This window comes from Xiphias gladius, chromosome 18 (genome assembly GCF_016859285.1).
Source record: "Xiphias gladius isolate SHS-SW01 ecotype Sanya breed wild chromosome 18, ASM1685928v1, whole genome shotgun sequence".
Lineage (NCBI taxonomy): Eukaryota > Metazoa > Chordata > Actinopteri > Istiophoriformes > Xiphiidae > Xiphias > Xiphias gladius.
The window spans coordinates 19,754,022-19,898,200 of record NC_053417.1 but is presented as its reverse complement, the minus strand read 5'-3'; the positions used below and the strand labels follow the sequence as shown (position 1 = coordinate 19,898,200).

The window sequence follows — 144,179 nt, the reverse complement described above, 5'->3', positions numbered from 1 at the left end:
CAAGAACTTGGTTCCCACCCTTTCTGACTCGTGACGCCTAAATATGAAGTAATATCTTCTTGTGACATCTCATCATAAGTTAAGTGTGGACATGATTTATGAGTAGTTCAGCCAAAGACTGTTTTTTTTTTTTCTTCTCTGATGTTTCATTTGAAGGATTTTAGAGTCTGGATTAATCAAAAAAAGATGAATACAGTTTTCAGTGAGGTTTTTGTTATGTCTTATTATCTCTTTAATCATCTTATGGCCCCTTAGATTTATTTTGGGACCCCTTGAAGGGTCCTTACAACCAAGTTGGGAACCATATTAAGAAAATGTGACATTTGTTTTCCATCAAATTCCTAAGAATGAAAATAATTTGTGATTGATAGTCATGATCACAGTGTGTAGAAGAATATCCTGTATTACAATCTTGGCCATATTTGGACAGCTTTGCAACATTAGTGTTTGAATCCCTGTGATGCAACAAACAACTTGGTGTTTTAATTTTCCCGACTCATCTTTAAGATTAAAGTCTGGCGCCTGTCACAAAGCAAACAAGTTTTTAAAGCTTAGCTGAAGTATGCAATGGTATCAGATTGTATATTTCAAAATTCAAAAGAAAAATTAATCAAATAGGAATGACCTCCTGGCCACATCAGAAGATCACACTGACACATAAGAGCTTCAAAGTTTTCAACAGATTAGTAAGAGTGAGCTGGAACATGACAGCAAGGATAGCAGTCATGTTGTGTCAAATGCTGTTTGGTATTAGGATGTTTCTGTTCAGAGCAGCAGTCCTTCCTGCACAATATGTTTATACTGGAGGTCTCTTGGCTTATAGTAGGGTCTGGCTGACACACACACACACACACACACACACTTGCACATACACACACACAGAAGGCGGAAGTGACCTAGATTTCATAAATGGTACCAACTGTTGAGGCCTTCTAGAAATGGCCAGAATTACTTGGTGTCACCCAATAAAGGACAGAAATGTCAAATATTGAGCGTTACCCCAGAGACTAAATTAATCTCATCCTGGTCGTCTAGATAGATCAAGTTGTATGTACGCCAGATGCTAGACTGTGCTACTTTTAATAATCTGAGAGTGGGCATGCTCATTGAGGATCCTTGACTGACTCTCTGTGGCCGGCCTAAAAATGGAAAAATAATCTGAATTCAGCACTGAGATCTGATAAACAGAACAAGAAAAGGGGCCCCGTTCAGTAGGCTTTCACGCCCTAAAAGTCTTTGTTTGTGCCTCAGTCACAGGACGAGAAGGTCGGCTTCTCCACAGCCCTCCGTGTCTGTCTGTATCTGTGTCTCTTCTCCAGTCTACTGTCTGTCTGGATACGACCTACCCTGATGAGGGGGATTTTCCTGGGAAAGTCATATGGAAAGAAAAAAAACAGAGCCTTAATAGTAAAAGCATGTTCCATTCTATTTTTCTCCATTTGTGTGTGTGTGTGTGTGTGTGTCTGTGTGTGAGTGCATTTTATGAGTTGAGCTCCTCTCTAGCACACTGAAGGCATTGTGTTTTTCCTCTCTGATCATCAGAAGAGCAAGCTCTCTAGAAGCAGGGCTTCCTGTACACACTGGGGTGAGGCAGGGGGATCTGGAGAGAAGGAACGGCAGGGAGAAAGGGGACGAGGGGGAGAAAGAGGGAGATGTAGCCAGGTGGAGGTCGCCTCTAGGTTAGTTGGTGAGCATCTGCATTCTGGTTCACAGCGTTAGCGGCATCACAGAATCCTGAATGTGGAGCTTGAGCCTTGAAAAAACTTTTACATTTGTGTCAAGGCCCCAATTGGTACAGCTGCATGGTCAATAGGTAACAAGAAATAAGGGTATGCGATCATTTACAAACAGTCTTACCAATTTGTCTGTAAATTGTCTAAAACATCAATGAGCCACACAGTTGTACTGGGGGACATGTTCCTTTATTATGATTAACATGGGCACTGTAGTCTGTTGTGAGTCAGTTCCACGTTCACTGTCCTGCCGCTGTAAAGTCTCCCCCAAATCTGTACCTGAAAATAGTCCCCAAAAAATACACTATTTTCTCTTGCTCGAGTAACGTTTGCAAAGATCTACAGTGCGCTGCTGAAAGTATATATTCATGACGTATTTTTAAGGATTTACATCTTCATCAGGAACGAATTGGCTTAGGCTGAGTGTCACAAACAGACAGGGAAAGTCAGAAAGCACTGAAAGATGGAATAAAGCACTGGTGCTTTGGGTCTTTTCATGGGATTTGTTGACAGTGTCACTAGCCTTCCTTTAAGGTATCCACATCAAGTTTATTGATCTTTTGCATTTGTCAAAATAGTGATTATTTGATTCTTAAAAATGGTAAAATATTGATATAAGCCTCCAAAATCCATATATATAGTATACAGTGTATGTACATATACAGTTTTTAGATTTTGTTTTTAGGGCAGAAATTGGTCTCTATAGATTTCTCTGTTGTATGAAAATTTAGTTTATTATTTTTTTGTCATGGTTGCATTATTTCATGGGGGATTCTGATTATGTTCAGGAATGGCTGTGCAAAAAAACTCTATGGTTCTGCTTTCAAGGACACTCATTTGAGATTTCAGAGTCTGCCGCTGAGAAGCGCGGCATTAAAAAGCCAGCTGGTGGCCAAACGTGGACATTGTTATAAGGACAGTGTGAGTTTGGTATTTTCTTGCATTACATGGATGCTGTTTGTTCAAGCAGTCCCTGCTTGCAGCCGCAGTTTCTCATGCTGAGGATGTAACTCTGATTTTTATACCCCGGTGAAATGAAACCACTAAAATCGAATCTAAAATCTGATATGCTCTAGAAAATGGTCATCAGTAACGTAAACTGTACATGAGTTGCAAGACCGTGATTGCTCCTCGAGGACTTTACGTCCTTGATCCTTCAGTTAAGTTTAGTCCGCCCCCCACCACCCTCTCCAAATCACCACACGCACTCCACCATTCACATTCACTCACCTGATATAGCCATAAACCATGTTGTAAATGTCTTCCTAGTCTGGCTGATTGCAGCCAACAAAGGCAGCTTGTGTTGAATTCTCCATGCTCGCTCCCCTGGGTGCCCTCCCACCCCCTTCTGCTCTGCCCTTCTGTTGTCATTAACCATTGTCTCTCTCCCTTTCCTCTTCCTTTCTTTAAGCCTGAATATTACGATTAGGGAATAAATCCGGCAGAGCACTACTAGAATCCAACACTTATATGACCTTCTTAACATTTTCACATTTTTCTTATTTAACACTCAACACACACAGCTACACACACAGCCTCGGGGCCTGTCAGTCAGCAGGAAACTCTAATCTTTTCCTTGCCCTACTCTCTTCCCCACTACCAGTCTTAGCCTGACACAGATTAGCTCCTTTTTATATGGCACAGCTGGTTGGACAGCGTTCTCTTTTAGTGCACTATAAGGCACTGCCAGATAGTGAAAGTTGTATTGTTTGTATGCTTTCTGTTTTGGATCCATGCATTTTATGGTCCCCATTTAACAGTCCCACCTGCCGGGAGTGTGTTTACTGCTTGAGTGTCTTGGTATCTTGGTATTACAACTATAACTTGACGAGAAAATATGCTGCTGTCAGTGGAAAAGCTTTGCGGTATGACTTATCATCACTGCAGATTCATCATCCCTTACTAGACTTGTGCGCTTTGAGAATCATCCTCGTACTCTAAATCTCAGCTCTTATCACTGTCATTCATCAAATGCTGACTCGGTAACATGAAATAGAGCAGAACAAGCAGCTCTTATAACCCTGTCTATGAACCTCTTTCTTCCATTTATTGAAATATGATTTATAATATCAGATGGTGATCTTATACCCACCAGTTTTCCAAATAAATCTCTCCACTGCTGCCATGCTGAGTGTACAGCAGTTATTTTACCACTAGATGGCACTGTTATGTCAACTCTGTAGTTCTTCATCCCACCCAGCAGTTGAAACAAGAGAGAGGAGACTATAGCCTTCTCTTTAGTATGGATTTTAACAAATAATCACTAAAGACTTCTTAAATTAGGAGGGTAGTTTGAAGCAGTGGATCCCAGTCTGGGGGTCGGGACTCCCACAAGGGGTTGCAAAATAAATCTGAGGCGTCCTGAGATGATTACAAGACAGCAAAGCAGAAAACCCTATTTCTGCAGAACAGAATTATGTTTATTTTTTAGACTTTACGCTTGTCTTTTGTGTTATTCTTGTGAGGTAATGTATGACTAAACGTCTTCGGGCGTTGAAGTGGTCAAAAATGGTAGAGATATGCAACCAGTGATGAGAAGTCGCAAGTAGACAGCTTTGTTTTAAGTGGTCACAAGCCAATAAGATTGGGGACCATTGGTTGTCTGTGAAGATTCTCAGTCATCCAGATCATGGTTATCCATAAAGAGTTGAATCGAGGGCAGCTGGCTTGGCAACTGGTCCAGTCCAGTTGCCCTTGATTCAGCTCTTCGCGGGGAACCATTGGTTCTTCTTTCACAACCATATTCTTAAAGGTCTTTGAAAACAGCTGCTGGAGAGTAATGTGTTTGTGAGGCTTTGCGGGCTCAGCCTATTATTGCTGCACTCTGTGTTGGCTTACTGGCTCTCTCGCTCTCTCTCTCTCTCTCTCTCTCTCTGGGCTCCAGACAGACCCGGAGCTCAGCAGCCAAGCTGCTCTCATTCTGGGTGACATCGATGTGCTTTGCACCGAAGGTCACCCTGGCAATACCAGGCTGACTCTCCACTGTCTCCTCTCCTTTTTCCTATTATAGTCTGCACTACCCGCCAGCCATTTATCATGCTATACTACTCTGACTCTGTGATGACTTTGTGAAACAAGATAGCGCCGTTTTATGGGAGCGGGATCTGGACTCTGACTTACCACTTTAATAGCTGCAGTTTGCAATGACTTGCATTTTCGAAAGTAGTCGAGAATTTCCCCCTCCTCATCTTAAGATGCGTCACTATGATCCTCCCTTTGTTTTAAACTGTCACCCAGAGATTTGAACCTGTGAGCTTCTATGGCCCCTGCACTGCACCGCCCTCTCCCAGCATGCCTTGCAACAGCTACAGCTCTCATCACGGGGCAGTAGTAACACCCTCTACCTAATGAGGAGATGAGAGCTACATCCATACAGATGGATCCTGTTCCTGTGGCCCATTGTGGAATATCTTCCTCAAACAGTTATTTCAGGCTTTCAGGATTTTTTTTTTTTTTTTTTTTTTTTTTTTTTTTTTTGAGGCCCTAATTCAGTAACAAGCCCTTCATTAGATTTATATTGATCCTGAAAGGTCATAATGTAATAAAACAACAAACTGTCTCAGGCTGCTTGGCATCTTTATTTTAGTCTGTGTGTGGGTGTGGGTGTCCGTGTGTGTGTGTGTGTGTGTGTGTGTGTGTGTGTGTGTGTGTGCATGCATATGTGCATGCATGCGTGTCAGCTTGCTCTCTGTCTGCTGGTTTACATGCCTGAAGCTAAATCGTTGTAATTAATTTCTTCCAAAAACATCCTTGAATGTGAAGTGCATGTACTGTAGGTTGTTAAACTGCCATCTATCATTGTGCTGCTCTCCGTAGCTGAATGATGACGCTCATTAAGCTAGGAAAAACACGCACACATACTATGCTGGCCTTCTGCAGCATGACTGTGCTGCTGTGGCTGCTCACAGTCAGTAACTGATAAACACAAACAAAACAGCTAGATGCGAGTCATCCTCCTCTAATCTATTTGACAGCTGGGAGAGTGTGCCAGCAATACACTTATAGGTAAAGCACTCGTAGCCACAACAAGATTCAACTCTATTACAGTAAGTAGCTTGTGGGCCTGCTTCTCTAATTGAAACTCAGTGACGGATTGCATCATTGTTGTATCTCATTCAGTGGGAGAAATATGACTGGAGTGCTGATCTCAGTTTCAGTGAGCTGAGTGAGGTATGAATGCGTTGATTCATTCACGAGTGGAGGCTTTGGATGTTTTGCATTCTGCCTTGCTCTCACTGTAGAGTACGTGCACTTAAAATGCTGCCACATGGAGGTTTGAAGAAATTGAATTCCTACCAGCTCTGTCAGGAGGCACGTGAACCATACCATTCAAACAGATATCATTGTTGAATAGATTCTATAGATTTCCCTCCAGAGGGAAGCTCTCCCGGTAAACACATGGAGAGTCAAATGGTGTTGGTTCAGTGAAGCGTTGGTCATTTTTCACAGTGCTCTTTTGGGTGTGCTCTACTTACCAGTGTATGATCAATCATGTCAAATCGCAGCTGGTGACAAATACCCTCATGTGTATTCCTTGCTAGGTATATTCCCATCCCACACACACACACACACACACACACACACACACAGGCAGACCCTTGTCATCCATCACCTGCTACCCCCTTCACATCTCTTCCTCTCGAACGAGATGCAACCTGAGCTTAAAATTTGGGTTGCAGGTGTTCTGCAACAAAGCTAAAAACTAAACTGAACTGTGGAAATGGCCTGTAGTTATAAGGTTTTGTTTCTTTGAAATGGAGGTGTTTGTGGGCTCTCTTTGCGTGTTCGCGTTCTGTTGATGCTGAGCAGGGTTAAAAGCAGCCGCTCTACATCCTCAGCCTCACTCTGTTTCTTTGACCCCACATACCTCATGCCCCCATTTCATTTTGTGCCAACTTTTTTTTTTCCTCATTTGAACTATTTATTTTTACTCTCTGTTTCTCGCTCTACCTCCGCTGCACAGTAATCTCTCGTGAGCCGTGCATAATCATAGGCCATCTGGGCGCTGTAGGGAGAGATGAGCCCGCAGCTCATCAGATGACCAAATGCACTGTGGGCGGACACACACTCATGTGGACACACACACACACACACACACACACATATGCACACAGCCACACCTTTAATAGTTACAAACCATCGCAGGGATGTTCACTTCCACCTTCACACCTTTCAAGACCATACTCAAGGACATACACATCATCCAAACAAAACACTGCAGCGTAACACAGTGGAAATGAACAGCATAGGATTTGAAACCAAGTCACACTTCTTTCGGCACCACGTAATGATGAACCCACGAGCAGAATGTTGCGCTTCAAAGCTGGTCAAGCACAACTAAGTGTTGCAGGAAAAAAAAACTGGGCCTCTAAAACCATCAAATCAAAACATACTGGAGTGAATGTATTTAAAATAGAGTTTATTGTGGATATGTTTTAGATGTTTTTGTCTAATACAGTGACAAATCAATGTACTTCATCATATTGATGCAAATATCATGTAAATCTGATATTGAGCAGTTCTGCCCGTTGATTTGCATTGTCCTGATGCCCTACTCTCACTAGAGATATCAGTATAGGAACATATAGAAAACAGTATAACCAGTTTACAAATCTTTATCATCTCACAGAATAGTCTATATCATCATATTTCCCAACTATATCAAATGCAAGAATATTCTTTCATAAATCCTCATGGTGATGATATGTTGCTACAGTGGAACACTACAGGAGAGGGTTTTGCTGTAACTCATAGATTTAAGTCTTGACCTCCGAATTTGGACTTTGTGGGGAATTTTTATTTGTTTTATTTATTTTTGCAGCAATTTAATTTTTAGATTTTTTTTTTTCTTTGCTGTTATTCTTATTTCTTATATATTATCTAATTTTTTCAACAGTTTATTTTCTCTCTCCCTCTCTCTCTCTGTCTCCTTTTTTTTTTTTTTTTCGCTTTCCACTCTACACCCACCATCTCCACCATGCCCCAGGGGCAGGCACCCACAGTCAGCACGGGACCAGTGTAGAAATAAAATTTCCAGATCCACCACCAGTTAGCACTGCTCTAACAAAGTGGAACAGCAAGTCTAGTGCATTGTTCTTCTATCTGCGGTAACATAAATACTCGGATTATGCTAGGCTCCAGCCTCTTTGTAATTCAGATAAGACCTCTGTACTCCAGCAGATATGTTTAAATATTAATAATGAATTAAAAGATTCTCCTCTGGGTGAAATATTAATGAATTCTTCTTTAAAGAGAGGCTTTGACTCCTAAGAGAGAGAAGATGGCAAAGTGCTTGTTAGAGGAGTTTTAAACATCTCTTTGATATTTAGCTGCTGAATGTTTGAGGAGTTAAGTTAAAGGTGACTGTCAAGGGGTCAGTATTTGAGCAGGCCGATATCTTGGAATGACCTTTAAAGATAGTTTTATTCAAGGATGAAAGAAGCATACCAATTAAATTTGACACACAAGATCACCTGTCTTCATTCCTAACTATAAACAAACCTTATTTCCTTCTGAAAGCTCTAATTGATCCCTCTATTGAATCTTTGTGAGTGCAGTTCCCCTCAAAGAAAGCTGATCCGTGGGCTTAGTGAGTCAACATGAATGTGTGTCAGTGATAGTAGAAGACTCCAGCTGCGTTAACTGTGTCCTTCCACGACCTCTGTCCTCTGTTGAGGTTTGTCTGGAGGTTGTGTCTTGCTGGCAGTCCAGGACCTTCAGAGACGTGTGAACATTAAAGTTATTCATTTTCCCAGTTTAAGATTGTGTGTGTATGTGACGTGTGTGTGTGTGTGTGTGTGTGTGTGTGTGTGTGTGTGTGTGTGTGTGTGTGTGTGTGTGTGTGTGTGTGTGTGTGTGTGTGTGTGTGTGTGTGTGTGTGTGTGTGTGTGTGTGTTAGCCTGAGCGGCAGTGTGTAGATTTATTCATATGAATGCGTGCCTGTGTTGTCTCTCTGTGTGAGGGCTTTTTGGAAAAATCCTGGAGTCCAGTCAACGTGCTGTGGAATGTGAATTGTCTCCGTGACAACAGCCTAGTGTCCTCCTTCCGGCTTTCATCTGCAGGGTGCATGCCGGGGCAGCCAAACCAAGTGTGCCACGGCATCAACCGACTGATTGATCTGAGCTATTTAAAAAATAATTATTTATCTATGCAGATTTATGTACCAAGTCTCCTCTGACTCTAACTGGGCTAAGTCCTCAGTGTGCCTGCAGTAGGCCAGGACCAGATAGGGAGAAGGGAAATGTCTGTGTGTGTGCAGATCAAACTTAGCACAGTCCTTTGAAAGCCAGTTGACAGAACTTTGGCTGGCGTTCAAACAGTGTTGATGCAGTGTTTTGCATATTGTTGATGGCATTGTTGTGTATGTCTGTCTGTGTATTTGCTGCAAAGCGGCGGGGTCTTGGCAGGTGATGAACTGTGGGCATGCTTCAATTTCTGAAGTATAATCCACAGACAGAAGGGCAAACAGTGAAACAAAATTTTTTGGCCATGTCTCATTGACTGACCTTAATTTTTGAACTTAAGAAGGAAGGAAAATACATCTTTTCTCAGGTTAAAAAGAGGCAATGTCTGCCCTTAATTCTGGATGTTCTCCCTTCTGTCCGTGGATTATATTTTAGAAATTGAAGGGAAATGATACACATCCTCTTTTAATTTAGAAGCCAGGCGATGAGTAGTATTTTCCATCTCTGTGTAACTGTCTGAGTAACACAGGGATGGAAGGGAGTGTGTGTGGTTGGTGATCCCACTGAGCAGATGTGTGGCAGATGCCCTCCTTAGGTCAGTAGAGCAGAGAAGATTTAGACTGGTGTTAGTCGTCAATATTCCAGTGGGTTTGTGTGCGACAGAGACGGTGAATAATCACACAAAGTTTATTCTTGGGGGTCAGATGGGAAGAGATCCTTGTTGTAATTAGTGAAAGTGGTAACGGGTGACAGAAGGGCACACGAACTGTGCCAGCTTTGCTTCATTTCCTCTATCCTCTATTCTCCGTCAGTAAATCCAGCTCAATCAAATTCTTCCGTTTGGCCGTTTTTAAAGCCGAATTCTACTATGAGCAGCGATCTCTGTTGCACGTAAGCTAAAAAGAGGTAACAAGATGGCGAGAGGTTCGACATTCCTCCCTAAACCACAGCTCACATTCCGCTCTTTGGTGTAAAGAGCGGGCATGAGCACCATGCCTCATTAGATAACCCACAAAGGCGAGGCTCTATTCTTATTTGAAATGGGTTTTTCCCCTTATTTGGATTGCCCGTCAGGGAAGCCGCAGCACCGATTCTCTATCTCATCTTTCCCTGATGTGAGAATATTTCACCTCGGCAGGTCTGTTCGGTTGAGCAGCCAGCTTTTATAGTTGTGGAGAGCAGCACCTGTTCCCCCTGTCCGGTGTGATGCATAATTCACTGTGTTGAGAATTTCAATCAGTTCAGCAAGAGATGGCTTACAATAAACTGCTGGAGGTGAGGGGGTTTACACAGGAGCATGTAGTTATTGTCGTTGTTTCAACAGGAGGACAAGAGGATCAGTCGGGGCCCATTTTAACCCACTCTCAGCCACTCTCAACTCGCCTCCAACATTAAAGCCCCAGCGTTTCCTGAATCTAAATTGAACACAGCCACCCATCCCCCTCTTTACATTCTCCCTCTCTCCTGCTCTTCTCCTCACACCCAGCTTTAAAGCCCTGTTATCGTTTTGGAACTGGGGATATTCCAGCAGTGTTTCCATGGTTATCGTTGGCATTTGTCTGTGGGTTCAGAGCCGGTGTTGGGCAATGTCACCCGGTCTTTCAGGTTGATGTCACCCCCAACTATTGAGTAGTAAGAGGGGGAACACAGAGAGATATGGAGAGGGGGGTTGGTTGTAATTATATGTGCATATGAAGAGGGCTGGAGCAGCTTGGGTGCGTCACCCTGGCAGCTTTTGTGATCCCCATGTCCTCGCGGGGAAGCTGCACAGAGACACCCAGGGACCTAGGGTAAAGTGGCTCCCCAAAGGATACAGCTACATCCATTATTTACACATCAAAAATCTGATTGATTTTTAGGAGCTAAAAAGAACAGTTGGTTAGTCAAGTCACAAGTTGCAAAAATAACTCAGCAACAATTTTGATAGCGATTAATTAAAATAAAAGAGTCGTTTATCAAACGAAACATTCATTGGTTCCAGCTTCACAAATGTGAGGATTTAGTGCTTTTCTCTGTTTTATATCATTATTTACACATCAGATATAGAAATTATTTCTTGGAAAGAACTTGTGATGAAATGATCAGCCGGTTAGTCAGTCGACAGAAAAATAATTTGACAATCATTTTGATAATGGATTAATTGTTTTAGTTATTTTTTTGAGCTTCTCATATGCAAGGACTGTCTGCTTTTCTCCATTTTATATCATTATTTACAACAGAAATACAAACTACTTTCAGGAAAGTCAAAATGATTCAAAAAGAATTTTGAAAATCGATTGAGTCATTTAACAAGGAAAATTGCCAATCATTTGCAAGTTTCATGTTATTATATCAGATTATTTGCTTTATTAAATATTTAGTAAATTAAAAGCTTTGGGTTTTGGATTTTGTGGCATTCTATGGCGTAAATGATTATTTGATAATGAGAATAATTGGTTGCAGGTTTATATAGAACACTCCACCTATGTAGCGCAGCGTGTTACCAATGAATACCTGAAGGACTCCTCCAAAACATTCCCTCCTCTCCAGTTTACCCTATATCCTCACACACACACACTCATGCAACAACTGTGCAGGCACACCCACTGATACTTACACACACTTCCCCCATCTTTCATATAGCCACTTCTTTTCCTCTCTCCCTCCTCCATTCATCGCTCTCTCATTTAAATCTCCCCTCCCTCTCCATCTACCCCCCCCCCGTCTCCCTCCTCCTGCCGCCAGGCTGCGCCGTCATTAGTTTCCATGGTGACAGTTGGTAGGCATTATTGCCGGCTGAGAACTGCTCCTGGGTTCCTTTCAGAGCGGTGGCAGCAGAGGCATTGTTTAGTCCGCTGCTCTGAATGGTGTGGGGATCAGGACAGGGAGAGTGCAGAACAGGAGGAGCAAATTTTTTTTGGGGCAGGGACAGTGTAGAGGGTGAAGGGGAGGAGGAAGAGGAGGAGGAGGGGAGGAAAGACTAGGAGGAGAGAGGGAGGGAGTGAGAGAGACAGCGTGGTGGTGAGCGAGAGGGTCGATGAGGGAACAGGAGTAGTAACGGCAGTAGCAGACTCATGCTGTCTCCCTGAGAGCGCCAATAAAACATCCAGACTCCTCAGACAGCCTCCTTGTGGCTCGGTGCTGGACTAGATCGGACTCTGCTTTTTCTGTTAATGTTTGTTCCGCACGGCAAGAGACAAACGGATCTACAGAGATTTCAGACAGAGAGTGAAAACAGAGAAAACATCGAAGGCAGATGGCAAATTGAGTTTAGCTGGTGAGTAACTAATGGCGCTTCATCGACTCTGTAGCAGATTTATATGTATATTTATGTGGGGATGAACACGTGCACACTTGAGCTTTGCAAAAATATGTGTCCTGCTTTTGGTTTATATGTATTTTAGTGTGTTTGAGTCTATGTAGCAGGTGCTGCTGCTTCACAAAATATACATGTATTCCACTAAACCAAACCCGTCTGGGTTATGTTTGGGTGTGTGGGCTTGTAGCTGTCTGCTGGATGTGGGCTAATTCTCATTGCCCTCTGAAATATACATGCCAGTCATGCATGTTTTATTAAGAACGTACATTGGGGGCAATTTTCTGCCGGCTTGATTCTTAGATTCCCGGCAATGTTTTTTCAGGGAATTTCGGAGTGGGACAGCGTATGTTGTGTTATGGTTATAGTTTGTTTGGTTTTCTCTTTCATCTGTGCCACAGTGTGTAATTAGGAGTGAGCGCTCAGCCCACTGGCTACTTGAACAAGTGATGTGTGGTGAGTAATGTAGTGAGAAGCGAACGGTGCCGATGTTTTCTCGGTTCATTGCCCCTGTGATGTCTTTAAAGCGGCACTCAGAGTATTTTTACTCGGACAATCTTAGAACTTCCAGTCGATACACGCTCACCAACGATGCGGCTGAGGTTGGGTTGAATGAAAGGGACACGGTGATGACAACTACTAGCTCAATGATGTCATTACATGACGGCGTGACAGTGATTTCAAAGACAATTTAAAGCTTAACCGATTGCACAGTCAGTACCGGTGGATTTTGTCAGTTGTTCACCACTGGTATGGTAGTGTTTGTATTCAGTCTCTTAGGGGTTTTTTGGCAGACTATAATTTAGCTGACTAGGGAGTTGTCTTAAGGAGCGGAGAGTCTGAGTGTTTCCATGACGACCATCAGCAGCTGTGTGAGCCGAGCTGAGGCTGAGAGTGTGTGTCAGACACTGTGGCATTGCCTAGAGACCAGAAGGCTCAGTCTAATCAACGACCTTTTGACCCAGATCAATGAGGTGGTGCTGAGCCAAGCAGCTATGGGGTCTGGCTGACATATATACTGTAGCACAACGCCAGTGTTGTACAGCTGTACAGCTACTTACATCTCCTGGAACATCGCAGGCTCCTCCGGCGACAGAGGGCTCTGATCATCTCAGATTGGTGTAGTGTTTGTGTAGAAAGCAGGCTTCTCATGTGTCAACGTAATCGTGTCCATTAGATGGATTTATTTTAAGTGTAATTAAAGTATGACCTTTGACTATCCAAGTCTCTGATGGTACTGGATTTCCTAATCTCGCTCTCCTCGAAGTGGGGTAATTTTACATTTACAATGGATCGACAAAATCACGGAAACACCACATGAAAAAGGACTTTGACAGAACAAAACCACAGTGTAGAGGAAAAAAACCGCACAGCCAAATTATAGTAGGGTGGAGTTTTCAAAACACACCTAATTGTCAGTGCCCAAAATACTGATGCTTTCCTACAACAAGTGCAAAGTTCTTTAATTTGCTAATGGTGTCTTAAAACAGTCTTAAAACAGACAACTGCATCGGGGGGGAAAAAAAAAAAAATGGTGGTCCTTCGTCACAAGTGAAAAATGAAATGAAATGAATCAGCACCCATGTGGCACAGTCTCAACAAAAAAAAGGTTGTCATTCGCTGTCAATCAAGCTACGAACCCAATAAGCTGGTATTTATGGTAAGACCTCCATACAGAAACCGCCGGCACTCACAGAGTAATCCCATGTGAAAGGCAAAATCCTAGAACCCCTGGGCAGTGGAAAAAGTAGTGAGTCATGTTTCACCCTTTTTCCTACATCTGGACAGGTTTCCTTTTAGAGAAAGCCAAAGGAAAGGATGTCTTTAGCCCAGAGTGTCCACAACTATTTAATGCAGGGGTGGGTCTGTTATGTGAGGGCAGCCATGCTATGGGAGCCACTAGATTTGATCATTACATCTGTATTTCTGCGTCTTTACACTTCCTATAAATCTTCTTAAAATCTGTAGAAATCATATATACTCATTAAAGTCATGCTTGTGGTTTTGTCTTCATTGCCTGGTTGAATCAAGAGGAAGGAAGTGCTCCATATTGGTCAGATCAAGTCAGAGATTCTGGAGAACTCGTGGTGACACTGGCTAAGCTACACACAAACAGAAAACTACACCGTACGTGCACATACCATGTTTAACAGTCATCCTGATTAGTGTACTCCATCACCCTGGTAATTGTACCCACAACTTCCTCTTAACTTGGGGCACCTGGGGTCTCTCCACTTAGAGCTGGTGGAGTCATTTCATGTGGTGTTGGCACGACAATTATAGGAATCAGCAAACAAATAGAAATGTCCAGTGATTAGATGATACTGGATCAGCAGACACAGAGAATATTTTATGTGCTTATCTTGCAGCCACCTAAATAGAGCACACTTCCTGTCTGATGTTACACTCTCAGTTTGAACTTTCACTTACATTCTTCAGGTTGGACAGTAAGAAGACACGAGTGTTTTGTTTTCTAGTATCATGCGTGTCCTTGCGTCTTTGCATGCATATGCCTGCCTCTGTGCGTGTGTCCTTTACTTCTCCATTTGGTCTGGGCAGTCAGTCGGAAAGTGTTAGGAGCTCTCTTGTCTCCAGTGAAGCCCGTGTGTTGTCTTTGTACGAGACTTTAGCATCAGACAGGAGGAGAAATAGAGAAAAAAAAATCACACGCAAGCACACGTTCACAAACAACACTGCCCTCCTGCCAAACTCAATCAGAGTAATAATGAACATCTTTTAATCTGACCTCCATCAGGAGGAGAGCCTATTTGCATCTAATTGTTGTCTGCTGTTTTAAAACCACTGCTCACTTCAAAAGCTTACAAGGTTTCAGTGTTAGTGCTGAAACTGTCTTTGTAGTTGTGTCCCACTGCTTTGGAGAGGATGAGGGACGGCTTCCAGTGGCCAGTAACGAGATATTTAATGAATTTCTGCTGCGGGGCATAGTGTGAGTGCATGTACAGTACACGTGTGAATGTGTTTTTATGTCTTTGTGTGCTTGTTTGCATGCATTCGTGCACATGAGGTGCCATTTAGTTTGTTTTGTTGTTGTTTTTTTTAAATATACGTTCCTTTAGGGATGTTTGACTGGAAAATCCTTTCCTGCCATGGTCACATCAGGGGGGAACTTTAATGTCTCCTCGTAAAGTGGAAAGTCAGTACCTGTGTGCACATGGAGCTTCTTGCAGGAACTGGGGAACTACCATAAATGGTAAATTTCAAGACAGTAAGCTGTCCTTAGTGGGCTCCTTGTTCTGTAGCTCACAAAGCTTGACTTGGTGTTTTTTTTTTTTTTTGGCAGCAGAAATGTGGAAATGGGAAAGAAAGAAAGAAAGAATATGATTGTCTTGTTGCATGTATGTGTTACTTCTTGAAATATTAACGGATATCAAGCTAACTGGGACTCTCCAGACAATGTATAAAATATTGTGTCATATCACCTCCGGGATGTATAGAAACAGCTGTTGCCCAGGGCTGTTTCTATATCTCCCTCGTGGATCCCTGACGTTGACCAATAGACACCATGTAGCAGCAATAACTGCAGTCCTCTAATTGGGCGCTTTTTGATCAATCCTGGCCTCGTCCTCTAGACCCCCTTCGGAGAAAAGCTGTTGCAGGTAACCCAGGTGACAGATGACAGAGCTGATTGCTACGGGCAACTGCGGTTCCCTGCGGCTCATTCTATAGAAATTCAGCAAGGGATATGATTTAGGCAATTGTCATGTGAAAGACAATATAATAGCCAGTTATGAACGGAGTAGATGCTAGAACAAGTGTAAATGATCCCAATACAAGGTGTATTTCGTGACAAATATTTGTGTCGAGTTTGATTTCTCATGTGTATTTTGGCTTTTATTTTGACGTTTCCTTTTAACACGGAAGTACATGTTTTTGAAAGAACCATGTCAGATGTGACAAATGCAAATCGAGGATATAAAAAGATAAGAGCTAATGAAGTGCAAGGAAAAGAAATTATAACTGCCACATACTTTACCGTATACAGAGCCCCCTAGAGGTAATTTGGTAGAAAAAAGTGGTTGGGTGGAAATCCACGCGTGCGGATTAATACACCAAGGGTACGGATTGTTAAATTGTGCGCACAGATTGATAAACCTTGCTTGCATGGGACATGCAAAACTATCATAAAAACTTAATAAAATATTAAAATATAAATTATCAACATTTACAGTAAATTTTCTACTTAGTTTACAGGTGTTACTGCTTACAGATTACCCCTCCTTGTTTACATCTAAGGTCGGGAAACTAAATCCATACTCATGGTTTATAAATGTTCCCTCTGTTTATTTATTTACTAATCTGCGTGCAAAGATAATATATAACTATAAAATATAGCTATCTAATAGAATCACTACATTTACTTTGGTGTAATCCGCATGTTTGGCTCTAGAGCAAAAAGGTGTCAGCTGTCAGTCATCTGTAATCATTTGTGCATAAGTCCTGGAACTAGGTAATGAGGAACTACTTATGTGGTTCAGAGTTTATCAGGAATGAACAAAGTGCGCATTACTCATGTCCCAGATACTCATAAGATAATCATTACTACAGCATTTCCCAGTCTGTTTTACAGTAATTCATCATTATTTACTATCCGAAGATGTCTCCTTAGGCTTTTGGAAGCTGTAGTCCATATTTTTCACTTTGTTTTGACATTTTAATTCGACCAGCAAGCAGATTAATTGATAATGAAAATAATCTTTAATTGTAGCCCTACTTGGATCCCCTATTTTACATACATAAAGGTTACAAAATGATCTTAGTTGTCTTGTGTGCACGTGACTTACATATCAAGAAGTACATAATGGATTGTAATGATGGCAGATTTTATTCCAGAAGGAGAAAATCTTTTATCTGTAAATCGATTTAAAATGAGAGGGTCAACTGGATTATAGCACAATCATGATAAACTGTTAGATTTCATCTCTTTAGCACAGACTCTGTAGCTCTGAAATCTATTTGCATTCAGCAGTGGGTCAGTTCAGACAGTGAGACTAGCCTCCTATGTTCGACTAAGTGTATAAGAAGCCGACCCTGACAGTCATATTGTCTCCTGTGTGGGTGCACTAACGTGGCTGTGAGCACTGCAGTGCGGTGTTGTAAGCGGAAATACTGGAGCCATTAGAGAGGAAATAGGAGCCTTTATTAGTCTGTCTAGTGTACACCTGGCTTCTATAACAGGCCTCTCCTTGTACAGTGATTTCTGTGTGTGTGTGTGTGTGTGTGTGTGTGTGTGTGTGTGTGTGTGTGTTCATGGTTTTTGGTATGTCTTGGCTTCTTGCTCTCGTGTCTTAGCTAATTCTGCCCTCCACAAACCTCAGCTTGAAAAGGTTTCAGTGATTTAGGTTTCCATTCAAGACTCTTCCCCCCACAGAATGTTAATGTAGGCATCTCCTTCATTGGCATTTGAAAGTATTCTCAGTTTTCAAAGTTGAGTGACGCATCCAAGAAATTGCAGCCCAGTGAACTTGTGTCGGACCCTTTGTTCATAAGTTTAGACAGACTGACAGGAGCTGCTTGCCTCAGATGCTTCTTGCCGGAGAGATCCCATTGCTGACACTGCCATTCAAGAGCCAAGTGACATTTTGAAAGTGATTCTGACGTCAAAGAAGACGCGTCGGTGTTGAGTGCAAAGTGACCTTTTTGTCTCTGTGTCTAAGTTAGTGTGAGTCCAGTGTGTATCTGCATAGAGGAGCAGTGACAGGGGAGGAGACCGTGCATTACCCCCTGTTCTTCACCCTCAACCCTTCTTTTTCATCAACCCAGCCCTGTACATCTACACACCCTTTCTGGATTAGATCAGCCAGACTGGACTGAGCTGGACTGGAATGGGCAGCACGTTGACCTGTACTGGGCAGGGCTGTCCCGCTCTGGGACGCTTTGCCTGTCAGCAGCCTCATAGACACTCCCCTCCACATGCTGACATCCATCCTGCCTGGAACAGATGCAGGGTGGTGTGGTGGGCACCGTTCCACCTCACCTATTACTAACACACAGGTCACGGAGAATGGAGGCCAAGTCTTGGGACAAAACTTTGGATAAAGTTTGTCAAAAGTGAATGCATGTGGTAGGAAGTTGAGGAAGGAAGTAGTGCTCAAATACCCATGAAAAATTAATCATTTTTCTGGTGAATTGATCATCAGAAATACTGGTGTCAGTACAAATCCCAATATACAATCATTTATCTTTAAACTCAAGTGGCTTCTCAGCCACCACAAAACTGAAAACAACTTATTTCTCTTGCGGGTTTCCTCATTTTCAAACAGCAAAATAATATCATCAGAAGGATATTTACAAGTACATGTCCACATAATACCCCTTCCCCTGTGTGTATATTGGTAAGAGTCCATTCTGTATCACACAGAAAATAAATAGGGAACAACATTGACAGTGGATTAAGTTTTTGTCAGTTATCAAGCAAAAATGCAAAACAAATCCGAATGTTAACTGTTTTTCAAATTTTGTAAATTAAATACAGTACCTTCAGGTTGTGCACTGTTGGTCTGACAAAATATGTAGTTTTTCCACCAATTTGTGATTATGTATTTTTTATTATAATATGTAGATCAGGGCTGCGACTAAAATAAAATGTCAGAAAATAGTAATTTAATTCTTTAATAATTTCCCATAGGCCAAGGTGACTTCCTCGAATGTCTTTTATTGTCTGACCATCAGTCCAAAAGAGGAGATACTCAGTTTATTACAATGCTTGACAAAGTTCAGTATCAAATCCCAACATTTGAGAAGCTGAAACCAGCAAATGTTTGGCATATTTGCTTAAATGACTAAAACAATTATTTGACTATCTAAATAGTCGCTGTTTACCTTACTGTCAACTAACTTCTGTCGATTTTCAACTAATCAACTAATTGCTGATCTTCTGATTTAAATGGAACAATGAATTGTTCAACCAAAACAACTTTCCATAACATATTCAATAATTAAAAGAATCATTAGTTGTAGCCCTAGACACGTGCACCCACAGAGAAATATACACATTTCTACTGGAAAATTCCCCTCCTACTAATTGATAAATGCCCCTTTTCCAACAAACACGTCCATGCGTTCAATGGAAAAGCCGAATTCAGTGAACATGCTCTGCACACACCACTTCCTTCTGCAGATCTGCTGGGGGAGACTGGCTTTTCCAGAGGTGTAATTCTGTGGCTGTGAGAGGTGTGTTTTGGTTGCCTGTGAAATGTTCTCTCAGTGCGGGTTGTGTTTTATTTGGGAAAGGCAATGATTTGGTCGGCAGTGTTTTTGGTAGCTGCCGAATGTTTTTCTGCGGTTGCAGTGGCACACTTTGCAGCACGCTGTAAAGCATCAGCAGATCACAGTGTAATGGTAACAATGTTGACATGAGTTAAGTGTCAAAGTAATTTTGTGGTCTGTACTGCAGATGGGTTTCTATAAAGTTAAGCGACCACGCTTAGCGACAGAACACTGTATGCATGCGCATGTTTACACGTGTATGCATACACACGTGCTAGTGCGCTTGTGTGCAGGTGGCGCTGGTGTGTTGTTAGCTCCCAGAGACACTGTATTCAACATGCGTTGATGTCCAAGTCATCAATCAGTCAGAAAATAATCAATCATGCAGTCAACCACATGGCCAGGTTTTAACTGGTCTCGTCCACCAAAATGATTGGTTAATCCCACCAATCAATATATGGTAAAATAATCAATACATTCACACTTCAGAGACCCTTCGTCAGTACAAATAATGATCAAGCCTGGATCCGGAAGATTAAACTGCATAATCCTCATTACAATATGGCTGTCTTAGGTCGGGGAATGATTGAAATTTGTTTTGAAAATGCTATTTCAGGCTTTGGGTGCTGATGACTCATGAAGCAAACCTGTGTTTGTTAAGACCCCCCCCCCCCCCCCGTGGCAATGGAAAGATCTAGAGTATTTTTCCACCACCAGCTGTTAGAAATTCCCTTTGCTAGTGAAGGTGTGTGTTAGTGTTTAATAAAAATGGACTGAGAGGAAAAGATGGGCTCCTGCTCAGCTTTGCCCTGATTGTTGTGCAAAACTGCCGGTTGGGTTAGACAGTGAAAGCCCCCATTGACAGCGGCTACAGTAGGCTTCAGTCGTTTCTGGGACAGTCGGGCAGTCATCTCCACAGGCAGGTTTGTAAGCCCTCTTGTTCTCCTGTGTGTATGCTGCCCTAATTGCCAATCTGTGGCTGCTTCCTTTACAGTAATGCTCTGGGCTACTATACTGCCCTGCATCCAGACAAACAGAGGCTTACTTCTCTGCACTGTGCCTCTTAAAAATCCTGTTAGAGCTGTTGTGGTATTCGGGGGGAGGCGGTGAGTTGGAGAGGCCAAAGCTGGAGAGACCACTTGCTAGTGTGCAGTAAGTCACATATTTGATGATGAATCTGAAATTTTAATCATCCCCTTGCTATGTCCTCAAATCACTGTGCTACTTACTGTAAACCCTGAGTTTCCTCCGATGACTTATACTTTATCTGTGTAGATGGCAGGCACATTGTAAGGCTTTGAGTCACGCTGCAGGAAAAAGGTCAGTGATTGTGTCATCCCTCACCCACAGCTTTTCTTCTGTCCATCCGGCAAGGACACAGCAGTGTCTGGGGAATAAAGACTGCTGCTCAACCCATGTCTTGCACGTCTATATGCACATTCATGTGCGTTTTGTTAAAGTATTACTTTAGTGGCTATGACTGAGCCCTGGATGCTATGTCTTCTCTCTTCTGCTGTGTAGATGTAAAGGACAATGGCTAGGATGCTTTCTGATTTATTCATTTGTTAATTAATTTGACATTTAGAAGTCAACTTTTGTGTGAACTGTGTGCCTACTGAAAGAAAAAGTAGTTCTTTATGGTTCATCATGACCTACCTACTATATTAGCAGAATAGTTCAGCATTGTTGCCATGGCAATAGCTTCTCCTTTGGTTTCTCAGGGCACACTGAAGGACAAGTCTTCCTGGAGCTACTTGATTTATTTTTGGGCTCCACAAGGACTGTTCCACTCTGATATTAACTCATCAGTCTTTTTATGTTTGGCTTTCTCCAAAAGCAGATGGGCATATTTTTACATATATGTCCATATATTTTTACACATATTTACAGCTTTGACTACTGTATGTTTACTGAAGATTGCTAACACAACATGTTACTTTTATTACCCCTGTCATGCTTCCTACTCTATTAAACCCACTCAACTGTACTTTATCTTATTGCCCTATTTTTCTCAGTCATTGCAATCTCTATTAGCTTTGTGCTTCCTCAAGAGGGAGGCTATGACTTTCTTCAGCACTTTCCTTCCATCTGCTGCCTCTTCATCCTCTTTTCAACCTCCCATTCTCTGCCTGTCTCATCCCCCCAAAATCGCATAGTCCTAATCTGAGGGAGCTGGTGAAATCCTCCCACTTAGTATGGGAGACATGTCAGTGTTCCTGCTGTGCCCACTGGCCTGATTTAGGGGGAGAGGACAGGCCTAACAAGATGACTTACCCTGCCCTCCCTTCTTTCCCCTCAGCCCCAGGGAAGTCATGATACCAGTGAAACTTTAAGCGCCTGTAATTCTTAAACAACACAACACATACTTTCCACAAAGGCTCCACACTAATGGTGGTATTGACAGAGAGAACATGACTGGTTATGGTAACAGAGTATAAAGAGAAATAGATGAATTTAAATTTGTAATCTGGTGCCAGATGCTACTGTACATGATTGAATAGCTGTTGATCCTTCTGTATCTGTGATTTCGTGTGTGTGTGTGTGTGTGTGTGTGTGCGTGCGTGCGTGCGTGCGTGCGTGCGTGCGTGCGTGCGTGTGTGTGTGTGTGTGTGTATACTTGTACTTCTATCTTTTTGAGGACCGGTTTGAGTTTTAGACCTTGGGAGTGAGGTCATTTTGGCTGGTCCTCTCAACTTCAAAGGGCTATTTGAATGTTAAGACTTAGTTTTAAGGTTCAGGTTAGAATCGGGGTTAGGGTTGGGGTTACATATTGAGTCATAATGGTTAAGGTTAGGGTGAGGGTCTAGGGAATGCATAATGTCAATAAGTGTCCTCACAACTAATGTAAGACGTGTGTGTGTGTGTGTGTGTGTGTGTGTGTGTGTGTGTGTGTGTGTGTGTGTGTGTGTGTGTGTGTGTGTGTGTGTGTGTGTGAGAGAGAGTGAGTGCGTGTTAATAAACCCTGTGGTGAACTGGGAGTTGGAGCCTCATTACTCTATGCGGGAAATCTGCTGATTGTCAGAGAATGAGGATCTGTCCTACTGTAGATCCTGGAGCAGCTGTTGTTGTACTGACACCAGTATTTCCTCTCTCAGTTCTATTTCCTTTTTCAGTGTGTGAGCTAGATCCTTTTAAAGCAATTCACCACTGAATCTCCTTTGATAAGCAAATAATCATTTGAGATCTTTTTAAGCAAAAATGTCAAATATTTGCTGTTTCTACTTCTAATTCTGTGTCAATTCTTATGCCAACTCTGTCAGGTTTCAGTCACTTGCACATGTTAATTTGCACATATAATGCACATATAAAGTCTGAAACTTCAAAGTACTTACTTCAAAAGTTTCAGTGTTTCTCTGTGGATTTCTGTTTTTTTAACTGTTGGTGTGATCACTGAAAAGTAGATCAAGGTCAGAGGACTCATTACTGTCTCCTGCTGCACAGGGAGGGTAGAGATGGCGTGAGGCCAGAGGATAGGAGGAGTGGATATGGAGTGGTAGGTGACATTGTGCTAAGACTAATAGTGACAGTCGACCTCATTGTCATCTCCACTACCTTTGTGCTCTCTTAGGTGTTGTTTTATTTTTGCTTCCGCTACTTCTCACCCTGTTTTGCTATTTTGCCTTAATGCTTGTTTTCTACAAGCATTGTAGAAACTCCTCCTCCTATCCTCACCCCATGACCAAGATATGTGTGTGTGTGTCTGTGTCTGTGAGAGTTTAGAAGTTAAGTGGCTCGATGGCCATTATAAATATAAGAGCTGTTAGATGAGAGACTGCTCCTCTTTGACTCAGTCTTTCTGGGTAACAGACTGGAAAAACCAGATCAATATTGCTCTGGGCAGAGAGAGAGCAAAACAGACACATGGACAGAGGCAGAATGAGAGGAGCGGAGTAGGTCTAATTCAGGTAGAGGAACTGGGAAATTTGATGATTATATGGGAATAATGTGGTGCCATACTGAGGAAAAAGTGTCGTTGGGAATCAGCTACGTCTTGGTGGGGAGTTGGGAGGTTGTTTAAGTGATAGGAGTGAAGTTGTCAGCTCAGCCTCACCAGGGGTTGGTTTACAGGGAGGAGACCTGATTCACTGGCTGCCTGACTGGGGAAACTCTGCTGAATCTGAGTGATCTGTCTCCCAGACAGCACTGGGGTGAGAGGACCGTACTCAAGGGATGATGGGTAATAAATTACTCTGAGGGGGTTGCCTCAGGGCTGATGGTGGCTGACAGCCAGCTAGGTTTGTGCAATTTTTTTGTGTGTGTGTGTGTGTGTGTGTGTGTGTGTGTGTGTGTGTGTGTGTGTGTGTGTGTGTGTGTGTGTGTGTGTGTGTGTGTGTGTGTGTGTGTGTGTGTGTGTTTGTGTGTGTTTTGAGTCTCTGTGAATTGTGGCATTCAAAAGTTTTCAAAGAAATAACAGCTGCTGTCTCATATTAGCTACTTTCATGAAAGCTAATGAAATTATGATGCAGATTTTGGGGTTAGCACTGAAGACTGTTTGGTGATGAAATAGGTTATTTTTTATGATCATCTATTTTTCAGGCAAGGCAAGGTAATGCACTAAAACTGTGGACACAGTTGTGAGAGGTCATCAGGCAGAGAACAGGACCAAAGTATCTAAAAGCATCTTCAACAGATCTGGATCTTATTTTTGGTACAGTCAGAAAACCACCACCTGATGACCTGTGGGCTCTGACTGGACTGTAGTCAGTGAGTAGGTTAGAATATACAGGGGAGCTAAACCATTAATTGCTTTAAAGACTATAAGGAGAATTTTGAAGTTGATTCTGTATTATACTGGAATTAATTAATGAAAATTAATGAAGTGATTTTCAGATATTGCCCAATTGATTTCAGGTAGCAGTTTTCCCCAACATAATTCGAAAAGTGCTATATTTTTATTTTAAAAAGCTACGGATTAATCAAGAACTTACTTTAAGTATTTCTTGGTATTGAACATTAATATTATTTTGGTGCTTAGAGAAATGTAGCCTTAAAGCTAGCATTGGTGCTTGTTTACTAATTCTTAGATCAGATAGTTCCCAATTTCAATCAAAATGTCAATTTTAGATCATTTTATGTAGGCAAAGTTCTTGTACTGCTGGTTGTGTCAATTTAACATCTGAGTAGTTTGGTGTTTTTTGTTAAATGAACAAGAGTAAGAGTCTACAGCCATGCTAGCAGCTATGGGAGGCTTTACTTAGGCACAGTGGTCCTTTGCGCTAAATAGGAATGCCAGTATGCTAACATGCTCACAAAGACTATGCTAACATGCTGATGTGTAGCAGTAGTAATGTTTACCATGTCCACCATCATAGTTTAGCATGTTAGCATGTTAACACAAAACTAAAAGAACAGCTAAGGCTGATGAGAATGTTATTAGTTTTGCCTAAGCATTGGACAAGTTAAAATTTACCTATTAAGGTGCTAAATGGAAAGCTCACCAGAGTTATTACAGTTCATCCTGAATGCCTACCTGAACGTTTGTACCAAATTTCATGGCAGTCAATTCAATAGTTGATGAGACAATTCACTCAAAACCAGAAAAGTTGACCTCCCGGTGGCACTAAAGGAAAAGTCAGGGATCACCAAAACCATAGGACTCATCATCTGGCAACCATAAATGTTTGCACAAATTTTTTGCCAATCCATCCAGTAGATGTTAAGATATATCAGTCCAGACCAAAGTGACTGACATAGCCATCCCCTAGAGCACCGCCACTAGCGTGGCTGAAAACAGGGTTTTGAAGAAAAGATGTTTATATTCTGCAAAGTAAGGTGTGATTAAAAAAAATCTGTTTGTATGGGTACCAAGCTCTGTGCAGGTATCAGCACTAGTATCAAAAATTTTAAATGATACTCAGCCATTTTTAAGTAAATACACCTCAAGCCTTATAATGTGACTGATTAGTACTAAATACCAATGATTATCTAAAAATATTAAGAATTTTTTAAACAGAGTACAATTGTTTAAAGGTTCTAAATGTAAGTGTTCTCTGCTGCCGAGAGCGGGTGGTGGTGATGGTCATTTGACCTCAGCCATTGTTGCATTTACAATACAGGAGGCAGGAGGCAAAAATGAGGCTTGCAAACATCTCTCTCAACTCTAAAGAAAACAGAGGTGAAAAAATGTGAAAGAGGCTGCCCCTCTTGTTCTTCTGGGCAGCCTGGATGCTACATTGACTCGCTATAGGAAACTGACGAGACGGGCCGGCTGGGTCGGGGCTAGCTGGTTAGCATGCTAACTTCAGCAGAGGAAAATAAATAATAGAAATCGAGGCAAAAGAAGAGTTGACATTGCTTTCCACCACTAGAGACAACTCTTGGCGGGTAAAGCAATGAAGCTTGATGTTGAACTGACAACATTTCCTCTAGACTGGTAAGTAAACAGCTTTTAATGCTAACGTTGGCGATGTAGCAATAGCTAAGCTTACATATAGCTGCTTTAAAGGATTTACACCATGGCATGTCTTTCAAATGGGCGTTCAGAGAGAGGCTCTAAATTTAAAAAAGTTGAAAGCACTCAAACACAGACTCATATACATTGCTGTTAGAGACATTCCTTACGTTTTTCTCCTGTGACAGCATCACAGTGTCACCAGAGATATGGCGGGGGCCACCTGCTTTTCATTCAGACAGAAAGAGAGAGGGTGAGGGTATCTTTATGTGTCCAATATGTCCCTGTCACATACCTGAAGGTATCTGAATATTTCTGCGACATAGGTGCACAGCAGCCCTTCGCTATGTTTAGAAATACACTGTAATGCAGTCTTTCAGGTTCCAACCCAAAACATTCGCCGTGCTCCATGGGTGCCGTTTGTTCTCCTCACGTCTTAAGAGCGTGTTGCGTCACAGCCACAAATGAACAGGCAGGATGACACGTTATTTGTCACCTGTTTTGCCTAACTAAAGGGATCTACACTCTAGTGACTAATACTGGCTGAAATTGTTTCTGCAGGGAAAGGTTGTCACAGTAACATACAACCTAAGGGGTGTGGCAGTAATAATTTCCTTGGACGTGTAATTCGTGTCTAGTAGTCCCATTCATCCATCCCTGAGCAAAGGAAATTAATGAGCTCGGATAACTATTCTCCTGTGTGTTTTCACAAAACCCCTCTTAAAATTGCACAATTACAATATTAATCTAATTTCTTGGATCCTTCTGAGTCCATATCAATTAGGTGACGTCAGACCTTTGTTTTTGTTATTGTCAGTTAAGGAAGAATGACAGTGTCTTGAGTTCCCTGATATGGGCAAAGCTATTGTGTCTGCTGTGGGCCAGCTGTAAGAGTATGCTGGGATCGTTGGGCCTCCCCAGTGACACACAGTCACGTCACTTAGGTCCCAGGGAGGAGGTACTTGGATCAGGTTTGGCAGGTGAACAGACCGGTGCAGCTCCTCAAACACACCTGGGAAAGGATGGGTGAACGTGTGTGTGTGCGTGTGCGTGCGTGTGTGTGTGTGTGTGTGTTTGTTTTTGGGTGTGTGTTTGTGTTTGTGTTTGGGTGTAATACAGGACTGAGCTTTGACGGACTTTGTAGGGTGTGTGTGTGTGTGTGTTTGCCACAAAGACTAGTCTCAGTTGAACACACACACTTTGGCAGAAGGGGAGGGCAGAATATGTTTTTATATTTACTGGGTTGTGTGAGAGATTTTTCCCTTTACTTGATCTTTGGATTTTGGTTATGTGAAACTGAACAGTTGGAGGCAAGGTAATGTTTGTTAACCAGCTCCCTTCTCAGAATATACTCTAATACTGATTTTTTTTTTTTTTTAATACTCTCATTTAATACTCATTGTACGCTTTAGTAACAGCTTTTAGTGGTAGCTTGAGATCACTGTAATATGATATAATAAGTAATGTACTTATTCATGTATCCACTATGTATTCCTCTTGTACTGTTGAAGGATGTGTTGTGTCATTTTATCCTTGGTTTGTGGGATTTTAATTAAGAAAAACTGTGAGTGTCAGCTCTTCTCTCTGTCTCTCTGCTGTGTCGTCAAGTTCCTGTTTGGTGTTAGGCGGTTTGATATGAGGGCCAGGTTTTGCTCTCAGGTAACCATGGCTACACTGAGTCTCCAGAGGTACCATCCTCTATGTGTCTGTCTTCCACTGCTGTTTGTTTTTCCCAAGAGCGACCCCAGCCAGTCTTGGGTCAAAGAGTTCTTCACTAGGCAGCCATTTAGCCGAAGGACCTGCTGGTTCACTCGATCATAGGTCAAGGTTTTCCTCTGACTAAACCCACGATACATCTCTGATATAGAGATGGTATTAGCAGAAACCATGGCAAGTGGTTCACAATATTTCTGTTGCTAGGGACCAAATTCAAGGACGGCCAGAGTGAATATATATTTTTATAATTGTGATCTTCTGTTGAGAAAACACAATTTCACATTTTTTCATCTCTGTTTTCTTTAGAGTTGAGAGAGATGTTTGCAAGCCTCATCTTTTCCTCCTGCCTGCTCTTATTCCGTTGTGGTGTAGAGATGGTGGGAAAGCCTGCAGTGTGCCACATGGGGCAGACAGCCTAACAGGACTCATTACAGACTGAATTCTCTCCTTCCACTGCCTGGAGCACAGCTTAAAAAACACCAAATTAGATGTGCCAGGGCTCTTGTGGGGGCTCGGTGCAATTTCATGCTGTAATCCAGTTGAGAAGGAGTTGGGCTGACTAGATCAAATCCATGAGCCCGAAGGAACAGAGATGTGTGGCTATAGTTTGCATAGTTATTATCATAATCTACTGAGGGACATCACTCTATGTTAATGGACAGACACATCGGATAGAAAACAATGCCAAAAACACAGAAACTGGTTAGAGCGCATACAGTACACACAAATGGATACACAGAAAAAGTATTGTGATTGTTGCAAATGCCAGATTTCTTTGCTCTTAACTAAAATTCATGTACCCACAAATGACTGTTAAGGCCACTACCACATTTACATTGTAACTTATATTCTTTTTTTCTCATCTCGGAATTTATCATTGTTTATTTGGACTTTTTAGAAAAATGGTTGACAGTCACATAAAAATACAATAATCTGGGTGGAAATTTGATGAATTGTTGTGCACAATCAGCACCTCTTTTCTGTTTTCTCACCACTTTTTTTTCAAAATTTCCTATTACAGTAAAATATTCTGACATAGGACAACAACTTGAGGGTGCATGGCAACATAAAATTGTAGTGAATATCAGTGTAAGGAATAAGTCTGGTAATGTTCTTTATTTTTCTCATAGTCAGCAAATCCCAAGAAAAGACCAGAACCAACAATGAATTGATTATACTAACAAGAACTGCCTCTGTAGCTAAAGCCTGATATAACTTATTCTTCTGTTCAATAAAGTTCTTGTTTCTCAGAAACTGTCAAAACCACAAAAGTGAATCACACTGTTACACTGTGTTCCATCATTACCATAAACATGGGCGTTGTAGTTTATTTTGAGTTGATACCAAATACACCATACTGGTGGTGTAAACACTCACTAATGCACCACTCTGCAGCTGAAAATAGCCCCTAAGAAAAACAGGTTTTATCCCAGTTTGAGTAACCTTAATACTAGCCCTCTTTAATAAAGAAACTATATATTTGTAACTTGTTTTTTAAGATTTACATCTTTAGTAGGAAGAAATGAGCTTAACACTTACAGTTGGTTTTGGTCTTTTTGTGAAACTTGCTGTCAATAACAAAAACGCCAGCCTATTACTCCAAACCTCTCTGTCTCAATTTGTGTATATTTATGTGTAAATAAACATGAATGAAATGAAATTCAGTCCAGTGTCTTCCAAAGACTGGGCAGACAAATTTGGCCCATACACAATTCTATATTACAAAGCTAGTTTCTCTCTCTCACACACACACACACACACACACACACACACACACACACACACACACACACACACACACACACACACACACAAACAAAAAATTTATTTAGAGACAGTGTCCAGAGAATATTAGATTTCGTCAGTCAGATACAGGCCTATAAGAGAGTGTGAGACAATCTAATATGCAGCCTCTGCTGCCTCAGGCCTGGTGGATCGATGCTGCAGAGGTTCTCTTCTTCTCTCTGGTAACTGCTCTCTGTCCTAGGGCCACATCCTAATCTCAAGGTCATTCACCTACAGTGCTATAGCTGCACACCACTGCATCGCTGTAACACGATTACACTGAGTTGTGCATGTGTGTTTTGGATGAATCTCATTACAGTGATCAAAACCTGATATTGTCTTTTTTCTTGTCACTTCTCTGCAGACCTCCCTGCCTCCTCTCTGCCTCAGTACCAGTGTGGACCAGTGGACTACCTGTGTTCTCCACGGCTTGTAAAGAAAGGTCCGACCCCCAGACCATGTCACGACAGGCCTGCCATCAAACCCCGGCCCCAGCCCTCCACCTCACCCAGATCGCCAACCGCACAGAAACCTCAAGGTACTGCGACACAGCTTGGCTGCTTCAAGGCCAGTTTTGACATTGGCGCTGTCATTATAATTGAAAGGTGCAGCAAGATCAGACCTTTGCTATTGAGCTGTCATTTATTCTGCTCTGACAAACAGTCCTCTATAACACGGTACGTGTCAGCTGTCTGGCCTCACTCTGTCACTCACACAGCTCAGTAGGTCACCTCTGCAAGAGCTGCTGGTGTAAAGCAGGGCATTGGCTCCCATGTGCTTGTTTTTGGGCATCATTTCAAGAATGCTAAATATAATAAACGTGTTATGTTTAGGGAATTACTGAGAAACATACTCAAAGCAAATTACACCATAGACTTGGCTCCAGTATTTAAGAAGCTCACAAATATTCAAAATTTGCTGGAGGAATGTGGCAAGAATGATCCAAATCATTCTATTATTATAATTTTTTAAATATTATTTTACTATATATTGTTTGGGGTGTTAATGATGATCATCAGTAAGTATTTTAATATATACAGATGGTTCCAAAATTAAAGGGAAAATCAAGACAAGTGTTTTAGGAAAGTGCTGGGCCACTGTAAGCCCCCAGATTAGTTTCAGTGCACGTGTGAAAAGACTCTCACAAGATGTTCTCTCATTTCATGTTGTGATTGTGTTGTTAGAGAGCGCAGTCTGACACATTGGTCCAAAACCTCCCTTTGCTGGTTAACTGGGTTGAGATTTGTTGTAACTAGAACTGTCACTAACAAGTATTTTGATTGATTTATCTTCCGATTATTTTCTTGATTATTGTTTTGTCCGTGAAATGCCTGTGAAAATTCCCCAGATCCCAATGTGACATATTCAGGTTGCTGATTTTGTTTGACCAAAAGCCCAAAACCCAAAGATGTATAATGTACAATGATATAAAACAGAGAAAAGCAGCAACCCGTGGTATTTTTGTTTTAAAAAGTGACTACAACAAATAAGCGGTGACCCCTCGTGCTCTATATGGAAGCATCGGCATTCATAATGTTTCTCTACTCATTGATTCGGGTGCTGAATCAACAAAAAATGTTGTTTCTTACTTGTCCTCTTTCTGTACAGTATATCTCAGTGTACTCACAGGTAAAATGTCTTAAATATTAACCAAAAATAAATTTATTAATATGAATACAGTGGTATGCTGTATTTTCCCATTTGTTGTCATCCTTAAAAAAAAAAAAAAGGGGTCTCCAAATGACAAATGAAAATTTTGAAACTAAATTTTGGAAACAAAAATAAATTTAGATACTGAGCAAATGAAAATGTCCTGTCTTTTTCAACCTGGTTTATCACTACATTGTTGTAAAGAGAAGTTTATTCAACCTCATTTGTGTTATTTAGTGACGGTGACAGACACAGACAACGAGGAAGTGATCAAAGCACATCATAGCATTTCCTGGTTTCAGACATTAAGGTTTCCAAAAATGCAAATATATAGACTTGACAGTGAAATTCTCACATTGTACAGGAAAGCATGAGTGCACTGTGCATTTTAAAGACAGCTCTTTCCTTTCTCTGTCTGTGCTTTCTTTTTAATTTAACTAGAACCGCTGTGGCTTTACGCACAGATCTCAGCATCCTGTTCTGAAATAAGGAAGTTGGCAAATAGACCAGGCTCCGAGTTTTTCTCTCTCTCCACCACGACTATAACTTTCTTTCTCAGACTGTATTTTTTTCTATTTGGAGTTTTGTCTTGAGAATTTACAAGGGAACAAGCACGTTTCACACATGGACTCAACCATGGAGGTTTTCTCACTCGGATTTATACGTGTTACCTGATTTTTGTTAATGTCTGCAGCCTCATGCGTCTCTCTTGCTCTGCTCTTCTTGCCTTGTCTGGACGTCTGCATCTGTAGTGCCCCCTAAACCTGCGCACCTGCTCGCCCTTGGGCAAGACAAGAAACCTAAGAGGATCCCCCCAGCACCCTCCAGGCCTTTGCCAGCACCCCCTCCTCCACCTAAACCAAAGCCCAATCTAACCCCTCCTGGCCTGGGAGCAGAGCCACAGAGAGAGGCCCAGAAAGTGGGACTGCTTATCGAGAGGTTTGAGAATTCAAGGTAAGGCATCATCAGTAGAAAACTTTATGATTAATCTTGCTTGGCTGGTTTGTCAGATACACTGTTTGCTCTGTAATGAGTTGGGAGCGTGTGGATCTACAAACAGAAGTTTCATTATGTTAGCTTGTACTTGTTTCTCATCTGGTCTGCGTCAGTGTTCTTGCTTAAGGATAAAACCTAAGAAAACTTTTTGAAAAACTCTTATCTTCTCATTTTCCTCTCCCAGTGGAAAGTACAGTACAGTGTATTGATTCTTCATTTTGCTATGAGTGACTACACATTTTTCCTTAAAGCAGGTGTGACTGTATCTTTTATTTTCCTAGGGTCCCCATCCTGGGGGTGCTCCCACGGTCCCAGCTTCACCTGTGTCTGAGAATGGACGCTGCGTCTGACATCAGTTCCTCCTGCGGCCAGGACACCTCGGCGAAGGTTGCAGGAGACTCCTCCCCTGTGGACAAACTTGCACTCGGCTCCTCTGAACGAACTGACGAGATGTCTGAACTTTCCTGTCTGGCTTCCATGCACATCGATGGCTCAGATGATGCCGCGCTGGATGACTGTGCGGAGGACGACATCACACATGGCATTGGTTGCCTTGACGATGTGGAGCGGGACGAAGGCTCCTCCCACGAGCTCCTGGACAATCCAGACACCTTGGAGCAGAACGGGAAGATTCCCAACCGGGACAGTGGCATCGACAGCCCTTCATGCGCTGCAGAAGGGGAGGTGTTCCCCAACGAGGACGCAATTGACGAAGAAGATCATTACGACAGTGTCACTGAAACGGAGAGTGTGTCCTGCTGTGTTACCCTGGGCAACAAGCGAGACTCAACGCAGGATGAGGACAGTGACTTGGATGAGGGGAGCAGTGGGGAGATGCACTCTCTGACAGAAACACAGACTGGGTATCTGACAGATACATCCTCAGGGGTGCAGAAAGTGAGTACCTTGTATGCTTAAGCCTCATCAAGTCACAACCATAAACCTTAACCACCATAATTTAAAGCCTGAATAAACCCCCCCTTACCTCAAAGGTCGTCATTAGTGTCTCCTAGGTCCCCCCCCCCCCCCCCCCTTTCATTTCATCTTGAATCATAATTTTAAATTGAGCTCATCCTGCAGGTTTAAAAGCTTCATCACAGACAGTCAGACTGCCGTTCATATAGTGGAAAAAGCAGCTTGTATCTATTATTATCTCAGCCTGGGTGAGCAATATCGGAGAATACGTTTGCATGAAATGCTAGACACTGCTACAGCCTCAGTTTGCCGGTCACAAGTGACTGACTTGTATCTAAAAGCAGCTCTGCCGTTACATAAAAGGATGAATACCTGTCCAAAAGCTGTAACAGGAGCTTGTGATGGCTGCTAGATGAAAGAGTCCAGAGACAGAAATCTTCCCACAGATGATCTTAAGTTTCAGTTTTCTCTTGTCCTTCAGTTTGACTATTGATTGTAAACAACACTGATACCTCAGACAGCGCACATACTCTTTCCGGCGGTGGTCTAAATGCAGTATGCCATCGGTGCTTCCTTTATTGGTGACCAACAGTTTCTGATATAAAGTCATCAGGGTAAAGTCTTAAAATATGCTGGAGTACTAAAGAAAAAGAGGTTCTGGAAGTGATGACAGAAAGATGAAACATTGTCAAATGAGAAAAAGAAAAAAAGCTCAGACAAACAGAAAATGTTGGACGGTATAAACCCGGGGCAGAGTTTTAGCAAACCAGCAATGCTTTACACTTACATAGCACTGCTACTGTGGTTGTTAGCAACTTTCTCAGTCTGTTCTAATGCTGTACAACACACCCCATACTCACATGAATGTCACATGAACATATGACTGCGCCCACCCCCAGTATATTGGGGAAAGGTATCTCTGCCCTACAGTGCTTCCTGATCCCAACCCTGCTGCGCAGAGGAAGGGCGTGTTGTTATGTGTGTGTGCCTGTGCTTGTTAATCTTTCTGTGTATGTGGCTGCATGAATGTCTCTTGACACTACAGGCCGACACGTTGATGGCTGTATAATGACAGCCGTGTCACAGAGGATGTGGGTTTTCAGTGATGTGCATTGCAAGAGGATAAGAGTCTGAAAAAAACACTTCTGCTGACTTTGTGCACCATCCACTTTGCAAACGGTGAAAAATTTGAGTGTCACTTTTGTTAGCATAGTAATAGCTGGTAATGTCATATTTGGATACAGTGCACAATCTGTGGTGAAAATTTCACCCTCCCATCTCTGCTGTGTGTACAAGAATGCAAGTGTGAGTGTGCGTGTGTTTTTATTTGGGAGACAGCTGTTGCGAAACCAAAATTGTTGCAATAGGTTCAATTTTTCGTGACCCCGATGTGTGTTCTGTGTCACTGAGGTGAACTTAATAAGCAACATCATTTTTGTTATATCAGCTTCAACCTGTCGTAATGAGAAAAAGAGAAGCAGCTCTTCAGTTTCACCACATCAGCTAATACCATACATATGTCATATCAGTTTCATAGGTTGCACCTGCTGAACTAAACCAATGACTAAAATAGAGCTTTAGAGTGTCAGATCAGAGTAATCGGCTGCATATGTTGGTGACTGTTGCCACAACCATAAGCATTAAAGAATAAGACCGCAGATATTTTAGATTTTTCTTTATGGTCAACAAATCCCATGAAAAAAATACAATAACCAATAATGAGTTGATCTACCTAACAACTATTGACTGTGTAGACAAAGCTTGATACCGTTTATTTCTCTATACCAGTACCAATATATATTTGTGAGCCTTTTTTTAAGATTTACCTCTCAAGTAGGAATCAAAGGGATGAGGCCTGAAAGCCAAAGATGGGTTTAGGAAGTTGGAAAGTACAAGAGAAATGTTCTAACAATGACAATGAAGAAAATATAGAATACTGCCAGCCTTATTCTTATTCTTTAACATTTTGTAGGTTTAACCTTTTGGTTAATAAATAATCGGCATAGGCATGAAAAATGTGTTACATACCAATCTTCAAGAGCTCCCCTTTACTAGCATGACAAAAAAAGGTTTCAATAAGTAAACTCATGTTTGCTAATATTGATTCCATTATGCACCTTCCAATCATTGTGATTGACCGTATCGGTTTGGTAATAAATTACAACAGCTTTTTTTGTTTTTTGAACACTTAATTCATTTATCCCATTGAAAGTCTATTAACAGTAAAGAAAACGATGACGGAGAAAAAAAATGTAGAGCTGAAATGATAAGTTGATTAGTTGATCAACAAGAAAAGAATCTGCAACTATTTTTAACTACTTTTCAAGCAAAACTAGTGAAAAAAGGGTAATCACTCTCTGGTATAAGCTTTTCCAGTGTTAGGATTTGCTGTTTTTCTGTGTCATATATAATTGGAAACAGAATATTGTTGTTGCACCCCTATATAAATAGAGTTACACAATTGCAAATTCCTCATGTTAAGAGTATAGGTGTAACATAAACCCAAGGATCAAGGCAAAAAATAAATATAACTAAAAAATATCAACAGGCAAAAATACATATGTTACATGGAATAATGATAATACATTTTTAAAAACTGTAGAAGTTGTTGGTACCCAGAATAAAAGGAGGTTGAGATGACTGGTTATTAATAACATAGTGATCAATCTGCTGCAAAAGATAAGTTATCCAGATAATCCATGGAGGGAAACCAGATTGTATTGTACATTTCAGTGATTCATTCAAACTGGACCTCAGTTTCTCAGTTTGAAGGCACATTGTGACATCCATTGTATCAAAGCATTGAGCTAATAATGTGTTCAGCTGGTAAGAAGTGATGCTACGCTCTGTTGAAGGTACTCCGAATATTGCCATACATGGATTTGGGACAAAAGCTTTAAATGGAACACAACTTATAGGCATATATAGGCAACATATATAATTTTTTTCACTGACAAAAATGACCCCTGAACAAGCGATTAATTTTAAAGTAAAAATTTTATTTGCATAAACTAATGGCAAAACAAAAACCTATACAAATATATTTTGTCGATGTTATAACAGTTTTTAAATCTTGGGAATAACAACCTAAATAGTTCCATTTACAAAAAGATATTGCTACAAGTAGTACAAAGGTCAAGGAGGGAAGATAGTTTTCCAGTGTACTGCATGTTTTGGTTGACTGTGGTGAATATGTTGTTGAATTTGTTGATGCAGAGCTCATTTAAAATGACATGACAGTGGACCGTGCTTTAATTTTTAAATCCTAAAACTTGTCTCAAATACTGAAGAATTGGAAGGTTTCCTTAGCAATATGTTGGAGTGTCTGTTCAAATTTTTATCTTCTCTTTGTTTTCATGTCTCAGTCATAATCCTTGGTGTTTGTCTGTTTGCCTCAGTGCTCAGAGGCTCAGAAGCTCCTGAACATCGCCAAAGAGCTTCTCCACACTGAAGAGGCCTACGTCAAACGGCTCAACCTCCTCGACCAGGTAACGCTCATGTGTGTGTGTGTGTGTGTGTGTGTGTGTGTGTGTGTGTGTGTGTGTGTGTGTGTGTGTGTGTGTGTGTGTGTGTGTGTGTGTGTGTGTGTGTGTGTGTGTGTGTGTGAGTGAGTGCGTTTGGTTTGTGCAGCATGAACCTGAGCATCTGAACTAACTGTGTGTGTCTTTAAAGGGACATATAAATTACATGTATTGGTATGTGAGTGTGTTACAGTATCATGTCCTAACAGTGCTCTATAACTATTTGTGTGTAAATCCTGTGGATTAAAGATGTGTGTTTCCTGACTCTTAGCTGGGTTTATAATTAGAGAGCTTGTTGGGCTTGACGATGCTGCCCAGCTTGAGTCGTCTAGAGGATGTCAGCTTAAAACACTTAAAATTCACAAATATTATTAAAAATCTGCACCGTGCATTAAAAATAATACTTTTAACACTACATAAATATCACAGTAAAACCAAATCCTATGCGGTAAATTTTTAAGATACAGATAATGAGGTTATTTCATATTAATTTTTTTGTATTAATACCTGCTGACCACATCACATTATGGTGACAGCCATTCAAGACAATCTAGCTAATTGGTGTAGCCTCCAGTTTACGCAGAGTTGAGGTGTTCGGAGCAGATTAGCACTGAGCTAAACTTCTCACAAGGCTCTGATTCACAAGATTATTTTCTCAATTAATCCGTTAGCCCTTTGGTCCATAAAATGTTAGGAAATGGTCAATAATGCCCATTACAATTTACCGTAGTGCATGTTGGCATATTCAAATTCCTTGTTCGGTCTTATCCGTAGTCCAAAACCCAAGACATTCTGTTTACTGTCACTGAAAGCAAAGAAGAACAGTAAGTATTCACATTTAAGAAGGTGGAAGAAGTGAGCTTTTATCATTTTTATTGAAAAATGACTTCAACAACTACTCGATTATCAAAATTGATGATTATTTTCTGTCGATTGACTAATCGATTAATCAACTAATCAATCAACAGTTTTAGCTTTGAATCCAAGGCAAGATCATTTTCTTATCTCCTAAATGCCAACTCCTGTAAAACTCCCTTCACCGTGCATAAGACTCTAGTCTCCATCTCATTCACTATCACAAGTCACGACTTCCTCCTGTACACATGTACTCTGTTTTCTTAGAGCATTTCTCATTTTTGTAAGTGTTTACAGTATTGTGTTTAAGCCTATTTTTGTTGAGACTGTGTTGTGAGGAGACTTCACTCCTAGTGGTTGAGTCTTCTTCCCCTTTGTTCACTTCATGTGGTAGAGGAGATGCATGGCGGCCCTATCACAGAACAGCTATGGTTTATTTGCTACTGAGGGTAGAGAGCCCTCACCCATAACTTCCTGTTTTTGACACACCACTTTTACACAACACTTGTTCCCAAAGAAACAGTAGTTCCCATCCATTGTTGTGACTTGGAGGGAAGCATAAGGTGATGGGAGTGGTACATGAAGATATTCTGACTTTTAGTCCCTGGTATGGGTCAAGCTCCACAAACACTGGATCCTCCATTTCTTATGGTGCAGTTCACAGCAGCTTTCGTCAGACCCACCTTGCCTGTTAAACACAAACGTCTTTCGAGATCCACCACCAGAGTTTGAAACTTTTTGTTTTAAAAATATTTAGTCTCCAAGCTCAAACTGAGTCTACCCTGATAAATACAACATCGTCAGGGTTATTTTCTCAGACTTGACAAAAATCGTCCCGAGCCACAGAGGACATTATATAACTGTTTACCATGACTTCACCTGTTCACCAACCATGACTAAGAAACTGTTTTTGACGTATGAAATCAGAGGAGTGCTCCTTTAAGTCACTTATCAAGCAAAAAATGCCAAACATTTGCTGGTTTCAGCCTCTCAAATGTGACAATTTGCTGCTTTTCTGTGTTCTATATTATTGCTTGAAGTTGAAAATCTTTGGGTTTTCAACTGTTGGTCAGACAAAAAAAGCTATTTGAAGACGTCAAATTTGGCTCTGAGTAATTGTGATGGGCAATTTTTATAATTTCCTGATGTTTTATAAACTAAAAATCAAATAGAATAAATAATTGGCAGTGAAAATAATCATTATTATTAATGGTTTGCCTCAGGTCTTGAAATGATTTTTAACATATCAGTGACAATTGTCAACAGTTGCTTTACAATCCAAACTAAAGTCAAAGTAATATGTCCGTCACGTTTATATTTTATAGATTATCTAGTTTATAGGAGGAGGATCTAGTTGCTGGTCATACTTAAGAAGCCAAAGCTGGAGAGGATGAATGTTTGTGTAGATAAACAACAATATGGAAATGTCTCTGTATATGTTTACATGCCTACTCCATGAATTGGAGCCAGTTTCTGGGAGTTTGGAAATAGCTTCAGTAGTTTTTGTATACAAATATTACTTTTTTTTTTCTCTCTCTCTCTCTCTCTCTGCAGGTATTTTGCACTAAGCTCACAGAGGCTGGAATCCCTCAGGACGTCATTACAGGGATCTTCTCCAACATCTCCTCTATCTACTGCTTCCATGACAAGTTCCTGCTCCCTGAGCTCAAGACACGCATTACTGGAGAATGGTAAGGAAAAAAATACTCGGCAGTTCGACGGCTCGCCTGATGTATCAGTGTGATTATGTTCTAGAGATGGTTTGGCTGAGTGGTGGCCAGTTAGGCCGTTGGTGTTGGCTGAAACTCTAAGACAGCTGGGCGGCAGTGGGGGGCGTTATTGTCTGGTTTTCAGTGTTGTCAGGTTGCTTGGTTTTGGGTTTTTTATGTGTGTGAGGTGCAGATTGAGGTCCTTTTCTGTCTTTTTTTCACAGTAAGCAGGAAATTTACCTCCAGTGTTTGTGTGTGTGTGTGTGTTATAGTGCCAACATCAGCCACCCTTGGTAGATAATGACTCCTCTAGAGGGCTTTGTTTAGGGAACACATTATTTTCTGGAACTCATTCAGATTTACTGGCTCAAAAAAAAGAAGGACTTAAAAGTGTTACAAACAATGAAGAGAAGTCTACACAACGAGTCAGAAAAGTGCACCTAGGGAAGAAAGTTCATAAGAGGGATTAATTTCTGCAATCCCTCAACAATGTTCTTGGGATTAGTCTCCTCTTTTATGAGCCTGCATCTGTTTCTTACTTATAAAGAATGACACCAATGCTTCTTGTCTTATATCCATAGTAATATAACCTTTGTTTGATTGAAAATGTGAAAAGTCAGGAGAAAACATGTAATTCTATCCGACGAAGGAATCCTTTAATTGCCAACCTCGCCATTTTAAGTAAGAAACTTTAAGTAGATCTAATTTCCCAGCAGGCTTTGGGGATTTTCCTCTTGGTATTTGCATCTATAAAGCTGACTATAGATTTACATATATAAGTGATTTTATTTACAGGGAAAGGTTGATTTAGATACCAAGAAAGGCTTGTCACTGAATGTAATTGAAATTTTAAAAATGCTACTGCTCCATCGCATGACACACACACAAAAAAAAACAGTGACAAGCTTGTTGTTGTGTTTGTTTGTGTTCGCTGTAGGACTCCAACCCTCGTATTGGAGACATCCTGCAGAAACTGGCTCCTTTCATGAAGATGTATGGAGAATATGTGAAGAACTTTGACCGAGCCATGGACCTGGTCAACACCTGGACACAGCGGTCTTCACAGTTCAAGAGTGTCGTCCAGAATATACAGGTTGGCGCGTGTGTGTTGACTCCTACTTAATTGCCTTCTCCAAGGAGGTTATGTTTTCAGTCCAGTTTCAAAAATGACTTTACAAGGTTAACAAAAGAGCCTTTTTGACTGTTTTTGTATTTTTTCATGCTCATTTGCGTACACTGGGGAAAAAATCTGGTCACATGTATCTAATGAATGTGTGTTTTTTTTAAAATTCAGATCCTGTTTTAGATGCAGTTTGAACATTTCCCCTATAAAACAACTTTAATTTTGCAATTAATCAGTTCAGATCTTCTTTTTTTGTGTGTGTTTGAAACAACAGAAACAGGATGTGTGTGGGAACCTGACATTGCAGCACCACATGTTGGAGCCAGTCCAAAGGATTCCTCGCTACGAGCTGTTGCTCAAAGACTACCTGAAGAAACTGCCTGATGACGCTCTCGACCGAAAAGACACAGAGAGTGAGATGCTTTATCTTCTGTTTTTACTGTAACACACACACACTCTCAGCTCCGTCATGACTGATCAGATACAGGTTTCAGAGAAATCTTCCAGTTACTCTTCCTAGCCACTTGTTTTTATCTCTACTTCATCTTTTGCCAGAGGAATACTTCTTAAAATTTCACCTGTAATTTTTTTATTGTTATGTGGGCATGTATATAATGGTACACGGTGTGTGTCTGTCAGACACAATTAAGGGTATAAGAACACAGTCAGTCCATGGTTCAGTACACTGCTCAATACAGAGTGCATGGGTTATGCACTCTCAATAATTTTTTTTTTTTTTTTTTTTTACAAAGTTTGACAGAATACAAACTCTTAATTGGACAACAATTTTATAGCTAATGTAAGTGCTGCCATTCAGCTAAAAGTTATACAATACTTGGCTGTGGCATGAACACAAAAAGGTCAATAGAAAGACCTGAAAAGGAATCCCACCGATGCAGATCCACATTCCAAAAAGCAATGATGAAGCAAAGACACCTGCACTTGAATTGATAATGCCCAAATGAACATTTTAGATATATGACTGCATGACTGTACAATAGCAAGAGGAGAGGGAGTAGAAAGTGGAGGGTCTGGAGGTAACTGGTAAGCTTTTTAATCATGTCTGAGTTGTCATTCACAGAGTTGGTCTCTGTTGTCACTGCAAATGGCCACTTTTCCCCCAACTGTGTCTGTTTGTGTCCCGAGGACACAAACTGCAAAACCTCTCCAGCAGTCAGAAAGAGCCAAAAATTTACTACATTGTATGGGAACACAGTTTGTTTGAGAACATTAACCCTCTGACTCCTTGCTGCTCCACTTTTACTTTGCACAGTTTAAACTTTTTTTGGGAGCCAGTTTTTGAGATTTACCTTCATGATACTATGATATCATCACACTTCTTCTGGTTTTGTAAAGTATATTACTACATGATATCATAACACACCTAAAAACAATAGAGAGAAGTGTAATATGTCACGGGTTTTCAAATTAGATAGTGATTAGATTAGATTCCAGAAACTGACTCTCCTAAAAATGCTTTATGTTCTTAATGCTTTAAAGCGTTCATTCGATTTATGCCTGGCTTCTATCAGCCAGACTATTTAGAGAATGAAATGTGCAGAGTAGGGGCTAGGTGGAGGCAAACAGTTGTGCGGTCGTATGTAACAACACGGTGGGTTGGTGGGGGTCAACAGAGTTTTGGCGCTTCCATCACAGATGAGGATGGCCCACAGAATTCATCTCAACTGACCTTTCCAACCCAAGGACAATCAAAATATATATTATAACAATACACCAGCAAGAATGCATCACATTATGTGCACAGCACAAATTAATAAATAAAATTAGGAGTCCCTCTTTTAGATAAACAGCTCTTACATTATGTGGAGACCTCAGTACCTCAGTAATGCCTTCATTAGGATAACTGGTTAATGTAATCTATCATGGCGATGAAGGCAGGGCATTCAGCAGCTCCAGGTCCCTTTTTTTTGTTACACAGTTGTTTGTTTGACGCCTGTTGGACGAGTAAAGTTCCCCCTCGATGCTTCAAATAGGTCTTAGTGCCCCGTTGGTAGTTTCACCCACTGCCTGGTCCATTTACCTGAGCTTTAACTTCCCCCCTCTGAATTGTTTCTAGTCCAGGGAAAGGAATTTTTTCATTCACTCCTGTTGAAAACTAGTTTATCACAGTTGTTTTGGCCTCGTTTTCCCCAGGCTGCGTGTGTCTTCTGTTTATGTGGGCTATGATTAAGATTCAGGTGCTCTCTACTGGCTAAAAGCCAGCCTAATGCACACGGTGTGTTTACTCTTAAGAGTTTGATAGATTTGTTAGTGTTTGATCTTGTTAAATATGTGAAACCTAATTAGTGTGACAACCCAGCATTTATTATTTTCCAGCAAGCAACAAACATTAAGTACGTGTGTGTTTGTGGGGGTAAAAGACAGTGAGAGATTCATTTATAGTAGTCTGAAGTAGTTTGAGATTCTGATAATCTGAAGACCAGCTTTGCTCAAATGTGGTTTTATCTTTGTTCATTCTGTATTTTAGAGGCACTGGAGCTAATCTCTACTGCAGCTAACCACTCCAATGCAGCAATCAGGAAAATGGTAAGACCTTGCTAAAAAGCACACTTAACTGTTCTGTTTTTTCTTTTTGTTGTCATCTCTTTCTAAACTCATTTCAACACTGTTTCCCTGTCTCATTGAGCTTTTACGAAAACCAGCTACGTGTTACTCAATCAAAGAGCTGCTGATGCTGTATCGTCAGTCAGCAACATTGCAAGTGTTTGTCTGAGGGAGTGAACAGGTTGAATTAGTATAGAGAGGAAGTTGCTGTTTCCTGCCTCGAGTTTCACAGCTTGCGGAAGCCTGACTAACTTTTTTTTTGACACTCATACTCCTCATCACTTTCCTCTGTCTGGCCATGATATTATTTCTCACATCCCTTAACCATCTTGAGCAGACAAACGTGTTTATGAACCAGTAAAGAAACATGACACCTGCTTTCTGCCTACTGAAAAACCCATGAGTGAATGAAAGCCTTAGCTGATAGCAAAATAACTCCCGCTGGTGGCGTTTGGCTTATAGCTCCATCTGTCTTCTGACGCTAGTGTCGTCTTGTCTTTTCTGCTTTTGCCTTCCTCATCATCCTGTTGTTGAATGGTTTCAGGAGAAGATGAACAAGCTGCTGGAGGTTTATGAGCGGCTTGGGGGAGAAGAGGACATAGTTAACCCAGCCAACGAGCTCATCAAAGAAGGACATATCAAGAAGATGTCAGCCAAAAACGGAACAGCACAAGACCGATACCTCTACTTGGTGAGGGGACTGAAGTGTTTAATTAGAGAAATATCAGACTGCTGGAGGATGTCAGTATCTTACCACCTTATTATCTGCACTGGTCATCATCTGTAGTATTTCTGTCTCCGATGTAGTTCAACAATATGGTGCTATACTGCGTGCCTAAACTCAGACTGATGGGACAGAAGTTCAGCGTCAGAGAGAGGATTGACATTGCTGGCATGGAGGTGCAGTCCTGCTTCTCATCTTGTTCGATGTCCTTTTTCATTTATTCTGCTTGGGTGAAAATCAAATTTCCTCTGCTTCCTGGCCTCAGGTGCAGGAGAATGTGAAGCAAAACCTTCCTCACACGTTTGCCATCATCGGCAAGCAGCGTTCACTGGAGCTGCAAGCCAGGTACAGACATTTGAATCAACCGCCAGGAAAAAAAACTCCAGAGTCTGAACTGAGATTTGAAAATGGGCTGTTACTGTATAATATGTAGTTCATTCCTATGGAAATGATTATATGAATACAATTAATTATATAAATAAACCATTAAATATTGAAATAATTGGAGAAGCTATTGAAACTCAACTAATTATTATGACATGTTATTTTATTATTTTTATTTAAATATGGATGTCGCTTTGATATTTATTTCATTATGTAAATTTTATTTCAAAATGCCCTTTTCCAAAAGTCTGTTTTTAAAAAAACACAAGTAACTCTGAACTAACTTCTGTCATTAACACTGGCTCTTTACTTTAATGACAAGTAATAAACTGAGCTCACAAACCAGCTTAGCAAGTTAACTGGCTATTTGGTAGGTAGCATGTGCAGTAAACTAAACAACTGCTATGACATACAGCCAAATAACTCCTGTTAGCTGTTACCTATTACCTGCCGCTGTAAACAAACAATAGCACAGCCACAGTAACTAACCTCTCTTTTTACTTACTGCATCTGCTTACCTACCTTTCCATCCAGTGAACTAAAGTTGCTCGAGTTATGATTATTTGTTTCTTACTTACTTTTTTAATATCTAACATTTTGGGGTTCCATACATGCCATTTCCAATGTGGGTTTATTGTCTTAATAGCAGTATTTCGGGTGAATATCTGAACAGTCCAAGCCATTTCATTGTGATGGTACTTTTTATCAAGACAAAATAATCTAATGATTTTTATATTTGCTTCACAGGACAGCCGAGGAGAAGGAAGATTGGATTCAGGTATGGATCGCACACATGCTCTCATACATATAATGTACAGACACGCAGTGTGTGTCTCGTGCGCACATGCAGCATTTTGGGCCTATGCCTTGGGTAGTTCCACTTTATTAGAGAATGGAATTAGCAAAGATTTCCTCTCCACGCTCATTCGGTGTGTTTGGGAATTATGTTCTCTAATAAAGCCCCTCATTATTGCTCGTTTAGCCCATTTCATCAGAGTAAAGCTGATTAAAACATTTTTGCAAGCTGGAAAAGTGGGTGGGCGTACTGCTGAGGGGGCTTGGGAGCTTTTCTGTGTGTCTTGAATCTGTATGTCAGCATAAGAGAGGGGCTGGAATGAATAGAGGGAGCATTCAGAAAAGCTGATGGACAGTGAAACATAAACTCAAAAGATTTTTTTAAAAGAGAGAAGAGGTTTTTACACACTACTAGTTGGGCAGGTCTCTGGACTTTGACACTGGCATTGAGGTTGTAGCAGTAGGACCATGACGCTTTAGGAGCTCTGATGTCATTGTTGTTGTCATTTGTTTGGTGCATGTCCAGGCCAGACAGCACGCCACAGACCCCTCGCTATGTTTCCCACTCAGGCAGTGAAAGGAAAGGCAGCTTTCCTCCTCCTTTTATCTTTTCTTTTTCACTTCGGTCACCTGATTCCTTTTAAACTGAGAAACAGATTCTAAAGGACACATAACATAAGATCAGACGATTGTACATCATGCTGTAATTCTGCAATTTTGGATGTTTACTCTTGTCTTTGGTCTCATGACAAGCACGGAAAGAATAAATGCATTCAAATGCAGACTCGTCCAATCAATAATCCATTTATTTTCTTTGTTTTCCCTCTGTGATCTCCCCTTCCCTCCTCCTTTCTCCTCTAAATCTCTTCCGACTCTTAGGTGATCCTGGCCACTATCGAAAAGCACAAACAAAACAGCGAAACGTTCAATAAAGCTTTCAACAGCTCCTTCTCTCGAGAAGATGATCATCTCCCCGAGTCACCGGTCAGTCACCCACTCCTTCAACCAGTCGGTTCAATTATCATTCAGTTAGTCAGTCGTCCTATGTAATGAATCATGGGGGCCTAGTGTTACACAAAACGAGTTCATCATAGTCTGGCCTTTGTCTGCTTGAACAGCTCTCCATCTATGGATGTGGTGGTATCATACACACAAAGTACACACATAAAGAAGCCCTTTCTTTTCATCCTGACAGTCGCGCACGTAGCGTCTGCAAGTCTCTTCTCCCAGAACTCTCTCATGACCTAATAGGGAAAGCCCAAGTCAAAGTGTATACAAAACTCTTATGGATCCGCTTTGACCCACTTTGGGCTGGCTAGAGCTGGACCCTGGCCAAACGTAACTTGACACAAGCCAGGGGACGAGATTCAGCAGGTCCAGACTGACACCTAGTGGTAGAGATATCTGACTGCAGGAGGAAGCTGCCATTGCTCGACACAATGTACAGTAGCAAGTAAATATGATCTGTGTTGGTTCTGCTCCCCAGGGTCCCTGGTGCAGCACGTCCATGGACTCAGATAGTGAAAGACTGCATGAAAGGGTAAGATACTATTACATATAAATAACACTTATTGTCACCTCGCATGCTGATGGTACTTTAAGGGTTTAGAGAGTCTGAGCACTGTCTTAGTATCTCATATCAGAGGTTGATTGGCCCTACAGCTGGCCCCAGGGCAAAATGAGGTGTGGGCCCTTATTGATTTCCCCATTTCTCCCACTGTCTGCATTGTGTATGTATTAGTTATTATTAAACAGCTTGTAACATGACAAAGTACAAATTAATTTAGGAACAGCACCAAAAAAAAACCATATAAATAACAAACTTCTCAAAACTAAATTTTAACCCTATAAGAAGGGGCTTATAGTGTCCACACAGTATTACCAAACTAATTGGCAAATTAATCAAATTACCTAAATTACCTAATTACCTAAAGCCTTTAGGCCCCCTGAGGGTCTGTGGCCCTTGGGCAGTTGCCTGCTTTGTCTGGTTGGCAATCCAGTTTTTCTCAAAGGTTCATTATTTTATGATTTATTTAGTGAAGGGATAATCTGGGATTTTATATTTTTATTTGAAATGTTATTTAATTAGATAATTAGACTTATTTAGAGGGACTCTAGGGCATAATCAACAGCTCATTTGCATTATTTCTTCATTTTCTGCTTAACTTTTGATAACCAAAGGATTTTCTGAGCTAACCTCATTGCCAGGAGACTGAATTTAACGTAAATTAAAGTTAAGTTAGTGTCGTAGGGGGAAAACAGCATCTTTTTGGTGTTTATAAGAGTAGAGTTACTCCAAGAAAAAAGGACAGAGGCATCAGCGCAGCTTCAAAACCATCATCGCTAGCAGGTAAAGGTGTCAGGAAAGACGGCTAATATTACCAGGTGGGCCAGTTGACAGACCTTTTTCACAGGAGAAGTTTTGGCTTGTCATAGCAGATAGAGCACTATTGTAATTGATAACATTAAAAACGCCTGCATTCAGTTTAGGTGAGCTAGTGCTGGGATCTTGGTATCTGGAATTGCTGGCTCACAGTCATGGCTTACTGAGACAATTGATGGAACGGAGCCATTGTTAACTAAATTTGTTTCACCTCTGCTTTTCCTGCTACGACAACTCAAAACGTATCAGTTAGACTGATGATGTTACAGGCCCACGGTGTTTGTAAGACAGAGCACCTTAGAGGGGAAGAGGGGGGCCTCATTGGCAGATTTCGAACAGAGGTCCAAAATATAAGGAACTTAAGTTCTTTTAAATAGAGGGTGTTCAGTGTTTGAAGTGTGTTGATATATATGTGGTGTTGGTATGCATTGTTGTATAGGAACTGCAGGCCTAATTGGAGCAACTGATGAATAAGCTAGTCAACCTTAGCTGCTGGATCCTGACACCTTTACCTGCTCTGTGCATTAATGAGGGTGATAAGGGCTAATATGTCCCGCCTTAACAGGTGCGAGAAGACATACAAGAGGGTGAAGGAGATGTCAGTCAGGCACTGTCCTGTACACACCCACACTCCCTTGAGAAGTGGCTATAAAAAAACATTGGGGTAAAATTGTGAGCAGAGCACAAACAACAACATTGTTTGGTGCTTGTGCTCTGGTTATCCTAAGGTACATGGATCTCAGGCGGGATGACTGTGGCGATGATAATAATGCTGGGTAGACAATGGCAATGGATTCAGCTGCTTCTCCTATCTAAAAAAAGAAAAGAAAAACTGTTTTGTTTTGTTTTGACCAGCCCACTGCAAAAAGGCAGATAGTTCTCATGTTCCCTGTATAAAAAGGAGATGAATTTCACTCTTCATCCTACAATGTATCAGTAATAACGATCTGACAGCCTGTACTGCTGTGGACACATCCATCCGAACTCCATTTCAGTTGTCTTTAAGAGGAGGATAGTGTGTGTGTCTGTGTGGGTGTCTGTCTGCCTTCGTCTTTTGTTAACAGAAAGGTGAAATTGAATATAGGTAGCCAGATAAACAAAGGATGAAGCAAGATGAGCCGTCAGAAATTCCTTTTGGTTCAGCAGTGCCGAAAAGGCTTGACGACCTTCACACATGACTCCCGTGTTGTGTTTTGTTTTGTTTTTATTTCCAGAAGAGTTCCAGGAAAAAGGAGAAAGAGAAGCAAACATGTAAAGGCTGCAATGAGAGTTTCAATTTCACCAAGCGCAAACATCACTGCAAGTCCTGTGGAGCGGTGAGCACAGATGGAACAAGAGAAATTTGGGGACTCTTTGGTGGGATGTAGAAAATGAAAGAATGAAGAGAGAAGTCAGAAAACAAGTGGAGAATTTCTTTCAGACAATTAACTGTTAACAAACTGAGCGGCTTCTCAACGCTGTCTCTCTTTTTCTCTCTGTCCTTCTGCAGGCCATCTGTGGAAAGTGCTCAAAGACCTTGGACAACAAAACGAGCCGAGTGTGCCCGGAGTGTTTCGATGCCAGCCTCAGCCTAGAGAATCTCGGCGTTAGTGAACAGAAAAGGAAAGCTGCGCCTGAGGTGAGACACACACTTGAGGAGAAACAAAAACAAGAATACACACACACTGAGAAAGACTGAACAGCATGTTCATAATAGTTTATTTTTCTCTCCATTCGAGCCTGTCCAATGAAATCCATCTCTCCGTGTATACCGGTGCTAAATGTCAACCAGGGTTCAGCAGCGGGACTGCATTGATGGCAACGAAAAGAAAGCACATTAGTGTACTTATTAAGTACAGTACACTGTCTCTGTTGAATACTAAAGTCACTGTGTGGTCTGAAATCATTGTACACACACAGATTTTACACAAGCAGTATGTGTATATGTGTGAAAATAAACATTCACATTGAAAGATCAACTAATCCTTCTTTGATGCCATATGATAAAGTGATCTCAGCTTAAGGAGGAACAGTCGTCTCCGCTGACTCAACAGTCTGGCTGCTGCAAGTGTCTTAGCTACTGTCTGCCTGTCTGTCTGGGATTCTGTGGATGGATGTACACTCTGCTCTGGTTACACTGAAAATCTGACAGGATGATACTGTCTCTATATAATGTTGAGGTTGTTGTAGGATTCTAATTTGGGTTCATTCAGTCCAGTCTCTGAATGACAGGATCGCCAAGGAGGGGAAAAATCTCATCTGCAGTGAGTTTAGTCACCACATGGGGGAGTGGTAGGCCGTACGAGGGTCAGCCAAGGGGCAGCGGGAGCTTGAACGCGTCCATGTGCAAATCTCACTGTGTCCTACATTGTTGTTATGTAATGGTGAACCGCAGAAGATCTGCGCCATCATTTGCTCATCAAATTTAAATCTCCAAGATATGATACGGATGGATTTCAATTACATACTAATTCAAATCCATAATTATATTAATGATAATAAACATACAAAGTGATTTACGTGAGAAAATCAAGATTAAATTGTGCTACTCTTACAGTGAAGAGATGTGCTTTTCGGTTATCCCAGTTGTACACTTTTGTTTTACATATATGCATATAACAGTGGTTGGACCCCTTATACAGTGTTTACTTTATTATTGTGTCTTTTCAGAGACAGACATCTCTAACAGGTGAGAACTGTTTACTGTGTGGCCACCTCCAAGTGCAGGAGAAAGGGAAGAGCTGGACCAAGATGTGGGTGGCTGTAACCAAGGCAGAGCCACTGGTGCTGTACTTGCAGAGCAGTGGGCAGGTAAAACTTAAACACACACACACACGCAGCAGATACGTTTGCATGTGTGCTTATGTGAAAATATACAACTTTTTCATTAGTTTTAGGATTAGGATTATATATTTTAGGTACTTATAATCTACCCTTTATTTTTTGTATATATTCATCACTTACAATACATAGATCAGATTACATGTGGTCGCCTGTTAAGTTAAGCTTTCTGTAAATAAAGAACAATAAAGATTGCAAATGTTCACCCACATGGCCACATGACCAGTGTGCTTGAGTCATCTCTTATATCTGCTGATCCTCTATTTCACCCGTCTGACCTTTCTATACATCCTGTCTGCTTCTGCCTTCTGAAGTAGGACATCTGTACAGTATAGCGCCTGGGAACATCACTGAGTGTGTGTAAATCAGATCTATCCAATCCTGCCTGTGCCAGGTTGTCTGTGCACTGTCCGTGCTCTGTAGATTTGGGCCAGGAGGATTGGGTTGTCCTGAATCTGACCTCAGGTATAGCCGCTGTCATTGACTGGGTTTTACTTTGCACCGGCCAGTGGAAGCAACTCTTTGGATTTACTGTAATTCCTTGTATTCCTGGGTCTGTGTGTAGCAATAAATTTGATCAAAACATCCCACGGAGATGCATATAACGAGTGGTTTACATGATTACTTAAAAAAAAAAAATCCCAAGGCAATCGTGTTTGGAAAACTTTCCACGAAAGACTGAAGTGAAAGTCTGCCTGGTAAAACATCCCTGGGTTTCACTTCCAAGACTAATATCCCAATCCCACTGCAGAAAGCTACCATTCCAAAGATTAGGATTAATGGGAGTTGGACGAGCATTTCCTGATTATATAGAAAGAGAGAGGAGGAGAGAGTTTATTATACATGCCGGGTTCGAATTTATTCTCCTGCAACTGAAGAGACATGCTGGTACTTGCTGTATTTACAGTATATTTCCTCTTTCCTCAAAAGAATGCTTATTCAAGAGAAATACTACCAGATTTTCTTCTGATTGACTTATTTATTGACTTTTTTAAAATTTATTTATTTATTTATTTATTTATTTTTTAATAGGACTCCAAGGGGGCGCGGGCGGTGCCTCTACCTGGGTTTGAGGTGAGCGTGATACCGCCATCAGCAGCCGAAAAGTCGGAGGTCAAACACGCACTCCGACTCAATCACACCCAGCAAACTTTGCTGTTAAGTGCCCAAGATGCAGAACTCCAGGCCAAGTGGGTGGACGTCCTCTCCAAAGCTGCCCGCGGAGAAACACCCACAGATGCATCAACGAGCCTGACTGAACACAGGAAGAGCCAGTAGTGGCCATGTTGGAGCCAAAGGACTCTCGCCCCCTTCCTCCCTCCTCCCTCCCTCCCTCCCTCCCTCTCCTGTGTATAGAGCACACATTACTTGAATTCACTTTACCTTGGCACTTTTTGTTTTGTTTTTTTCCTTTTGAAAGGACCACTCAATCCTTCCTATGCCACTTCAATCTTATCTTCATGCCCACACAGCTACTTCTCCCCCTCTTCCCATCTTTCTGTCTTTCTTGAACAAGATCACACAAAAAGAAGGACTATGCTATCATGCCACCAACACCACTGTATGTATGTATGGTTAGGATATTTTATTTCTCTGTGTTTTCAACAGCCGGAGAGGATCTCTGAAGAACTCATGTTTTATTTGTAATATAGCTGAATAAGTTTCCTGTATGATGTTTTTTTTTTTTTTTAAAGATGAAGTTCCTTGTACATTATGCGACTGTGTTGTGAAGCATTAACTCCTATATGTTTGTCCTTGCATTTGTGGGAATGTGTGTGTATATAAGTGTGTGTGTTAGTGTGAACCCACTCCCATGTTTATTAAGTATTGAATGTTAGTGTAAGAAACCTGCGCCACCTCTCTCTTCTCTTCAGTCCTGTACGGGGACACAGTGGCAGTTCAGTGGGTATTGTACAGTATGTATACTATAGCGCGATGTAAGAAAAACAAAGAAAAAAAACAGACATTTTAACTTAAGAAAACAGAGATGTGTAGACTTGTGGCTGGCCACCTGATGCTTCCACTGTCAGCTCCCATCTTACAGACTCTCTCCTCATACTTCTCGCTCCTATTTTGGTAATAACTCCCTCCTGTCATTGTCTTTGGTAACTGAGACCTCTGATCCACCACATTTCCACGCTCTCAGTATTGTGACTCATCCAGATGAGAGTACACAGCCAGAATGGGATCATGTGGCTTCAATTCTGACCCTGTGCTGCAGGTTCAGAAACAAATAAATAAATAAATACTTTCTGTGTAGTTCTCTCTCTCTCTATCTCTCTCTCTCAGCATAGCAACTTTTTGTCTGCTTCTCTCAATTTGGTGATGTGATGGAAACCAAGTACTGTACTGTAAAACTGTTTATTCTGCATTCCCCACCATACCCTGCTCCTATCAGCACCAGCCTTCAAGCAAAAGTAGCAAAACAAAAAAAAACTCATCATTGAATCTCTTTGTGCATGTAAACTCACTCATATTTATGTACCGTGCTTTGAAATCGTATCCCCCTTTTTATCCTCCAGAATTCATTCTTGTCGTACTGTAAGTCAGCAGAGTCAGCATTGAGTGTTTTAAACATGAATTGTGCACAGTGGAAAAGCGGTCAAGCATATCATCAATAAACAGATGCTGTGGTTCACTCAGTACCACGCTGTCCAAGCAGATCTTCACATGTTTTGAGTTTCTGTTCACAGATATGTTTCTCTCTGTCTTTTCCTTTGATGAAACAAACACAAGTACACAAACTATAGATATTACACTTTCTCTAATAGTCAAAGATCAATCCACAAACACTCTAAATAATGCCAGCAGATATTTGATTTAATATGCTGATGGGATGTAAGAGGATTAATGTTGCCCAAAGCCTACTGTTTGTGTGCAAACAAAATTCTGTGTGAATGTCTACATGTCATCTAGAGTTACTATACTGTGGTTTTAGTTCCATTCCTCCCGGTTTTCACTTCTGTTTGGATTATTCATAATGACGGAAAATTGTTTTTGGGGTGAGTTTGGTATTCAGTATTTTTTGCCTGAACTTCTTTATCCTCTATCCACTTTGCACTGTAATAGCAGAAGGTAAGAGTGGAAAAAAAAAAGAAGAGAAGAGAAAGATTTTAAAACAAGATGTTTGCAGCTGCTATAGCGGCTCTATGGGGCTGTACTTCAGCACAGTAACGTTAGTGCGGGGAGATAAATGCATAAAAACATGATAACATCAGCATGCTAACATGCTCACAATGATGAAGCTAACATGCTGACGCATAAACGAATATAATGTTAGGCATTTCTTATTTAGTATCTCAGCATGCTAACATTTGCCAATCAGCAGTAAACACAATTTACAACTGAGGCTGATTGGATTATTGTTGTTAGGTTTTTTTTTTTTGTCACGTCCAGCTTTAGCTGTTTTGATTGAGTCAAGGTTTTCCGCCAGCAACATACAAAAATATGACTATTAAAAATCTGTTTTATATTCATTTCATATGATTAGACCAGGTGAAGCCACCACTAAGAAAACTGATCTCCTCACAAAAACACTGACCACATTCATGAATGAGCGAGTGACCACAATTTACCGCTCATAGCTCGAACCTCTGGCAACGAGAGTCTGGAGCCGCGCTAGAGGCTCTGTGAGGCTGTAGTGAGGCACGGGAGAGCTTTGAGCCAGATGCATATAATGCTCACAATGACAATGTTAACATGCTTATGTTTAGCAGGTATTACGTTTACCATCTTTACCATCCAAGTGTAGTGTTTTAGCTTGTTAACGTTAGCTAATTAGCACTAGACACAAAATTATTGGGCAGATGGGAATATGATTAGTTTTGCAGGTATTTGGCCACAGACCAAAGTACTGGACAAGTCACATAAATGTGTGTACCAAACTGTATGGCAATCCATCACAGATGTTGAAACATTTCATCGAAAACTACAAAAGTCAACCTTGTGATTTAAATGTAAGGCAAATCAGGGGATCACCAAAGTCATTATCCACCGGGAAACATAATATTTTTGTAATGTCAAGGTTTTCCACCTCCTATTTTACCTTTTTCATGCTCAGTTCTTGTCTGCTATGATTCAGTTGCTTTGGCTCTGAGCATTTTTTTTGTTGGCATGGGAGTGTGTGTTTTTGTGAATGTTTGGATATGGATTCAAACTGCTGAGAAAGACAGATCTCTAGCAACTGTGGGAACAAAAGCCTTTATCGACATGAAGTCAAGTACACTGCTTTTTTTAAAAACACGTTGCCTGCTGCGTGCAGCAGTATAGCCAGCTGTCACCATGAGAACAGCTCTGAAACTCCATGTACTAGGGTGACTTATGACAAGCTTCTCAACATGGAAAGCAAAACAAGCAGAGCCCTTTATGACCATCTCATCATTGCCGTTTCTATTTGATATCAGAAGATAATGAGTCCAGAGACTCCATTTGTGTGCATCACAAAATGATTATTTTCTTAGTAAGAAATGTGCCATTCAAGCAACCTAAGCAATACAGTATAAATCAACTTAACACACAGGTTTTGGTTATGGCTTATGCTAGTGACCTATCTGTGGGATTGTATGTACAGTAGCAAACAACCACCCTGCATACTGGGTACCCTGTGTTTTGGTACGATACCTCACACTATCGTACTTTGGTACGATACCTCACACTTCAACCATGTATATGTAAGATATAGTTCATTTATTTATGCAGGCCTCAAAAGACGGAACAAAATTGAAACAAAGAAAGGAAAGATATAGATTACAGAAAAACTTCACTGAAAGGGTTGGGTAATTGAACTATATGGCTGACTTCAACTCTAAGATATGCATGAGTATATAAAAGAAAATGTAACAATGGGTGTAGAAAAGCTGGTGCAGCTGCCTTAGGTCAACTTTTCTGCATCTTGATTTAATTCAATTTCATCATCCCTCCCTGTTTTGTGTGTACTTTGCAGTCATTATGCTTCTTTTTGCAGTTCTTGTGGACATAAACATATTGGTGTGCATTTACAGAAAAAAAGGAGAGAGGACAGCTATTGATAGTTGGTATGAACCATTACTTCTTTATTTACCAATTCAAAACTAAGTGTCAAAATGATAAATTGGAAGGCTGCTGTCTCTGTAGAGCTGTGAGCTGTGCTGCAGCGATAGAGAGCAAACTGCTGACTGTCTCGTTCTGTCATAGTTTTACATGCTGTACGTCTAGAACAGAGTGGAGTAGGGTGGGTACTGTGTCTACTGGAGGACAGAGACCGTGCTAAGATAAGCTCTCGTCATCTTTCCACAGTCCTCCACTAGAAAAAAACCCAAGGCTCTGTATTGTTTTTTTCTTTGAAAATGTATCTGAGCAACTCTTTTCTCAGCAGTAAAATTTAGGGTTTAGTTGGCTGAAAACCAGAGTCTATGGCAGGAAGTTTGGTTTCTTCCTAATCATCTGTGAGAGGCTGTGTTCTCGTTGGGTGATGCAACTGCACCTCCGCCTCACACCTCCATTTCCTTCTTACTGTTTGCCTGTAACTGCTGAACACTACCAAGGTTGCAGTGGAACTGTAACTTGTCGAAATAGACCTCCATGAGAGCCCTCAAGGCTTGCCTTAATGGCTCTATTCATCAAGGGCACAGACCTCTTTGAATGAGCACAAATGGCAAGGTTGGCTGAGCTGAGCCATTATTGTTGCCAGAAATGTAGGCCTAATAGAGAACAGTTGTAGGTGGAAGCAAAGCCAAGCAGAAAATTTAAAATGAAGAAAATATGTTCAGGGGTTCCAGGTTGTGTCCACGATTCTGTGCCGCTTGTTCTTCTTCCACAACAGCAGAGGAAAATGGTTTAATGGGAAAGCTGTATAGCCACTGGAGCGTAAGCCTCTTAACGGCTGTTTGTGTGGGTGTATGTGTGTGTATATCCTGTACATCTGCATGCCCCAGAAACATTTGCATTTTGCATTCCCAAACCTCTGAATATACCCCCCTGCTGACCTACCTATTTGGGACAACTGAGAAAAACAAATTACCACCTGCTCTTCTCTTCTCTTCTCTTCCTTTCTATCAAGCTCTCTTTTTAGCCACACTAGCAACATCTTTGGATAGCGACGTCGATTTATCAGCCTGTCGACCCAACACTTTGATCCCGACTGACAATTTTCCATAACCACTGACGGACTCACATAAATTGTACAGACATTCTTGGTCCCCAGAGGACGATCCCTAATGACTTTGGTGTAACCCTGACTTTTTATGTTGCTCACAGAAGGATGTAACAAGGCCAATTATTGCCTGACTTCTTTATTAAAACGACAATAGTTTGTTTTGCTGTCCCCAGAATTCTGTGACCTGTAGTATTAAATTTCATTTGCTGTTACCACCAGTAACTACAGGTGTCGCCAAATCAACCAGCACTGAAATCTTCGAGATTTGCCACTTTAAAGGCAACATTCTGTAAAGAGCACATCACTTTGTTTTAACTGCTTCTAACCATAGGCATGGGACCTGTGAAGAGGGACCACAGGAAGACCTTGTGTCACTTCAAAGGGTCACAAGTGAAAAAGGCGAGGAACAACTGGCCAAAGGATATTTGGGGCCGAGAAGTTAAACCTGCAACAGCTGATTTAGGGGGCAGTGGAAGCAAGTTGTGAACGTGACATTGACAAATAATCATCTTTTAAGGTGATATGGCAAACTTGTTAGCAAACTGTTGCTTATTTACATATCCAGCAGTTAGGGACGAAAATAATCATTCATTTGGAGTCTAGTTTCTGACCACCTCGTACATGCAAGTCCAATATTTTAGACTAATGAAAGATGAGGCAAGTCTGGCTATACAGCTGAGCCTGACAAACTGAGTCCGAGATGTCCTAAAACAGCCACTTTAGGACAGAAGATAAACCCTATAGATCTACGTTGCTGATGTTTTGTTTGGCCTCTTTCTCCATTTGAACCACGTACCCTTGGTTAAAAACATGATGCACTGATTAACCAAATCTCGTACATGCAATATAGTCAGGCTGAGTTGCATCATGCTGTCCTTAGCCATCAATCTGCAGCAAAACCCACATGCAAATGCAAATGCTTCACTGCATTCTATAGTAAAGTAGGTAGACAGTTCTCTACTCCTCTAGAGGAAGTGGTTGCAACTGTTTCCTGCTATTTTCATGTTTTACACTCCTCTACTCTTGTACATGAGATAAGGGTTTTTTCCCTCCACTTTCATTCCCTGGGTCTATGTTACTGATGTCTGTCATCTTTCTAACAGGAAACCATGTTCCTCTACCACCAAAAGAAGTAAATTGTAGTTGATGCAAGCTTGACATTTTCTCTCTGATGATCAATTGCTGTAATAGTAACTCTACACCACCAGAGACACGATCATTTACATCTTCGTCTCATTGAAAAAAAAAAAAAAGGAATCACTCTCAGATTCACAGCCACTGGAGAGGGTTGTTCATTATATCTTTATATGCTAACCAAAAAACGTTAAGCTGGATTTGATGATGATGATGATTTGAGGTTTGAGGTCTATTGAAAAGAATGAACTTAATGGCCTCAGAAGAACTATATTATCTATGGATTCATTAGCTTGAACACCCATGACTCTCCCCCAAATCCTTCAAGTAAAACTCTCCCACAAGACAAAACATGGAATAATGGAGTGTTTCTCTATTCATTCCTAAGTAAACCTAATATTAATTTATTCCCCTGAGTTTCACACCTGTTTTATTCTGAAAAATATGCAAATATGTGTGAACTCGCTCACACTAAATTAAGTTATACTGCAGCCTAAATGAGCACATCTAATGAAAAAAACACCATCCATAACTAAACACTGTCTACTCTGGGCCATTGAACAAAAGATGCTGTAAAACACCAGTGCTGGATATTTTTTTATAAGGAACATCTAACATCTCGACAACGTGTATGGAACAATTGAAAAGACATGGGGGAACATGGCATCATTTAAAGCTCACTGAAACAAACAAGGAGTCATCTGGAATAACAGCGGTCATTTCGGAATGAGTCATTTGGCAATAGCATATAAAAAAAAAGTCTAGTGAGATACAGTTAAACAAAGTAACATCTAAACAAACATAACCTAGAAATGCAGAGTTAATATAAGATACACAAAAATGTTTAGTACAGAAGTGCATTCCAGGCACTACTTTGGTTAGTTTAGAAATCTGCATGGGAATTATGTGCGGTAATAAGAGGTTTGCTGTCGCCGTGTTCTTCAAGTTTCCTCAATAATAAGGGGTAGCATGCACATTTTGTCCTGTGAATGGGGAAAGATGAACGTACATTGAAAAAGACCCAAGATAAAACCTGGATGAACTTAACAGTGGAGCCACCAGACCACAGCAGCCCTGATAGGAACATCAGATTCATTTGTTCTCTGTCATTAAACTCAGTGTCGTATCTGTTCTCTTTCTGAACGGTCCAACCCTTGCAAACTTTACAAACGTGATGTAGCTCTCTATGTTTGTTGGAAATTAACAACTCAACACACTGCACCTTGCCTAACCGCCCAGATGTCCATTTTTCACAGTCTCTCTCCGTCCCTAGTTTTCCCACCTTCTATGTTTGGGCGAGGCAATTTTATCACTCATTCTTGACTTCCGTTCTCTGTCAGTACATCCATCCCTGCCCCCACCTCTCTAAGCTCTCTCATCTTTTATTTGTTGTCTTCAGCACCATTAGGCCGGCCTGCTGTCCGTTAGCCACAGAGGGGCTTGACACACATGGATGTACAGGCGCCTCAGGAACCTGCAGGGTAGTTGTGACACAATGAAACTGATACAATTCCCCTGCTATGTTTCACGCTTTCCTTCACTTTCCCCCTCTTTGCACACACGTCTTTTGTTCTTCCTTCACTTCTCTTCTTCTCTGGTGGCAGGGGCAGTGAGAGGATATGGGCCTCAGTGTGGAGGCCCACAGTATGACATATTTAGCTGGAAGTGTTGCAGCAGTGGGATATTACAACTGAGTGGTCACTCCTAAATCACTATAAAGAGTGTCAAAAAGAGAATTTGTCCTCAGTGGTCAATTAAGTAATAAATTACTTACAATATTTGTATTTTTATCCATGCTAAGTGTGTGGCTTTAGGGATTGAAATGTCAGTCAGTCCACTGCCTTGGTCCAGACTCAAATATCTCAACAACTACTGGTTGAAATGCCATGAAGTTTGATACAGACATTCATGATTCCCAGATGATGAATCTTTCAGGTTGAGGCTTGTCATTTTGAGTGAAGTGTCTCGATAACTGCCGGATGGATTGCCAGGAAATTCGGTGCAAAAACATTCACATCCCTCTCCTCCCATCTAGCACCCTCACCAGGTCACAATTTGAATATTTTCAATATTGCTTTATGACCAAATACCTCTAAAACTAATGCCATTTCCATCAGCCTCTGCTGTAGCCTAATGGAGTGTTTAGTGCTAATCAGCCGTTAGTGACAGTTAGCATGCTAACACGCTAAAAGAAACCTGCTAAACATCAGTGCAAATGCCAGTAAAAGTTTAAGCATTGTGTTTTGATTGCGCAGTCAGTGCTCGCTTAGTCTCAAAAGTCTATTTCTTGTCGTCCCTTTTACATTCAGTGCAGGTATTATTCAGTTCTGGTTTCTTGGGAAACGCTGTGTATATGTAGCCCATGCCCTGCAAGCTGTGCACGTCTGAGGTGGCACTGTGGCAAAGAAATGCTTGATCAGTTTCCTCCTAATGTCTCATTCTTCTAGCCGGCACCTTTTTCCTATCTCCTCTCTCCCTTCTATTTACCCCCCCATCTCAGAGAGTAAATGGAGGTGTAGATTTATGGAGTGGCCCGGTCGCTGCTGGCCACAATGCAGCCTGCAAAAGAGGTTTGTTCAGTGATTACAGACACAGAGGAGGGAGAGGGAAGTGTGAATGGCGTTATGCACAGATCGTGTGTGAGTGACAGGGATGAAAAAGACAGAATGCAGCTGTCATTAGGGAAGTGGTCGCTACCTAGTTTGACAATGGATTTCAACCACAGGTATCTCACAGCAGTATAGAGATACAGATCCTCTTTAATTACATCAGTTTGAAATGATTTCTGGGCAGTATTTCATTCTTAAGCACTCTTATTTTACAAACCTCACACTTCAGCCATTCAAAAATCGAGCTTGTTCTGCGGTTGTCTGCATAATGACTCAAACTTGTAACGGTGGCCCACAGTGGGCTTTATTTGCAATATCATGGATCTCTCAACAAAGCTTTTCACCCCCTACCTGGAAGCCTTAGCTGCATCATTGCCGCCGCTGGATGGACGAGCAATTAACACTAACGTCTCACCGGAGGTTTGTTTCATCACTTTGGGAACCATACCAAGGACACTGTCACAGGGGGCACCTTCAGTCTCCCCCACCCAGACCTCCAGCCATATGTGGCCTGGTTCGAGCAGCAGTGCCGTTGGCAGTGTGAGGTGACGCCCCTCCTGCTCTACTTAAATTACCTGTGAGCTGGAGTGGTCGAGAAAGTGCATTGCACTCTCGCGTAGAGAAATTTCCTCAAAGCGTTATTTTGGCGATGATTCAGCTTGGTAAGAAAAATATTCAGTATCTACTTGATTCCATTTTAAAAAGGGAATATTGACTGTCCCAAGCTTCATTAGCAAGCCTCCTGCTCGTCTGTTGGATCGCAAAAAAGTACAGAATACACAGGCATGGGCAGAGAATGAATTGGAAGGAACGGAGAGTCCAAACTGTACCTGCTGAGACGATGCCAGAACACATTAACTGTTGCTGTAGCAACCGTCTCCAAATCAGGATAAAACTCACACACTTTAAGCAGACTAATTTCTCAAAGTGTCCTCATCCAATTTTGTCTCTTACTCTGTCTACTTCTTCCTCCTCCCCCTCTTCCTCCTCCTCCTCCTCCTCCTCTAACTCTGAAGGTAATATGAAATAGAATTCATAGAATCACAAAGTGTCCCAAGTGTGAGCCCTCCGCAATTTAAGGGAGAGGTGAACATCCAGGGGTTTTGCTTGCTTTCAACTGTATCTCTTTATTAAAGTAAAGAGACTAGAAATAGTTCGTAAGTCTTTTAATCAGCTAATGCGTTCGTGAATTATGAGGGAAAACTGCTGTCTGAACAGAGGCTCCCAGTGTGGCGGAGGTGGTGTGCGGGGGTCTTGCTCAGGGGGACGGGGTGGACGCCACTCATCACCCACCGCAGGAGCAGTCTGACGCATGCTCAGAATGCCCAGTGGCATGAGACGGACAAAAGTGCTGCTTTTGGATGTGAATGCAAACTAAAAACAGGCACCTGTGTAGAGTTTGTATGTTTGTGTTTTGTGATGTATGGCGTACTTGCCAGCTTTAATGCGTTTTTTTTTCTCTGTTAAAGTGGAAAGAAAAACGAGACAGGACGTTTTGTTTTCCACACGACATTTTTTTTAAAAACGTGTGTGCTTCATCTATATTATCATCATCACATTTCCACGTAGCAAACGCCCATGGTCTCTCCTTTTTGTAAGGAAGCAACAGTCACAGCAATCTGCTCATGCCGATGTTGTCTGTCGACCGAGCAGTAAGACCCAGAAAGAGAAGTGAAAGAACTGACTTTTTCAACAGTCCAGGTGGAGTGACATTATGATGAAGAAACTTGAGGTCTGACGTTATACTTTCAACCGTATCCCGTGCACAGTACACCCCACCGAGATGTGCCCTGTGACGCGCAAACAGCACCGCCGGAGTCACTTCTCCTTTGCACTTCTTCGAGCTGCACAGCTGCACGGTGACCAACGGAGCCATGCCTGTCTCATAGGCCTCGTGTTTCCCTAAAGACGAGCTTTACGTCACTCACGGTGTGTGTTTTCCATATTCTAAACCCTGTCTGAGGCGACGCATCCCTGATAGGTGCGACATCCTCCCCACGGAGAGCGGGTGTGTTGCTGCCGTGGTAACTCATCGGCGTCCTGCCCACAGAGCGCAGCCCCGGTGTGCCGCTAGTCTTGACCCGGCGTAATCCACGAAGTCATGCTTCGGTCGACGAGGTCTCCGCCGATCACCGCGTCGCTCCTCGTGCTCTCGAGCGCTCATCCGCCTGCGCGACCGCGGGCACAAGCGCGCCGTCCGAGCCGGGCAGTGGAGTAAGCGAGTGCTGCGGCGAGGAGGCGTCGTGGGAGGACCTCTGTGGATGACAGAGCTGCGCGCTGGGAAGCGGAGAGAGGCGATCGTCAGCACACGGAGAAGCTCGAGCTCGACTCCGGCCACGGAATCCCGGCTTGTTCACCCCGAAGACCGTACCGGGCACAGAGGCACGCCGCCGCGCAGGCTCAGCAAAAAAAAATAAATAAATTAAATAAATTAAAATAAATAAAAAAATAAAATAAAATGAAAAAAATAAAAGAGCGGACCCAGGGCGGGGGGGAGGGAGGGGGCGCGCGTCTGTCTGTCACCACCATGTCAGCGGCAACAGCTTCAATAGCAGATGTGTCCGGGACTGATATTACCAAGAAAGATGACGGCCGTGACCGGAATCCCTCGGGTAAGACCGACGAAATAGCAAACCCAATGCTGTCTAATTTACACTCGAGTCGAGCGTGTGTGTTGTGTGTGTTGTTTGGCACTTTGCACTTATTTCAGTTGGAGTCCCAACACAATAAAAGGCCTGTGTATTAAGGGTTTTAAATGAACACGTTTTGTGAGAAGGCATATCTACAAGTTGTTCGCTTTATTCAGCTAAAAAAAAAAAAAAAAAGATCATTACAGCATTTAGTGAATGTTTGGTAGACCTTTATTTCCTCTAGGGGCTTGTAGTATTTGCTGTAATAGCAGTTTCCTAAAGATTGCTTAAGGATTAATAGTCAAGGTATATAATGTAATGACTTTTATTATTGATCTCGGTCTGCGTGCTCGATTCTGAGAAATATAAATCGCATTCCTGAATACATTTTACATCAGACAAAACCAGTCGTGTATTGTGTTGATGTCGGATTAGGGGACAGCTTTGCTGGAAATTCGGTGAACAGCACGAACACAGGCCCCTGTCAGGATTTTATTCGAAAAGAGAAAGAGAGAAAAACAAAGAGGAAATGAAACGGTGAGACAACACCAGACACTCCTCACACACCGATGCACAGCTCGGCATCTCAGACGCACGCTCACGCAGGCACACACACGCACACACACACACGCACACACACACACAGACACGCGCGCGCGCACATACAGCCGTTACATAAAAGTGATGCTCTCTGCTTATCGGCAATGAAGTGCGTACTTGTGTTACATAAACTTGAATTTAGTGAGCTAAGGCTAATGGTCTTCAGGGCAGTGGTTATCCCGGCTGAGTCTGGCCCGGTGTCATGGTAACATTTATACAGAAGCTTGTGTAATTCTTTACAAGGCAATGTGCACATACGTTATATTCCTTCTTTCTTTCTTTCTTTCTTTCTTTCTGTCAATCGAGCCACGAACTTTAGGCGTGATTTGGTGCCCCTTGTGGTGATACAAGTGCACCACATGTTTCTCCTGGAAATTCAGCCTCTCACACTTTTGGGTAGTTTCCTTCATTTAATAGTTACCAAGAGGAACACTGCAAAATCTCTTCTCTGTCACATCGTTTGTTTTTTTTTGTTTTTTTTTAGCGAAAACCAGGAGCAGGTTTCCCTGAGCAAACAAGCTTTTTTCTGACTTTTCCCGGACCCGAGCACATGATCCTTCCCAGTTCTTTGTGGAAATCACCGAATTGATGTTTTTGGGTTTACTCGCATTCCAGCAGCTTGTGTCATGATGAAGTGATGCTTACATTGTAGATTCACGGCGGGAGACTGCCGAGACCTGCCCTCCCCTAATGTGGGTGAGCACTGTGCTGTGCTGTATGATAACCAGCCGTTTAGCATGGCTCCAGATGCCTCTCGGGCCTTTTGTGTAATGATTTATCACATTTCCTGCTTCGAATACTGTTAGAATTCGATGCAGCGCAGCACCAGGGTGTTGTGCAGCCCTTAGGGGTTAAGCACTGATAGCTGTGGAATGACTGTCCCATTCCTGTCTCAATCTCATCTGCAGTGCTCCATTCTTCTTTGTTTTTCATACTGTTCACCTTGAATTGCTGTTGTGCTACTTGTGAATTCTGAGTTATCTGATTATCTCTAATAATACAAATTTCTTTTGAAAACACATTAATTATACTACACATTTATTCAAACTTTGGGTGGACTTTTGGAGATTAATGCACATCTAACATCCGCAACATAAGTCAGTCATGACCACTGTTTTTGTTGCACACAGTCTGATTTATCACCAACTGACCATCAGCTCTTCCTTTCAGGTCAGGCCCAGGCTCAGTGCACACCCATGCCACTGCCTGCCCTGGGCACCCAGAAGATCATCCAGGGCAATGGCACTAATGTGGGCACAGTGATATCCCTGCAGTGCCCAGCCAAACACAAACTGGTAGGAAGAGAGCTGACATGTGTCATGGGCCCCAACAGCACCCACTGGGAGGGGGAGACCTACTGTAAACGTAAGCGGAAACAGAGAACAGGAAACTTAGATCTTGAAATGACAGTTAATATAGACATAACGAGTAGGATTCTTCTACATATTGCCAGATGCATGTCACCTTATGAATCTAATTGTTCATACACTTTATAACCAAAATATGTTTGTGTGTGTGTGTATGTATATAAAATATTCCGAATGCTTTTACTGGGAAACTGCTGTGGGTGCAAAACCTCCCCTGAACTGCCTGTCTTCTCAATATTCTGAAGAGATGGAATATATATTAAACATTATGTGGTAGGCGTTGTGGCTGTGGTGGTAAGGTAGTATATTTGGCTTGGGAAAATGAAAGCTCTAAATTATGTGAGCAAGCGTTTGAGAGAAAAAAATGTTTTTGCTTGGGGATAAAGCTCATTTAAGGGGAATATTAATGCTAAGGCAGGTAGAGAGCAATCATTTCAAGCAGGTGCAGTATTAGACATTATTTTGATGAGTGAGTGGAAAAAGTCGGAGCAGGATCTCAATTATATTTCAGAATCTGTCATCATGGGGGAGAAGAAGCTGTTTGATGTGAAACTGAAAGAAATTAAAAATGGAATTTATGTTTTATTGTCCTTTCCAGGGGGAGCTGGCAAGTGCACTTTGTTGCAAAATTACTTTTTATTTCTTCCAGTCTCCTCTGGTTACACAATAATGAAAGACTTGTGATTTATAAGAGCTGTCCATATGGCTTTATCTATAAACCCTGAGAAAATTGATAGCATTTTTGTGGTATTTGAGTCTGGAAAGGACTTGTTATACGAAGATTTGCAGCGTCATGATTGGAGTTGTTTAATACGTTGAGTGCATGGCATGGAAATACAACTGGTAAATCAGTCAAAAGTCCTCCTATCTCTCACTCCAGCTCTGGGTCCCTATGAGGACTATGGTTTCCGTGTGGCTGTGCTGGCATCCATTGTAAGCTCAGCCATAATCCTCTTCATGTCCATGGCCTTCATCACCTGCTGTTTGCTCGACTGCATCAAAGAGGACAAACGGAAAAAGCAGGAGAGGTGAGTGAGAAACAAACAGGGATGGAAGCAGTACCAATACCACAATGTAAAAGTACTCTATTACAAGTAAAGGTCCTCATTTATTATTATATTATATTTTACAAGCTTATTATGCTTTTTATGTAAACTTTTAATCAGTAAAGTAACTAATAACTAGTGTCAAATAAATGTAGAGGAATAAAAATTACAATATTCCCCTCTGAAATGGAGGGAAGTATAAGTACAAAGAAACACAAAATGGAAATACTCAAGTACAAGTACTGTAAAACTGTACGTAAGTACAATACTTGAGTAAGTGTACTACGTTACTTTCCTTCACTAGAAGCAAAGGATGGAGAAAAACAAAGAAGAGAGTCAGTCAGTTGCCTGTGAGGCATTCACAAACTGAAATACTGACATGAAGTTTTGAATTGATTTTTTTAAACCAGGCAATGGCAATGGGAGGAGCGGCCCCAACATCAGGTGGACAACAGGTCTCGCTACAGCCATAAAGGCAGGAACAACAACAACAACACCCAGGAGAAGATGCTCTCTCTGTGGGACACCCACAACCCAGCCCTGTGTGACGGCATGCGAGCCTGCAGGTGAGACATGGGCTGACTTTAGCTTAAATGCTGAAGAGGGGGGGGGGGAATCCAGATGTCCCTGAACACATCCATACCAGCAGAAACATTTAAGAAACATCCTCCTGTCTTTTCCTCCACAGATGTCATCAGGTTTACGCCAATGGTCCCGTCTTCACATATGGCTGCACTGCTCTGCTTACTGCTCTACCTGGGCACAGCTATGACCAGTCCCTGTTGCCCCCAAACCCAGAACCCGCACAGATCTCTGGTCCCCCTCATTACCCCGGACCTCCTCCGTCCCCTCATCAAACGACGTTCCCAGGCCTGGTCCAGATCTCCGCAGCGGGGCCTGGTTCGGTGTGGCAGCATGGAAGACAGCAGAGCAGTTCGTCGGGAGTGAACCCGCCAACCACAGATGAGTCCAGGAATATAAACCCTGCCAAAGAACTTTCCATAAGGATTATATCAGTGTGAGGACAAACGACACAGGAGGTGAATGCCACCAGTCAAAAACATGTTTAATGAACATAATGTGTACAACAGTGTCAACTCTATCAATGAGGACTACAGGACGCAATAACTGTACATTCCTGCTCTTGTTGAAATTGTTAGGTGTGCAGTTCTGCACAGCATGAAGTGTCTGTAGGCATGCCGATCTGACGGACTCATGTGCCTTTTTGTAAACCGCAATGGTGCACTGCCCTCCGTCGGAAAAGGGCAGCCATTGCACTCTGAGGACCACAAACTCTGCGGGATGACGCCTCCTGCAGTTAGAAAAAAGGTCAAGGGGGGATTTCCTTGACCTCGACCGAGCTTAAATGAAATCGCTGCGGTGGGGCCGAGGGGTTAACGGGTAAAGTGTTTATGGGGACGTAGCTCACAACCCACTGAAGACGGCCGAGGAAGTCGCCTGAGAGACCCATGTCAGGGCGGGAAAGTCCATCATGCTGGAGGAGGACAAAGCACTGGAAAGCGCCGGACTGGCGTGTATGTAAATATCATTTCTAAGAGATGTAAATCGATTAAAGGTTTCTACTGGCAGCGAGTGAGACTGTATTGCAATGGAAAGAGGGCAATGCTGTACAATGTCCTTGTGAGGGAAGAATGCACATTTACAAGTCTGCTTGATTTTTGACTGTTCTGTGTAATGATGTCCTGTAGCTTATACACAAGAATGTCAAGAGAAAAGTGATTGTATTACTGTGAGGACAAAGGCAACATATTATTATTATAATTATTATCATTGTTGTTGTTGTTGCTAGGCTTAATGGATCGAGTTCAGCCATTAGTATATATATATATATATATATATATATATATAGAAGAAGGGAATGAAATAAAAATGATAAATGACACCCCTTTGGTTCAGTGTTTGCGACAGAGGGCTAAGCTGCCGCTGCTCTCGATAATCTGCTTTGTCAGTTCAGTCCACCGTCACGGTCTGCGGGCTGATAATCATCATGTGGCCCCGAGGACGGTCATGTGGCACCGGGCGGCGAAAGGGCGGCGCGGCGGTCGAGCGTGCTGATGTAACGGGCCAGCAGGGACCGTCACACCGTGGAGAACAGGAAGTTTGGTTGTTTTGTTTGTTTTTTTTTTTAACCCGGGGAGGCTATCGGCCGGTTGGGCAAGTCCTACACGCCGTTTGTTTGTCAGTATGACAGGTTTGTGACTCACGGGTAAGATGTTTTGTCTTGTTGCGGCCCCAGCTTACGGTAAACCCTGCGCGCTGACTTCCAGGACGCACGGGCTCGCCTGTCGCCCACAGCGCTTCGTGGTTGCGCCACTTGTTGCATAAAATTCACGGTGTGAAGTTCAGTCGTCGCTATAGCAGTATTAGTACTACTTATAACCAGCCTGAATTTTCTGTCCAAATATCCATCTAAAAATAAAACTGAAGCGGTTTGAGAGACGGGTCCATTTACATTCGGTTATTCAACGCCTTGTCGAGGGCCATTTTCGTCAGCCATTTATTCAAGACACGTCTGATTAAGCGCCTTCCCTTGTCAGACACATTCACATCTTGAGTTTCGTCTACGAACCAGGTTTTTCATAAAGAACTAGCTTATATCTGACACACTGGGATGAAGCAGTTTTATTTAATGTTGCTGAAACTGTACATTGCATAAATTCTTTACAGCAGGGTATTCACTGTGTTTAAAGATGTGGCAGCCTGTATTGTGTAGAGAAATTAAAAAAAAAAAAAAAAAAAGCACAGTGGAAAAACGTTACAGATCAGAGAAGAAGTGGATAATAAAACGTGACACCAGACTAACTGTTACACCAATTTCTTACCCCCGCAGCGAGGTTTGATAACTTCCCTGTGTGCTGCATCTCTACAGGCTGTTGTTCATCAGCTGCAAACACAAATTTAAACACAAATCCTAACGACAAATGCCAAACATAAAACTGCAAAGGCAAAGCTCAGCGACTACTGTAGAACCTCACCCAAGACTAACTGAAGAGACATTAGACTATCACCCTTTTGTCACAATGCCCCCTATTATCCAGTCTGCTCAGCAAGCTCACTGTTCAGCTACCTCAGTGTGGAGGATCCAGTTTTTAAAGCACCAGAGTGAGACATCGATGGTGAGTGGACAGAAAAAAAATGGGGTAATCGGTGTTGCTAAAAGGCACTACAATAAAATCAGGGATGTATCTTTTTGTACAAAATACAGCCTCAAACAATGACCATCGAATTAAACCAGCGCCTTTAACAGTCGACAAAGAACACAAGCTTCACCAAACGGGCATTTACTGCAGGCCTCTCAGGCATTCTATTGTAAGATCCTTCTGTGATTTATGCACACCATAACTCAGTACACATGTTACTCATACATTACAGTGACCTGATTTTAGTATTAGCATTAAGCTATTAAAGTGTGGCCAAATGGACAGTTTTGCAGCAAGTATAATCACCTTTTCTAAATGGAAGAATAAACCTCTTAGTAACTTATTTTCAGAGCAGGGCTGATGCCAAGACCAGCTTACAAAGAAACTACTTAAGAGTAGACATAAAATCTGCAGACCGCTAATTAGAGCTTTGCTGCGTTCTCTAAATGTACAGTGTCATAACCTGTTTCTGACCTTTCACAGGGTCTGGGATGTAGAAATCACTGTCTCATGCTTGTTTTTCTTCTTTAATGTTGTAATTTCTATCTTCCTTGACCAGACACTGACTGTTACCATGAGCAGCTCCAGAGGGATGCCCAGTTCCTATGCTCAGATCAGAGGATGGACACTGAACTTGTTGACAGACTTGTGCTTCAGCTGAACAGGATCTACCCCCAGATACTCAGTGACAAGGAAGCCCACAGGGTCACTTCAGATAATATATGGCAAAGATTAAAAAATAAAAAATAGTCATCATGTCCCCACTCTTGAATCTGCTTGTTTTGAATTGGAACAGAAACATATTGCACAGGTATGTGCAGTGATTCAATTCAGCATGTGTCTCTCTGCAGTTCAGGAACCTGACGATACCCACCAAGGTGCGGTTAGCTGAGCTGCTGAAGCACCTGCGTGGGAAGGGCGAGGAGGCATGTCACGAATTCTACAGGGGACTTCACATTCATGCCGAGGACGTCTACTCCAGCCTACCCACCAGAGTCAGAGAAAGAGGTAAAACACTGAGCAGGGTTTCCCAGGCATTTTAATGGCTAAAAATGACCAAGTTTAAATGCAGTCAGGGGAGAATACTCTTTATTGAAAAGATGTGGCCCTGCAGACTCACATCTGAATCTATTTTTTGGGATGTACTTTAATGCAGAAATACTTTAGTGCAATAGTTAAGTGGGGGCGATAAAATTGAGTGTACAGAGAAAATGTGAGCTGGTCTTACATAGGGCACACTAACTATAATGAAAAAAGTATCTCCTGGTAAATAAAAACAGGAAGTTTCCAAAAGTGTGTGTTAATCTGTAAGTATGTGGAATAGTCATACGCGATTGTTCAAACACATCATCTCGTGGGTTTCAGAAACTGTCTGGTCATCATTTCTAAAATTCTTGTGCACAATGTTGTTAAAGTAATTACACCGACGCATTATCAGGTGGTTTTTACCAGAAAGGCTTCTCTCTGCTTACACACAGCTGTGTTATCTTTTTTAAATACATCTATCTGTAAGTGCACCCCTTACTTATGCTTTTATGTGTTCAACGTTATGTTGTCCCACGTATTTTTAGTGAAATGGTAAATCACACTTGCAACTTCCCCAGTGTCCAATAATAGTGGACGCCCTGCTGTGTAATTGCCCTGCGTGGCCTTGTGTAGCTCTATCCTGTTTAGGATCCAGAGAGAAGCCAATGTGTTGCCTGGACTGCAGTTCAAGTTGTTGATCCAACACTTTACAGGCTGTTATTTAAAGCGTGGTGTTTACCCGTTAACCATTTTTCACTTTCTGTCCTAGAGATGGCAGACGCAAAATGGAATAACAATGTGGCAGTCCATCCAGAGCGATTTGTACTTAATGACAGAGGTAAATCTAATCAAGTATAGCAGTAGAGCTGATTACGGTAGAGCAATACATATGTTTTCTGTTTTTCATTTATATTTTTCAGTTAGATTGCAAATCTAGGAATTCGCTACTGGAGTGTTGCTGCTTAAAACTGCATTAAAAAGTGATTATGACATAAGCCTTAAATGAGATGAAGACAAAAATGGGCATTGTGGGGGTTTGTGTATGTATTCAGTGGCAGGAGCTCTTATGATGACATGCACAGTATCTTCATTTTCTTTGTGAAAACTGGGAAAGTAACTCTTAACTGACAGTAAACCCCTTCTTATGTAGGCATTGCCCTTGGAGGCTTAAACTTTTACGTTCCTTTATTCTGTTTATTAATTTTGTTGTTTTTTCATGTTCATTTTCAAAAGGCGATACAAATATAGTCAAGTCAAGTCAAACTTTATTTAAAGTGCCTTATCACACAAGGGGGTCTCAACACACTTTACAAAAAATTGTGTGAAAACAACAGAGAAACTAACAACCAATACAACTGAACAAAATTGGCATTGTATACTGACACAAACTGAAACTTATGGCTGGGTGTAAAGTTGGGAGTCATCTGTCAAAACAAAAGATATACTTAGGGAAATGGTAGACAGCAGTGCAATGTAGCTAAAAATGTATTGTTAATTGGCCAAAACAAGCCTTATATCTTTCTATTGACTCCACTTGGAGATGTTCAATTTGGCTATATGACTGCAAGGGTGTTTTTTTTTCTTTTTTTTTCTTACAGTTTGTGTGAGTGTGTGTCAGGGTGCCTCTGTACCCCTCACTGATCCTCGGATAAGCCCCTTAAGCCCAACTAAGCTTTGTTCTTCAGCAAACATGGTTGTCTGCTGAACCTTTTAACCCCCAGAATCAGAATGTGGGCCCCACTGCGCTGCGACACTCCACCATTCATCATCCCATTACATTCAGGGCTCTGACTTTGTGGGTCAGTTAAGCTCACGTGTACCCCAGATCCAAAACAGCTTCCTCTGTCCTGCATTCCTTTGAACAGTCAGGGGCACATCCACTGGGTCAAAGGTATGTCTGCAGGGAAATGGGTCATGTAGTGAGACACTGACTCCCAATCATACAAAGAAATGACGGTTTGTTTTGTCTGTGAACAACAAGACAACTGTGTTACCACAGGGCAGCTTTTGACTCATGACTCTTGCCATATACTAGTGTACATTTCAGTTTGCTTTTGTTATTTAGTTTTTTAGTTCATATCATTCATTCGGAAGATATTGACCCACTACTCACGTTTAGTATCCCTGTCTGCTGATCTGTGTATCTAGGTTTTTTTTATCTGATAGTCACTGATGAGAACCTTATCTCATCTATTTCCTTCGGCAGGGCCAATGTTCTTCCTGAGCTGTTTCAGTTTTGTAGTCGGTATTGCAATGCTCTACTATTACGGAGGTGAGTCATACAGAATGATGAAGACGTGGCCAGACTTATTTGTCCTTGGGAATTTGAAATTACTTTTCTAACATCAACAATTATCAGTATACAAAAGCATCCAAAGCCCTTCTAACTGTTGTGTCTTTCCATCCACAGAAGGTGAGACACTGAGATGTACTGGTCCGTTTCTTCACTGCTCTGCAGCAAGACTCAGTAAAGGTGCTAAAGATGTTTTAATTACCTATGCTGAGGTTGGAAGGCAGAAAAAATGAGGCTGTTAAGGTGCTGTGAATGCTTAACTAGCCCTGTGAGAAGAACAAGCGATGAAATTTGCCACTTTGCCGTGCCAAACTCATATATACTTTCATAGCTATGAGGTTTTTTTCTGAAATTGAACATTTTTAAGTACTAATTTAAGTAAACAAGTACTAACCGACATGTTTTTTTAATCATTGATATGAAATTAACACGACTCATTCTGTCAGTAATTCCCATAGCTGTAAGTGTAATGTAGTACTTGTGTGTATGAGTCTTGCCTGGATGTATTGTGTGTGCAGAGCCAATGATTCACGTCACATTTTCAGATAAAATGAAGCATAATATTACCTGACTATAACTGAGTAACTGCACAGCAACAACAGTGATTTTCTAATTACTCTGGCTGATTTGACCTCTGCTGTCAATTATGTGAGGTCCCCAAACTCCATGCACTAACAAGAATAACAAAAGGGTTACGCTGTCCAACCCTAACAGGTAGAAAAAAATACCTGCAGGATGAGGGAGGCGTCAGTCAACTGCAGCTTGTACACACCTGCACTGTCCTGAGAAGAGGTCTAATCTGGCATATTGGTGTGCAGGGGCTTTAACAATGTAACTTGAGTTTGACAGTGCTACGTACAGTTTCTAAGATGTGCGACAGATATTCTCGCCAGCTCACCCACTTTCAGTGCCTTCTAATACTGTGATAAACACACTTTTTAAAATCTACTGACTGAAGTGCACTATAACAGTGTTCAGCTTTTGCTCCAATAAAGAACAAACATTTTTGACATCACCTGGAGTTGCATCTTGTTTTTAATCTAGTATGACAAAGAACTGACAAAGACAGACAAAGAAATATGCGTAGAATGTATTAGCTTCATATATACTGTATGGTAATATACTGTATGGTATTGTATTCAAAGAGGAAATTGACAGAAATAACCAGTACAATGATTAGCTTTTCTAGTTTCCTGTCTGGGACTGTTAAGTCTAAGAAGTTTGTTTGCACCGTCAACATGAAATGGAGATGATGTTAAAAGATTTATCTCAGTCATTGAACTACATCAGTAAATGCACTAGAGGGCACCGCTCCCTTATTCGGTACATCAAAGTGAGAACCAAGGATGATGGAAAATGCTCTGGTGTGCTATAATAATGACAAAAGGGAGCAATAGACAGACTTCATTAATTAATGAGGACAATCAAACTGATTGAATGAGTAAAGTCAACTTCATTAAATGCTACATTAAATACTGCTTATTTGACTGCTCAAGAAAGACTTGTGTGCGGGATGGATGCTTTTCATACTCATTTGAAGCCCTTTCAAGCCTATAATAATGAATCAGTAGGAAAATGGCCACATCTAAGATGGTATATAAACTACAGCTCCGGAAGAGGGCTCAGGTGTCTGATCTCGGGAGATCTGCGGCAATAAGCAATGCTTATCCGTCTCTGTCTCCTCAGCAAAGAGAGAGCAACAGATGAGAGAGGGGAGCCGGAGAGAGAGAGAGAGGAAGGATGGGGAGGTGCTAAAGGCGGTTGGAAGTGTCACCAGGGTGATTGTTCAGTTTGAATACTGGCATCCACATTCCCACGAGAGAGAGCTATTATTAGTGCTGCTTCACAAGACCTAAAACTCCTCGTTGATCATCAGCATCCTTGACCTGTTTGACCTCCCACAGAGCCAGTTTGCTAAACTTCATGACTGGGATGGAGCCAGATATACATTATGTATATACTGTATATCAGTCTACAGATCTTGCCCGAGTGGAGCTTTGTGTGTCGTCGATCTGGCACTCGGCTCGTCTGGCTGTTTCCACGGTTACCAATGATAGTTGTGGAGGAGGAAAAGGATAAAATATTGACGTTGGCTTGTCATCTGAAAGGTGCTTTGTCACAATCACGTTGAAGAAATCATAGATACGAACATGAATATTCTTCAGGTATTTAGCAGATAATAATGCAAACAGAATGCTTATTCTTGTTTTAAGCAGCTGAACTGTACAAAATGAGCATTTGCTTGGGCTCTAATTGGGGTTTTAGTGACATAGCTGAAACACAGTCTAATTAAGGCTTACATTTTAACAAGCAGTTCTGCTGGGGTCTGTGCTGTGTTGACTCTGACGCACCAGCTGCTGTTGGTCCAGAGAACCAAGGAAACACCCCAGCTTTGCTCATAGCACAGGGAGTCATAGCACAACCAAACATTGTTATAATTGAATGTTAGGCCTGATGCCTGTGTTTGAGGGCAGTTGTGTCGGTAAGGTGAAAGCTGCGGAGTTGGGTCAGAGTTTTGAGTCAGATCAGGCACACCCAGCTCTGCATACATGTGCTCAGCAGACCCATCAAATGTCCTGGCCCGAGTTGTCTGGAAAAGCAGCATGACATCTTGTTTGAACGTCATCAGTGCGATTAAAAGTTGAAGCTTGTTCAGCTGTCAGCATCTGTGTGTTTGTGTGCGTGTGTTTGTGTGACTTATGCATTTATGTAAGGCCGGTGCTTGGGGTCACTCTCGGGCAGCGAAGGAGACAGACAGTGTGAGGTCACATGTGCCTGATTGCTGTTGTCTCCACTTTCCTGTTTGTCCACTAGCAACAAATGTCTTATTGTTTACACACCAGACCCCTTTGTCAATTTGGCTGTTTCTCTCTTGTTCACTGACTTGTTTTAGCTTGCAGCAATGTAGGACAATGATTTTCTACTAAAAGAAAAGTGGTTAGATTCCATCTGAGTTGTTTTCTGGTGGAAATTTCTCTGTGAGCCTGGAGAGGTCAATGTGTTTGTAGGTCAGGTAGGGGATTGTGAAGGTCAGGAGAGGAGAGGACAAAAAATATGCTGACTACATGAATGTCTATAGGAACAAACTGCACAAGGCAAGAGAGAAAATACCTGTTTGAATACAGAGAGAGGAGCAGAGAAAGAGGGTAAAAATACAGAATCTATGTGACTAGTGTGTTCTTGGTCAGTCGCTGTGGTTTGGTCGGTGGACTCCAAAGGCTGCGATGAAGATGTTGACTACCAGGATGTTAAAAACCAGGTCTGTGGCCAAGTTTTCCATAGTGTTCAGCCTCCAATGCTTTTGCTCATCATTCAGGTTCCATTGAACTGTGGACAAAGCCAGGAAACCAACTTAAAGAACCCACAAACACAAACTTAATGAATGTCTAATAAAACACCAGCAATCTACTTTATTCTGGGACTCAAGCCAACTCATTATGACCAACGGATTTACCGTCATCCAAAAAATCCATATATACTTAATTCTGGCTTCAGAGAGCTCACATGTCCATGAGTGATCCCATAAAAATGCAGGGTATCAAATGTTTAATTTTTACAAGGGAACATGAAGATGAAGGAGTAATATGATTCAGTTTTTCACTCATCAGGTAGCTGTTGGAACCACAGATGAGTGGGACAAAAAACTCTTTCATGCCATGTCAATGAAACACAAAACCATTTTGGGTACCACTTTCCAATAAGGCACCATTTATAAATGGTTTATAAGCTGCAAGTAATGTCTCTAATTAATCATATAGTAATGCTTCATAGGTGAGATCAAATCCATTCATGACTCGCCCGGTGGATGTTTTTCCACTCACCTTTGGGAAAAGCAATGCAGGGCCTCTGGACCAAATCCATTTATAAACAGCTTATTAACATTTATAACTACAGACTTCATGGATTATTGCAAAACCATTTATTAGTGATTTTAGTAACATTACAGGCGACTGACTATGTTTGCTCATGGTCTATTATAAATTGAGAAACCCATTAGTCTTTATTAATGGATTTGTAACATATAAAACTGCATACAAGATGCTTTATTAGACAGTGGGAAACATGGTACCCTTTAACTATGACTTACTAACATTTAGAAGTGCAGACTTGATGCGTCGGATGGGCCTCCCTAATGTATTTAAAAGCTAGCAAAGTTTCATGCTGGAGGAAGACTTTCCACCTGGCAACCCAACAGTTGTTATTACTGATGGTTTATAACTGATCTGTAAAGCATTGGTAAACAATTTATTAACCATTAACAGAGTCATTTATTACCGATTTGAAAACCTTTATAAATGATACCTTATCAGAAAGTGGCACTGTATATTTTTAAGTAAAAACTGTTGTTTTGTTTTTTGTTTGTTATTTTTTGTTTTGTTTTTTTAAAATATAATCATTGTAAAATATGATTTCAATTTGATGAACAACTAAATAGCATTTTTCATGAACATCTACAAAACGCTAACCTTTTATTAAATAACATATATCACAAACTTAATGACAAAATATATTTAATAAAATCTTTCTAATTTAAATCAGTTCAATTCAAAAATATTTTCCCCTCAAGGGGCAATTTGAGGCAGGCAAGTTTCCAAAAATACACACCTAAAAATAATCTAGAGATACAAAATAGCATAATGTAGGAAAAAAAAGTTGATATGATAATGTAAAAAAAAGGTTGAAATACACAACTTAAATGATACGTGTTAATTGAAATGTACACTTTAGTGACTACATGGCAAGTATAGTTGCCTTCTCACCTGTGGTGCCATTAACGCATAAAGTGTCTTTACTTCCTATTAAAAATCCAAGTACTTGTGATTTTAGGCATCAGTCTAACATTGTGGATTCAGTAATGTTACGCAAGCAAAGACAACAAGTATCTGATTCAACGCACACAAAAAGAACAATACAGGGAAGAGAGAAACTGATCAAGGGAAGCTTGGATTTCCTGTATAACACTGCTTCATTTCATGCGTGCTTTTTTAACGACTTAATCTAAACAAACTGACTTAAAAACAACTAATCCATGTTGTAATAAGTGATTGTTATGTACTAATCAAAGCTGTCATAAGCCATAAGTATCCATTATTCATTGGGAAGTCCCTGTTATTACAGGGAATTGCCTAAGAATAATGTTAAAATCACGTTGTTTTCAGGGAAATGTGTGTATATGTGTGTGTGTCTGTGTGTGTGTGTGTGTGTTTGTGTGTGTGTGTGTGTGAGTGCTTGTAGGAGGGAGTATCCAGTAGCTGTGATTCACAGGCACATGTTATGTGTACGTGCGTGTATGTGTACATTTGTTGAATATGACCAAAGGTTAAATGGTGTATGGACCCCACCTAGCTGTGTGTTGGTGTGTGTGTGTGTGTGTGTGTGTGTGTGTGTGTATATATGTGTGTGTGTGTGTGTGTGTGTGTGTGTCTGATCTGCCTTGAGTGGGTTGAGATTGGTGGGTGTGTGGGGTGTGGGGGTTGGAGGGGGGGTGGTATGTAGGCCACTCACATCACGCACCACTGGCTCCATTAGACAGAGCTGGATCCACGGGGTAGCGAGGGTAGAATGGGGGGGGGGGGGGGGCAGAGAGGGTAGCGGGGTTCAGAACAGTCAAAGAAAATGAAGGAAAAGGAATGAAAAGAGCAATTGGAACGAGATGTGTTTGATATTCTGGTGGAGACAAGGGGGAGGTTGTTGGGGGGCCAGTGGAGTCAGAGGATTTGGTCGATGGAGGGGGGTCAGAGGGGACAGGCATTCAAAACTGTGTGATGCCTCTCACATGCTGACCAGACTTCTTTCTAACACGTGATCCTTTAAAATGCATAGCAAATCTTGTCTAACAGTTCATTATGACTGATTATAGTAATGATAATTAATAAGTTATCATATAAATATATAAAAAGATTGGTTTAAGTAAAAGTGAAACTAAACCAAACATTCGTGGGGGTGTGTCCTAAAATATATGATTCATAATTGATTATTATTGTGTATTATTGAAAGAGGAGAGAGATGTGGTGGTGGTTATGTATCAGGTATGGGGAGGACACTGACTCCTCCTGCTGGAGCTGAGATGAATCAGTTTGATCTGGCTAAAGTTCACTGACCTGCTGTTCACTCTGTCAGAGGAAAATGAACTGCAGTCTAGCCTGCACTGGTGCATCTCCTCCTAACTCCTCTTCCCATCTTAATGGACCTGTTTTTTCTAAGGTCCAGGTGTGGCTGTTAAAAGCAGACTTCGCCGAGTTGGATCTTTGGATGTGTGAATATCTGGCACATTTATATTTAGTTTGTTCTCTTTTTTGCCATTTCTGTTTACTCCAAGACATGTACAATGACACGTGGTGACACGTTTACACACACATACACAACAGAGAGAGAAAAAAAACAAAACCTCCCTCCCTTCCCTTGACTCCCACAAGTGCTGACAGCAGCACTAAAACCAAGAGAACTCTGACCTGGAGTCAGGCCTGGTTGCCATGGTTACAGCTAGAGACCAGCAGGTAATGGGTTGTTTGTCGGGAGTCAGTGGACTTGACATTGGTGAGGGGGGGTGCAATGTAGGTCAAAAAGTGGCATCTGGTAGGCCTCAGTCTTGCTTAAGGACAGTATGGAGGGGGATGAAACACAAGGGCAAGTGAAGGTTGAGAGGTGTGAAGCGTGCCAGACAACAAAGACGCCTCTGGTATAACTAAGGGCTCTGGCTCTGTTTAATTTCTCGCCTATGAAGATAAGCACGAGCCCGCCTGTGACCTGCAGTCAGAGGGAGATGCTGAGCAGGGAGACGATGGGGGTATAAAAGGAAAAGTTTGGTCCCTGCTCCAGCGAAGCCATTGGCTGGGAGCCGTTGGCCATCAGTAGAGCCACGTCCAGCATGCTGTCAGCTGCACTCTTCTTATTGCCACAGTGGTTCATGTTCAGTGGAGCTGGGACGCTGGGCCAAGCATCTGGATGAGAGGCCTTGGGAAAGAAGAAAGTAATTGGCACAGAGATCAGGTTTATGGCTTTAACATGATGCCTAGAAGAAGAATGCCTAGAAATAAACAGAAAGGCTGCGTTTTGTTCTCCCAATAGAGCAACAAGGTAGCATGTTGATGAGACTAACAGTAATTTTGTGCTTCCTGCGCATTGATGTTGAGGATGTGGTTATCGTTCTGACCTAATTAGCACCACGAGCAGCTATTACAGAAGAGTGACCTTTGAAAACAGAGCCATTAGCACAGCAAAGACATACTGACACACTGGTAACAGACCCATTAAACGGTGGTGAACATGAACAAGTCAGCATGTGCAGTCTCCAAGACTTCCCACTACCTACGGTTTTGAATGATTGCATCAGTCTGCACTTTTTCTAGTTCTTTGCAAACGCCAAATCTTATACTGCATGTGTTGCTGAGAGCTGCACTCTCAGCCCCCTTATACTATCTTTTGACTTTTCGAAACCAGAGCAGTGTGTGTGTCCGTCTTGTGTTTGTAAACATACTAGTAGTGAGTGACACTGTGAGCCTTCATTCATATCCTGCTCATATCCCTGTCTCTCGAAGCAGGATGGCAGTTACCTGGATAACCTGAGTAAAAGGTACTTCATTAATCCTGGTTTCTGTGACAAGCTCTTTTTCTGAGTACCAACATTTTACTTATATATCAAACAGCTAATGACATGCACTAAAAACCACACACACACACCATACATTATTCATTATATGACATACGCTACACAGCAGAGACTTAGAAAGGAGGACAGTAATGCAGCGAGATACTTTCTATGAGCGATCAACAGGTGGTGACCAAAAGTATTTAAGGAAAATAAGTCTTAATTTTAAGGTGATCTATCACCTATTGATTCTTGTGTGGGTAATGATTAATTAACAAAAGATTAGCTAAGATTTGTGTGTGTGTCAACTCCATCCCAGTGGACTCTGTACCATAAAGAGAAAAACATGCAGCAGGCCAGCAGGTGTTGGATAAACAGTCCGCTTGTTGAATGATCACAAATAACTCTTTTATAATGATGAACATACAGTGCATCTTCTTTTGGAGCACTGTTGATGAACATCCACTTGTCTGGCTATCACTTGAGCACCATCACCGAAAATTTGGTCATGTCAGGGCCAAAAAAATGTTTCGTTCTCTGTGAACATGAAATAATCAGCAGTGCTCGCAGTCTTTCTCCTCAACAAGCCTCCCCTTTTTCTAAAAACATGCCCCTGCAGCTGCTGAAAGCATAGTTTGTCAGAGATTAACCAAACCACAGAGCTGGTATGAACTGTCTTCCCTCTGCTCAAGGGATAGAGACAAAAGAGAGAGAAGAAGAGCTGAACCCTCTAATTTGCTAGGGGGTAGGCTACAGCTGAATTACAATGTCTTTAGAAGATTCACAACAATAAACTGGCGTAGTTAAGTCGATGTATGAGGGGGAAGTACAAACTCTACCATAGGTGTGGTCATGGGGGTTGAAGAAGAACTAAAACTCGGGTTGGAGTAATTATTTTGATGAGGTTTTTTTTCTTATGAACTCTGCAGAGCGATCCTTACAGCATCCAGCAAACCTTCAAAAAATGTCTCTGTGGGCTTTCTTCAAATTCTTTTCAGTCGGAGCCATAATGCTCCGTGGTGCAACTCATATTAAACAGCCCTTCAAAAGATGTTTCCCTACATTCCATGGGAAAGGCAACGTGGTGTGGTGTAGTACCCTTGTGACTGTGATTTGTGCCAAACGCCACAAATGACACACTGTCATGACCTGTCGGGGTCAGCCCTTCTGCTCTCAAACACTAACGCAGGCTTTTCAAAGACAGCCCTTTATCCTCGAGTCAACACACCACAGTGAGATAATGCTTGTTGTGAGTTCACAGGTTGGAAATGGCAGCCAGTATGTCTAGAAACATGGCAGATGAATTTTCTCCAAAATTCACCGACAAACATAATTAACTTTTTCATGTATATGTGATACTTAGACCAAGATATAGAGGCCACCAGCTCACTCGATTCAAGCTTTTTGTCAGCAATATTCCTGCTGTCTATTCTTATCATATGGCTGAGAACATAGGACAGTAACTAAAAACAGCAGAGGAGACATGTAGAACAAAAGGATAATGAATATGGGCCTTGGTATCTCACACTATACCGTCACATGAGGTGAAAAAAAACCCCCCAAATTAAAGGATGCATCTGATCCAGGCTTTTATTTGGATAATACCTCAGTTTGAAAAACATGGAAGATAACCCACATTTGCATATTTGCACTGACTTTGGTTTCCCCATTTGAAAAAAAGAGCGCTTTTCAGTCACAAAGCCATCACAGATCTATTGTTATTTCTGCACAGTCTAAAACGAAAGGTTCTCATTAGGGCAATCGTTCTGTTCTGGTTTTGGGTTTCAATGTTTATTTTTGTGATGAATTATTCACACTGCATTCCTTGTCTGAAATAGACTCAGGGGACACACCGAGGAGAGAGGAAAGGAGGAGGATATGAGGGGGGAGGGAAGAGAGTGAGGGATAGAAAAGTTGTTTGAATTTTAAGTTGTTTGAAAAGTTATGCGTCACAGCGGAATAACAGACGGATTCATGTTATAATATTTAATATATCCTGCTTTCTGCAGAATTACATCAGGTGTCACTAATATTACAGTATGTGGGTAAGAGAAAGTGATGCGAAGGAAATCAGATGGTCAAATAATTAATTTATAGAGGATCTCTTAAATTGGTTAATGTTGGTCCAAGTGCTATACTGACAAATGAAGATGCATTTACATTTTCAGAAATTAATGAATTAATAATTTAATTAACGATTTGATTTATAAATACTAGATAATAAATAATTCCTAGGAAAATTCCTATTTTAAGCACTCCTTTGAATACTATATCTTAAATAGATAAATAAAATTTTAAAAAGCCCATTATAAAGAACACATACAGATAAAATATGGACAATCATAGTCACAATAACTTTTATATAGACTGGATGATAAGATGGATCTTCTAAACAGCATTTAAATCGTAAATTGAAGAGATAATGTGATAGTGAGTGGTTATCTGTTCCCCATTCTGGGCACAACAAGTGCAAAATGCAAAATCCCTATTAGATTCTACCTGGATTGTGGAATGGGGAGGAGTAACTGGGCCAAAAAACTAAGGGGCCTGCAGGTAAAATATGGAAAGCTCAGGCAAAGCGGGTCAGAGATTTAAACTGGTGCTGATCCATGCAGTGCTTTAAAAACAAATAAAAGGCTGCTGCTGCTGCTTCACACCCACAGCCAAACACTGCCCTTTCACTTATGAGTGAACACAATTGTGTCCCATCATACTGTAAATACCTACCATCATGTCTGTCCCATCGCGGGCAACTGGAAAGGCTGTGACTTCTAAATTCCAGAGAGTGAACCCGAACCTTAAAACTAATTGAACCATAAAGAACAGATTTTCATTGTGTATTCAAAGATCAACTAAAGTGTTGGCTGACTTCCCAGCAAAAGAAATGAACTCATTCAACTTGCACACCTAATCCTAAACCTTTCCCCTTTTCCCACATTGTCACACTAACTGATTACAGTTAAGCTAAATACCTGCATGTCAGTTACTGAGAGACTATGCCATGACTACTGCTGTGTACCACTGAACTCTGTATCTGACATGTAGAAAGCTGTTTGTAGCAACAAAGCAAGACACCGCTTAAAAAAGGGTGAGACCTTGCATTTATTTAGTTAATTGAACCTGCTGCTGTTCAGCAACATGATGAAAAAGCAAATGAACCTGCATATGTAACTGCATGGGTGTGCGTTTCCCTTGCATGTTTTTTTTTTTTCTTTTACATCAGCACTTCCTTGCTTTCCATCCATCATGTCCTATCAGCAGCCTCCCTCTCTCACTCACCTCAAGCTCTGGCCCTCCTCCAGAGGCGGATCGACCCAGCTATAAATCTAATTTCCAAGATTCTCTGTAGGGCCTTTAGTTTTACAGCCTCACACAGTGCAAAGCAAACATGGCTGTCTCAGATCAGGCTCAGAAAGAGAAGTGTGCAGTGCAAAACCTACATAAGAACCGACATAAGAAGAAAAAGACGAGAGGACAAGTGCGAGAATGTGCTGGTGCTGTACTGACATCTGACACAGAATCTGATTGGTCTTAGATTTCAGTGTAACACAGGCACAGATAGTAAAATCCTGTGAAAAGTCTTAATATAAGATCTTCATTCCACAAAGCAACCATGGATTGATTCCATTCTTATTGACTCATGCTGGTGGGTAACACATTGTAAACGAGACCAATTGCTCATTTTATCGAGCGTAAGGGTATTACATTCTGCATCTGTTGGCTGAGCTCTAACAGTCAAAGGGAAGTATCTGGCTTCCAGGGGCTCTCTCTCTTCCTCCACCCTTCTTCCCCAAACATACACACACACACACACACACACACACACACACACACACACACACACACACACACACACACACACACACACACACACATCTATCTGAAGTTAAATGGTGCTATTAAGACAGCAACTATGGAGATGACACAGTGAAGTCCATTTTCTTGCCCTGTAAAAATGGATGCAGCTCTGAACTACCATATGTTGCAATTACTTGTCAAATGGCAACATCAATCACCACATAAAACAGCATAAACACTCCTTGTGCTGCAACAGTCTAGTTGTGGCAGGCAGTAGGTTGACATTATATAAAAGCAAAACTGAGTGTGTGCATGTGTTTGTGTGTGCATTTTGGCCACTGAATTGGAAACAAAGGAGGGCATTCATTATTTATAAGGTCACTCAGGTGCCAACAATGCTTCAGTCCTCAACTGAACCAGACTGTCATCTGACCCAGCATGCCTGCAACAGACATGAAGATCTCTATGAGAATGTTTTTCCTTTGTTGACTTGTTTCTGTGTGAACGTGCAATATATTCAACATTCAGCATAATTTCTGTTGTGCAGATTTTATGTGAAGGATTTTCTCACCTCATATGGATGCTTCAACATGATTGCCTTACATTAAAATGCTGCAATGCAACGCCCCATTGAAAAAGCTGAACAGCTTTACTATTTATTGCATGACTTCTGCATTACATTCAGTAATATTTACCCAATGCTCATCGTGGCCATCTCCATGCACTTGTTGGATTTCTCTGTGTTTTGATTATGTGCCTATATCCCCAATATATTACTTATTTTACGCATTCGCCTTCCCACTCTACAATTGTGTGCAAGAATGTGAAACTCTTGAAAAACATTGCGTCCCAGCTATACGGCCATTGTGCCTTTAATTTCTTGCAGTTGTGAGTTGTGCAACCCGCAACCTACCATACCAAATTCTACTTCAAACATCGGCCTCACATACAGCCCAGTATGACACAATGCAGTATTTACCTCTTTTCCTTACAAAAAAAAATGGTCTCAAATGTCTTACTTCAGCCCTACTTCTCCTGTTGCTGCCGCTGCCACTGCTGCCGCCGATGTTCATCCTTTTCCAATGCGTATGGTGCCGCACCGCTACTGCAGCCTGCAGCTCTGGGAAACTGAGCTGCAAAGTGTGATCCCGTTGTAAGGGAAGAGAAAACGGGGCCTGCAGGCATATATTCCACTGAACACATTAGCAGATGCACATGCAGTTAATGTATTATGGCGCCGCAACAACAGTGATATTATTATTATTTGTTTTCTTTTATTTTTTTGAAAATGTTCTTTTGCATGTGGGTGTTAGGCTCTGAGAGAGAAACTGGTGATTGCTCTAAAGGGCGTGGAAGAAATTTTCGGATGATTTGTCATTTATTGCGTTAACTCTGTGCAGCCTTTGTTGGTCTCTTTTCATGTGAAATACTGTGTGTGTGTCACTCTTGCTGTTGAGCAGTACAGGCTATGAGTAGGCTCGCTGTGGCGTCCCAGTGTGCGGTGTGATTGGACGCCCCCCCCCCCCCCCCCCACCCCCAGTCGTTACCAGGGGCGTGGAACCAAGCGAGCTGAATGGGAAACACATTTGTGCGCCTCGCCGGTGTATTAACCTAATGGGGAGAGACGATGAGAAGCGAAAACAGTTGTCCACGTAAATCAATTTTCCGAGGGTACGACGGGCAAACTGAAATCTGCCGTGTCTCAAAGCGGCCCGACTGCTCTTCAACTACCCGCTGCGCATACGGCAGCCACGGAGAGACGCGGCATCGTTAGCTGCTGTGTCCGCAACCGAAGAAGAGAGGGATGCTAGGACTTGAAAAGAGATAAATAAAACGTATTCGTCATTTCTCTCTCTCTCTCTCTCGTCAGTATGGGGTCTGTGTTCAGTTAGCGAACGGCGAGTTGAACCTGAATTTGTTTGCGGTCGTTGCGGTAGCTGTCGTCTGTGAAAAATGAGGATAATATGCAGATAGGGCGTTTTAAAGTCCATCTTTTGTTGTGGACGGTCGGGCTAACGTTAGCGAGGTTTTTTTTCTTTTTCTAACACTGGACCTGGCAGGTTGGCGTGTGTGTCGTGTATCGCTAGCGTGAGTTTAGCCGAGGTTGTTTGGTCGGTTGTCTTCGGTTTATGAACTAGGTAAGTCCCATCTCTGTTTAATGTGTCTGTTTCTGCGAGCCTTCCAGGGCTAATTAATATTATCAGGATACTGGGGCTGATTTAACCCTGGATAGCCTAGTCCTCAAATGTCAAACTTAACGTTAACTTGCGTCGTCAGAGCCAGCTTGCTAGTTTTTCGTTCACCTGAACGACGGCGGCTTCTGCTAACAATGTGTTTTTAATTTGTGGGTTTTGTCTTTTCATCCGCCTGCCTTCATTGACACCGACTAACTTTAACTCCGTGACATGACGGACGCCCATGAACCCAATTTGCTGCTTCAGCACTGTCTTGCACACCGGGGATTGTTGGATTTTGTTTCACTAACTGGCAACGTTTCTTTTTCCCAGCTCCTCATATCGGATGAAATCTCGTCTATGCCATCCACCCCAGTGTTGTCAGGGGCCTCCGCTGGCAAACTGCGTCACCGAGTGGGCGCTGCGGGTATCCACCTCTAATTCTGCATGTTGGGAAGTCTAGCCATGGCACGAATGACCTGGAAACCAAAGTGACTGAACTTTAAAATCGCCATGGAGCCGGGGGCCAACTCAAACTCCGAGGGCCACCAAGAACTCGAATATCCATCCGTACCCAACTATCAGTGTGAACTGGCCATGGGTGATGGAAACATCAACCTTGTGGACTCGGTGGCGAGAGGGGGGAGTGACCCCAGTGCATCCCCTCCTCCCAGCCATCAGAGGAATGTGCATCAGAGATTTATCAGGAGAAGTCTGTGGTTTTCAGACACAGACGAGCAGGCCTTTGAAGCACCTGAATATGATAACAAGAGTAAGATCCTAAACATAAACCTGCGAACAATAGTGGACAGGACTCGGGGGACTACTTGCGGGATACAAGAGGGTTCCAGCACTGAAAGTCAAGGGGGGCAGAAAGACAGTGCAACGGAGAGCGCCAGTGCCGATGAGGAGAAGGAAAAGGGTGGAGGCGCACTAAATGTTACATGCAGTGATGGTGCTAAAACCGCTATCAAGTCAGCCAGTGAGGAGAATGAGGAGGAGGCAGAGATGAAAGCAGTCTCCACATCTCCAGGAGGAAGGTTCCTCAAATTTGACATTGAGCTGGGGAGAGGGTCCTTCAAGACGGTCTACAAGGGCCTGGATACTGAGACATGGGTGGAGGTTGCCTGGTGTGAGCTGCAGGTAAAAAATACTAAAGCTGTCCATCTGATTTCCATTCTGTCTCTGTGACACCCAAGCATAGTGCCAGTTAAGAGTAGACTAGGTTTAGAAGAGGCCCTTTTTTCCTAATTATTATACATGCAGATAGGCGTGGGAGACACTTTTAAACAACAATGTAATTTTGTTTGAGACATTAATTGAAATATTTAAAATAACCATCACATTTTTGTTCACTACAAAAAATACAGTTGTTTTTCAGTCAAATCTGTGATTTATATTAGTTGAGGAATGCCTGACTCCTAGAGGAAGCCCCCCCTCTGTGCTCTGTGTCGGTGAAGGTTCACACATCATGGCAGTATAATGGTGTCGTCTTTAGGGAGCTGTCAATCAGCCAGAGACTCATGAGGGAGTCCGCTAAGTTGCAAAATGGGTTACCACTAAATTTGAAATGGTTTACACAGGAAAAGTGATTGACAAGCATTAGTTGCTGACGTGAAGACGGATACCACCACTGAAATATAGTGATCAGCAGTTTTGCAAATGCACAGGGATAGTCCCCTCTATCTTGTCTTGCATTACACAGACACAAGAAAATCACCAGCTTAGACTGTGCAAAGGTATTAACTAATTATTTCTGTCCTTTGGAGACTGCTGTAGGGATTATCTCTCTCTCTTTCCCTCTCTCTGGCTTAAGGGGGACTACAGTAAGCATGACTGGCCCCCTCAAAGAAAGAAAACATGCAACTGTGTTATTCCTTCACCATTCAGATTAAAATAGTTAAGGATTTATTTTACATTCAACCATCCTCCATTTTTGCTGTAGTCATTTACCCAGCTGATAATGCAACGGCACTGCGCACAGTTATTGGAGCGGACAGTGCAGGGGATGCTGGTTTGCACTCTACCCCAGCATGCGCTTGCATGTTATGAGCTGTGCTACTCCCTGCCTCCCTCCCTCTGTGCAACAGGAGGTAGGCATACAGGAAGCAGCTGAAGTGTGTTGTAGCCTGTTGGGAAGCGTGGCCTCGGTGAATACTTTGCTCAGGATCCTGAAAATGTGCTGCGTCAGTAAAATGTGAGAATAAAGAATGCAGACTAGTTGACGCATTGAAAAGAACTAAACCTGTTTTGTATGACTGTTGCATTTCGAGAAAGTGACGCATCTCATCACTGGAAAGGACTTTGAAGATAACATGCAGTCGGTTATGAATGCGTAAAGATACAGTAGCGCTGAGAGATTCACAATGGTTTCCTGTGGACGATGATGTCATACAGGCTTGAAGTAAAGGTGAGCAACCTCACATCTCCCTCAGCTTGACAACAGTGAGCTGCAATTGGACTCAGCAGATGATATGATGTGGAACAGGAAACAATTTACTGTATTTTATTCTTCCATAGCGACACACATTAAACCCCCTCTAGTGGACAATCAGTAATGGATGTTAATCACAATACAAATGGTCTTCCTCTAAATCATGTTCTCATTAATTTGCTCTCCAATTCAGTTTCGTAGCTTTGAGTTGATAGACTTCCATAAAAACTGTTAATGTTAGTTATCAAAATACTATGCTGACCTGATCAGTGTGTTTAATTAGAGCGCTCTTTGGTTCATCAGCTTACTGAGCAGATACGAACCGTTGATTGACCCTGAGTGATTGAGTCAATAAGGTGGGGCCAATAAGGTGGGGCCTTCTCAAGTTGACCAGAACTGTTTGTGATCTCATGTTGATTAATCCTGCCTCCTCTAAAATTAAACTATTTAAGTATTTTATCACAAGGAGTATTCATTCCCACTGTCATTAGGGTTGTGCTGAGTTAGGTCAGACACATAAAGATTGACAGATCTGTAAATGCAAAACTTATTATTAAACAGTAATTTTTAGGGCTTCAACTAACAATTATTATCATTATCGATCAATCTGTTGATTCATTTCTTGATTCATTTTTTATTCTGTAAAATATCTTTAAAAGGTGAAAAAATGCCCATCACAATTTACTAGAGCCTAAAGTGATATCTGCAGATTATAACTGCAATGACTGTCAATTAATCAATTATTAGATCTGACAGAAAATTAATTGGCAACAATTTTGACAACCATTTAATCGTTAGTAATTTTTCAAGCAAAATAAATTTGATGTTTGTTTTTGATGTAATGGGCATTTTTCATTCTTTTATGGTGTTTATAGACCAAGCGTTAATCGAGAAACTGATCATCAGATTAATTGATGATGCACATCATTATGAGGTCCCGCTTCAGATTTCTTGTCTGACAAACAGTCCAAAACCCAAAGGTATTCAATTTACTATTCTTAAAAAAAACAAGAAAACTGACTGATGTTCACATTTGAGATGTCAGAACAACGGAATTTTAGTCTTTTTTGATTTAAAAAAAAAAAAAAAAAAAAGAAAGAAAAAAGTATATATTTGATTGTCAAAATTGACGGAAGTTTAGTTGGCAGTTAGTAGTTTTAATCAACACAATCAGTGTGTCATTTAAGTCAAGTGATTTGGAACTTACTTCCTTGTATGATGGGGTAAACTGAATACTATATTGTAGTCCAGTGAATGTTTTTATTGACTTTCTTAAAGAGAGAATCCGAGTTCATGACTCCAGTGCGCTTTTATCATCATGCTTATTGTTGTTTATAATGTGTCATGTTGTTGTTGGTCTGAGCCAAGAATTCACGCTGCCCACAATCACACCACATCTTCTCAGTCATCAACAGCATAGTGCAAGTGCAAGAATCAACTAGTCTTATCTTTGCAGCCAAAATAGTGAAGACTTTATGCCTGTGTTATGCATGTTTACTCTTCAGTGTTACATGTCGTTGATGCCGCATTTGTGTTGCTCCTTAAATTGTGGTAGAAAACAGGGGAGGACAGATGAGCTTTATGCGTTAGATGGAGCAAAAGAGAGATGACTGTGATTTTCCACTGTTTTTCCTGCTTCCAGTGGTCACATGCCTTTCTTGCCTAGAAATTTTAATCTGGTCCTGTGTTTATTCTTCCTTCCCCCCCCCGCCCTCTCTGTCTCACCCCCCGGCCCCCTTTCCTGCCATGCCCATCTCCCCCACATTTGTTTCTGTGCCAGGGTACTGACATAACACAGATGGCCAAGGATGTTAATCTGAGCGAAAGATGACTGTTTTGGGGTTTTCATTGTTGAGAAGAAACACCTATTGTGCTTCTGTTTGTCTTGTCTCATTCTATCATTGCTCTCTGGAATTTATTTTTTAAACTTTGGAAACTTTCTGTTTCTGCCAATTGTGGCTCTGTGTACAGATTTTTATCCCAGTGTTGAATGCTGTACACACAATGGCAGATACAGTTTACTTCTGATTCTGTGCAGACTTCTCTGTGGTATTTGGCAGTGATCTTGTTGTTCTGTAGATTAAATCTGGTTCTCAGCTTGTGAATGCAGAGTTGGCAATGATGGCATGACACCGATATGAAGCTGCCTGTCTATGGGTGTTTGCTGGAGATTTGGGCATTCTTGAACCAAACAAACCTAACGAATGACACCATGAGTCACTAGGTCAATATCTTGGTTACCAACACTGGATTTTCTTATAGATTAGATTGAGCCATGTTATAGGATGGTAATGTGCTTTTGAGCATAGCTTGCAGTTGTCTCTTTGGATTAACATGTATAGGGTTACCCACACAACCCCTCCTTGACTGCTCAGATGGAAAAAGGAAAACATAGTTGGAGAGGCCCAAGTGGGTCATTGGTTACAGCCCATTTGGCTTTAGGAGGCCCACGGGCAGCCAGACCCAGTGGCTGTAGCTAACATGCCTTATCAATGGGCCCCATCTTCAGGCATGCCTGAGCTCCCATGTCACTCAGCCATCTAACAGACTTGTCCCTCAACCCTGAGGGATGAGGGACAAGTCTGTTAGAGCAGTAGTAATATGGTCTGTGGAATAGCTAAAACAGGCTTGCTGGTAAGAAGCTAGTAAAGGAAATCTAGATCCAATACATAGGAGATGGTCAGTTGACAGCATTGTTAAAAAACTTTTGCACAGTCAGAAAAAAATAAAAAATTTAAAAAGCTTACTTGTGTCATGTTACGATTTTTCTGAGAGATTGGAGATAAAACTAATTTGAATGACAAGCAGAACAACGCAAACACAATCTCACAATTCCAAGGAAGGGTGTGTAGCATATTACCCTCCCTGGAGTGGCTGCATATAGTAAAGAAAAGCTATCATAACCTTGTTGCTCATAGTTGTAAAACCTTAGCATTTCTCAAATGTTGACATACATTTGACAGAAAACAGTATAACTTGGCATGTTGGTTTAGCTGACACCATAGCCTTAATCCCACATTGTTTTAAGTAGATGTCAGCGACTATGTGTTTCAAAATCTGTTTACTTTTCATCTTAAGATAATTTATGCTTTGTGCAACCAATTTTTATACACTCGGTGGCAACTTTATTAGGCACACGTGTAAAATCTTATGTGATCCAATACAACAACTCAGCCTTAAATTACACCTTTACAAAGATGATCGTTTTTGGTTTTGATTGACACTGGCAGAGGTATTAATTTAACTATGTTTATTATTTAGTTGGTAATTTGCAGTGGGGTTAAACTGGACTACATTAAATCGAGACATGTCTCTGTTTTGCGTACCCCATTTACAAACATAAAGAAAAAATAATAGAAACACATTTCAATATAATGCAGTCCATTACAATACCACCACTAACTACAGCCGTTGTAATAAATACGTAGTTCAGGGAGTGTATATCTTCATGTTTAGCAAAGGCCATTAGGAAAAAATGCATACACGCCACTTGTAGGTGAAGTTGTTAAAGAACTAGAGTGTTGTCAAGTGGGGAAAAGCTCTCACCCTCATTTACTACAGTTGAAGAGCCTACAAGCAAGGTTTTGCTTATTATGGCAGAAATATAAACGTGTTAATAAGAAAATTTCCATTATTCAGAATGCTTGTATAAATTTAATGTATGGCAGAAAAAGCTTAAATATACAGCGGAGGACTAAGAAGAACTTTACAGTACAGTGTAATGTTCCAGTATCTGTCTGGTAAAGCTCATAATGCTTGTCAGATTGTTTTGACACTTTTAAGTCCACTGTTTGCAGTATTGAAATGCAAATTCCAGTTCTGTATTTAAGTCATGTTTGGTGAGGATCTATGCGTGCATACTGTTCCTCTCTTTCAATGCTTTTTTGGTAGCATTTGGCATGTGAATTCATGTGTTTTCTCCTTGTCACATTATATAATAGTAGGACTGCAACTAATGAGTACTTTCCTGATTAATTGTTAGGTCTATAAAATGTCAGAAAATAGTTACAAAAAAAATGACCATGGCAGTTTTCCAGTCCTTGTGGTTTTGTCTGACACAGTCTACACTTACTAAAATGATATTCAGTTGACTTGAACAATTAATTAATTATCAAAATAGTTAATTTTCTGTCTATTGACTAATCAATTAATCGTTGCAGCTCTACATTATAGTGTTTGCCACTAATGCCACAGCAGTTCCAGCAGTGGCTGTTAGGCCTATTGTATCCCCGTATGCTGCTTCGTCTTGACATAACGCTTGGTATAAGAAAAAAAAAAAAAAAAGGCGGGGGGTGGTCAGACTTTTATTAAAGCTGACACGTAATGCTAACAGTTTATAATGATCTATGATATTTTCTTCGATCATACCAGTATCTAGTGAGGAGCCACCAGAGACCAATAGCGCACCTATACTCCTGCAGTCTAACATTGAACTGATGAAGAGCTAGCTAAGTGGCCTTTGACCTCCGTTGTCCTTCCCCCAACAATACGAAGTGTCACAACCGCTCATTAGGACTAGTAATCCCTTTTGGATGTAAAGGAGGTTACTTTGTATTAATGAATATGGAACACTTCTGCATCCTGTTAAGGCCTCCTGCTTAGGCTCTGTGGTATGAAGACAAGGGTTAATTTTAAGACACACTCTATTTGACCTCTGAATCATTAAGCTATTTACGTACTAATGAGTAAAAAGGATGTCCACACTTTAGCACTTAGTGTTAAGTCACTGTAATGGTAAACTGTTGCTAACATTTATTTTGACAGCTGATTTCATATGTAAAGCCACTTATGTTCGATGACTGTTAGATAGTGTTTTGAATAGTTTGGATAGCTTTTTTTCTGTTTAGCTTTAGGAATGTCACTGTTAGAATTCTTAGATTTGTGTGGCTGTCATATACATAGCTTCTGTATGTCATACATCCATCTAGGGATTTTCATCGTGTATGAGTGCCGGCAGGATTTCTCCCTGTCTTACAATGAGGCAAAGGTATACTTAAAATACCTGAAAATTAGGAATACCGAGTAACCCTCCACTAAATCCTAACTTTATGAAGCTCATTGTATTCAGTTAGGTCAGAGAGTTGCTGATTCACGCGTGGACATTTTAGAGTCTGTTATTAGTAGTGGTGTTGCACTGGGTTGACTTACAAGAAAAGGTCTTTGTGATATCATGTTCACCATGGAGAAAGGTGATGGAGACTGGTAAATTGTCCTGTTAATCTGGCTGTGTATATCTGACAGATGGCTATGCAACTTGTATATGCAAAAGATGTGCCCAATAGGACGGCTTCTGTAGATGTTATCTTTTCGTTTCCAAACATACCGCCATTTAACAGGGAACCAGTTTGTCTGTAATGCCAGTACTCTGATTCTCCCCTCCATCATGGTTCCTTCCTCCTGCAGAAGTTGTCCTCCCACTTGCGCATCTGTCTACTGTGAAACCTGACAAATGTATGACATCTTGCCATTAATGTGAATTATGATTTTATTGGACAGCAGTGTTTAGCTCAAATATCCTGCTGCTAAAGCATTTTACCGTTTTTACCTACCATAACCCTGAAGTAGTATTTGCAGTTACAGTTTGAAGTGATGCATTGAACCAAGCATTCTTGAAATTGGTTCCATTATTGATGACCTAGACATGTTTTGGTAAAGGCGCCATGGAAATTAAGAAACAGGGCTGCTTTTAAATTCTCCATGCAGGAAAAAGCCATGCTTGTCTTTTGCCTGTGTGGTGTTTAGTCTGAGTCAGGGTATTATGCTGAATCAAGGCTGTCTCTCTGGCTCTGTGCCCCCACACTGCAGTGGCTGATAAAATGGTCAAGGGAGGGGGGATTGGCCATGCTGCCCAGTTCAGCTCAGGACATCTCAACCCAGCACACCACTCTTCTCTGCCTCGTCTGAGCCCCAACCCTCATCATCACTGATCTTGGAAAAGGGTCACATGTGTGAGGCTGCCACCTTCAATGCTCATTTTCTGGCACACACCTGTCCACGTTGGCTTCATTAGGTTTTTAGTCATTTACATGGACAGTTAGCACATTTGTGAATAACTGTCTCAAGTTCAGAACAGATGGGTGAAATTGCCAACCTGGGTATCATAGCACCACAGCTATTCATAGCTGGTATAGTTTTTACAATGTGTCTGAGTATCTGTGCGTTACCATTAAGCATGGATGTTTGGTGTCTGTGCAGGCGTGTGTGTTGGAAGATGTCATCACCAGCTGTCGTGCCTAAGGTACTGCTGGACACACTGGTTAATACTGCTTCTTGTGAACTATGAAGCCTAGTTGATTACAAATGAAAAAGCCAAGAACATGACATAGTCTGTTTTTTGCTGCTGACTGTAGAGTCTCACAATAAAGGATAAATATTATTGATTAATATTTATCATCAAGATTGATAGTCATTTGACCATCTAATTAATCAACTAAGAGTGTGTCAGCACTCCTGAAGAGGAGTATCATGGAGAACAGTGTTACAATACTGAGTGTGTTCTCAGGTCCTGTGCATTGTCATAGATACATTAACAGGACTATTTACCATGGATCTAATGGAAACATCAGGCTTTCCCCCAGAATATTGTTTAGCTTAGGTGGTAAGCCATCCAAATCATGGGTAAGGATTCGGGCATTTTGTCTCATGATTAGTTTACACACTGGATGATGGCTTTTACAAGAGTCACACTCATTGAATATGTGTCATTTACTTTGTGAAATAGCGAGCCTACTTTTTCCCTGCAGGTGAATGTTTTACTTCATAAAAGCATATTCATTTATATTTTAGTAGACATACATTCTTCAGCAGTCATTGGAAAACCTTCGGACCCCGTTCCCTGTCTCTCTCTCTTTTTGTCTCTGTTTCTAGTTGTACAAAATTAGAGCCCAACCAATACATTAGCAGGCCTATATTATCAGACAGACACTAGCTATAGTGCTGAAATGACTAGCCGATCAATTGATTAGTCAAAACGAATAGCAAAAATGTGAAACATACTATGGCTCCAGCTTTTCAAATTGGAGGATCTTTTACTTTTCTCTCGTTTATGCCATTGTAAATGGAAAACATTAGGTTTTGGATTGTTTGTCAGACAAAACAAGCAATGTGAAGACATCACCTTGGGCTTTGGAAAATTATGATGGCTGTTCCTTATGTTTGGACTTTTTATAGACTTGCAGCCATATTTAGCTCATCACAGATGTATTCAGATCAGTATCAACATTATCAGATATTCAAACGGAAATTGCAGTACCCAAATATTTTATGCATGTAATGTATGTTTTAGCTATATTTGTCTTAATTTACAGGCCCTTTTGTTCAGTTATTTAGAAAAAAAATATTTCTGTGAGAGTTTGCAATTCAGAAATTTGGTTTTAGTCTATATTTTCTGTTACAGTCAGCTTTAATAATTAAGATCAACAGTAACATATCCTACACCATATTACATATCTTTTTCATAATGCCTCAGCAAATTTAAGGGATCTTTTTTAATAATATCTGTCTATGTAATCTGTGTATGTTAAGAGAAATAAATATATTGCCAGATACTTATCTGATTCTTAAAACTCAAGTATTGATATCAGCATTGGCCCAAAAAAATCCAATGTCAGTCAGGCGCTAAATAAAGATGTGATCAGTCGGCAGTTGTCGTGGACATTGCATAAGCAGCATTAGTATTTTGAGGAGGCAAGTGTGTAATCAGCAAATTTTGTTTCTTTGTCTCTGTGTCAAAGAACTTTTTGTTTGTCAGCCTACGCACTTAGTCTGTGACAGGAAAGAGGTTTATAGGAGGTTTGTATGCCCTAATCCACATTGGCTAACTCTTGGTCACAATCAGCTAGACACACTCATACACTTTAACACTGATGCAAGAAACGTAAGTGCCTTTCACTATGGGCCACTTATAGTTCATTTCAGTCATAATTCTAGCAGTGACATAATGCTTTGTTTTGACCTGATGGGGGTTGGGTGGTGTCTGTCATACATCTTCTCCTCATAGTTTCTCCTTATTTCTCCTCCTTTGTTTTTCTTAACACACTCCCTACACATCCAGACAGCAGAGTGGTAATTTGTCATAGACTGATTTTAACAGCATTATTGTCTTACTATCACGGTATCTCAGTGGCTTGTCATCTTTTACCTGTCTTTTGGGCTGTTCCTTGACAAAGCTGGGTGATACATGCATATTTTTGCTCTCCTCTATTCAGCTTTTCCTTGTTTAAAATATTACACTGTGCCACCATGAGTGCCAATGTGCCAATTAGCAAAGCTTCGATGTAGAGTGGCTGCATGGCTGGGTAACAATACAACAGAGATAACAGAGTGACTGATACAGCTATTGGCCAAAGCTTCCTCTATTCATGACTGATGGGACACAATTCAGCCGCAGGCAGTCTGCTGGCTCATGGCTCGCCCTGCAACAGCTTTTGTTACAGCAGCAAAAGCACTGCAATAGTTATCTGTTATAAAGGATGGGTGCAGACGGTGTCAGGGAGGCCAATAAATTAGCATACCTTCTTCAACCTGGCAACCAGGGCTCTTGTGCCATGATTCTGAACATCCTCATTGTTGAAAGCTTTTGGGGATGGTGTTCTGTAGCACTCTGGCCTCCATTAAAGAGAATCATCATGCATGGATCAATAAAGCATCCTTATTATTATCATTGTGACTGAATCTAATTATTCATTGCATTGTTAAAAGGTGATACTAACATCTATTTGCTCTGTGGTTTCAGTGTGGCCAGGTTTTGTGTGTGTGTTTGTGTGTGAGAGAGAGAGAAACCTGTACAGGTTTACCTTTAAATGTGATTATGATTTCAACGCAGTTCAGTTTTTTTCTTTTTTTCTTTTTTTTTTTCAAGTACATCCTGGGGCTAAATATTTTCTTTCTTAATCTCCTTAGCCAAATGTTGTGGACAGATATTTAGTATGCTGGGTTCAGCCGTCTAGGTTTTATAGTATAAGTTGTTGACAGGTTTGAATATAAATCCCTGTCACACTATTGTTACTAACTCGAAATGTTGCTAATCTGCTCCTTGTTAACGAAGGATCAGGATGAGGCCAAGTTTATGACGGAAAGAGGAAACTGTAATTAGGAACACAATGCTGTGGAGACAGAGCAACCTAACATAGTGTGTAATTTAGCTGCCATAATTAGGACTAATGCGGAAACCTGTTACTCTCCTAATACATTTAGTCCCCTGGCTATGGATCTCACTGGTTCGCTGATCTTTGAGATTTGAGTACTAGGTAAAAACATGTGAAATTTGTCTCATCAGGTCTACTGTGAGAATAAGGAGCACTACATAAGACAAATTGGATGATGTCTGTCATCCATCTTCTTCTTAGCTTTACCATTTAGATGGTTACTTGGGTCATTTTTATAGATCCATTCAGGGCGATGTCCAAAAAAAATTATGGTTTAAGATTTATTATTAGAGCACTAAGCCTATTATCTTTGCCTCTGTGCTTCGCTACTAGCTTTACTTTTTTGTGGAACTAGCAACACTCTTTTTGTGTGTGAACTACAAGTCATTAAGCCAAAAGTAAATGATAATTTCAATGAAGTGGAGAGTTTTCTGGGGTTAAAATAATGCTCCAGTCCCATACTGTTTTTGTGTGAGTCCCAGGTAAGGGAGATTGTTTTCTTTACCATTTATAAGCAGTGACAACCAGCACACACAAAAAGGTGACAGAACCAACCTTATTTGTTGGAAAGTGGGTACCTTACAACCCCTCAGCCATTAAAACAAAAGAATAACCAGCAGAATTGTTTTTGTCTTTCCCTTATTTCAGAATATCACGTGTGACGTATCAACTCAGGTTCAAATGTTTAAAATTAAACATTCAAAATTATTAAATTTACAGTCAGCACATTTTATTTTTCCAGTCATTTGGCTGTTTTATACTGCTAACATTTTACGATAATAAATGAATTTAATAGAAGGTAGTTATTGTCTGTTTACCTGCTCTAACCCATACCAAAATCTGTCTGTACCTTTCGTGGCTAAAGGCTCCTATAAGATTATTCACGACCTTAATTTGGGTTTATGTAATTTCAGGTATGAGATGTGAAGAATCCATCTTGATAAGTGTCATGACTCAGCCTTTTTGCATTTCCAAGTCAATTTGTGTGTGTGTCCGTGTGTGTATGTGTGTGTGTGGGCGTGTGTGTGTGTGTGTGTGTGTGTGTGTGTGTGTGTGTGTGTGTGTGTGTGTGTGTGTGTTGTTTATGATGATGGATGGGAGTTATAGACACTGATTTTTCAGCTTCATAATTTGTGTTAATAAAGTCTTCTCTGCTTGAGAACACCATCATCTCCTTTGGGTTTGTGTATGCGTGGGTGGGTGGGTGGGTGGGCGGGCGGGTACGGGTGAGTCTGTCGTCCTGTTTGGGATATTACTCTTAGACTGATGCATCAGAGAGGTGGCCTGCCTCAACAATCTTCTAACCCACAGCACCCTCCGTACAAGGAGCAGTCTGATTCTATTGGATAATCAGAGGATAACTAATTATAGACACTCGTGCTGCTGTAGCCCCCTCAATACCTGTGGCACTTACACTTTTTGTTTTATAAAAAAAAATTTAGTTAATAACTGCAGGAAAAATTGGCTGCATCATTCTGTTGTTGATGACACAATGTTTTGTCTCATCTGTCAACACACGATTGTGCCTGCACTGTATGTGTACACACCATTAGTGTTTGTGATGTTGTTTGAGCTAAACAAGTTGTTTTTGTTTTTTACGCGTCTGTTCATGGCAGAAATTCCAATGGAATGGTAAATCCTTTGACATGCTTGCGGAGCTCTCTACTGTTAGTTTAGTACTTGTGTGCGTTGGAGGGCAGGATCTTCAAAATTAATTTCACATGAAGTATGCTCATTGTTTGACAGATTTGTGTTGCATTACTTGTGTTTTCTCTGATCTCTGCATGAGTTTGATAGGCTAATAATCAAGCTCAGTTAGTAACAGTAACTATATTACAAAGCCTATTTCGTCTATAAAAAGGGCCACATCACACTCCGGTACTCTAAGCTATTTAGTATCAAAGATTCAACAAGGGCATAGTAGTTTCTTTATCCAGTATGTTGCACAATATCCAGATAAATTTGGGTAGTTAAAAATAACTTTGCGAGGAAACATGCCGATTAACAAGATATCCACTTTGCTGGGACCTGGGGTGATACCATCTACCAGTGCATACTGTACGTTGCTCTACACATAGACTTACATTATACATTGCTGACTATTTAAGTAATTGACAGTGGAACAGCTACAGCTTTTTATATGAAACCAGTTAGCTCCTCTAACTGGGAACTGTAACTCTTACAGCTTTGTTGTATCTACCCTTAGGTCCTCAGGTAAAGTAGCTGAGCTGATAGCCATCTCAACACTAAGGGTGCTTTCTTCTTAAATGGACAGTATACAGTAAAAACGACATGTGGCTTTAGGCCAGGAACTTGATTTCAGCACATAGTTTTGCATTAACATAGTATATTAGCCAGCAAAGTTCCCAGGACTAATATTTTAATCTATTACTTGGTCCCTCCAGAGGCCTACTGTTTTGGTATCTCATTCTGATATGTCTGTGCTGCTGTATGAGCTACTAAAGCTGTGGAAGTAATAGAGTTCAGCACCCAGATGTAGTGGGTGGCAGCAGAGTGGAGCACAGCTTTATAGATTATATCCTGCTAATGTCACAAGCAGTTTTTCTATCCCTGCTACCCAGTATAGCTTTCTGTATGTGTGTGTTTAATCTCGCTTGGGCGGTTCCACATTTTGCTGTAGCCAGCTGAGCCTTTTCTCTGATCAAGTATACAGCACAGGCTTGATAAGATTCTGAAAACATACATGCACACGAGCACTAGATGGTTATTTTGCAGCACTGTTTGGATTTCAAATATAATGTAATAATGAGTTGCACTTGTTAAACATCCCTCACAGTAACTATGAAGCAATTAACAAGTCTCATATATTCATGCTTCTGTGAAATGCTTTGTCTGGTGTGTGTGCAAGTATGTATGTTCTGGGAGAGACATTCTTCTAGTGTCTGTGTGCATACTGTATGTATCTGTCTGTGTATCCCGCCATGCTGTGCACAACACTTCTGAGCCTACATGTGGCTTCTTAATTATGCAGAAGCCCCAAAGTCTGCTGAGAGGGAAAACAGAAATGGGAGATCAAATGGAGGTGTGTGTGTGTGTGTGTGTGTGTGTGTGTGTGTGTGTGTGTGTGTGTGTGTGTGTGTGTGTGTGTGTGTGTGTGTGTGTGGGGAGTAAGTTTAGGGCTTGGGGAACACACTGTGGTGGGGGTATGGGGGTTATTTCGGAAAAACCGCAGGATTCCTCAATGATCAGATTTGAAATGATGAGAGGAGGAGGGAACAAGAAAGAAAAAGGAGTAATGTGGCGATGAGAGGAGAGTATTGCCTAAAGACAAGAAAGCTGCATTGCTCAAGGATTAAAAAGAGCTTTTAGCTGTCTGTCTCATTTCTCATTGTCTCTCTTTTTAGACCTGTTTCAGGTAAACTTCAGTCCATGTGCTGCTCCTGTGCAGCAAAGAGCACTTGGGGATAACCTAGCCCAACTTGGGCAGCCCCACCCCCAGCCTTCCTTTGCTGAGTTTGCCTCAGTAAAAAGGGTTCTCTGCAGAACTGAATTATTCATGACACTTCAGAAGAGTGTGGTGAAAATCCCCACCCCCCCCACACACTTGCACACACAACCTGATATGCCACTTTCACACGTGCGCGCGCACACACACACACAGACACACACCATGCTTTATCATCCTGTCACTCCACTCTTCAAGACATTGCATCACAGCACATCTTGCTTCATTGATAATTTGTAGGTTATTTTTGTGATTTTTGTATTTGTTCTGCTATTTTTTTTCTCACAGGGAGTTCACTGTGGTTGAATAATTAAATAGATTAGATCTCGCTAGGTTGTGTTCATTGCATTCCACTGTCAGTGTCGTCTGTCTCTGTAATGGGTTGGGTCGTGCTTCTAGTCTGTGCTCAGTGCTGAGTGTACGTGTGTGCTTGTTACGTAAGTTGTTACTGTGGTGGTTTATAAAAAGAGCAATTGCATTAGAGAAACCCTTGACACTACCTAGAGCAAGGTGTTTTCAGTTTGGTCTCAGCCTTACGGAGAACTGGAGAGGGAATGGATTGAGAGGGAGCGGTTACCAAAGATGTTTCTTTGTGTGCGCGTGGGATGTTTAGAGATGGAGAAGGGAGTGGTTGGTGTTAGGGGTGCAGAGAGGGAGACAGATTGCAGATATGGGGGGAGGGGGTAAAGGAGTAAAAGGTAGTGGATGAGAGAGTGAGCAGGCAAGAGAAGGACATGGAGAAAGATGGAAGAGATAAATGACAAGTAACCTTTAGCTGCAGCGTGTTGTTGGTGTGACCATGTTAATGTGTGGTTTCATTCTCCCCCTGGGGTCATTGTAGCTGTGGTTTGTCATCCTTCTATGTCTCTTTACACAGCCTCCATGTTTGATCCATGCAAGATATTTAAGTTAAGCCATTGTTATTGCTTGAGAAGGCCACTATCTGGATTCTCCTCACAAACACAAAGTGCTGACTGTCACCATCTTTGAAATACATATGGTCCAACTAGAGATATGTCTATGGCTCAAAGACTGACGCTACCTTCCCGCTTACTAAAACATACCGGATGCATGAATTTAAAATGTGCAGGGAAGGAGTTGGACTCTTCTATCTAGTAGTTCTTGTGAGGCAAATATCTTAATATAAGTATCTATGGTTAGAGTTTTATATTCGTAATTTCTTTATGCTGCATCTGTCACGTTTCCTCTAGGATCGTAAGCTGTCAAAGGTGGAGCGTCAGCGCTTTAAAGAGGAAGCAGAGATGTTGAAGGGTCTTCAACATCCCAACATTGTCCGTTTCTATGACTTTTGGGAGTCACCTCTTAAAGGGAAGAAGTGCATTGTTCTAGTAACAGAGCTCATGACTTCAGGGACGCTAAAAACGTGAGTACTTTATGAAAGCAAATATTGTACAGATAACTCCTGGTAAATAAGTGGAAAGAAAACATCAGACATTCATATAACTATATATGCCATATAGAGATTTTTAATAGGGTTAAATGAACTTCACTTGTTTCTATAGTTTTTTAGAGAAAAATTTACTGAAAATGTATTTTGTAATACATTTGAAGGTCAGGTAACATTTTCCCCTCTCTTTTCTCCAGCTATTTAAAGCGTTTCAAGGTAATGAAACCCAAGGTGCTGAGGAGCTGGTGCAGACAGATCCTGAAAGGCCTCCACTTTCTCCACACCAGGACCCCACCCATCATCCATAGGGACCTCAAATGTGATAACATCTTTATCACGGGACCTACAGGTTCAGTCAAGATAGGGGATTTAGGACTGGCAACACTCAAGGCAGCTTCCTTTGCTAAGAGTGTAATAGGTAGGAAACTTTGAAATGTAACTTTGCAGATTCATGGTTCAGGTAAAACAGTAAAAGAGTAAAGGACACATCCATTGGACATTTTCTCTTTTCAGGCACCCCTGAGTTCATGGCTCCGGAGATGTATGAGGAGCACTATGATGAGGCTGTGGATGTTTACGCCTTTGGCATGTGTATGCTAGAGATGGCCACCTCAGAATACCCCTACTCTGAGTGTCAGAATGCTGCTCAGATTTACCGCAAGGTCACAAGTGTGAGTCCAGATACTGTGCAATTTTCCAGCTTGTTTCAGAAATCAGATATTTAGGGAAAATCTTTAAATGAAAATTTCACATCGATAAGTTCAGTAGCCCAAAATGATAACAGATGAAGATAAGGAAACTATAATAACCTGATAATAACAGATGTGACAATACGCTTATAGTAAATTGGGCTATTATTGTACACAAAAAACAGGGCTTGCACTAATTGTGTTTTAGCTGTCATAGATACTGTATACAACGCTTATAAGCTAGTGCATTTATTAATATGTTACATTAAGTATCACAAGTATTCATATATCAAATATAGCAAAACAGTTAAAAATATGGTCCTCAGTCTCCTAGCAGTACAGTGTTACTCATAATTCAGGGTCATGCTTCATGAACCTGTAAAATGGGGGGAGTTTTTAATTGAAGAAATGCAGTACAAGATCTGCTCTGTATTTTCAGCTTTACGGGCCCTCAGCTTTGAATTTCTTGTGTGAAGAATCTAATGAGCCATATGGAGTCACAGAGGGAGTCCATATCTCCTTTGTTTTTTAGATAAAGCCTAAAGGCTGTATTCCATTCCATTTCAATGAGTGTGCTTCTGCTAGCGAAGCATGCTGCAAACTGTTTTAGATTAGGGATTGTCGAAAGTCATGACAGACTTCCTGATTAGATGAAGAGTATTGATTTTTTCCACTCTTTGAGACTTGGCAGGGTTGGAATCAGAGAGATGACTCTTTCACCTGCTGTTATAGACGCAAATGTCTCTATGCTCATATTAATGGTTGGGCATCATTAATGTAGCTGTCTCTAGATACTGTTCTATGCATTGTTACCGTATGCATAAAAGAGTGCCCTGCAGAGACCACTGCAGGATATTAATAGGAGATTGATCAAAGAGAAACCCTGATAGCTTTATACTATAACCTGAGTACATACAGCATGCAGCTGCATATTTGGTGGGAATGTTAATCCGGAGGATGCATATATGTTATCTCTTAGATGCAGAAATTGTCTGTTTCAAGAGTGATTAAAATCTCATGAGTTATGTCAACACCACACCACCACTATGTTGCACAATGGGAAGAATTTGAAAAGTTGGCAAGATGTGGGCAAAAAACTAGACTTTGTACCAAAGGTCAGAGGGCTGGACTAAAAAAATGTAGTGTTATAAAACATTCCACCATTTTAAAAGTGATATTCTAACCAAAATGTACTGAGTATCAAACACTTTAACGGTGGAAAAGAAAATTGTCTATAGAAAAACCTCAAATCACTCCTACCACATAATCCACTTGTTCACTGTCCATCCACATGCTCAGGATGTTCAGAGCAGTCAAAATAACATAGGAATTTAGACCAGCTGTGTTAAAATTGTAGTTTACAAACACAACAACATCAGGAACCAGGGCAGACTCAAGACAGCTGCTTCTTCTGACAAATGGAAGAGCAGGAGATGGCACCTATCAATGAACTCACCAAAGCTGTATCTGAGGATTGAAATGGAGGTCATGCATTAAGATATAATTTGGTGAAAATATTGAACTCTCAGATGAAGAGAAGTTGACTATGCTGCAGGAGTAGTTTGAGAGATTTCTATGGATGCTTTTTGTTTTTGGATTCCTTTGCAACTGACCTGGATTCGAGGTGACCACAGCTGCCGTGCTCTGTCAACGTCGACAAGCCTGCAGGGTGTGTGTGTGTGATACTTATAAGATAAGATTTGGGTTGGAATATCACAAAAACGTCCCCACACGCTCTTTCCTTTGTTTTTCCTTTGTAATTACTTTTCATCAAGACAGTATCCTTTTCGTGGCATGTCCTCAGCGTTTTGTTTATATTTCCTCTTCCTCAGGGAGTGAAGCCAGCCAGCTACAACAAGGTCATGGATCCTGAAATCAAGGAGATAATTGGGGAGTGTATCTGCCAAAAGAAAGAGGAGCGGTGAGTGATTGTCCTCATCATTGTCCAGCCAACAGTGCCCGCAACGTGTCTTCTCATCTTTTGTGCCTTGTCTTACCTCCACTGCTTCATTTCTGTGGTGCTGACAGTTTGGCTGTCAGCAGCACTGCAGCCCCCCCTTCCCATATCTGCAGGGTTTTTTCAATTCTGTTACATAATGAGTTTGTGTACGGAGGGGAAAATAACCTGGCATTAGCTTCCAGTGGCTTGTTTATGGAAGCATGATTGGGTTCAGTTATGTGAATTTGTCCTTGCAGTATGGGTAACCCGTGACCATGTATTCATAATTACTGTGTTAGACTAGGCCAAGATGTCCTTTCACTAAGAATTCTACAGAGTTCTTGTACGACGGTTTACTATATTGATGCCAAGGCTACATGCAAACCCTCGACATTACAGAAGAGTGGCTGCTGTGTATATAGTACACATTTGTGCCAGAATCTGAGCTTCAGTGTTCCCTCTCCCAGGTACACCATCAAGGAATTGTTGAACCATGCTTTCTTTGCTGAGGACACAGGTGTGAGGGTAGAACTAGCTGAGGAGGACGATGGGAAAAAGGCCTCAATAGCCCTCAAACTGTGGGTGGAGGACCACAAGAAGTTAAAAGGGAAGTACAAGGAAAGTGGAGCCATTGAGTTCACATTTGACCTGGAGAAAGAGGTCCCTGAAGTTGTGGCACAAGAAATGGTGAGTGAATAATTATTCATACATGTAAAAGTATTTGGAGATAAATCTCAATTTCGAATCTTGTAATGTGTCTATTTCTTTGTGGCTACGTGTGTTCTGGCTGCTTGGATTGCTCATATCTCATCATTGGGGAATGCACTCAAATGCAGATTGCTGGTGATAACTTAGTCTGCTATTCCAGGAATACAGTGATTGGGGTTTTATTTTTTTTCCTTTTGTTTACATGGTTTTCTCCAGTGTAGATTATGAGATGAGATACTCACATGCCCAGCAATAAAAACCTGGCCTGGTAAATGTTATTGAGAATAACAGAGGGATCACACCTTCAGAGAGACATCTAGAATAATACAGAAAGAATTATGATCAGGTTCGTTGTTTTGATGGAACTATTCAAATGGCCCCAAACAAACAGTTGATATTTTTCACAAATTCAATGAAAGTTACTTTGAAACAGATTTATGTCATGTTACATCAGGGCAGAGGAGAACTTGTAATGTGTTATCAGATAATGTACAAAGAAGTCTACAATATGTAAGTTTTGACAGAGGTCTGCCTATTAATCACATTAATGTGGTGTGTTCAACCTCAGATTATTAAAAAAGAGGAGCATTTTGTGTAATACTCAGCCAACTGATCCAATCACAGTGACATAACTTTCTTTCCTGGCTTTCTCTTTTTTGTTCTTGCTTGATCTCTCTCTCTCTCTATCCCACACACATCTTATCCCCTCTTTCTTGTCTGCTCTCTTTCCTTCGATTTATCTGTGCTGTTTTGGCCTTGAACGGGCTGTGAAGCCGGAAGAAAAAATATGGTCTCTCTGTAACAATTGCCTTGGGGCAGACATGTGGACCAACAGCACAAGGAGATTGTATGGCCAGTATGCTCCCATTTCACGTCACTCCTCATCAACTCTGAGTCATTTTCTCTAGACAGGCAGTGTTGGGCATGTCATTTTTCTCCAGTGATGAGCGTGGATCTTGTTTTCTGGTCATTAATTCTTGCTTTTGTGTTAATGATGCCTAATTGCATGTATAACCATGTTTTCAATAAAGTTTGTCATCTTTATTATTTGCAGATGTAACAGCCCAGATAGTTCTGTTGTGAACAATGAACCAACTGCTGACAAAGGGAATAGTTCCCCACTGCTCCGATCCCCTTAAAATAGATTTTCTATTCCTTCCTTCTCTTGCTCTTTCTCTCTCCCTCACATACTACCCTTTTTAATGCTCTCTTCTCTTACATGCTCAATGCTAAAAATATCCTGGAAGTCATGCTCTTCCCTTTTCTTTTTCAGGTGGAGTCTGGCCTCTTCCATGAGAGTGATGGTAAGACCGTGGGAAAGTCTATCAGGGACCGTGTGGCTCTCATCAAATGGAGAAGAGAGCGAACAGTGTCTGCTGCAGCGGCAGTAGATCAGGTTGAAGGGGGACACAGGGTCCAGATGACACCGTCTCAGGGCATCTCTGCTGGGGCTGCACATGTAGGACAGCCCCCTTTGCAGGAACCAGAAGAGCAAGAGGCAGAACAGCACAACAGGCTGCATAACCTACCAACCAGTGCCACCTCAGTGACATGTAAGAGATTTTGTTTTCCTCCACTCTAAAAAATGTCAGCTTTATCTTTGACTTTTTTATGAATGCATGATTTGTGTGTCTGCAGCAGACAGCACAGTTGACAGTGGCATGGGCTCCACTGTGTACTCAGACTCCCACAGCAGCCAGCAGAGTGTCCTCTACCAATCCCTGCTGGAGCCTATTACTATGGCAACACAGCAGGTCTGTATCAGGAGCATACACACCCAGGTGGACCATGTACATTCAGATTTATTAAAATACACACACTTTTGAAAGCAGCCACTGCTCATTTGGCCTTGATACTGAACACGGGTACTGCATCCACACAGTTAAAAAGAATGTTCATCTGCAGAATCGACATGCATACATTTTTTGGACGTGCTGATTAATCCTCATTAACACAGTCATGCACATTACACACACATGTATTTCTCACATGTTAATATGTCCTTGCAACCAAGTTTGTTCGCCCTCATCTCATCTATCTATCTATATATATCTATATATATCTATATATCTCTCTCTATATCTATCTATATCTATATATTTATATATAGATATATAGATATAGAGAGAGAGGGATATATAATATAATATAATATAATTTTTTTTTTGTTTTGTTTTTTTTGTTATGCTCTGTTCATTTTGAGTAACACATTTTTTGCTTCTGGGTTGCTCCTCAATCAGTGCCAGAGCAGTAGCCCTTTTCTGACAGACCGGCCTCACTCCTGTGAAAAGGGTGAAATATGCTGGGCAACGCTGAGCCCAACGCTCAGGGCTCAACTGGGAACTGCAGCCCGGAGAGGAAGTGCCCCTGTTATTGACACTCACAGGGCAAACCTCATCACTCAACTCCATGCCCTCAGTCAATCTCAGAGATCAATCAGTCCCTCCCCTACAGCACCGGAGAACCAGTCAGAACTTAATCCTTCTGAGCTTCACTCAGAGGCCCAGGATGGGTTTCCCTCCAAGAGTGTTCTGCCAGTGCTGCAGGTCTCCCCTGTCTCTTCACCCTCTGAGTACCGCCGCCTTAGTGACACTGGTATCAGACCGTCATCAGAGGCCAGTGAGAACTTAACACTTCCTGTGCCTAGTGGACGCAGACACTCTGACCTTAGTAGTCTCCTGAGTATAACCTCTCATCATAACCACCATTTTGCAGCGCATAAAAGCCACGTATGCCAGGCCTGCCTCTCTTTGCTTCTTTTGAGGTCACGAGAAGGGAGCCAACGCCACCCTTCTGTTGTCATGCCAACACACCACTGTCCGTGTGACTTTAGAAACCACCCGTCCTCTTGTGGAACAATGACCACCCCTGGTTATGGTCGGCTGAAAGGCTCCAGTGATTGCTCTGATTTCTCACTGCTGCAGAAGTCCCTGTTCAATATAATCAGTCGCAAAACAGCCCCTTGTCACACCACACCCACACAAGCCTCACTATTGCACCCCTCAGCTGCCCACGGGCCTTCATGCAGTGATGGAGACGGCAGCCTGAAGAGTCATCTCCTCAGTGGCAATTCAGTTGGGGACCAAGAACCCCTCCAGGACAGCGAGGATAGATTCTGTGCCGGAGAGCAGCAAGTCACCGGGGCTGTGGGAGTGGTAGGTCACAGTAGCAGACAAGTCGCTTTAATTTCCCAGTTGGCGCCAACGCCTGCTTAACTGATTTCTCCCAACCTGTAGGAGACACAATAATATCCTGCATGGAGCTGGTCTGATCTCCTCTCCACTGTCTGAGTTTTGCTGCCTGCATTGGGCTTCCGAGCTGACCATCTTCTTAGAAATCATAAGCTTGCTCGTGTTGGAGGACAATGGCTGAATCTCTAACAGGCCATAATTCCCTGCTGATTAACCCTAACCAATCCCTTCTAGAATTGATTTAGATTTTAATATTTCTTCCCTTTTGCTTTACTGGCCCAATGCTACAGCTGTCTTTCTCCTTAGCTTGCCTTGGATAGATGCCCTCTGATTGAAGAAGGGGACACTGTCTGTTCTCCCTCCTCTTGGTCTCCTGGTATTTCTCCCTTGTGTCCTTATTTTAGCTCACACCTATCACTGCCTGCTCATTGTTGAAACAGATGTTTCATTAACTTATTTTTGTCCCTCATCCTTTCATGATATCTGCATCTGGTATGACTTAATGTAGTTGGCACAATTACTGCTTTTATTGGATTTTATCCATGACCCATAAGATTCACTCACAAGAGGGTATAGCTTGAATTTCTCTGCTGTGTTTCCTTAGACCAGTTCTGCAGGCCACCAGAATCAACCACCTGTCCAGGGTCTGCCTTCTTCCAGCACAGCAATGCACACACCACTGCAGTACCTCCAGCCTGGACGCAGCTACCCTGCTGCTCCATATGCTGGTCAACCCAGTGCTGCACCACCAGCTCCAGCTAGTCCATGTTTCGTCAACATCCAGCATGCAGGCAGCGCTGCTAGCTATGTACCTCCAACTTTTCAACAGACCCAAGCTGCAGCATCAGCTGTTCCACAACATGTTGCACAGAGTCACCAAGTACTAGGCCATCAACAGCAGCAGGCATCAGCAGCAAGCTCTTTAACTTTTCCTTTGCAAGTCCAACAAACGTGTCAGAACTGTGTGACTCCAAAGCAACAACAGGCTCAGTCTGCGTCAGGATATCCTACTGCAGTTCAGCAACAGACCACAGCAGCAGCAGCAGCAGCAGCGGCCACCCTGGCACCACAGCAGCCGGCACAAAGCTACCCTCTGGCATCTGTAGCCCCAGCTATGGCAGCCACAGCCCAGTGTCATCCTGCACAAGCTCCCAGCACACTGCAGCACGTCCAAGCCGCAGTCAAACTACCAAGTCAGCAGTATGGTCAGAGCTCCTCCACACCAGCACTTTTCAGCCAAAAGATACCCGTTCAGCAAGAGCACCAACAGCCCGTACCACAAAATACTCAATCCAGTATACAACAAACGCAAAATGTTGGGCAGGCTTATATTCAACCTCAGCTCCAGCATAACCAAGATTCTGTGCATCTCATACACCAACAAATGGCACAACAGCCTACGCAGCAGTCTCAAACTCTTCAGTCTCCTGGTCAGCAACAGTTGCACACCTCAAGTCTGCAGCAGCATGGTCAGAAAGCCATGCAAACAGCAGTTCCACAGCAGAGCCAGGATGTATCCCAGTCCACAGTCCAACAGGTTCACACCCCAGCCTCTCAGGCTCATCCCACAACAACCCCTGCTGTGCAGGTTTCAGCCACACACCAGAGTTACCCTGTTGCAGGTCTACCTGATTCTGCCTCTCAGAGCTATGCACATCCTGCCCTCAATACGCTGCAGCAACAGACTGCTCCAGCTCAGACCCAGTACCAGCCTGCACAGTCTACCGCTGCTCCGCAGACCTATGGAGGAGCTACCCAGGTAGTGACTCCGCAGAGCCTTCCAGCCTCTTCCCAGCATAGCCATGCTGCACATATTGCCCAACAGGTGAGTGCTGATGCAGTTCATTATAGCTAGGTGGCATACGTAGTGCCCCAGTTTTGAATTTTACGGTTGTTTTCCCTCCTCTGACCTCGCCCTGTTTTCATTTTTTATCAGTTTCAACCCTATCTTTGCATCGCTGCTTTCCTGAATCAGGTAGAATGCCTTTGTCTCAACACACTGTCACTGTGGGAATCACTGTGGGAGGGAAAGAAAATAATGCAATCAAACAAGTTAACATGGTTATTAATGGCAGTGCTGTTACTAGTTTTGGTCCTACTGATATTATGGTACCTGGTTTTGATTTGGTGCAGCAGAATTGGAAACAGCTGTGTTGGTGGACAGTAGGTGAAAGAAAAAATGAACAGCCTAATAAACATGAGTTTCCTCGGACAACCGCCAACAGAGAGATAATAGAAACAGTAATGAAAACAATAGCAGTGGTTTTACCCGCTACATCTGCCAGCCCTCCCAGGCTTACTCTGTGTCTGTTTTGTGGTACAAAACAGACAGAATGGTACTCCAGTAGATTCTGACTGATTCCAGGCTTAGAGACAGAATGGAAAATGTGAGCTACTCTGATCTGGGTCAATAGCAGGAAATGCAGATTTCCAAACTGAGAGATGAAACTGGAATCCCTGCCATTATTGAACTTGCTCCCTGTTTTTCTCCTTCTTCTTCTTCCTCTGTAGAATATTCCTGCTGGTCAGAGCATTTCCAACCTGGGACAAGATGGACAGGGCCATGGGCAGAATCTCACCCAATCTGCTTCCAGTATGCTGGCCCAGGCACTTCCTCCTCAACAGTCAATGGCTCCGGCTACTGTCATTCAAGAACCCCAGTCGCTTCAGATATCAACCTCTCTACCACCAACACACCCATCCAAGGTATTATTCGTCTGTTCTCACTGATTTCACAATATCTTACCTGGATAATACCCACTAATTTTCCTTGTGTCTTAGTTATTGTATGTCGTTGCAGTTTTTTTTTTCTAGCTTGAATTAAATTTACAGGCCAGTAACAATATTCACTGAGGGAGTTATCTTGATACACCTTCCTCCTATGTATGAAATTAGTTCTCTAGATTATTTGATTTTCTTCTGTTTCTTCCTTTTTTCTTTTCCCTTCAGTTTCCTTCACAGTATCCCACAGTCCAGGTGATGACAGCTGTGACTGAATCTTCCTATCCTCACTCCTGCACTGCCCCTCACCCTTCAACCTCCTCTTCTCTCAATCACATCTTCCTTTCTCCTGGACCAGCTCTTCCTGTAACCCCCTCTGTCTCCCCTCTCTCCCCTCTGCAAATTGAAAATGCATTAGTTTCACCCATCCCAGTGTCCCTCATACCTTCTCCCTCACCCGTTTTGGGTAAGATGGGACCCACATCCCCACAGCACCAGCCCACCACTGTTCTGCAGCAGAGTGTTAAATGTGAAGCTTCTCATTCGCAACCGACATTTATATCGACACTAACCACCCATCCCATACACACTTCCCCATCTCAAAACACACACTCTCCCACAAATGGCAGCACTCAGCCTCTGATACAGGTAATTATGATGGCAGCAATGGAGTGCAGATGTTTACCAAGAAGGTGTGAACTGGAATTTGAGTGTTCGTGTTTGATAAGGGTGGCTTTACCTAAGTGAACCTGTGATTGTGATAATCTCTGTCATATTGTTTTCACATCATGGAATCTTCCAAGATAAAATAATTATGTATAATAATAAAATTAATAATAATGTGCTGTCTTGTGTGTCTTGTACAGAAGGTTCCCCAGCAGGCCCAGGTCAGCCATCCTGAGCTTGTCCCCTCTGCTCAGCCAGTTCAACCTGTACTCTTCTCCTCACCTGTGCAGAATGGGGCTGACCCAGGCACAACCACCACTGCTGCCCATCTGGACAACAGTAACCCATGCCAGCTGGCCCTGCAGACACAGGCCCACAGTCAGGTTCAGAGCCAAATTCCTCTGCTGCAGTCCTCTGACTCTAAGAGAGCATCAGCTGGGTCTGCCAGTTCCAGTCTGACTCAGCAGAAACATATCAGTACTCTAACAGGAGCTGCAGGTCTGGGTCCAACAGAGACCAACACGGAGGTATGGACACATGACTCGCTTCCACACTTTTTAGTCCCCACAACTTATTTCTTCCACATTCTGCCCACATTGCTTTGAAAACATACCAGTACACTCACATGCAATATCACTGTACTTTCTCTCAAGTCACTGTCAGGAACATAACCTAAATGAAATGGCTCATGCATGGTACTCTCTTTTATTATCTTTTATTCATTCTCTCTGGTTGTTTCTGGATTGTGTTCTGTCTCTAGGATCAAGCCACAGAGAAACAAACTGGAGGACAGAGCTATGACAGGTACTATATTATTTTCCCTCAGCAATCTTTGCTGGTGAAGAGTCAATGATTGTATGTCTAAACAATGCTTATTCGATAAGAGTAATCTCAGATGTTGTCAAATGGACATTCATTCTTAGAGGACCATTCTGCCTGATAAGTAGTGACATTTACGTTGACATATCGCACATTGTCTTTAACAGTTTTTGGACCTCTCTTACTTCAGACTTACATTTTTGGAAACTGTTGTTTACACTGTTACAGTACAGTATCTACACCAAAACTCTCAAAAGGGCAAGTTGTAAACATAAATGTTGAAAGACTGCCTAGCAGAACCTTGCATAGGTTAGCTACATTGTTATTGTGTTGGTTTAAACTTCCAGAGGCAGACACATTGTTTATCTTCAGAAAACATTGAGGGTGTTCCACCAAACATCACAAATGACGGAACAAGGTATAACTAGCTAGCTCTTCCTCCTAAAGTAAAAATCGTGCTGTTTGTCCTATTATTTATTTTGTAATGTGGACCTAATTGAACAGGCTATTAGGTTGTCTCTCTCTTTTCTGCCAGAGTGTCAATCAAACGACAGCACTCCAAATAGACAATAACATGTCTGTAAAACCAGAGAGCACTCTGATGAACGCCAGCAGTAGCTAAGACTCCTTTTAATTTCAGAAAGTCAGCTGCTCCTTCATAATGGATAGCAGATAGTTAATCCCCTACACATTTCTATCCCTTTTAAGCTCATGATCATCATCACCCTTGGCTGATGTATCATACTTTTGCCAAATCCTACAGGCATCCTGGAGCAGTAATAAACTTAACAAAACCTTTTCTTTAAGTTCCATATCAATGAGAGGAGGTAAAGACCATTAGCCTCTTTTCATTACCAGCACAGGATTTTTGTCTGTTGTACCCAGAAGACTGTATGATGCTAGGGGTGCTGGTCTATTAATTTAGATAACTTGTTTTATTTATCACACACTTTATTTACTATCCCTCTCCATCAATTCACCATCTTTAGTTGGGCATACTGACTAGACATTATGTGCATATTTGGTGCTTGTTAGTGTGTGATGGGTTTCTAAGTGAAACTGCAGGTACGTTTTTTTTTTTTTTTTTTTTTTTTTGTATCTTGAAACCACAATAGCTCACCTAAATGTAGTGCTGTGTGTTTGCTATTCAGATAATAAAGAATAAAGCAGCAATTACACTGATGTACTTTTTCTTCCCAAAAGCAGTGTCAACTCTGATGCCACATCAGGGAAAGAGATGAGTGATGGTTATGAGGGGACACATGGAGGTAAAGGTGAAGGGAAAGTCCGCAAACACCACCGCAGATCCACACGCACGCGCTCACGTCAAGAGAAGATTAGCAGGCCAAAGCTCAACATGCTCAATGTGAGTAGGCAAAATATATTCTAACAAGGAACACATTTCTTTACAGCCGTGCTCAAAAATAATGAGATAGTAGATAACGCATTTATTTTGTCCGCTTGTTGCAGGTGTGTAACACTGGGGATAAGATGGTAGAGTGTCAGTTGGAAACTCATAACCATAAGATGGTCACTTTTAAGTTTGACCTGGATGGAGATGCACCAGAGGAGATTGCTACATACATGGTATGTAGGAGACAAAGTGGCTGGTAGTTCAGTTGTTACAAAGGTCTTTGTCGTGTGCTGTAAGCTGTGCATTGTCTGAGATGCTTTATTATGGCTCAGAACTCAGAAACTCCCTGTGTTGCTGTTCTGAGCTGCAATGCAGCAAAAAATCTTTCTGTCTCTCTTTTGCTCTTTCTCTCTTTTCCAACCCCAACCAATTGATGTTGGGCTCATATTTATAGCTAGATAGATGAATATTTCATGGCATAACTAATCCACTAATTTATCATGTATAAAATAGTTGGTCGAAGGCAAATACCTGCTTGTGAAGCTTACTAAAGCAATATGTTTTATTAAATTTTGTGATGTGAGATGCTTAGAAATATTAATAAATTTAACTAATGATGTTAATGTAGTCATCAAATTTTCTTATGCCTTAAATTGAATAGAGAAAACATTTGTTCTATCTTGGCATCAAACTACATTAAAAGAATATATTTTGGAATATTAATCATTTTCCTTTGTTTACTCTTTAGAGACTTCTAAACATGCATCTGTTGTTCCTGGCACAGCCATGAGCACAGTTGTATTTTAAGCATTGCTTGTTAAGATAAAAAACCTTTTTAAGTTCCATATCAATGAGAGGAGGTAAAGACCATTAGCCTCTTTTCATTACCAGCACAGGATTTTTGTCTGTTGTACCCAGAAGACTGTATGATGCTAGGGGTGCTGGTCTATTAATTTAGATAACTTGTTTAGATACTTGTTTTATTTATTATTTATTTTATTTTTCTAAGTGAAACTGCAGGTACGTTTTTTTTTTTTTTTTTTTTTTTGTATCTTGAAACCACATTAGCTCACCTAAATGTAGTGCTGTGTGTTTGCTATTCAGATAATAAAGAATAAAGCAGCAATTACACTGATGTACTTGCTTTTTCTTCCCAAAAGCAGTGTCAACTCTGATGCCACATCAGGGAAAGAGATGAGTGATGGTTATGAGGGGACACATGGAGGTAAAGGTGAAGGGAAAGTCCGCAAACACCACCGCAGATCCACACGCACGCGCTCACGTCAAGAGAAGATTAGCAGGCCAAAGCTCAACATGCTCAATGTGAGTAGGCAAAATATATTCCAACAAGGAACACATTTCTTTACAGCCGTGCTCAAAAATAATGAGATAGTAGATAACGCATTTATTTTGTCCGCTCTTGTTGCAGGTGTGTAACACTGGGGATAAGATGGTAGAGTGTCAGTTGGAAACTCATAACCATAAGATGGTCACTTTTAAGTTTGACCTGGATGGAGATGCACCAGAGGAGATTGCTACATACATGGTATGTAGGAGACAAAGTGGCTGGTAGTTCAGTTGTTACAAAGGTCTTTGTCGTGTGCTGTAAGCTGTGCATTGTCTGAGATGCTTTATTATGGCTCAGAACTCAGAAACTCCCTGTGTTGCTGTTCTGAGCTGCAATGCAGCAAAAAATCTTTCTGTCTCTCTTTTGCTCTTTCTCTCTTTTCCAACCCCAACCAATTGATGTTGGGCTCATATTTATAGCTAGATAGATGAATATTTCATGGCATAACTAATCCACTAATTTATCATGTATAAAATAGTTGGTCGAAGGCAAATACCTGCTTGTGAAGCTTACTAAAGCAATATGTTTTATTAAATTTTGTGATGTGAGATGCTTAGAAATATTAATAAATTTAACTAATGATGTTAATGTAGTCATCAAATTTTCTTATGCCTTAAATTGAATAGAGAAAACATTTGTTCTATCTTGGCATCAAACTACATTAAAAGAATATATTTTGGAATATTAATCATTTTCCTTTGTTTACTCTTTAGAGACTTCTAAACATGCATCTGTTGTTCCTGGCACAGCCATGAGCACAGTTGTATTTTAAGCATTGCTTGTTAAGATAAAAAACCTTTTTAAGTTCTGTTGTCTTTTTCTACATCTTTCTGTACAGGTGGAGAATGATTTCATCCTACCTCTGGAAAAAGACGTCTTTATTGAACAGCTGAAGGACATTGTGGACAAAGCTGAGGACATGCTGAGTGAGGACACAGAGGGTGAGGGGCACTATGACCAGAGAGGCACTCCCAATCAGACTGAAGGAACTGACACACTGCGAAGAGAGGTGAGAAAGGAACTGCTGATAGTTAATAGCTGTGATAGCACAGTCTGTCTACGGGTGCCTCTGCCTTGGATGCATCTTGCTGAGAGCACTGAAGATGACTTTGCATGCAACGCTGCCAACAAGGGATGCCAAAAATACTGTTCTTGCTGATGTGACATTTGTTCTAAATGAATTTATTTCTGAAGTTCAGCTCTTTGGCTCATTGGGGAACACCTTTAAATGTCTATTAAACTGATGCACATGCATCAGCTCTGTGTAGTAATCCTTCTTTTTCTTGTGGGATTCAAGGCTTCAGCACCCAGCACCCCCCAACTAGTGTACCAACAAAATGGTAAGGCTTTTGACCATCAGGAACTCATATATTCAATCAAACAAATTCAACTCACACTTTTCAGTTCTCGTTAAACTTAGCTGCTTCCCTGTAGATTTTGATTTTTAAGAGGCCTGTTATGGTGTGACATTGGAATAAGAATGATTTAATTACTTAAAAATCTGTATTTTCTCATTCATTGTTATTTTGTTTTTAAAATGATCGGTCAGTACTTTTAGCTCTTCAACTGAACTAATTTTATAAAAGATGTTTAAAATAGATGATCTATGACTTTTTCTCTCTCTGTCCTTGACAGTCCTCCACACTGGCAAGCGCTGGTTTATCATCTGCCCTGTGGCTGAGACACCCATGCTAGACAAAGAGAAAGCTACATCTCACACCTCTACAACCAAGCGTATGATGCATTTTACTTACTGCTTATTAAAACTAAATTTTTGAATATGAGGGTTTACTTTTTCTGCTAGGAGTATATTTTTCTAAAGAATAAACTGAATCATCTGTGCATTTCTTGCTGCTGTTGACATTGCACATGCATTAGAGTGAGCATCTGTGTGGTTCGTCCGTGGGGGTCAGTTATATAAGAGTGCTTCTGCAGTGGTTCTACGCAGAAGTGAAGGGCAGAATTTATACTCCAGCTGAAAGAACCTGATGGGGGAAGCCAAGCAGTGATATAACACCCTGGCACTCACAGGACCCCGACTCTCGTCTTCATGGCCTTGGCTGTGTAACTCCCAATCTGTTCTCCCCCTAATTAACCCTGATCTTTTTCTTTCTTCAGAATCTGAAAAGTCTGCTTCAACATCAGTCAGGCCCAACAGCAACACAACTGCAGTGACTACCCCAGGCGCATCTTTATATTCCCAAAGCCAGTCCTCCTCCTCCTCTCTGCCCCCTGCTGCTCAGACCTCAGTGCAACCTCCAGACCAAAACCCAAAAGCTCGGGTCCAGCGGACTCAGCCGGGTGTAACTATACATGCTGTTGCTGCTGCTGGTGTCAGCCATCAAAACTCTTTTGCTGCAAAAGAACCTTGCATCTCTGCTGTCTCCATGGTGACGGAGATGCCATGTTGTGCTATTGTGCCACCTGTCTCTCTGGATGTGGATATTGATAAAGGAGCAGCTGGTGGTTTGGCCTCATCTCAAACTAATCAGCAATGTGAGAAGGCCAGTCCTACTGGAGAACTACCCCCTCAGCTGTCTTCCCATCAGTCTGTGGTCCTGCAGCAACCCTTTGCCACACCTATGCAGCCTGGGACAGTGACCTCCCAGCCCCAGAGTCCAGCACATCAGACCTCCCAGAACTCCCAGTCATCAAGCCACCAGCAGCCAGCGAGTGGGGGGCCAGGAGAGTCGGACAGTGAGGGACCACGCAGGGTGGAGTTTGTTGACCGCACCATCAAGACTCTGGATGAGAAGCTGAGAAACCTTTTGTACCAGGAGCATGCTCCCTCCCAGCCTTCAAGCACGACATCTGACCCCCAGGCCTCTAGCACAGAGGGTGTCAGCTCCGCTCCAGTCTCAGACACCCAAAGCACCGAAGGAGCACTTACAAAGAAGAAGGGGGACCCACTGGTAAAATAAGCTTTGTGTGTGTGTGTGTGTGTGTGTGTGTGTGTGTGTGTGTGTGTGTGTGTGTGTGAGAGTGTGTGTGTGTGAGAGTGTGTAAAAGAGAGAGAAATCTGTGCATTCAGAGGTTTCTTAGGAGCTAAGGTAAAGGAAATATCATTGAATGTGCTATTGATTTGACTATTTGCTGTAAAGAGCAAGACTAATACTGTATTTAGGAACAAGGGAGGGTAACAAAATTACTGCTGTCAGTATAATAATTCATCATAATCTCCTTCTCTGGCAGCTTCATTTTGAATCAGGGTCTGACTCATTCAAACTAAACTGAGGTCAGGAGGGGATAATGGCTAGTCTTACCACATTGATCTAGCACATCTAGTGATTTACCATTTGCCACTATTCCAATGATTGCGACCTCCCATATACACACACACACCGTTCTCTCTTTCTCTCTTAGCCTCAGATTCCTGAGCGCACAGATAGTGTGGGTGCACTAAGTGACTCTGCAGTGGGAGGTAGGTAACATTATTTTTGTAAAATCTTTATCACATTATTACTGCATGAGAGTTTAAAAATGGTTTATTTTGACATAAATTCTCCTTCCTGGTCCTTTAGCAGCTAACAGGGTTTTGAAAGGAAGAGATGTGGCTGCCAGCTCCACTTCACACAGCTCCAAAAGACATTTTCAAGTAAAACCCCTTTTTCCACTTTTTCACTCTTAATGAGCAAATCTGCTCAATAAAAATGTCTTTGAACCAAGTAAAATTTGGGTTATTACTTATTTCATTGTTCGCCCTGTGTCCATTTTGTTGCTTGAACATTGCATAGTTGATGATGTTTATGGGACCTGATTTTGTTATGAACATGAGCTTCTCTTCCTTCCAGATCATCCCTACTCCACCGGATGTCATTTGTCGTGTAGAGAAAAGCCAGACAAGCTGCAGCACCTGCAGTTCCCCAGCACCCTCTAGTGGTTCTGGAGGGTCTCACATGCAGACCCAGGACCCAGGCAGGAAAGAGAAGGGCTTTGCAGCTGTGGGCAGGTCCGCTCTGACAGCTGCAGCTGATGATGAGAATCCAGGAACATCCAAAACCATCAGTAGTAATCGCTACTCTGCCCCACCAAACTTCTACCGGGCCAACCCCATTTCCAGCCCTGATCTCACCCCGCACCATATCCCCCGGGCCCAGACCATTGACACTCCGACCCATCACCATTACTTCCACTCCTCTCACCTCTACTCTGACTCAGCAGATGAAGACACCAGCAGCATAGCTCTCCCTCCGGCCCACCCTGCTCCCCCAGCTCATGCCCTGTCTGAGCACAGTGGTAGCGACCTCATGAAGAGGGCAGTGGCCTTTCTGCGGCGCTCTGGTCGCTGCAAAAGTGAGCAGAGCTCTGATTCACCGAGCCAACAGCCCATGGCAATGAATGGTCACGCTCTCTCGCCTTCTGCAGGACATGCCCACTCATCCTACATCAGTAGTGACAATGACTCTGAGTTTGAGGATGCAGATATGAGGAAGGAACTGCAAAAACTGAGAGAAAAGTAAAGTAACTTACACAGATGCACTCACCCACAGCTGCACAAATGTGTTGCAAAGTCTGTCAGCAGTGTTTTCATGACACGTTAATTTTCAATCTAAACTACTGTATATACGTCAGTATACAATGCATGGTTTTTATAGCCTTTAATTATAAAAGAGAATTTGTGATTTTTCATATTTCCCACAATAGAGAGCTCATTTATCAGTTCTCATGATCTGACTGCGGTAATTTCAAAATAGTTTGAATTTAACGCCGCACATTAATCCAGTTTTCAAAAGTCAGTTAGCAACAATATTAGCCATAACTACACCTGCAAACATAGCATTTAGTTTAGCGCTCTTAAGTAAAAAAACAATTGAGAAAGAGAGAGTGAATACAGATTAAACTGATATGTAACAATTTATGTTCTCATAAAACCAAATGTTAAAACTGTATCCTTAGTTTTCTAGTAGCATATGTGCAGGTATGTTCCTGTGCATGATTTAATTCATATTTACGGCATTTGGAGGAAAACAACATTGTGTTAACTGGCAATAGATATATGGCAGAAAAATAAAATGATCCCAGTGATTAACTGACATCTAACCATGTTTTAATGGTCATGACTGGCTGCTAGTCATGACACCTTGGTCAAGTGAGGCTTATCATCTCCCAATATTAGTGATTATTTAGTAGATATCACATTACCAAGTTATTGAAAAAAGTTGTGCTTTATCACTTTTTTATTTAAAAACAATGATCTGGTGAGATACTTCACGAATACTGTAAAAATAATTTAAGTTGCACTTGTAACATGAACTTTCAAACATTAATTTTACCCAAACTCCAGAACAAATTTATGATGTTGTATATGCAGTGAAAATTTTGTAATATCCTGTCCCCAGCACTTGAAATAACCAAACTAAGAGTTTTTCTGTGCTGGTAGCAGAGAAATCCAAAAGTAATGGTTTATAACGTAATTTAAAAAAAAAAGTGTTATCAATTAATGATTATCAACAATTAAACAGGCTATGCTATAATTACGGCATTCACTCTGGCAACAGTAAAGGTGCTATGAGGATTATTTGACTTTCATAAAGAACCCAAATACACTGTATATTTCTCATTGCTTTTACTGCTATTTTTGGCTGCCGGATGCAAATTACATTACTGTGACCTTAATAACATTAAACTAAAACATAGAAATAACTGATTTTTACATGTTCTTAGAATATCACAAAACTTTCTTTTCCGGTGCACTGCGTGCATGAAAACCTTCAGTGTTGCTGTGTGGACGGTTTAGATCAGGTGGGCATAGTCAACCAAAAGGATAGTCATTGCATCGTGGTAGATCAGCTGGCTGGGTGGCACACCATGTCACCAGAAGATCTTGGACACAATTTTGGCCAAGGAACTCTGCGCTCTGCGCTGGCATGTTATTGTCTTCTCTCAATATTTTCAGGCCACAAATTGATCAGATGCTATTAAGTTGAGGTTTTCATCTGAGTTGTTTCTGAAAGATGAGAGGTTTTGGGATGAATCAGTAACCCAACACGCGTATCGGGAGAGAATCTCTCTCTACGCAGGTATCATGACTGCAAGCCATAGTGACAGATGCTTTAGTGGATTATTTAGGGAATAAGTTACTGAGGGAAGGTCAACAGGCTGTCAATGGTCTTGCAGAAATATTTTAAGTTAATGCCGTTCTGTTCACTCCCTGTACCTTTTCATTAGGCACATGAAGGAGATTTCTGATCTCCAGGCGTTCCAGAGGCGTGAGATTGAGCATCTGTACAAGGAGCTGGGCAAAACTCTGCCCCCCAATGTCGGCCTACTACATGCTGCACCCCCAAGCGGCCGCAGGCGTAGGGCCAGCAAACACAAGCTGAAGGCCGGAAAACTGCTCAATCCGATGGTGCAGCACCTTAAAAACAATCTTAACGCCGCCACTGAGAGGAAAGGTGTGTGTGTGTGTGTGTAGGTTGGGATGGTGGGGTGACTAGTGGTTTATGTGTTGATTTTTATGTATGGGAGAGCATTTTCAGTCTGAAGCATACATTTTGTCGATCTGGAATCAGGTTCAGAAGAATGTAGGAGTGTGTGATTCATAGTGATTCACTCTGGCTTGTGCTTGTCTTTTTTTTTTCCAAGGCGAGAGTGCTGCCAGTTCATCCAGCTCGCCGGCTAAAAGTTCAATTCTGTCAGATGGCTCTGCCCACTCCACTGGCACCTCCAGCTCCAGCAGTCAGCCCAACACTGCCCCAGAGCAGGTCCACACACAGCAACCCTGTTCCTTGAAGGGCTCTTTTTCCACAGATGACATCTACGCTGGGTTACATGGTGAAGGAATGGCCACCCAGGCAGGCCCTGGCCAAGGTACACATTATAGGTTCATGTGCATGCTGGTATGTGTGGATGGGACATCCTGTCTACTAAACCAACATTAGAGGTTAAGGTAAATGCTTGAAATTGTCCATGTTGTCAATACCGTCTGTCAAAAGAGTTTCACCTTGAAGGATTGCAGACACTAACAGGACCGCTTCATTTTAATTGGACTGTAAACTTTTTACAGTATGTAGGACCATTCAAACACTACATACTTTATATTCACATTGTTTGGCATACAAATTTGTAAATTTTCATATCAGGGGGCTAGCATCTGTTGGATTAAGGAAAGGAGAAGTGGCACTTGTGCTATATATATCAATATCTGTATTGTTTTCTGGAATCTACCATCTGTGTCGCAAGTAATATGGATGCATCGATGTGGAATTTCTGAGCCGATAACGATAACCGATAATTTTTGTTGGCACTGGTGGTTGGCACTGTATCCGGTAATTTTACTGTGTAGCATTGGGAGAAATAAAACAAGCAAAGAACAGCGAGTTTATAGTCGGTTCATGACACATTCACAGTTACTAAAAAAAAAAAAAATGGAAAACATGGAAAATAATTTGCATTTAATTTACTATAATCCAAAGTACAAAGAATAATGATTTAATAATAAAATATATTTAATAAATATGGATCACTTTATTAGTTATTTTATTGTTATTAAAAATAGAGACAGATACCTTTTTAGGGTAACAGTTGGTAAATGTCTGCTTGGCTGTTGTAAAACCAAGAACTGTGTCTCCATTCTAACAGTTAAAACTTGCTGGCAAGTGACATACAATAAAACATGGCTCTTTTTGTAGTTTTCCAACAATATTTTGAAATTAGCAATGAGAATGGAAAGGATTTTGGTGACGACAGCATCCCTCCTTGAACTTAAGGTAGTTGAACTTAAGGTAGTCAAGAACTCAACAGCTTTGTGCTGCTAAAAACTGTGGATTTCTATCTGAAACTTTATTTCTTTTTATTCTTCTTTTTTTATTGCTTTCAAAATGTTCTGGTTTAAATTTTTTTTTTTTTTTTTAATTTACCTGAATATTTGTATTCACTATTTTTATTATTTGATAATTTTGATGCACTGCATATTTTCACTTTTTTTCAACACTAAAATTTCTTATGAAATTTTAATCTTAAATTGTAGTGTATTTTCTGGTTTTATGCAAAAAACACTTCTAGGGCCAGATGTTGCAAATTGCTCCAAGCTATAAACATTGTAAATACTTTTATTTGGCCCAATCAAATAAACACTAAATAAAGAGACAAACAAAATAATAAAATCCCAGCTACAACCACATTACCCTTACCTGATGTTTTTTTTTTTCCCCCGGCTCCGCTTAAATCTCCATTATCAGTTGTAATTATTGGCTGAAATTCCATCATCAGACGGATGATAATTAAGTTTCCCATTAATCAGCAGATAATATAGTGGGATCCTGCATATCGTGCACTCGTTCTTAGTATCCTTTGCTGGTGCTTTTGATGTTGGGGGTTTCTCATCCCAGTCTCTGTGCACTTTTACAAAGTGTCTCTCTTGTTTCTTCTCTTCTTCCCTCTTATATTCATTTTTACAGGCTGGACGGTTTACCACCAAACGTCAGAGAGAGTCACCTATAAATCTAGTAGCAAACCACGCACTAGATTCCTCAGTGGACCTGTGTCTCTGTCCATCTGTTTGTATTTGTTCTTTTCTATTTCCCTTCACTCATTTCATCTTCTCTTTATTTAACCTACCTCTCTTCTATCAACCAAGTTTTTTATTTTAAATATAGTGGATCTTCTATCTCACTCCTCGCTCTCCTCACAGGCCTCCTCACCTGACATACATCACCCATTTTTTTTTTCTCCTACCACTTGCCCTTTCCCTCAACAACCTCAAAGCTTTTGTTCTGTATATATTTTTTTCTTTTCTTTTTTTGTTCTGACAGCCAGAGGATATCAATCACATACACGTGCGATTTTGGTATGCTAAACTCATATCAAAGTCAGTTGAATCTGTTTAACATAGGCACACTCCACCAGAATAAAAGGCTTGTGCAGCCAGAAAATGTTTCCTTTCCTTCACGCAATCAGTGAAACAGGTCATATTTCTCTCAAGCTTGTGTTTTGGCTTATAACTTTTCTGGAAGTGCCCTCACTTGATACTCCTGTTAGACCCTGTGACAGGTGCAGTAATTGTGGACACTTTTTTGTGGCACTTAAAATTAGGAAATAGTACTGTTGATTCCCAGGCTTGTTTGCCATATCCCAAAAAAGAGCTCACCAAGTATGCCTTCCATTATTAAAATCTATGCCCTCTTAGTGAATTAAGTTCTGTATCAGCCTTTATTTAAAAACCAGGGACCACTGGATTTGTAGTAGCTGATGTGCATTTGCTAAGCATCTGTTGTGTAGGAGTTGAATATCTACACCTGAATCTTGATGGGACAGAAGTAACCCGATCTGAGACCCATGCGTTTTTCATCCCTTTATAAATCAGGCTTTCAATTTGGCAATTTTCAATTTTTTTTTTTTTTTTTTCAAAGTTTGGGCAGTAAAAGGACACTATAAATGTGATAAATTAATCCCACTCTTATATAGTTTACCTGTAGACAGTTGTTGGTGCAATGTGAATTTGACTACAGCCTCTATATGAAGAATTGGAAATTTTCTGACTATGGTGCACCCAAGTGGTGGTATCGCGAAAGGCACTGTGGCACACAGTAATGTATGTAAGACATGCTTAAAACATGCAGACATGTAAAATAGTGAACAAATTAAAAAGAGTGGCCTACAAGCAAAAAGTAATAAATTATGACAGTTACATATTTTCAATTTCATGCAAACTTCTTTGATCCCTTATTTCTGCAGAGCAGTTGCAGGATGACTTCAGACCCGTTATGCCTTGCTTAGGCATTTAGATCCCATGTTGAGATGACAACTAGGTTTCGGCAGTCTGATTTGTTGTTTTGTTTGTTATGCTGAAATAAGATGCTATATCTTAGTAATAAGGCAGTGGCATTCTAAATGTATTGTTGAAAATATTATTGATGGATACAGGTTCAGAGTATTTCCTCTACCTCTTAATATAAAGTGCAACTCTGAGTGTGTCCACCTCCTGGTCTGAATTGCTGGATAGTCTCTTTGATAGCTGCACCGGAACAAAATGTGATTTATCGTGCATTTGTGCACGTATACAGCGTGATTATGGCCATGTGTAATCCTTTTGCAGTGGCCATTTTACCAACATTCTCACAGTGTTCTGTGAGTAATACGTAACGATTTTGGTATTAGTCCTGGTGTAAGTACTGTCTCTGGTGGTCGGAAAGAGTGCAATAGAGCAAAAAGAGTAATTACTGGTTCTATCATTTCAAAATGACCCTAAAGAGTCTGGCCACCGTTCAGTGTCTTGGCATGAGGATGGAAGAGGAAACATTTCCAGATTGTGCATGCCTCTTATTCATCTGTATGTGTGACCTCCAATACTTACAATATTTAATATTAATAATAATAATAACTGTAGGTACTTACCTGTACACAGTCTTTCCTCTGGCAATTATCCACAATCACAGAACCACAGTAACATTCATAACCATTCATTTGTGGGTACAATGCCCCGTCCCTCTCCTCTGCCTTGTGCATTGCTTCTGGCTTTAAAATACAGACCCCAAAAGCACACTGGGGCTTGTGAATGGCTAGTCCTCTCCAAACATGGGCCTGAGGTCAGATCTGAAACAAGAAACTCTGCCTGTTTGTACAAGTGCTTGTTCGTTTGGGAGTGTGTGTGTGTGTGTGTGTGTGTGTGTGTGTGTGTGTGTGTGTGTGTGTGTGTGTGTGTGTGTGTGTGTGTGAGAGAGAGAGAGAGAGAATGCCAAAGCCTTTTTACTCTATTTATTTGTTGTGTTTTTCCATCCACTGTTAATTTTGATAACATCTCCCAAGTCAAGGCACTTTGCCCCAGTCAGCAATCCTGTGTATACTAACACAGAGAAACCCCCCCCAAGCCCTTCCCTGATAGGCAGGGCCCTTTGCTGTGGTAGAGGAGAGCGCTCTCTGTCCCTCATGTTTGGACGGAGAAGACGTGCATGGTGCAGGCGCCAGTCAGGGCACTGATGGAGACTTGCTCCGCCATATGAAGGGCTGTATCATCAATGTTACTACTTTTTTTTCTTTTTTTTTTTCTCCTTCTACCTCTCTTGAGTTACCTGCATGTTTCTGAAAAGTGCTGACTCTGATGAATTCCAGGTAGTATCTGTGTGCTCTTTCAGTTTTAAGTTTAATTTATTTTGGTTTCACATTTTGTTTCACAGGCATTCTCACATCGACAAAGGAAAGTCTTTTTAATCCAGGCTCCAGTCTTCCTTTCTTAGAAAACACTATTATCCTGTAATGATCTCTCCCTACCAACTAATGGACCAATAGTTCACACTAAATCTTATAAATAAATCAAAAATGATCCCACACATTATTTGTAAAGGTAATTAAGATAATAGTGAGTTTACTTTACCAGAATTCTGTCCAACACAACATTGTTTAAAAAAAAAAAAAGGAAACGTTGTCAGTAAGTTTATTTACAAGGCAGCATAAAATCAGATGGTCTCCATCAGGACAAGGTCGTTAGAATGCAAGAACTGATGAATTTGATACATCACAAATGAAGGCCAGGTGTGCTCTCTTTCTTAGGCTTGTCAGGTACACTTTGTAATAGTCAGCTTTTCAAATGATTTCCCATTTTAGAGAGAACACTTAGGCTCTTTCTTCCAGTCTTCCTCACTGATTTTTAAACCCCTTGTGGTCCTTTCCTCTTTCTCTCTCCCTGATTGTTTTTGATAGCTCAATGTGCTTTTGAAGCAGCTTGTCCACATACTTGTGGTGTGCAGTGTGTTCTGGCCTAACTGTTTCTGTCTTGTGCTGTTTTACCTTTTTATAGGGTCCACTCTGAAACGACTATGTCTAGGCAAAGATCGCAGTAGTAGTAACTATCTCATTTACTTTCCTTCTCTCTGTCTTTCTTACTCTGTCCTCACTATTTTAGTAATCCATACTCCATGTTTGTATGTGCACTTTATTTTCTCTTTATTGTTTTGGTACTTTGAAAATCTGGTGGTTCTTGTTGAAAATATGGGTACTCTACAGATTGTTGCATTAATGTACATTTGTTGTTGTTTTTTTTGCATGACAGTGTGCCTACATGCCTCGATTGCTGAATTTTGTCTTTGCTTGCATATCAAACATTTCATGTGTCTATAATTACTCATCTAAGTCGTTTATGTGGCAATCTTTTGGCTCCTATGTTGGCAAAATATAATACAGTTGTAGCTGTAAATACATTTACTCTGGTTTCAACAAAACTAACTATTCTCAGTATTAAAAGTAGGCTTTCATGAAGGTGATATTATAGATTCATTGAGTCAAAAGCCTGAAATTATGCCATACAGTAGCCAACTGATTTGAAAATCATTCTTTTTTGACTGGGCAGATTTTTAAGACTTTGATGTCTTTTTAGGGTCTTCTCTCAGCACCACCACAGCTCAGGCAGCCTCCAGTCAGACACAGCAGTCAATCACCACAGCCACACCCTCACCATCTCCTCAGCCAATCACACGGCTTGCTCAGGTCCAGACGAACAACAGCAACAACAAGAGAGGCACATTCACTGAAGATCTTCACAAACTGGTGGATGACTGGACAAAAGAGACTGTTGCGGCAGCCAATCAACCGCGACCCACCTTGAACCAGATCAAACAGCAGAGACGCCAGCGGGACCTGGGATGCAGAGCGCCACCCATGGGAGCAGCTACACATGAGGTATTTGAAATGGAGATGTGCACTCAGTAATAGATGATTTAGCATCATTGTACTGTGATCTATTACATTTGATGTAATTATGAGGTGTCTTAGGCAATATATTTAGTAAAACAACTCCCTTCTGTTCCAGATGAAATGCCATGTTGGTCCCAGCAAGTTCCAGTTGCCTCTTTCCTGCCCCCTGACTGCTGCTTTAGGCCCTGGTATGCCCCCAAACCTAGCTCCTCACTCCTCAGCAATGCTCACTCCTGGGTACCTTCTGCCAGCAGGGTCCTATGGCGGGATGGTTCCCGGTCCTCTTTACCCTCAGCAGTGGCCCGGCATGCCTAGTCCAGTAGGGTCTGTGGGTCCTGTAGGCCTGCTTGGTGCAACTAGAACGATGCCCTATGGCACAATGGCAAACCCAGGGATCCAAGCCTACCCTCTGGTCATGCACAACCCCGAGAATGGCCCCTGTCCGAAAATCACTAGGACTACCTAATCTGCTAACCAGAATTTGTCAGTGTGTACCCGCAGGATAGTCAACTCTGGGCTGGTTCACCACAGCCACAACTGTACATTATCTAATATTGTAAATAACATGAGAGTGTTGATATTCTTTATATAACACATATATCTGTAGTAAATTTTGTGTGTGTGTGTGTGTGTGTGTGCGCGCGCGCGTGCATGTATGTATGTGTGTATACTATACAGTACATGTTAAGTATGTCTGAATACCTAATGCTTCTTGGCTTTGGTCTTGACTAAACTCAGCCATACAAGACATTTTGTCTGCAGTCATGAAAACATATATCACTATATTCTTCATTACTGCCGTTTTCACGTTGATTTTGCCTTTCTCTGTTTTATGTACACTTTAAACACTACATTGGAATCCAAATACCAGTGGTTTGAAACAGGAACAGTATTTATGATGAAAATATGTGAAGGAATGTAGTGCCTTGAACATTGATTTATAATTTTCTTTTCCTCTGTGAAACAAAGCATGTCTGCATCCAAGTTATTTTAATTGGTGGTAGCTTGCGTGCAAATCTCTTTTTAATGCATTACAGACACTTTTGTTTTTGGTTTACATATGAATGCCCTTGTAGTACTGCACTATTAACACAGTATATGCTCTTATTTAAATAATAAAAATCATGTTTTAACCCTTGTTTACTTTCCACCCCTGTGACAGATGGAATGCCATAGTGGTGAGATGTACCGTTGCCTTGCAGAAACAAATCGTTAATGTACGACTGATGAGAGGAGGAAAAATAATTACGCCAGCAGCCAAAATCCACTCTTTCAGGTCGAATGGTTCAGTTGGACACAGCCTCTTTTTGAAAAGACAACAGATGTGTTGGACAGCAGAAGAGTTGTCAGTGTTGTAGCCTTGTGCTCAGAGGAAAGGCAGTGTCCGGAGCCATATATACTGTACATAGTTCTTTCTACAGTATATGCCTCTGGTAGTGTTCTGATCAGAATGTAGCAGTTAATATGTGACGGCTTGAGGCTTAAAAGTGCAATTTAACCCCATCCACAAAGCTTTGATCGTGGCCTTGCCACAAGCCTTATCTCTGATGTGTGCAGCGGGAGCAAGCTGAAAAGTTGAACAAAGTAACAAATCACTAAGCAACAGACAGAAGTTACCAGGCAAAGTATAAATATTACATATCACCCAGCAAACTCTGAATTCACTACTGCTAAATGTTCCTTCAACTTGGCTGTTCTATTACTCAGCATACACTGTATATAAAATGTTCTGTGCAATCACCAATTAAGTCTGATGTTTTTAACTTATTTGATGCTTAAAGCTTGATTTTTGATGCTGCTATCGTCTGTGGTGATTCCACTGTACAGTTACGCATTCTATTCACACAAGATGGTACTTAAACATAAGACTCTTCAAATTAAATTAACAAATGAGATGCTCACAAAGCAGTGTTATTGCCTTGTGGAAATTTTGATGATGTGTTGATTTCCCAGGTTGCTTTGATGACAGCCTTTTTTTTTTTTTTCTCTTGTCAGTAATATATTGCAAAATTCAAATGATACTTGATGTGGGAGATTTGCACAACAGATAGTCTCCCTTAATTCTAACCTATGTTAAAGTGTTTCCTACAGTGTGTATATAGTGGGTTTCACCGCCTGTACTTTTTTTATCACTGACAAGCATGGCCAACTTTTCATGTTCCACAAGGCAAAGATAAACAATAAAGCTACTATGGTTAAAAATTTCACATCTCCACAACACATTTGAAAGGTTGCGGCACCCCAATCCTTCCAAGCTGTGAATTGTACAGTTTTCTTGTAGTTTATATTTGTACATTTTGTTTGTTTGACTGTTCCGGGGTGATGATGATGGTGGTGGTGGTGGTGGTGGCGGTGTTGGAGGGGTTGCTTTGATGTATATTATTCCATCAATTCAGTTTGAATTGGACTTTTATAGGATATTATGCAGAGTCTTCTGCTTTGGTGAAATACTTCCAGTAGTAAGAGATTTCTGTTCTCTGTCACTTGTATCTGGTATGTTTTGTTCCACCTCCCTCACTGCAAACTCATCACGAGCAGAAGAGGGAAGGACTATTGTTGCCATATTTATTTGGGTGCAGTGGTAAAACTGAGATCTGAAATGCACCGAGGGGGAGATGCCCTGACAGTTCCTAGTCTGCTCATCTCACTTCTCTCTGGACAGCATTGCCCCCTGGTGAATGTGCGCTGATTGTCAGAGGCTTGTATTTAAACTGTGTGGGATTGCTTCTGCCTGCTGTATGTCCCACTGCATTACCCCACCCTACCTTGCTGCACTCTAATCACAGACTGTATGTTGAGAGAGAAATAAATATTATTTTGTGCTTGATGCCTTGTGTCATTGTTTTTATTCCCCTTTGAATTTATTGAGGCCATATTTTAGGAAAAGTACATATCTGAATAAGCTGATGTAACATTGAGTTGGAAAAAAAAACGGAATGAATTCAATCACAAATTCTCAATCGAGAGTGGGTATATTTTTCCCTAAATAGAGGATGTGCAAGTTTTATAGACTTACTTGAAAATGATATTCACACTCAGCCCTGCCCGACATCTTTGAAACTAAGCCACAGATTCGCGACATTCAATACAAAATAACATTTGGGAAAATATCGGTCGAGTATAAACGAAAAATAAATAATCTAGTAAACGTTAAGGAGAGAGTATCATTTATGTTATTATGAAATCTTGGTTAAAATAGACAATCGTGCTTTGTTTTAACACCAAAGTCGAGAGATAGCGCCTGCTTTGTGTGGCGAATGTGTCAACTCGCGTCTGAGGCGTAACGTTTGCAGCAATGGTTGCCCCTTTTGTTCAACCGAGTTTCTGAATTATTCCCAACACAATGAAATGATCGGGGTCTTATGTTGTTTCATAAAATCATTTCAATGTACCTACGCTTCCTGCGATCTCGTCTGGGATTATCTAATGTATTAAAAACGATCCGCAGCCCTTCCGATCTGGTGTGAGGTTTCCGAGGCACGCAGTCTTGAGGAACGTGGAGTAGTAAGTGTTTATAACGTTAGTTCAGATCTGTAGCGATAAACGGTTGAAGGCTCGTTTTCTGGCAGAATTGGGTCACATTTTGACTATTGTAAGCTCACCGTAGACGTAATTTTGTTGTTTTAGTAACAATAAAAACACAACACACGAAGTAGTAAAGCCCTAAAACAAAATAAGTCTGGCTTTTTTTTTTTCCTCGTATCGCACATTTCAGGGCTATTTCACAACAGAGGAGGAGACCCAATTGGTTGATAAACCTTAGATATTTGATCAAATAATAACCCCGATCACGTATGATATAGTAGTTTGGTAAACGCGCGAAACCAGACCTTATATTGTCATTTTGCTGCTCAGGGTCTGGTATTCACAGGATGAGGTCATTGTGGAGGGAAACACTGTAGAGGGCTGAGTGGTCGTCTAAGTTACAGTCAGGCTACAGTGTATGTAACTTCAAACACTCTTTTGTTTATTAGTTGTTGCTGATTGTACCAAAAATGCTCTGTTACGTTAAAGGGACGCCTTTCTTTGTGTAGCTAACGTCTGCCCTGTGAATACAGCTACAATTTAGCACGCGAATTAAACCAACTAGTTAACGTTGCCGGGCTGAATGAAACACTCAGCTTCGATTAAGATGAAAAATTAACAGGCAGTTGAAAAAAGCTAGTTTGTAACACTGACTTGTCAGAGGTGGCTGTATTCTCTATAGCTATGCTATTTGGGAAGTGAATTGTTGTTGTTGTTTGCTAGTTGCTGTTAGCTTGCTGGCTAGCAGCGCCAGGCTGCAATGTTTCATTGTTTAAGGAGGAAGCTGCAGCAAAATGCTACGGCTAACGTTAGCTGGACTAGAATGCATTAAGTCCTCTGGTTAGCTTAGGTGTTTTCAAGCTAAACTTGACCTGTGTACTGTTTCGCCTGCCTTTTTTCTAAGCTATGGGCTGTAAACACGCTTAAATTTACTGCCAACAAGAATTACTGTTGAGCCGTTTGTTTCACTGCACGATAACTGAACGTAACCGCAGTTAGCAGCAGGAGCAACAAATATTGACCTAAATCGCACCTGTTATTTCAGTGACAGAACATAACAATTTGTTTGCTATTGAGAGTGGGGATCGTGGTCACGTGACTGCACCATAACAGGTGCACAATATGCAGGCACGACTTGTCTAGACTGGTGTCTCTAACAGCTACAGTTCAGTGGTAGTAGTTAATATGTAACTCGTGTATTATGAACCCCTAACATAGCAGTCAGAATGGAGTCTCTGGAATTGATCCTGCTGTGGTTCTTTGTGTTCCCCTGTTTCAGATGTAATCCTGTACAGCATCTGTCCCAGCAGTGGCTGTTGGCACAATGGGGCTGGACTTTGACGTAAAGACATTTTGTCACAATCTGCGGGCCACCAAGCCCCCTTATGAGTGCCCAGTGGAGACCTGCCGTAAGGTTTACAAGAGCTACAGTGGCATTGAGTATCACCTTTACCACTATGACCATGACAACCCAACTCCTGCACAGGCTGTACCCCAGAAGAAGAGAAAGGGGCGGCCTCCTCGTGCATCACTGGCCGGGTCAGGAGATACAGATGATGGTGGAGGCAATGGAGGTGGAGGACCGGGGCACGGGGGGAACACCCCTGGTAGCCCCAACCGGTCCGAGCGTTCTCACTCCCCCGGCAGAGAGACAATGACCTATGCCCAGGCACAGCGCATGGTGGAACTGGAGATTCAAGGACGCATTCATCGCATTAGTATCTTTGAGAACATTGATGTGGTGTCGGAGGAAGACAGTGATGCAGAGGATACTCCCCCGCCTGGTACTGGTGGGAGTGGTGGAGGTGTTTGTAACGGTAGTGACGGTGGAGCCGGAGGTAGCGAGTTAGGAGGGAGCGGCAAGGACCGGCCAGATATCCCATCTTCTAATGGGGGCAAAGCCACCCCAAAATCTGGGAAGCATAAGAGTAAAGAAAAGAAGAAGGATGGCTCATCGCATCATCACAGCGCTCAGTCCGGGCCTGCAGTCAAGCTCCCTGAGGCGGTGTTCAGAGAGCTGGACCAAGAGAGACCTGACGCCCCTCCCCGGCCGTCATCTTACTACAGGTCTGCATTGAGAAGTATAATCTGGTTCATTAATAATTACATAGCAGGTATAATAATTAGAGGCGGAATTATTTGTTAAGTACATGGCAGGCATATTAAAGGCAAAGGCAATTTTTATTGGGGTGCATGTATAGAGGAGGCACCTGCTTTTATACAGAAAATAGATTTGGAAATATTTAAGCACACAACTACACAGTCACCACGTTTGCAGTTGTGCAGCTCATTGTTGTGCATGTACCAGGAAAGTAAATTGACCTCAGATTTCTCATATTATTCTTTCATTATTTCCTTTTTCTACAGAAAGGTGAAGTGGGTGCTAATCCTACACTCCCAAATAATGACATGCTTTTCTCCCCGTGTATATAATAATACATGTTTTTCTCTTCTCTGGCGTTCAGGTACATCGATAAGTCTGTGGAGGAGCTGGATGAAGAGGTAGAGTATGACATTGATGAGGAGGACTACATCTGGCTTGACATCATGAACGACAAGCGGCGGCGTGATGGTGTGACACCCATACCTCAGGAGGTCTTTGAGTACCTCATGGACCGCTTAGAGAAGGAGTCCTACTTTGAGAGCCACAACAAGGTAGCTGAATTTGTATACTAAGAGGAAGATGATATTTTAACACTGAAACATATATAGAGAATCTGATCTCTCCTCATGCTCCTTTCTCTCAGGCAGACCCCAGTACCCTAATTGATGAAGATGCTGTCTGCTGCATTTGTAACGATGGAGAGTGTCAGAACAGCAATGTGATCCTGTTCTGCGACATGTGTAACCTGGCGGTGCACCAAGAGTGCTATGGCGTGCCCTACATCCCAGAGGGCCAGTGGCTATGTCGTCGTTGCCTGCAGTCTCCAAGTCGAGCTGTGGACTGTGCTCTCTGTCCCAACAAGGGAGGAGCTTTTAAACAGACAGACGATGCGCGCTGGGCACACGTAGTGTGCGCCCTCTGGATCCCAGAGGTAAATTCATACACCACCACATGCATGTTTGATTAGAATTAAATAATCATGCAGATATTGAGGCGCTCTGCATTGTTCAATCTGTCCTTCACGTAGATTTCAGTATTAGTCTCCATCTCCCTCAGAATCAGAGGCTCTTCAATTTTCCACAGTGCATTAGGATTTTATCTTAGTAATTCGTGCTTACACATTCCAAGACTGTGAGGATGATACAGGGATGCAACAGAGATGTTGTCAGAATATTAAGCATATATGTACTGTACATATATTGACGTTTTCTCAGCTCTTTTGGTCACATTTTACGTGCAAGCGGTGTGATAAATAGCACTAGATGCATGAATCATAAAATGCAAAGCACAACTAAAATGATCTATAGCCAGTTGAATATCATCTGTTAATGTACAGTTTAGCAGTACATGACTGACTCAGTCAGTCTGTTATCTCGTTACTACCCTAACCCTTTGATTAGAGTATTGCAATAAAGTGAATGTTGCTGCTTTTCCTTAGGTCTGCTTTGCCAACACAGTCTTTCTGGAGCCGATTGATAGTATTGAGCACATCCCTCCTGCACGCTGGAAACTCACCTGCTACATCTGCAAGCAGCGTGGTTCAGGTGCCTGCATCCAGTGTCACAAAGCCAACTGTTACACAGCCTTCCACGTCACCTGTGCCCAGCAGGCAGGCCTCTATATGAAAATGGAGCCTGTCAGAGAGACTGGGGCCAATGGCACCTCTTTCAGCGTCCGTAAGACAGCTTACTGTGACATCCACACACCGCCAGGATCAGCCCGACCTTTGGGAGGAGTAGGCGGGGCCAGTATGGGTTCATCCCACAGTGAAGGAGAGCTGGAGGAGGATGACGAGCCCAGCATCGGCCACGATGATGACTCCAAGGGCTGGAGCTCTGAGCGAGCCAAGAGGGCAAAGGCAAAATCCAGGCTGAAGATGAAGAGAGCAAGGAAGATCTTAGCTGAGAGGAGAGCTGCTGCGCCAGTGGTGTCTGTGCCCTGTATACCTCCCCACAGGTAGGCACACACACTGCCTATTGCACCTTTACTGTATGTGTTTTTTCGCAGCTCCAAGAGGCACATATACCTGTTTACCTTTTTATACCAAACAGTATGTGGAAAAGCAGGTTGACCAGAATCCAAATCATCACTTGTTAGGATGACTTAGGTTCAAGTGCCTTCATTTGTTCATTTTATAACAATCTCCAGAGGTGCTGTTCTGTTAATCACCCTTACCTCCTGGAGCAGAAGAGACTTCCCATACCACAATAAAGAAAGTTTTTCATCTATGACACGGGAGTACAAGAGATAAAGTAGTGTTTGTTTATCTCCAGGCTCAGCAAAATCACCAGTAATTTGACGGTACCCAGGAAGAGCCAGTTCATGCAACGACTTCACAGCTACTGGACCCTGAAGAGGCAGAGTCGCAATGGTGTACCTCTGCTGCGCCGGCTCCAAACCCACCTGCAGTCACAACGACATATTGACCCACTCCCACCACAACCTTCGTCGCAGCTTCCTTCAGTAAGAAATTTTACGGTATACTATCATAATTCTATACTCGCTCATTCAGTTGTCTTAACATGTTTGTGGGGTTATGCTTACTGGTGTTGCAGAGGGACAGCGAGGAGAAACAGACTGCTTTAAAGGAGCAGCTGAAGGCATGGCAGAGACTGAGGCACGACCTAGAGAGAGCCAGGCTACTGGTGGAGCTCATCCGCAAGAGGGAAAAACTCAAGAGGGAGACGGTGAGACAGAAATTAAATTTATATCTGTCACTAACCAAAAGCTTAATACAAGCAATAGGTGCCAAAATTAATTATAAGAATTTATTTGTTGTGGTCAGGTCTGGGGTGCGTGGGAGGGTAATGTGCTGCTGGGAAGCTCTGACATAGCCAACATTTAAGATTCGGATGCAAAAACAGTCATGAGCTAATTTTTCCGATCTACATTAGTGCACATTCATCATACAATTTGTGGTCATTCCCCTATTTGCCTTTTCCTTAAATACAAGCAACCTAGTGCTGTCACATGGGGTGTGGATACACACATACATTTGAGTTGAAGTGGTGCACACACGTAAATACACAGTTCCTGCCGCACAGAGTACACAACCCTGCACTTTTTATTCATTCAGTCAGCACTTGCACATTGTTAAAAAAATGTGTCTGTGTTCAGATTAAAGTGCAGCAGATGGCGTTGGAGATGCAGCTGACTCCTTTCCTGGTGCTGTTGAGGAGTACGTTGGAACAGTTACAGGAAAGAGACACGAACAATTTTTTCACTGAGCCTGTACCACTGGCAGAGGTAAACGCACATAGTCTCTCACTCACACACACTCACTCATACACACACACACAAACACACACACACACACACACATACACACACAAGACGTTTGCATAATTGATTTAAGTTTGTGACCGCTTTTCATATCAATGTGATTTTTTTTATTGAATTTGATAAAATTGGTTTATTTATGTTTATCTTCCCCTTATTTGTTCTATTGCATTTATTATTTATTTGTAATAATTTATTGATACAGTACAATACTTATTTGTATAATAAACTCCCTGGCCTCTTTCTTAGGCACGCCTTAACATTTTAATGCAAACTAGTACTACACCTCTGTCAAATTCTACCTTTTATGAAACTTATAATGGCCAGTTTTTATTGTTAAAACTGTCTGAGGGTCCGACTCCAGTCCTGAACTGTCATTTAATGAAGGATATAATTAAGTTTCATACCAATAACAACTTTCGTGACTTCACACTCAAATCTGCATTGGAAATTCAAAAGGTTATCAGAACGTGCAGGTGATGCCTCTGTCTGATCTCTACCCACTACTCTCCAGGTGCCAGACTACCTGGACCATATTGACACTCCAATGGATTTCCAGACCATGTGGAATCTGCTGGAGTCCCATCGCTACCTCACTTTTGAGGCCTTTGAGGCAGACTTCGGCCTCATTGTCAACAACTGCCTCAAGTACAACGCCAAGGACACTGTCTTTTATCGTGCTGCCCTGCGGCTCAGAGAAATGGGTGGGGCTGTAATAAGAACAGCCAGGCGCCAAGCTGAACGGATCGGCTTCGACTATGAGACTGGCATGCACCTCCACCGAGAGCCGAGTCCAGACAGTCAGCGTGACCAAGAGAGAGAAAGGGAGAGGGAGAGGGAGCGGGAGCGAGACAGGGATAGAGAAAGAGACCGGCCATTGTCTTCTAATGAAGATGGTAAGCGATTTTGCACTTCGGTTTTCAGCAGCCAAAGCAGTTGTTTCATGAACAAAAAATGAAAAATAGGTCAGAGGCAAAATATTTCAAATGTTTTATCTTTGGCAAAGAGAACTTCTGTATTGTCCAACCACATTTTGTGGCTAATCAATACCTTACATTTGCGGAAGATGCTATATATTCTAAAATGACAGACTCAATGCATGAACACTTGGCAGGCTAGAAGCTAAAAGAAAATTTACACTTCTGCCTCATTTCACTGTATTGCACAGTGTGAGTGAAATACCGGATGGAATTAGGGTGGAAGAGAGATGGGAGGAGGTTGGGAGTTGGAGTGTCTGGATGGCACAAAGGGATAGAAGGCTCAGAGTGTGAATTGTGGTTCTAGTAGAGATTACGTTAAAAGAAGAGTGAACGGTAATAGGGATATACAAAAGTTTAGCTTTCTAGGCTCTTTGATTTTTTTTTTTTTTTCCATGTTTGTTGAATGTCAGTGACAATACTTTCCTTGTCACATGCATTAAGCATTGAAACAGTATTAGGGTGTGTGGATTAAGAGTGGATTAAGATGCTGAATAAGAATATTCTGTATAGAAAGAAAAGACATCTTTGGCACAGTAAAGCCTCTTTACCAGTAGATGGTGCATGTCATTCATGCAACTGAGGAGCTAAAAACATCATCACAAATTGTCTTTACTTGTGAAAACTGTGTTTCTCACTTTTTCTTCTTCTTATTTCTTTGGTTTAAAAGCAAGCTCTATCCATGTTTGTTACTAGATTAAGTGCTGCTGAGCCCCTTGTGCATTTCTGAGCAGCCTCAGATCAAGTTTAGTGAATCCTGCAGATACGCTAAATTTGGTACTAGCATAAAGGTGTCACCTGTCTGGTAGCACAGAAATTCTACCAAACATACTGACCGTAGTAGTGTTAGACTCCCTTACTTCCTCTGAAGTTGTTTACCAGCTGTTTCTCTCTGTGCCTCTCACAGACCTGCTCCTGCCAGAGAACAGGCGACGGCTACCACTGGAAGAGCAGCTGCATTACCTGCAGGCGCGTCTTGACGAGGTCAGCTCAGGGAAGCACAGCATTGGTCAGTCTCGTAGAGCCAAAGCTCTGCGAAAAGAGATCAGTGTCATCAAGAGGAAGCTTGCACACCAGCGGGAGGGAGGCTCCGGCATGGGGGGCCGGGAGTCTGTGGGAGGAGGAGACCGGGGTTCTTCTCTCCCCCATCACCCATCCTCTTCAGGACACCACGACGAGGGGGGAGAAAGCAGCAGCCAGGAGATTGGTGGAAAAGGTGCGTTTAGGAAGATGTAAAATATCATTAATGTGTTACATGGAAATGATAACAGCTGGTGAAATAAAGTAACGTAATAAACATTTGCTTGCATATCTAACTTATAAACCTCTCTCATCTTCAAGATATGAGTGTTTCCTCGTCTGCCCTGGCTCCAGAGGTTGGCCGTCGGACATCTGTCCTCTTCTCCAAGAAGAATCAAAAAATGACTGGACCTCCCAAAAGGCCAGGACGCCCTCCCAAGAACAGGGATGCTGGCTACGCTGGGGCAGGGGTAAGCCAAAGCCCTATTGGTCCCCCACAGCTGCCCCTGCTGTCACCAGCCAGGCAGAGGAAGAGGCCCCGCAGCCCCCACAGCAGCTCCACCTCTGACAGTGACAGTGACAACGACGACCTGCTGCCAGGTACAGTAGACACATGAACAATGAACTTATAATTTTCAATCTTTGAGTCACAAGCTCTCTTCCCCCTCTCTTCTCTTTTCTTCAGGTTTGCCAAGTAATGGCTTTGATGGAGGAAACCAGCCAGTGACAGAGAGCTTCCGCGTGTACAGAAATGAGCCTCGTCTCCCTCGTTCCAGTTCAGACTCTGAGTCCACAACCAGCAGCAGCAGTAGTGCTGCTTCTGACAGGACCAGGTGATTAGTGCACAAATTGTATATTCACAAGGCTGTCAAAGCAATATGCATGTTGTTCCTCAATGCTCCTCTAATCCACAGTTTTTCTATTACCAATAAATCAGGTGACTACGTGTAAGGTGAAAGGGGTCATTTGCAGTAACAAACCCACAGAGACTTATCAGCCATCTCTGCAGCCTTATTGAGATTTTTAGCCTCTTTTAGCTCATCAACACAAATTTACTACTATGTTTTAGTCCCACTGCTCGCTCTCTCAGGCAGCTGTTTTAAGCAAGCTCGCTCAGGTAAACCCACCGTAAAGCAGATAGACAAAGTTTATGATTAACAGGTGACATCTTAGTCATACCAACTTTATAAAGCAATATTATGCAAGAGCAGTGTGTTTGCAAGCTTGTTGTGCCTCCAAGTGGCCAGAAAAAATCATTTGATGCAGTTTTAAAAGAACAATTGGACATTTTTTGAAATAAACGTATTTGCTTTCTCCTCACTGTGACGTTGCGAGACAGCCTGCGGGGACGCTAGGCAGTCACTGCTCCTAGCTGCTGGTCAACAAGAAACCTTTCCTGCATATAAATCCTTGTGAAACTGCAACTTGACATATTTTGCATTTAGTTTATGCACAGATTAAAAAAAACAAGATAGCGTGTGTTAATTACTGAACTTTTGCTGGTAGGCAAATTTTATGAATTTTGGAGGGAGCCAGCTGTTTTCCCCACTGTAATTCCTGATTTCTTTATGAGAATGCTTGCCATAAAGAAATCAGAAATCACAATGCATCATACATTAACTATGGAACTATCTTAAGCTTTGATTGTTCCACAATTAATGCAGAGGTAGGGGAGTGGTACTGATCCTCTCATCCAACTCTCAGTAAGGAAGAAAATTTCCAAGTACTAATCTCAAAGGTTACAATGGGTTTTAAGCAGCATTTTGTTTTTAGTAGCACTAAACAGGAAAAATATGAAACCACAAGAAAATAAGATCATCAGCAACTTCTTGTTTACCTCAACCGTTAATTTATCAACAAGAGTGGTTAGCTGCATTTTATAGTTTCATCTTTGACCAGTCAAATTGTAAACACTTTTAACAAAGTTATACGCATCTTTATAGTCCTGTCTCTCTTCTCTCTCAGTACGACCCCCTCTAAACAGGGCAGAGGAAAGGCATCGTTCTCTCGCTCTGCCTTCCAGGAAGACAGCAGTGAGGAAACATCTGGCACCGAAAATGATTCATACTCAGTTGGCGGATCACGGGGCGTTTCACATTGTAAGCACATTTACCCAAACTCAAATCACATACACACACCCATGTGTCAGTCCATACACATTAAGCTTCTATTTATTACTTTGACATTGAATGACTTAATGTGGTTGGTAATTCAGTACGGGAAAGCTACAGTATCTTTAAAGTCTGTAACCAAACAAATTAGTTTAATTTACTTGCTTTGCCACTTATAATGTCTTTTACATTTTCCTGGAGCCTGACTTAATAAATTAAACATGCAGTGCCCCTTGCATTCTATGATATTCTGTTTTGTTTTCTGTTTTAACTTTGTTTTTGTGACAACAATTCATACCAAAAATGATCAACCTTCCTATTTATTCCACCAAAAAAGAAACCGGACAGAATTGGTCCTTATGGTACAAAAATCAAAACAGAACCACACAGTAGCACATATCAAAGCTAGTACAAGGGTACTTGCAGGACACAGCTACTTATTTTCTTGTCAGTGCTGGATTTCCTGTGAAAAGTTAAAATTCTAATGAAAAAGCTTAGAATGACTCATGAGCAGCTTAGGTAATAGGAAAGGCCAGGCCTAAATATAGGCCTGGCAGCTGCTGCAGTGAAAGTGTTGCATGTTCAAGCTCAAATGGAAACCTAGACATCTGCTTAGGACACCCAATGCAGCTCTAACCCAGTCTTGTAACTGGATCCTTAATAAACAATTCAGTGGTGTCATTACAGAAACAGTTTATCATTACAGTGGCTGAAAGTGCTGTTTCATAATGGTGACTGTCCTCCTGTTCCCGGTCAGTAGTGCGTGGCCGGGCCAGGTCAGGATGCTGGATGACATCTGATGACTATTCTTCTCTGGAAGCTCTGGACCTGGTGTGGGCCAAGTGCAGAGGATATCCTTCATACCCTGCTCTGGTGAGCCACCAATAAACAACACAAATAGGGCATTCTGTAGGTTAATGACTGTATTTGTAATCCCTATCTTGCCACCCTTTGCCTGCAGATAATAGACCCAAAGATGCCCAGGGAGGGGGTTTTCCACCGGGGCGTCCCAATCCCTGTCCCCCCTTTGGATGTGCTGAAACTCGGGGAGCAAATGACCCAGGAAGCCAGGGAACACCTCTTCCTGGTTCTCTTCTTTGACAACAAGAGAACCTGGTCAGTGCTCTGGGTCATCTTGACTCGTCTTTTTCAGTTCACTAATTTTATTGTCACTAATTATTCTCAAGTTTTGTCTCTACCTTGTTTGTTCTCACTGACAGACTGTCTTTCCAGGATGATGATGAAATTTAAAATAATATACAAGAGACAAGCAAAGTAGGCTTCTGATGTCACTGGATGTGTGCATACAAGATACTCTGTTGTATTACTTCAAAGGAACCTGCACTCTTTGTACTGACGTGCAAGACGACAGAAAATTTTGCAAAAATAGGGCAAACGTGGTTTTTGCGAATAGAAGTGGAGGGAAAGACCACACATTCTTTTAGGTCATTCTGTGCTGCACAGTTACTCATGCTCAAGGTTTGCTTCTAAGTTCCAACGTGAGAAACTTGATGACAACGACGTTTGTCATTATTAACCACTGGGATGATCCCTTTAGTGTGCATTCAGAAAGTCAACTGCTTGTAGTCATACCCTGTAAAGTGCCTAAACCCAGGAGTTTAAAAAAGAAAAAAATGTATCTTCTATCCTATTTATCTTCTACTTGAAATGACTTGGCCTGTCTTTCCTTCAGAGAACTTATTTTTTTCTCACATTAACAAGCTTTTTTTTAATGCATGTTTAACTATAAATTAAATGCACTGTACCTCTGATGGGGGGGAAAAAGTTTAACACTTGACTGTATATGTATTTGTGTGCATGCAGGCAGTGGCTGCCGCGCTCTAAGCTGGTGCCGCTCGGAGTGGACCAGGAGCTGGACAAGGAGAAGATGCTGGAGGGCAGGAAATCAAACATCCGCAAATCAGTGCAGGTGGCCTACCACCGGGCCATGCAGCACCGCAGCAAGGTGCAGGGAGACCCGAGCAGCGAAACCAGCGACAGTGACTGAACACAGACAAACCTTATGTGTTGGTCCTTGCAGGTGTTGTGGAGTATATGTTTCTCTATAGAGAGCCCAGCCCTACATCACGGAACACAAGTAATAGTGCCAGTGGCACCAAGTGGAAAAAGAACTCCGATGCATTAGCCCCAATCCACGCACACCCATGCACACTAAGCCGTATTTAATCTGACATGTAAAATACTGTATTTAAGAGAATTGCAAAAAAAAATGGTATTAATGGTAGTGATGGAAAAATATGCTATGTTCAAAATCATGAATCAGAATATTACTTGTATGTGGTCGATATATATATGTTTAATAACAAATGAGATGATGGTTTACAAACTCAAAAAATGAACATAGTATTACATTATGATGGATACACAACTCTGCATCTCCCTGTCGTTCTTACACATCATTCACACGTGTAATTTTACATGTGTGAACAGGGAAATGCATGTAGTGTACATTAAATCCACACTGTGGGTGTGACTGGGAATGCCATCGCTCTAGCATTCATCACCCAACTCTCCAAAAAAAACAAAAAAAAAAAAACAAAACAAAGGCCTGGTGCTAGTGTCGTTTCTCAGTGGAGCACAAAGAGAGACTGTGGCAGCCTGAACTGAGGGCAAGCCAACGTTGATGTTATTTATTCTGCTTACTCCTTAACAAGGTCAACAAGCTTGTTTCATCATGGACTACTTCTAATCACTCCAACTACACAAGATGTCATTGTGTGGTTCTTTTCATGGGTCTCCCGTTTTTACAGTTTTGGTAACGGACGTCTGTGTCACACAGGCCACTGGTCATGGAATAATGAGGACTAAACGGAAACACATGATCGCCTCTCTGTCTGTCTTAGTCTCAGGCTGATGGCTTTAGAACTTTTATATATACAGATTACATAAAGATAGAAATTTAATAAAAAGAATTGAGTTTTTTAAACTTGTGGGTTATGTTGTGGTCACTGTGTGTCTGAGAGTGGACTGTTTGTTGACCTTCAGAATTCTTCCTGGATTTCTGCGTGATTGCTTGTGGGGAATATTGCTGTGTTCAGCATAAAACTGATCTGCCCATTAGTTCTTTCCATGGAAATTGCGACTAAGAAGTGCTGCTCAAGACTCAACCCGCTGTATGATACTGATAAGAGAGTGATAGCACTACACTTAAGTTCAGCTACAAGCTACGCCCTCAATGAACACGACCAGTCAGGTTTTATGTTTCTTTAGGATATTTTACACTACAAAGACAAGTATATGCTCAAGGGTCCTTCTGCCTAAACCCTCAAGTTCACTTCCTCTTCTATAAAAGCATA

The 144,179-nt window shown here is 41.6% G+C and overlaps 5 protein-coding genes and 1 pseudogene across 18 annotated transcripts in view; 5 read left to right on the top strand and 1 right to left on the bottom strand.

Moving 5' to 3' along the window:
- Positions 1-52,421, top strand: part of fgd (faciogenital dysplasia) — a 58,431-nt gene extending 6,010 nt beyond the window's left edge. The window contains 18 exon segments of the mRNA XM_040153414.1: positions 29,696-29,869; positions 31,734-31,935; positions 32,259-32,874; positions 36,291-36,380; positions 38,823-38,981; positions 39,915-40,070; positions 40,375-40,513; positions 42,589-42,647; positions 43,210-43,356; positions 43,473-43,565; positions 43,655-43,734; positions 44,521-44,551; positions 45,448-45,552; positions 46,055-46,108; positions 48,166-48,267; positions 48,441-48,569; positions 49,601-49,741; positions 50,804-52,421. Of these exon segments, the coding sequence (XP_040009348.1) occupies positions 29,696-29,869; positions 31,734-31,935; positions 32,259-32,874; positions 36,291-36,380; positions 38,823-38,981; positions 39,915-40,070; positions 40,375-40,513; positions 42,589-42,647; positions 43,210-43,356; positions 43,473-43,565; positions 43,655-43,734; positions 44,521-44,551; positions 45,448-45,552; positions 46,055-46,108; positions 48,166-48,267; positions 48,441-48,569; positions 49,601-49,741; positions 50,804-51,049 (2,723 nt within the window). The 3' untranslated portion in view covers positions 51,050-52,421.
- Positions 52,422-62,174: 9,753 nt separating this feature from the next.
- LOC120803900 lies at positions 62,175-66,336 on the top strand. Its single transcript, XM_040152916.1, has 5 exons — positions 62,175-62,259; positions 64,048-64,242; positions 65,125-65,272; positions 65,701-65,856; positions 65,979-66,336. Exons 1-5 carry the CDS (start codon positions 62,175-62,177, stop codon positions 66,310-66,312), a joined length of 918 nt encoding a protein of 305 aa, XP_040008850.1. The 3' UTR covers positions 66,313-66,336.
- A 388-nt stretch (positions 66,337-66,724) lies between these two features.
- On the top strand, positions 66,725-72,763 carry LOC120803901 (caspase recruitment domain-containing protein 19-like). 2 transcript variants are annotated; one of them, XM_040152918.1, is made up of 6 exons: positions 66,725-66,825; positions 69,011-69,156; positions 69,303-69,459; positions 70,247-70,315; positions 71,684-71,749; positions 71,888-72,763. In XM_040152918.1, exons 1-6 carry the CDS (start codon positions 66,783-66,785, stop codon positions 72,001-72,003), a joined length of 597 nt encoding a protein of 198 aa, XP_040008852.1. In that variant the 5' UTR covers positions 66,725-66,782; the 3' UTR covers positions 72,004-72,763. The 2 variants fall into 2 exon arrangements, with proteins under 2 accessions (XP_040008852.1, XP_040008853.1); XM_040152919.1 differs by lacking the exon at positions 66,725-66,825 and adding an exon at positions 68,078-68,427.
- A 46-nt stretch (positions 72,764-72,809) lies between these two features.
- LOC120803902 lies at positions 72,810-104,510 on the bottom strand (annotated as a pseudogene).
- LOC120803898 (serine/threonine-protein kinase WNK2) lies at positions 84,726-130,659 on the top strand. Of its 11 annotated transcripts, XM_040152912.1 has the most exons (32): positions 84,726-85,294; positions 85,664-86,473; positions 101,588-101,760; positions 101,982-102,202; positions 102,298-102,455; positions 104,306-104,394; positions 104,880-105,099; positions 106,394-106,673; positions 106,759-106,874; positions 107,361-108,275; positions 108,916-110,136; positions 110,248-110,286; positions 110,823-111,017; positions 111,261-111,680; positions 111,899-112,225; positions 112,459-112,502; positions 113,721-113,883; positions 113,988-114,104; positions 116,058-116,228; positions 116,517-116,559; positions 116,855-116,953; positions 117,338-118,131; positions 118,583-118,640; positions 118,741-118,814; positions 119,011-119,675; positions 121,388-121,614; positions 121,805-122,029; positions 123,619-123,717; positions 126,954-126,998; positions 127,530-127,831; positions 127,962-128,034; positions 129,009-130,659. In XM_040152912.1, exons 2-32 carry the CDS (start codon positions 85,844-85,846, stop codon positions 129,020-129,022), a joined length of 8,217 nt encoding a protein of 2,738 aa, XP_040008846.1. In that variant the 5' UTR covers positions 84,726-85,294; positions 85,664-85,843; the 3' UTR covers positions 129,023-130,659. The 11 variants fall into 11 exon arrangements, with proteins under 11 accessions (XP_040008846.1, XP_040008840.1, XP_040008841.1 ...); XM_040152906.1 differs by lacking the exon at positions 129,009-130,659 and having other exon boundaries at positions 84,726-84,991; positions 127,962-128,979; XM_040152907.1 differs by lacking the exon at positions 129,009-130,659 and having other exon boundaries at positions 106,762-106,874; positions 127,962-128,979.
- A 919-nt stretch (positions 130,660-131,578) lies between these two features.
- Positions 131,579-143,809, top strand: brpf1 (bromodomain and PHD finger containing, 1). 3 transcript variants are annotated; one of them, XM_040152962.1, is made up of 16 exons: positions 131,579-131,787; positions 132,651-133,438; positions 133,837-134,026; positions 134,119-134,406; positions 134,914-135,431; positions 135,749-135,938; positions 136,031-136,162; positions 136,593-136,721; positions 137,269-137,650; positions 138,639-138,947; positions 139,073-139,351; positions 139,437-139,584; positions 140,717-140,850; positions 141,620-141,735; positions 141,824-141,978; positions 142,687-143,809. In XM_040152962.1, the coding sequence occupies exons 2-16, from the start codon at positions 132,696-132,698 to the stop codon at positions 142,868-142,870; spliced, it is 3,897 nt and encodes a 1,298-aa protein (XP_040008896.1). In that variant the 5' UTR covers positions 131,579-131,787; positions 132,651-132,695; the 3' UTR covers positions 142,871-143,809. The 3 variants fall into 3 exon arrangements, with proteins under 3 accessions (XP_040008896.1, XP_040008895.1, XP_040008894.1); XM_040152961.1 differs by having other exon boundaries at positions 136,022-136,162; positions 141,623-141,735; XM_040152960.1 differs by having other exon boundaries at positions 136,022-136,162.
- The last annotated feature ends 370 nt before the right edge of the window (positions 143,810-144,179 follow it).

Excerpts from the sequence above, each read along its gene's own strand:
- LOC120803900 (XM_040152916.1), top strand. The coding sequence starts at position 62,175 with ATGTCAGCGGCAACAGCTTCAATAGCAGATGTGTCCGGGACTGATATT. Across the intron at positions 62,260-64,047 it reads CCGTGACCGGAATCCCTCGG|GTCAGGCCCAGGCTCAGTGC; the intron begins GTAAGACCGACG and ends TCTTCCTTTCAG. Across the intron at positions 64,243-65,124 it reads GGGGGAGACCTACTGTAAAC|CTCTGGGTCCCTATGAGGAC; the intron begins GTAAGCGGAAAC and ends CTCTCACTCCAG.
- LOC120803901 (XM_040152918.1), top strand. The coding sequence starts at position 66,783 with ATGCTGGAGGAGGACAAAGCACTGGAAAGCGCCGGACTGGCGT. Across the intron at positions 69,157-69,302 it reads GTGACAAGGAAGCCCACAGG|TTCAGGAACCTGACGATACC; the intron begins GTCACTTCAGAT and ends GTCTCTCTGCAG. Across the intron at positions 69,460-70,246 it reads CACCAGAGTCAGAGAAAGAG|AGATGGCAGACGCAAAATGG; the intron begins GTAAAACACTGA and ends TTTCTGTCCTAG.
- LOC120803898 (XM_040152906.1), top strand. The coding sequence starts at position 85,844 with ATGGAGCCGGGGGCCAACTCAAACTCCGAGGGCCACCAAGAACTCGAA. Across the intron at positions 110,137-110,247 it reads CTGCACATATTGCCCAACAG|TTTCAACCCTATCTTTGCAT; the intron begins GTGAGTGCTGAT and ends ATTTTTTATCAG. Across the intron at positions 111,018-111,260 it reads CACCAACACACCCATCCAAG|TTTCCTTCACAGTATCCCAC; the intron begins GTATTATTCGTC and ends TTTTCCCTTCAG.
- brpf1 (XM_040152960.1), top strand. The coding sequence starts at position 132,696 with ATGGGGCTGGACTTTGACGTAAAGACATTTTGTCACAATCTGCGGGCC. Across the intron at positions 135,939-136,021 it reads CTTCGTCGCAGCTTCCTTCA|GTGTTGCAGAGGGACAGCGA; the intron begins GTAAGAAATTTT and ends TTATGCTTACTG. Across the intron at positions 136,163-136,592 it reads AAAAACTCAAGAGGGAGACG|ATTAAAGTGCAGCAGATGGC; the intron begins GTGAGACAGAAA and ends GTCTGTGTTCAG.